General features: G+C 50.6%; 2 protein-coding genes across 2 annotated transcripts; both read right to left on the minus strand.

Moving 5' to 3' along the window:
• Window positions 1-57,185: 57,185 nt before the first annotated feature.
• On the minus strand, window positions 57,186-119,061 carry LOC122384390 (myosin-M heavy chain-like). The gene is made up of 14 exons (XM_043371767.1): window positions 118,917-119,061; window positions 92,419-92,639; window positions 89,973-90,031; window positions 69,752-69,895; window positions 69,227-69,372; window positions 68,649-68,845; window positions 68,148-68,284; window positions 67,364-67,527; window positions 66,900-67,019; window positions 66,128-66,254; window positions 65,560-65,813; window positions 64,611-65,169; window positions 60,200-60,369; window positions 57,186-58,806 (listed from the first exon to the last, which is right to left on the minus strand). The coding sequence occupies exons 2-14, from the start codon at window positions 92,624-92,626 to the stop codon at window positions 58,641-58,643; spliced, it is 2,451 nt and encodes an 816-aa protein (XP_043227702.1). The 5' UTR covers window positions 92,627-92,639; window positions 118,917-119,061; the 3' UTR covers window positions 57,186-58,640.
• On the minus strand, window positions 96,467-96,847 carry LOC122384403 (nascent polypeptide-associated complex subunit alpha-like). The gene has a single exon (XM_043371786.1). The coding sequence runs from the start codon at window positions 96,845-96,847 to the stop codon at window positions 96,467-96,469; it is 381 nt and encodes a 126-aa protein (XP_043227721.1).
• Window positions 119,062-127,694: the final 8,633 nt, after the last annotated feature.

The following is a 127,694-nucleotide window of genomic DNA, read 5'->3' on the forward strand; positions in this document are numbered from 1 at the left end:
TGTGTGTGTGTGTGTGTGTGTGTGTGTGTGTGTGTGTGTGTGTGTGTGTGTGTGTGTGTGTGTGTGTGTGTGTGTGTGTGTGTGTGTGTGTGTGTGTGTGTGTGTGTGTGTGTGTGTGTGTGTGTGTGTGTGTGTGTGTGTGTGTGTGTGTGTGTGTGTGTGTGTGTGTGTGTGTGTGTGTGTGTGTGTGTGTGTGTGTGTGTGTGTGTGTGTGTGTGGTGTGTGTGTGTGTGTGTGTGTGTGTGTGTGTGTGTGTGTGTGTGTGTGTGTGTGTGTGTGTGTGTGTGTGTGTGTGTGTGTGTGTGTGTGTGTGTGTGTGTGTGTGTGTGTGTGTGTGTGTGTGTGTGTGTGTGTGTGTGTGTGTGTGTGTGTGTGTGTGTGTGTGTGTGTGTGTGTGTGTGTGTGTGTGTGTGTGTGTGTGTGTGTGTGTGTGTGTTATTGCTGTGTGTGTGTGTTGAAGCGTTGAGTATGTACAATGTATGCATGGAGATGACGTGTTATGCTGATTCCCTGGTTCTCAGTAAGATCATGGCCGAATAGGATTGCACTAAGCTTGCGTTTGTAGGAAATGTTTTCGAAGTTTGGTATGATTGTTCGCGCCGCGTTAAGGAGGAGTGATCTTTGGTGTGTATATAGGGGGCACCGGAGTATGTAGTGGGCAGTGTCTTCTTGGTGATGTCCACATGCGCATGCTGGGCTTTGTGCAAGTTGGTACTGATATAGATGTGCATGTAGATGTGATAGACCGACTCGTAGTCTGGTGTGGTATGTGTTGGCCATTATGGTCCCTACTGAATGCAGTGTTGGTGGCTCCGGTGCCCCAAATCACTGCCAGACTTGACGAGTGAATTGACGGCGGGATGGGGTATTGCGAAGGGTTTCAGGAAGAAGATTCCATTGCCGAATGGTGGTAGGGATAAAGGACTTGCGGAAGGATGTTAAACGGGTAGTAGGGACTGAGAGAAATTGGGCTTGGCGTAGTCTTAGTCCCGTAGCTCTTTGTCTCGTGTTTGTTATGAGGTTTGTCAGGTATGAGGGGAGGGGAGGGTCGTTGTAGAAAAGTCGATGGAAAAATATCAGTCTGTGTAATGTGTATGCGTCGTCTGTCTGCCAGTCGTTCCCAGCCTAAATCTTTAAGTAGTGCGTCAGTAGATGTTCGAAATAGGGCCCCAGTCACCAGTCTTGCGCAGCGATTTTGTTAAGTTTGCAGTCTCGCTGAGTCGAACAAGGTCAAGTGTCCATCGTAAATAATGTCGCAATAGTCGAAGTGTGGTCTAATGTATGTCGTAATCAAGTCATTCAGCACACGTCTCGGTAAGAATTTCGCAATAGGGTAAACTGGTCCTAAATGATAGTTCACCGTCTTGATGATCGAATTTACATGTTCGTGGAAATGTAGGTCAGTGGAAAAGGTGAGGCCGAGATGTTTGTGACTTGTTGAACTTGGTATTCTTTGTCCGTTAAACTTTAATTCTGGATTTGAGTTATTCTGTTTGTTTGTAAATGTTTGCAATACTGTTTTTTGTGCACTAAAAGTAATAGCCCATTCTGATCCATATTTAGGTACTGATATTGTCTAAGTCGTTTTGTAGGGATTGTAAATGTGTTTTGCTGTTCTGTGGATAGGAGGAATATAAAGAAGTATCGTCTGCATAGAAAAGGGTTTCGTTTGTTGTTTTGTTTGATAGGTCATTAAGGTACATCAGGGCGAGCAGAGGCCCAAGAACCGAGCCTTGAGGGCAGCCTGCCATAATTTTTTGTGGATGAGAAAAACTGTTGCCTATGCGTACTACTTGGGTTCTGTCTGAAAGGTAACAAGTTAGCCATGATAACAGTGTGCCGGATATACCGTATTGAATTTCACATTTTGCAAGAAGTGCTTCATGCCAAATTTTATCAAAATATTTAGAAATATCAAGGAAAATTGCAGTGAAATTTTTGTTGTTATCCAGGGCGGAATACAGTTGATGTGTCAGATAAAGAAGTTGAATTTGAGTGCTATGACCCGGCCGATAACCACTTTGTTTTTCAGTTAAAAGATTATTTTCAATTAAGTGTGTGTATATTTTTGCAAACACTATTTTTTCTAATATTTTTGATAGGGAGGGAAGAAGACTGATGGGTCTGTAGTTAGTTGGGTCTGAATTTGAACCTTTCTGCTTGAATATTGGAGTTATGCAAGCTTTTTTCCATTGAGAGGGAAATTTTCCTAGCCTAAGAGATTTATTAAATAGTTTTGCAAGAGGTTTGGCAATGAGTAGTGCTGACATTTTTAGCAATTTGTTAGGAATTTTGTCAGGACCTGATGATTTGTTAGCCTTTAATGTATTGATAATTTTAAGAACCTCATGCTCGGTTACTTGGGCCTCTGATAGGATAGGAATTGGGAAGGTTGGAGGGGTAATATGGGGAATTTGCTGGTTGGATGTGTCTAGTTGAGTTTGTGCTACAAAATGGTTATTGAGGATAGTTGCCTTAGCAGAGTCGTCAGTAACTGGCATCCCGTCTTGATTTATAAGTGGTGGTATATTATGCTTTGCTACTTTACCAGTAAGACTTTTTAAGATTGTAGTAATAAATGGACAAGTATTGCATCGAGAGTACATGAACCTCCAGGCTCGACGAATCAAACAATTAAAACAGTTACATTAAAGGCGTACCGGTTTCGTCTATTAGACTTCTTCAGCGCCGTTGTATGAAACAAGGAACAAGAAAACGAGCACATCAATCGTTTGAAATAAATAGCACGTATTTCTGAGAACAAGGTCAGAATAGTCGGGTACCTCCTAAATAAAACGAAATCATACATATTTTCGTGAACATGTAACAATCTATTCGGAACATGATATTACAAAAGCTAAATAGTATTAAATCAATTGACGGTGCATATAATATGTTTCTCTCTCACTCTCACTCTCACTCTCTCTCTCTCTCTCTCTCTCTCTCTCTCTCTCTCTCTCTCTCTCTCTCTCTCTCTCTCTCTCTCTCTCTCTCTCTCTCTCTCTCTCTCTCTCTCATTTTTAATTTTTATCTAGATCAATGATGCTCAATTGTGCTGCAGATTTCGCCCATTTTATAAACCCACCGTTTGTGTTGATCGTTTCGTTAGTTGCGATGTACGCTGCTTCGGTTGCTTTTCTAATCGCTTTTGAAGAGCATGAAGCTATAATTTCTGTCTATTTTTCTAGAAATTACCGAACTGGGAGGGGACAGAAATTATAGCTTCATGCTCTTCAAAAGCGATTAGAAAAGCAACCGAAGCAGCGTACATCGCAACTAACGAAACGATCAACACAAACGGTGGGTTTATAAAATGGGCGAAATCTGCAGCACAATTGAGCATCATTGATCTAGATAAAAATTAAAAATGAGAGAGAGAGAGAGAGAGAGAGAGAGAGAGAGAGAGAGAGAGAGAGAGAGAGAGAGAGAGAGAGAGAGAGAGAGAGAGAGAGAGAGAGAGAGAGAGAGAGAGAGAGAGAGAGAGAGAGAGAGAGAGAGAGAGAGAGTGAGAGTGAGAGAGAAACATATTATATGCACCGTCAATTGATTTAATACTATTTAGCTATTGTAATATCATGTTCCGAATAGATTGTTACATGTTCACGAAAATACTAGGTCGTTCAATAAGTAAGGTAAAATCGCATTTATTTCAGTCCACCTTTGGTGTAACGACATGAAACTTGCAACATATGTTAACTAAAATTTTGTCTTCAAAATGGCTGTAAGCATTTGGTAACAGGTCCCATCGGTCAACCATCCCAGCCTTCAGAACTCGCACCTACTTCCAATCACCGTTCAGGCGCACGTGCTTATCTGAGCACTCCACTGAGCATTGAAAACCCGCTCGGAAAACTCCTTATTGATGTTTTTTCCATGTCTGCTTATTTTCCTGATTGCCTCATCTGTAAAAAAGTTATTCCCAGAAATAGAACGTCTTCCGGCGATCCGAACAGATTGAAGCTGGACGGCGCCAGATCAGGGCTGCACTCAAGCATTCCTGTACTGACAGAGCAAAGCCGCTCCTGCACACTGATGCCTAGTCGGGCATCCTTCTGTTGTTGCGAGTGAACTCTGGGTATCCATCTCAGGCAGACCTTGAAAATATTTAGCGTATCTGATGACGCCTGTAGCTGATTCGACATAACACTTCACTCTGTAAATGAAGTCAGTCACGCGAATGCTTTGGGTGTCCATCATCACCTCGCTGACTTCACGGATTGTGCCAGATCCAGAGGGTCCTGCAAGCATAGGTCTGCCTGCCGTACATAGAATTTTGTCTCTTACACTGCCATACACTACCCACTGCCCACCACTAAGCATTGTTAATGGCCATATGGCGTCATCAGGGTACAATTTGCTGCCGACGCCGGTTTTGAGATGAATTTGAGGCTCACCTGACAAAACGGCACTTCCCAAACGGAACGGTGCTGCATCAATGTTTTCATACCGACCGTGTTCGGACAATTTTTCAAGCTCCTTAAAACGGTTTGATACGTTGTGTAGCAATTTTTTTGTAGATTCAGATGACATATTTTATTTTGTTTAACTTGTTAAGGTTAATGAGCTAACCTTACTTATTGAACGACCTAGTATGTATGATTTCGTTTTATTTAGGAGGTACCCGACTACTCTGACCTTGTTCTCAGAAATACGTGCTATTTATTTCAAACGATTGATGTGCTCGTTTTCTTGTTCCTTGTTTCATACAACGGCGCTGAAGAAGTCTAATAGACGAAACCGGTACGCCTTTAACCTTCGCCCCAGTGGGGGGGGGGGGCATATGTTACCACCCTGTCGCGTTTTTCGCGTGTGAATAAAAAACCGCGGCGCGTAGCGCCGCGCCGCTTGGGGTAGCTTTTGGTACATCAATTTTGGACAATGTGTGAAATTTTTGACCCCAGGTCATGTCAGGTCAGGTCACCAGGTCAAGTTAACTGACCAAGCCTAAAAAAGTTTGCAATCATGTCCAGCCTGCAGTGTTTGTCAGAAAGGTTTTAAAATTCGTGGATTGCATGCTGTTATGGGCGCCTACAATTTGTATATCTCGGATTTTTTATATCCGTGACCTAAGGTCAGGTCAGTGGCGTGACCTTTCCATTACAAGTCAATGGAGAAAAATGAAAATGCCTCTAGATCCGTGTGTACGCATAGGAACAGTCCAAATATTTCAGAATCACAATGATTTAGTCCACTCGTGATGACAAAGGTGTCATTTTTGCTGATAGCCTCTACAAAGGTCATCCGAGGTCATTTGAGGCTACAAACAGTTTTTTGCCAATAACTCGCGATTGGAAAGAGATAGAACGCTGGGGATGGTCTCATTGTGTTTGTCTTGTTAAGACGCATCGACTGATATGCAACATGACCTTTTCCGGTCAGGTCATGACCTTGACCTGAGGTCAAATTTTCAAGTTGACCTTTCAAGGTCAAATTATAGTTCATTCGACGCGTCTCGGCGAGGGGAACACGATTCTGGCAATAGAAATGTCGTGGCTTTTTGTAGTCGAAAGTTATTGTCGAAAAACACTTTTCGTAAAAACAGCTATTTTTGGAGTTTTTGCCCTCTGGAGGCTAAACCGTTGACCTGAGGTCAATATTGATAATGACTTTGTCAAAAGAAGAGTTCAAAAGCTATCGATTGCTTTTTCATGCGTTTTTCTAGCTACCATAGTTCCTGAGATAGCGGCATGTTTTCTGAAAAACATAATGACAATTGGCAAATTTTGACCTTTGATGACCTCTGGTGACCCCAATATTGCTCTAAGGTGAAAAATCACTGAAATACTTTCAAACGTACGCATTGAGAGCTATCGGCTGCTTTTTACCGCGTCTTTCTAGCCCTCTTAGTTTTTGAGTTAGAGGTGGGTGGTAACATATGCCCCCCCTCACTAGGGCGAAGTTGGCTGAGACCGCCACTGGGGCGCGGGTTAATGTAACTGTTTTAATTGTTTGATTCGTCGAGCCTGGAGGTTCATGTACTCTCGATGCAATACTTTTTAAGATGTTGTGATATGCATGTGGATTCTGTTTTTGTTCTATGAGCCTGTTTACCTGCGATTTTATATGAATATTTTTAAAACGTTGGTTCATCTCGGTTGTTATGTTGCGTTCCTGTCTCCATCGTGTCCAGTCCTGTGGGGTGTCCCTTCTTTTTGCAATAGAAAATAACCTGTTTCTCTTCCGAATTTGGCGCTTTAGCTCTGAATTAAACCAAGGTTTGTTATTTGTTTTGGATGAAATTGTTTTTTGGGGAATAGAAGCTATTGCTGCAGCCATTGCAGCTATTGCATGTAGGTATTTGTGTTTATAGGTGCTAAGTCGCATACCAAATTTCATCAAAATCAAAGGGGTTGGGTACATTCGTGATCGATTTGACGTGGAATGACCCATAACTAATTCAAATATGGCGATTCGGGTCGCAACGTTCCATTATTCTCCGCCCTCGACTCCGCTCCCTCGCGTGACGTCAACTGTGCGATTGGACACACGGTAAGATGTGGGACATGGGCCTGGCCTGGCTCGCAGGCGGCGAGCAGTGCGGGCGTATTGTCGTATGTCGTTTTGGTCGATGTGTAAATACAGAAGAACCTAGCAGATGAACGCAGGTCAACGATATTTAAGAAAACGGAATGCTTTTGACGCAGCGAGCTTGTCACACTCTGCAAATCTGAATAAAATCCATGCGAAAGTGTAGATTTTATGGCTAAATATAGGTCATTATTTCATTGTGATCCTGATGATTTAGTAGACACTGACATTATCTACGCTTTGTTGGCTCTCCTTGCGCTGGATCTGTTCATTGGATCGCTTTAGCCGACTCGCAACTTGAACAGGTCACGCCTTACACTGGTCGGATAATGGCGAAAAAGAAGAGAGGAAAGCCATGCAAGTTAGTGGAATAAAAAAAGAAGAAGCAAAGTAGTCAACACTGCAATCAGTGGTGACTGCCCACTGCTGAAAGCCCACCCAGTTCATCAACACATTCACTTGTTAATTACATTCACAACATTCATACACGTTAGGGAAAGTGTCTAAGTCTACTAAGGGTGGTTAGTTAGAGGGGGATTCACATTCATGGCCAAATCATCATCAAACTCTGGTCACGTTCGGCATATGCCAGCAGTAAGGTAGTCCGGGGCCCCAGAGCACCCAACGAAGCGAGGCTTGTTGCTGGACACTCCAAGGTACCAGATCGCCCAAGAGATGGGGTGGCATAATACGGTATGGATAGGTATCAAGCACGCATAACAACTTACACACTTACGTGTAACTAATCCATTAATAAATAAATGAATCGCACACATCCACTATCCTGAGTATCCAGTAATGTAGGTATGCATCCAAGTTTAAGCGAGGTAACGCGTTACGCACATATTCTTACACACTTGACTACTTAATGTACTTGATTCAAACATGCTGGAATGTCGTGATGCATACCCAACAGTGCAGATGTGTATCAAAGTCATTGGCACTACTCTTACACACTTGTGTGTACTAAGTCCATATCAATTGCTATATCAATTGATGTCAATTGCTTTGCTGCACACTCCACAGTGCACAATCAATCCGTGTAGGTATGAATACACACAATACATGTACCTACAATGTACAATGTACATGCATATACATACATGGATATTACATATACTATGTACAAATGCATACATATATAAATACATATATTCATTTCCATAGACATAGTGCTGTATATTTACAGTCGGAGACATCACCTGAACTAGTGCGGCTATCAATACTCAGTAGTGATGAATTAAACGCTCCTTTACAATCCTTTTCACTGTATGTTTGGAAGGACAAGCTGATTGAATTTGAGGAAACAGAGGGGTTATTATTTTTTTCCAAACTGTAGGTGTTGTCCATGTTATTGTTTGCTTTGATTTTATACTTTTTGTAAGTAAAAATTTCCTCAAAATGTCTAGGAGAGCGATTGCTCCTGCCGATGAGATGAACTCGAAACATCCGATCTATTTCATCTGGGAAATTGTTGCATATTTTTCTATGAAAGATGAGTAGCATTTGTTGATTTCCTATGTCTTTTACTTTGAGAAGCTGTTTTTTTGTTTTTTTTTAAGTGGGATCAGCATGTGCCATCTATAACTCTAATAACTCGTTTTTGGAGTTTTCAATTTTGGATAAGCTTGAGGAGTATGTAAGTATTGCTATGAATAAAGCAACAGTAATTGACAATGATAAGAACAAAGCATTGTTGAGCACTGCAGCAATAAATGGTCATTGTTCAGAAAATTTTTGACTTTGGTAATCATACCAACATTTCCATACAACACGGTGCATAGTTTTTATGAATGTGTGTTCCACTTAATATCATCATCAATAAACATACCCAGGTATTTAAAGGGACCCTCCCACCTTAACATTAGTTTTGAGTTGAGATAGCCAAGTTTGCGGCCAGGCTCAGAAACCACCATTTATCCTGGTCGCAACCCCCGCAGCTTTATGGTGTTCAAGAAATTTCTTCCCTTAACTTGCAGGGTGGGACCAGCGTGGTCCCTATCTCTTAACCATTACGGGAATCTGATGACGTCATCAGGCTTTCGAACGTCCGTTAAATGTTTGACTAAAACGTTTTGTAGCACGCGGTGGTATATGCTGCTTTGCGCGCAACAAATGCCGCACTTTCACATAAAGTCGCTAGGAACAGCGGAGATCCCAAAAAGTAAACAAAAGTAAAAGTCTAATATCTTGAAAACCGGTGAATATTTTTCGATGAAATTTGGTAGATATTCGTTTTTGCTCTTTTTGAACCGAGCGACATCACTTTCATGCCAATTCATTAACTTTTTTGAAGGTGGGAGGGTCCCTTTAACAGTTCCACTCATTTTCTTGATACATGATCTTGATACACATAACGCAATAGCTTTTCAAAGGAAGTGGGAAATCAGTACCTAGCGTGCGCTTTGCGGTCTTGCTCTTGGTAGTCATCAAAAATCGGAGCGTTACTACCTCATTGCAGAAACGCACCTACTGGGTCTGGAACAGCAGGAGCCAACATCACCTGACTGGTGAGGCTGTAAGCTACAAGCAACTGGCGAGAGACGGACGCATGTAACCCATTGTTGGTGAATCCACATTAGCCGCAAACACCAGCCAGCACGCGACAAACGAAGGCCCGCCCGCCCGAGCACCCAGCGTCGTTACCTCCGCTGGTGCTCATTTCCACACAGTTTTCAGCTGTTCCACCATTCGGCTCCGATGTTGATCGCCATGCGAAAGATGAGGTGGAGCCGTCCACCGACTTCCACGTTCCCTCCACTTCGGTATCCGATATTCCAGCCCAGGTAGATGAGGCCAGGCCGAGACTGTAGTACACCAGCTTGAACGTCTCCATGTTGATGACGGGCGAGAGGCGGGCTCCCGGCTGCAGTCCTGCACAGTGGTCATCAGCGGCCTGCCAGGCCATGGCCGTGGAGACGTAGTGGTAGCAATAGTCGTCCACGAAGAGCCAGCCGGCCGGACAGGGGCTTGTCAGTTGGCAATGGCTGGGCGCTTCGCAAATGTAAAGTGACATTGTTTTTGATGAGCCCCATGCGTTATAGTCAATTGCGTGATTGACCCTTACGTTGACGTGTCCAGGATCCTGTGGCGAGGAAACCATCGGTAGCTGGAACGAGACGGCTGCCCCGTCCGGACCGGTGAAAGCGCCGTTCTCCAGCTTCACTCCAATGAACTCGCCACTTGTGGATCGAGAAGGGTGGTACAGCAGCCAGCTGTTTTCCTGCACGTCATCCGGCACCGCCAGGTCAGACTGCTTCCCGAGACTCTGGCATGCTGCTCGGTGTGCGTCCCAGATCTGTGCCGTATCGAACACCCCTCGAAAGAAGCATCGGTCCCGGAACGGAAACCAGCCGGTTGGACAGGGGGACATCGATGGGCGGGAGTAGTCGACCGACATCATGGCACTGGTATCAGCAGCAGAGTTGTAGACCTGGTTGAACAACTGACATTGTCCTCCGTCGGTGAACGTGAAGCCGACACAGCCGGACGTCCTGTTGCACCAGGCGGCGCAGCTGAGACGAGACGGCGCCGCAGACTCGGCAAGTTGTCCTGCGGAGAACACATCCAGCCTGCGGACGTACGAGGCGCCGGCCAGCAGCGCGCAGCTGAGGAGCAGCACGGCCCAGTGGCGGATCCAGGATTTTCACTGGGGAGGGGCTGCAGGTCATAATTGGGCGCCACGCCCCGGATGGGCGCCATAGTTGCATCGTATTGGCGTTGAAATATTGGCGCCCAGTGGCCCTGACAAGAGGCGCCCAGGATCAGTATGTACAGTGACACCACACGATTGGAAATATCGGTGCGGAGCGTACTGAAACGACGTTATTCGACTGATTTTTGCATCCTAGTCCTAGTATGCGGCACTCCGATGAGTTGCGAATTGAAAATTTACTCTCTAATGCGAATTGAGTTTACTCTCTTCCCCGATCCTCGGAAAGAACCAGGACTGTGCTGTAAGGCGTATTATTATGTTATAATTGTCTTTTATATATCCTATTATTTCTTTTATGAAGTTTCTTACTTTTTCACACTCCCACAGTATATGATATAATGTTTCATTCTCCTCCTTGCAAAAAGTACATAACGGACTTTCGGATTTACCAATCTTGAATAGGAATGTATTTGTTGATATAATTCTGTTTATAATGCGGTAATGCAAAGTTTGCAGGCGTGTATTCTTTGTGGATTTCTGCACATCGTATAACGTACCTTCGTGCATACACCCAATATCTCTGTTCCATTTACGTCTGATATGTGTTGGCAGAGTGTTTTCTTCGTTATATATCGAGACGATAAATGTTTTATATGCTAATCGCGAAGCATTTACATTTTTAGAGAGCAGTGTTACTTTATATGGTATATTAGGGTACGCAATTTCAGAAACAGCATTGGATAACTCAGTTTGACGTGGTTAATGATAGATAACACAAGAAAGTCATATTTATATTAAATGTTTGATTCAAAGTTTCTCTATCCAACAGTGTTCCACTACTTTTGCAGTATAGATCTGCGATAAATCGCAACCCTTTTGTATTCCATTCGTGATTGATGCTTGTTTTAAATTTAGTATGGTCTGAAAACCATATTTTGTCAGTTAATATCTGTTCTGGTGAAACAGGAAAATCTGCACATAAATCTGCCCAACTGTTAACAACATCCTTCCAAAATGTGTTCTGAACAATATTATTTGCAATGTGTCTTAATTTTTTCGCCCCATAACAAACTAACTCACAGATAGGTGGAACACTTTCTTTAAAATGATTTGCCCACATAGATCGCTCATTAGACAAGAATAATCTTTTCATCCAACTTGTTTTAAGGCTTTTAATAAATGATCTTATATCAATCATTTTCAATCCATCCTTTTCATATTCTTGAACAACTTTTTTTCTTTTTATTTTGTCTGGAGCATTACTCCAAATATATTTAAACAGTATATTGTTTATGTATTCTATTTCGTCGTTGCTCGGGTTTGGCAACGATGATAAAATCTATATTATGAATATGTACTAATTTTGAAATGACCATCGCTTTAATAACCGTTATTTTCCCGATTAGCGTAAGATGTCTTCTATTCCATTGTGCAATTTCCTGTTTGACTTTGGGTAGCGCTTCTTGTAAGTTTCGTGTAACAATGTTTTTATTAGTATCGCTATACATTATTCCCAACACTTTCAGCTCACTTACTTTCTGTACTCCTGAACTACTCAAAAAAGAACTATCAACTTGTTGTCCTATCTGCAAACATTTTGTTTTCTCTCTATTAATGCGTAATCCTGTTGCCGAGTGAAAATTATCGAGCTCAGTTAATACAGCTTCTACAGAGCTCTGCTCTGCGCGTGAGAATATTATGAGATCGTCAGCATATTGCGACAGCTTTGCCTCTGAATTGATTCCGATTTGTATGCCTTTTATACTTCTGGACCGTAATATTTGGTTTGTAAGCGGTTCCATTACCAAATTGAACAAATATCCGGAGACCGGATCCCCCTGTCTGATCCCTCTTTCCATAGTTATTTTTGGACCAAGATATCCATCTCAGAGAATTCGAGCGAAGTTATTGGAATTAAGATAAAACAATTTAGTCATGTCAATGCAATATGGTCCAAAATTATAGCAGTGAAGCGCTTCTGTCAAAAAGTCCCACGAGACCGTATCGAAGGCCGACTCGAAATCAACTGCCATTATCAATCTGTTACGCGGCGTTTCGCATTTGATTGTTTGATGTTGGGATGTGGTGTCGATGCTGATTTTTGTCGTGGTACCGTGATTTTCTTCCTGTTTCCTTTGGTTCTGGTCGTAATGCTCTCAACTAGTCTTCCTGTTTTCTTTGTTCAACATCATCGCCGCCGCGTAACGCCTCTCACGCTCGCCCGTCAGTTTGTCGGCAGATCATTAAGCAGTTTAGATTCCCAAAGCCCAAAATGCATAAAAGCAACAAGCTGTCGTGACTGACTAATTTTGTTAAAGTCTGAATTGTGCCAATTTGCACTCTCATATCTCGGTAAACGTTCAGTGCCTACGCATCATAGGTAAATTAAACCAAACAAAGTGCACCAATAATGCCAGGAAAACTCAATAGCCTCATGTACTGTTCCGCTACAAGTACGTTACGGAACTATGAAGACAGAGGGAGGGAGAGGAAGAGTGAAAGAGAAAGAATAAGAGTGAGTGAGTGAGTGAGAGAGAGAGAGAGAGAGAGAGAGAGAGAGAGAGAGAGAGAGAGAGAGAGAGAGAGAGAGAGAGAGAGAGAGAGAGAGAGAGAGAGAGAGAGAGAGAGAGAGAGTGGGAGAGAGGGAGAGAGAGAGGGAGAGGGAGAGAGAGAGAGGAGGCTGTTTAGTTTCGACAACTATCGATTCGGCGTTCATGCCATAAAACGGCTAGCGGACACGCCGAATGATCCCGGCCGCACCTGCTCAGTACTACTGTCTTACTTGTAAAACTTGTCGGCCCGGGTGACCTGACGAGACTTTGTTAGACGCGCGGAGAGAACAGGCTAAAAGCAAGTTACTAATTCGTTTCGTTACGAGCCAAAGTTGTATCAGTCAAGTACGTGGTGGTGACACTTGTCAATTCTGTACTGGGTGGAACGAGACAATAGTCACAATAAAATGACGCCTCGCCGGTCCTGCCGGCGCGCGCGGCTCGGCGCGGTTGTAAAACGATTACCGATTTGGATTGTTACCAAGCGATGAGTGCAGTGGCACCTGCGCATTGTCGGTCGGCCGTACTGAGAGCCGTGCTATTCTCTCTGGGGTTGAGTATCGATTTCACTGTTCAGCGTCATAAACGAGCAGCTGGTGATGCTGTGCGACTGGTGGACACGCCCGGGCAATACAGGCCCACTCAGAGCGGTCACAAACAATATCGATCAAGAGTAGTTCATCTGACTTTTTGGCAAGTGTTAAATGGTCGGGGTGGGCAGCTAGCATCATTATCTCTGGGCTTCCGCAACTGACATTATTACATGCATTCACCTCTCGTTCATTATCCAGGTCATCTTGGAAGCAACCTATAGCCGAAATTGACCACAGAGTCGGCCTACTCTGAGGGCAATTAGGAGCTTCCGGAACGAGCTAGTAATAATCACATTCGCACGACAACCATACTTCGGAAGTGGATCCCAGAAATTAGTAGCCCCCTCCAAGCGGCTAATCATGGCACCACCATGTAGCCCCGTTACATGAGATACCCTTTTGTCGTGATTCCTTAGACTCACGGAACTCTAACCACCTCGGGGTACGTCCGGAAAACCACAGCGGACTACTCCCGGAAACCGTAACGGGGCACGTCTGGAATACCACAGCAGACTACACCCGGAAAACCACATCGGGACTGTCCGGAATACCACAGCGGACTTAACCCAGCAACATAACGGGGAACGTCTGGAATACCACAGCAGACTACACCCAGAAAACCACATCGGGACTGTCCGGAATACCACAGCGGACTTGACCCGGCAACATAACGGGGTACGTCTGGAATACCACAGCAGACTACACCCGGAAAACCACATCGGGACTGTCCGGAATACCACAGCGGACTTAACCCGGCAACATAACGGGGTACGTCTGGAATACCACAGCAGACTACACCCGGAAAACCACATCGGGACTGTCCGGAATACCACAGCGGACTTAACCCGGCAACATAACGGGGTACGTCTGGAATACCACAGCAGACTACACCCGGAAAACCACATCGGGACTGTCCGGAATACCACAGCGGACTTAACCCGGCAACATAACGGGGTACGTCTGGAATACCACAGCAGACTACACCCGTAAAACCACATCGGGACTGTCCGGAATACCACAGCGGACTTCACCCGGATATCCATCAACGGCGTCAGCGTGATGCATCACCCTACATCCGGGTTAGCTAATCAGGCACGCACTCTGCACCGCCGCTTCTCACCAGCGGCAGCACAGGCAATCGAACAACGACGCCTGCCCGTTTCACTGCCGGCTCACGACAGTACGGGCCCCCAAACTGGATCTGACATTCAGCCAGCCAATGGCACGTCTCCAACCATTCGAAAATGTGTGGAGGCATGCAAGTGGTATCTCCATGCAACGACCAACACTGCCTTAAGCACAATTGCACTATACCTTGACCAGAACAGGGAGGACAGCACTTATTTCTCATTCCCCGACAATTGGAAAAGTGTAATCCAGTCGATTGTGTATACCGTACCAACACGCTTCAGCTCGCTTCCATAGAGAGGTAATTACGGCCACGCATGGCCAGCCGTCGCTGTCTCATTTATGGGGGCAGTAAACCCAGCGCTCACAGAGCAGTCGGGAGATCTGGGTTGGTGCTGTAGAAACTTTACAGTAAATAGGCGTCACACACCATTACATGTGTCCTAGAAGTGGACTCGTCGCAGCCCTCACTGGTGCAGGGCATGATGTCGGCAATGACAATAAGTAGTAATAATCTACCCCATTCGATATAATGGTAGCGACTGGACTATTTTCCTGGTAAGGGCGGCTGGTGTAACGCCAGGCCGTATGTCTCTCTTAACCACTACAATTGTTATCCCGTAAATTAGTCGCTGAATAGAGGAATGGAGCCAACTGACAATGACTGTTTATCTTATTGACTTGGTCCCAAAATCGTTCGGTTATCTGCTGCACTAACAATTTGCATAAATTATAACGATGCGGCGTCCCCTACCAAATGGCTGACGCTAAATAGGCGAACCGGCGCGCCTGGAATTCTGTTGAGTTTGGCGGAGTGATATTGACGTAGTTTACCAAATGTGCCAGACGCACTGAATGTCAATTAGGTGAATAGTCCTTAAGCAAGTATAGGACATTACTAAATGATAATGATACGGCGTCCCCGAAACTAAGCGGCTGCGACTAATTGGGTGAACGGCGCGTCTGGAGTTTTACTGAATTAGGCAAAGTTATATTGACGTAGTTAACCAAATCTACCAGTCACACTGAATGACAATAAGAGGGTTCTTCAACCAGAACAACTGAACAAATTGACAATAGAATAAATTGACATCTACGTAATGCCCCATTGGCATCAATTTCACTGCTGAGAGTCACTGCACCGGAGGTATAATTCATCACAAAATTAAAGCGGGCATCGCGATTACGTTTTGAGGGAAAGCTAACCAGTAATAAAACTAGACACTATATCCGTTCCTAATCATGCGTTTTTCTATGCCTGGGTTTCATCTAGAAAACGTGCCTTTACCGAGAAATATAGTAAAGTTGGAAATCAACGTACTCCGCACTTAACCATGCCGTATTATATGAAATAGAATGCAAAACGTTCAGCCGCAAAACATTGAATGCGTGAAAGGTGTTTCATTTTGGACCTCCTTGAGCTGTAATTGATGAATAAGCGAACTGAGACCTACTAGCAAGTAACAACTATCCGGATAATTGCGACTGCATACAGGAGAACTACCGTCAAATGGCATGCTGAGCTCTGAAGATTTTTTTTTTAAACAAGATATTGATTACTGAAATTATCTGGTATTGTCAGTTGACGTCATCCAAGCGTTAATATGAGCTAATGACGGCAGGTTAATAGCAAAGTAATAAAAGGACAACCCCCAGATCCTCAACGCTCAAATCGACCCACTCCCCTTGATATTTGACCGAGATATATCATTTGTTAGCCTTGCTACCCAATTATAGACCACAATTTCCGAACCCCGTTCTACTCTACTCATCTACCCGACCTCGTCAACCCATCGCTTCGATCATTCCCCTTTCGTTATAGCCCCTCATTCACCATCATAGTCTAGTTTCGTCAGTGGGTTATATTGTAAGTTACGTGTCAATTTCAAGAGGAGGGAGGAGAGGTGGCCATGGGAAGCACGACATGATTTGCAGATACGATCGTCAAAACACACATCAGTATATACACACAGAGATCAACTTCGAACAAGAAACGAGACGTTAGGGGTTACGTAATTGATACTTATTGTAACGACATGAACAGCGTGCCAAATGATGCTGAAGGCGGAAATTTACAAGGAGGTGAACATTTACCGAGATATTTGAATCAATTGACAGATTCAGATTTTATGTTAGTGGGCCAAAAATAAAGCATTCGATAGGCCGGAGAAATCTAATGCCGCCGAATGACCGGCGACGCGCTGCCGGACTTACATGATAGTTGTCGGTCGCAGGGGGGTCAAGAAGCCGACCAGTCAGCCCGGTATCGACGGCGATTCTCACATCGAACGATCACACACCGCGAATGACTGACAGTCCTCCAGCGTGAGTGAACGAATGCGTAGTCCAACCAGAGAGTGTGTGTAAGTGTCTTGACGTCCGGGACGAATGTCCCGGACCGAATGGTCCGGCGACCCACGCGGTGTACCGCCACCAGTAGAGTCCCGTGACGAGTGTCCGACTGAGAGACAGAGTGTGTGCGCGCTCGTGTCGCCGCTGCTTTTATATGGAGCAGCGAAGCGCATCGAGAATCGATCGGTCCACATGGCTCGGAGATAGGACAGTGTGTTACATGAAATTCGGTTCGAAAGAAAGTACGGCGTGTCACATCAGAAACAACCTTGGAAAAATTCCGTCCTCGGAATTTCGAACAAAAAGGTGATGACATCGATATCGAAAGAAAGTACGGCGTGTCACATCAGAAACAACCTTGGAAAAATTCCGTCCTCGGAATTTCGGAAAAATGTGGTAACATCGATTTCGGTTCAAAAATCAAAAGAAAGTACGGCGTGTCACATCAGAAACAACCTTGGAAAAATTCCGTCCTCGGAATTTCGGAGAAAGGTGGTACCATCGATTCTGAGAAGCACGTCACATACAAAAAGGTGATAACATCGATATCGAAAGAAAGTACGGCGTGTCACATCAGAAACAACCTGGGAAAAATTCCGTCCTCGGAATTTCGAAGAAAGGTGGTACCATCGATTCTGAGAAGCACGTCACATACAAATACCTCTTGACGTAAATCCCGCCCCCGGGATTTCGACATTGCGGTACAACAGGCGTAGTACTTCGAGGTGAGCATGGTTCGCTGAAGTACAACGGAAATCGGGCGCGTGTTACATTATTGATCCAAATATCTCGGTATTTCTTACAAGCTATCGCGACGTCTGCGACCTTGCCGTTGCAGGCACGCTTGCTACAACTAAATACCATGGTGCAAGCGGCGGCGACCCACACACCACTAGTGCACATGTACTACAGTATACACACACCGCTACAGTTCTACAGTATGCATACGTGCTAGTCTCTTGTCTCCTTCTTCCTCCGGTCATCACTCGTCTTCTCCCTTTTCACTTCTCCCTCCTTCCTTGGCGTATTCCTTGTCCTTCTATTCCTCCTTTTTCTCCTCTTCCTCCTCGCTCCCGTCCTCGTCTTGCTCCTTATCCTCCTACTCCTCTTCTATCTTATTCTTGTCCCTCTTGCTTCCCTTCTTTCTTCTTTTCCTTCGTTGTGAACTGGCTGTGGCCTGGTTTGATGTGTCGAGGTCGGGAAGCAGTAACTGTTTCCGTCGGTAGACTGTTGGGCGGGTGGTGAACTCCCAGTTCAGATGTAACCGGTACTGGGTTTCCGGCTGATTTGGTGGCTGACTTCCGGCTTCGGTTGGAAGCGGCTGAGAGGTGACGGCCGGACCAGACACGGTTAGCGGCCATGACTGAGCAGACCACCGGGCGGCGGTTCTGTAGCCGTCCCCTCAGCTGTCCGCTCCCGTTGCCGCCAGTCCGGGTATGGCGCCACCGACCGACAGAATCTGTGAAAATATTTGCTGGCAGTATCATGTTGCAAAATAATAAGGAATGGGTAGGACATGCCACGGTTAAGGAAAGCGGGTCAAGGACTTGGTGAAGGTTACGTTTATGTTTGGTTTGCCTCCATATAGCTGATAATTTTTTTCATTCTGTTTAATTCCCTCCAAAGCTTTAGTAGTTTCGTGTCTTCAGCATCGACGCGTTGTTGGAGTGAAACTATGCCTTTCTGTTCCGGACCGCCTCTCGTGGTGTTGTTGACGGTCACGACGCTGGGGACTGGATCCGGTGCCACTTAAACTTCTTGATTCACTTCTAGTTTCGGCCAGGGATGTCGGACTGACCAATACAGTATCGAAACTCATGTTGTTGCCCGTGCTGAAATCTCATATGACCAGCATTCTGTACTTCCGCATACTCGTTACGCTTCACACGGGTGGCATGATGGTGCACATATTCTCCGTTCGCGCCTGGGTCGGCAATGCTTATTGGTTGTCTCGTAGCCCCAGTTATGGTATGAACGATGCTGGTTGACAAAACGACAATGTTGATCTCGTAGATGGCGTTGCTGCTGATGAATTGGTGTGTGTTCGTCTCCAGTCGTCGCCCACTGCTTTTCAACATCTCTGATCAACTGACACCAAAATTACCGTCGGTTGTTCGCGACTTCCATGTCTTATCGTGTCCAGGGAGGTAGAGTGGTCTATACTGCCACCGCGACAGTTCAAAGAAGTAGCCGTAAAGCATTTGCCTGGCCTCTAGGAAACGGCTGAGCTATCCGAAATCGTAGCGCCGAAGTGACCGGCGTGGCATTGTAGACACTTTGAAATTCACTCGTAGCGGGTCTCAGGTAGACGCTTACACATTGATCTGATACGTCTTATCCTTTTCATCGTCATTCATCATCTCCTTCATATTGGCCCTCATCTCATCACCATCAATCGTCTTCTTCATCTTGATCCTCTGAAATCTGCATCCTCAATCATCCTCTTGATCCTTTGCAATCTGCATCCTCAATCATCCTCTTGATCCCTTGCAATCTGCATCCTCAATCATCTTCTTCATATTGATCCTTCCATCATCAATCATCTTCATATTGGTCCTATTTATTATCATTCGTCTCCAAACTGGTCTTCTTCTTCATCACTCGTCTTCTTTATATTGGTCCTCTTCATCATCTTTCATCATCTTCTTCTTGGTCTTCATCATCGTTCATCTCCTTCAAATGGTCTTCATCGTCATTCATCTTCTTCATATCGGTGCTCTTCATCACCATTCGCTTTCTTCCAAATGGGGTTCGGCACGACGCTTGGAGCGGCGGTGGGAATCTTCAACTTGCTGGATCATGCCGCTTCTTTTCTTCAACCCCCCCACACTGGCCACCATTATGTTACGCGGCGTTTCGCATTTGATTGTTTGATGTTGGGATGTGGTGTCGATGCTGATTTTTGTCGTGGTACCGTGATTTTCTTCCTGTTTCCTTTGGTTCTGGTCGTAATGCTCTCAACTAGTCTTCCTGTTTTCTTTGTTCAACATCATCGCCGCCGCGTAACGCCTCTCACGCTCGCCCGTCAGTTTGTCGGCAGATCATTAAGCAGTTTAGATTCCCAAAGCCCAAAATGCATAAAAGCAACAAGCTGTCGTGACTGACTAATTTTGTTAAAGTCTGAATTGTGCCAATTTGCACTCTCATATCTCGGTAAACGTTCAGTGCCTACGCATCATAGGTAAATTAAACCAAACAAAGTGCACCAATAATGCCAGGAAAACTCAATAGCCTCATGTACTGTTCCGCTACAAGTACGTTACGGAACTATGAAGACAGAGGGAGGGAGAGGAAGAGTGAAAGAGAAAGAATAAGAGTGAGTGAGTGAGTGAGAGAGAGAGAGAGAGAGAGAGAGAGAGAGAGAGAGAGAGAGAGAGAGAGAGAGAGAGAGAGAGAGAGAGTGGGAGAGAGGGAGAGAGAGAGGGAGAGGGAGAGAGAGAGAGGAGGCTGTTTAGTTTCGACAACTATCGATTCGGCGTTCATGCCATAAAACGGCTAGCGGACACGCCGAATGATCCCGGCCGCACCTGCTCAGTACTACTGTCTTACTTGTAAAACTTGTCGGCCCGGGTGACCTGACGAGACTTTGTTAGACGCGCGGAGAGAACAGGCTAAAAGCAAGTTACTAATTCGTTTCGTTACGAGCCAAAGTTGTATCAGTCAAGTACGTGGTGGTGACACTTGTCAATTCTGTACTGGGTGGAACGAGACAATAGTCACAATAAAATGACGCCTCGCCGGTCCTGCCGGCGCGCGCGGCTCGGCGCGGTTGTAAAACGATTACCGATTTGGATTGTTACCAAGCGATGAGTGCAGTGGCACCTGCGCATTGTCGGTCGGCCGTACTGAGAGCCGTGCTATTCTCTCTGGGGTTGAGTATCGATTTCACTGTTCAGCGTCATAAACGAGCAGCTGGTGATGCTGTGCGACTGGTGGACACGCCCGGGCAATACAGGCCCACTCAGAGCGGTCACAAACAATATCGATCAAGAGTAGTTCATCTGACTTTTTGGCAAGTGTTAAATGGTCGGGGTGGGCAGCTAGCATCATTATCTCTGGGCTTCCGCAACTGACATTATTACATGCATTCACCTCTCGTTCATTATCCAGGTCATCTTGGAAGCAACCTATAGCCGAAATTGACCACAGAGTCGGCCTACTCTGAGGGCAATTAGGAGCTTCCGGAACGAGCTAGTAATAATCACATTCGCACGACAACCATACTTCGGAAGTGGATCCCAGAAATTAGTAGCCCCCTCCAAGCGGCTAATCATGGCACCACCATGTAGCCCCGTTACATGAGATACCCTTTTGTCGTGATTCCTTAGACTCACGGAACTCTAACCACCTCGGGGTACGTCCGGAAAACCACAGCGGACTACTCCCGGAAACCGTAACGGGGCACGTCTGGAATACCACAGCAGACTACACCCGGAAAACCACATCGGGACTGTCCGGAATACCACAGCGGACTTAACCCAGCAACATAACGGGGAACGTCTGGAATACCACAGCAGACTACACCCAGAAAACCACATCGGGACTGTCCGGAATACCACAGCGGACTTGACCCGGCAACATAACGGGGTACGTCTGGAATACCACAGCAGACTACACCCGGAAAACCACATCGGGACTGTCCGGAATACCACAGCGGACTTAACCCGGCAACATAACGGGGTACGTCTGGAATACCACAGCAGACTACACCCGGAAAACCACATCGGGACTGTCCGGAATACCACAGCGGACTTAACCCGGCAACATAACGGGGTACGTCTGGAATACCACAGCAGACTACACCCGGAAAACCACATCGGGACTGTCCGGAATACCACAGCGGACTTAACCCGGCAACATAACGGGGTACGTCTGGAATACCACAGCAGACTACACCCGTAAAACCACATCGGGACTGTCCGGAATACCACAGCGGACTTCACCCGGATATCCATCAACGGCGTCAGCGTGATGCATCACCCTACATCCGGGTTAGCTAATCAGGCACGCACTCTGCACCGCCGCTTCTCACCAGCGGCAGCACAGGCAATCGAACAACGACGCCTGCCCGTTTCACTGCCGGCTCACGACAGTACGGGCCCCCAAACTGGATCTGACATTCAGCCAGCCAATGGCACGTCTCCAACCATTCGAAAATGTGTGGAGGCATGCAAGTGGTATCTCCATGCAACGACCAACACTGCCTTAAGCACAATTGCACTATACCTTGACCAGAACAGGGAGGACAGCACTTATTTCTCATTCCCCGACAATTGGAAAAGTGTAATCCAGTCGATTGTGTATACCGTACCAACACGCTTCAGCTCGCTTCCATAGAGAGGTAATTACGGCCACGCATGGCCAGCCGTCGCTGTCTCATTTATGGGGGCAGTAAACCCAGCGCTCACAGAGCAGTCGGGAGATCTGGGTTGGTGCTGTAGAAACTTTACAGTAAATAGGCGTCACACACCATTACATGTGTCCTAGAAGTGGACTCGTCGCAGCCCTCACTGGTGCAGGGCATGATGTCGGCAATGACAATAAGTAGTAATAATCTACCCCATTCGATATAATGGTAGCGACTGGACTATTTTCCTGGTAAGGGCGGCTGGTGTAACGCCAGGCCGTATGTCTCTCTTAACCACTACAATTGTTATCCCGTAAATTAGTCGCTGAATAGAGGAATGGAGCCAACTGACAATGACTGTTTATCTTATTGACTTGGTCCCAAAATCGTTCGGTTATCTGCTGCACTAACAATTTGCATAAATTATAACGATGCGGCGTCCCCTACCAAATGGCTGACGCTAAATAGGCGAACCGGCGCGCCTGGAATTCTGTTGAGTTTGGCGGAGTGATATTGACGTAGTTTACCAAATGTGCCAGACGCACTGAATGTCAATTAGGTGAATAGTCCTTAAGCAAGTATAGGACATTACTAAATGATAATGATACGGCGTCCCCGAAACTAAGCGGCTGCGACTAATTGGGTGAACGGCGCGTCTGGAGTTTTACTGAATTAGGCAAAGTTATATTGACGTAGTTAACCAAATCTACCAGTCACACTGAATGACAATAAGAGGGTTCTTCAACCAGAACAACTGAACAAATTGACAATAGAATAAATTGACATCTACGTAATGCCCCATTGGCATCAATTTCACTGCTGAGAGTCACTGCACCGGAGGTATAATTCATCACAAAATTAAAGCGGGCATCGCGATTACGTTTTGAGGGAAAGCTAACCAGTAATAAAACTAGACACTATATCCGTTCCTAATCATGCGTTTTTCTATGCCTGGGTTTCATCTAGAAAACGTGCCTTTACCGAGAAATATAGTAAAGTTGGAAATCAACGTACTCCGCACTTAACCATGCCGTATTATATGAAATAGAATGCAAAACGTTCAGCCGCAAAACATTGAATGCGTGAAAGGTGTTTCATTTTGGACCTCCTTGAGCTGTAATTGATGAATAAGCGAACTGAGACCTACTAGCAAGTAACAACTATCCGGATAATTGCGACTGCATACAGGAGAACTACCGTCAAATGGCATGCTGAGCTCTGAAGATTTTTTTTTTTAAACAAGATATTGATTACTGAAATTATCTGGTATTGTCAGTTGACGTCATCCAAGCGTTAATATGAGCTAATGACGGCAGGTTAATAGCAAAGTAATAAAAGGACAACCCCCAGATCCTCAACGCTCAAATCGACCCACTCCCCTTGATATTTGACCGAGATATATCATTTGTTAGCCTTGCTACCCAATTATAGACCACAATTTCCGAACCCCGTTCTACTCTACTCATCTACCCGACCTCGTCAACCCATCGCTTCGATCATTCCCCTTTCGTTATAGCCCCTCATTCACCATCATAGTCTAGTTTCGTCAGTGGGTTATATTGTAAGTTACGTGTCAATTTCAAGAGGAGGGAGGAGAGGTGGCCATGGGAAGCACGACATGATTTGCAGATACGATCGTCAAAACACACATCAGTATATACACACAGAGATCAACTTCGAACAAGAAACGAGACGTTAGGGGTTACGTAATTGATACTTATTGTAACGACATGAACAGCGTGCCAAATGATGCTGAAGGCGGAAATTTACAAGGAGGTGAACATTTACCGAGATATTTGAATCAATTGACAGATTCAGATTTTATGTTAGTGGGCCAAAAATAAAGCATTCGATAGGCCGGAGAAATCTAATGCCGCCGAATGACCGGCGACGCGCTGCCGGACTTACATGATAGTTGTCGGTCGCAGGGGGGTCAAGAAGCCGACCAGTCAGCCCGGTATCGACGGCGATTCTCACATCGAACGATCACACACCGCGAATGACTGACAGTCCTCCAGCGTGAGTGAACGAATGCGTAGTCCAACCAGAGAGTGTGTGTAAGTGTCTTGACGTCCGGGACGAATGTCCCGGACCGAATGGTCCGGCGACCCACGCGGTGTACCGCCACCAGTAGAGTCCCGTGACGAGTGTCCGACTGAGAGACAGAGTGTGTGCGCGCTCGTGTCGCCGCTGCTTTTATATGGAGCAGCGAAGCGCATCGAGAATCGATCGGTCCACATGGCTCGGAGATAGGACAGTGTGTTACATGAAATTCGGTTCGAAAGAAAGTACGGCGTGTCACATCAGAAACAACCTTGGAAAAATTCCGTCCTCGGAATTTCGAACAAAAAGGTGATGACATCGATATCGAAAGAAAGTACGGCGTGTCACATCAGAAACAACCTTGGAAAAATTCCGTCCTCGGAATTTCGAAAAAATGTGGTAACATCGATTTCGGTTCAAAAATCAAAAGAAAGTACGGCGTGTCACATCAGAAACAACCTTGGAAAAATTCCGTCCTCGGAATTTCGGAGAAAGGTGGTACCATCGATTCTGAGAAGCACGTCACATACAAAAAGGTGATAACATCGATATCGAAAGAAAGTACGGCGTGTCACAAATCCAGAAGATGATGTGTTGCGAACATGCTCTATGATGTCGTACATCAAACGCGTGTTCTCCCCAATAAAGCGTCCCTTAATGTATGCTGTCTGCGTGGGCGATATTAACTCCTCCATTACCGTTTTTAGCCTATTCGCGATCGCTGTAGAAATGATCTTAAAATCAACATTGAGCAAAGAAATTGGCCTCCATCCCTTGATAGAGTCTTTTTGCTTTCCTTGTTTAGGTATTAGTGTAACCACACTTTCTTTGTGTGATGAAATTGAGATTTTGTTTGCTAGACTTTCTTCAAAGGCACGAAATAGAAATATTCCAATCAGTTCCCAAAAATGTTTAAAGAAATCCGATGTAAAGCCGTTAGATCCGGGTGACCTACCTTTCTTCATTCCCTTCAAAGCATCATGCAACTCTCTTAAAGTTAATGGTGTATCCAATTCGCTTCTTTGTTGATCAGATAGTTTATTTCCGATGTTTTCTAGATAGGAGATATTTCTACTGTGTGAAGAATTATTTCTATACTTAGTTTGTAGATGTTGTGAAAATCGTTGCAGTATTTCTTCCTTGTTACTTATCACTTTCTCTCCATCCCTAATAACCTGAATCGACTTTCGCATAGCATTTCTCTTTTCTAATGACAAAAAATATTTCGAGCTTTTTTCTCCGTCCTCGAACCAATCTACTCTAGACCTTGTTATTAAACCTTGTATTTGGGGCTTTCTCATCTCTTCTAGATTTCGTTTAGCATCGTCTAATCGCTTTAAATCCTCTTGTGTTTTGCTTCTGTTAAATATGTCATTTAGGTTGTTTATTTCCGTTAACAACTTATTTTCTTTTTCTCTCTTTGTCTTTGCTTTTTGCTTTGAAAACCGCACCGTTTCTCCTCTGATCATCATCAGTAATGTTTCGTAAAATAAACTAGAACTGATAGTCATCTGGATATGTTTGAAATTACTTGGATTTGAAATAAATTCCTCGTCATAAATAGGAATTGCGTATTGTCTTACTGTATTAATTGTGATCTCTGTAACAATTTTTTTGTAAGCAGTGTCCTCCAGTAATGCCGAATTAAACTTCCATAGCCCAGGGCCTCTTTTCAACTGTGGCTCTTTGATACTGAGAGTTACCATATTATGGTCTGACCGGTATCCAGGACATACTTTACTTGATATTATGTGAGTAAGGAAGTCACGACACACAAAAATTTTGAAAAAAATATTTTTTTTTGGAAGTTCTAGAAGTCGTACGGAAACAAAAATAGCACCATTCGATTCGTCGTGAAAAACTGCATCAGATAGACACCTTTTTAGGCCTTAAGAACCAACTTCAAAATTTGACCTCACTTGACCTGACCTTGACCTGACCTTGACCTGAAATTAATCCAGAGGTGGTCCATATCACTTATTGAGTGTGCCTATTGAATTCTATGAGCAAAATGACCCATAAAACATGTGTCGCACATGCCCTTTTCTATGAATGATATTGTATGCAACGAATATTGTCTTGGTAGCCTAAGAACACGTTTTGGGCAATCAGTCTCAGTCCATGACTCCGTTCTTCGGCAACTACGGTGCAAGGCCGATACTGTAGAAACTTGCAATTTGTACTCTTGACCTGACCTTGTCCTTGACCTCAAACTTTAAATTAAGTACATGTTTTTAGTTGTTCGTGATGAGATCTTTCGATTGGCGTTTGAATTTTCCAAATCGGACCATTAGTTCGGGAGATAACAGGGGGGGGGGTAAAATTTACACCCCCCCCCCCAGCCCCGCGCGGGATAGTACTGTATGTTTACAGTTGGAGACATCACCTGAAGTAGTGCTGCTATCAATATCCAGTATTGATGAATTAAACGCTCCTTTACAATCCTTTTCACTGCATGTTTGGAGGGACAAGCTGATTGAATTTGAGGAAACAGAGGGGTTATAATTTTATTCCAAACTGTAGGTGCTGTCATGTTATTGTTTGCTTTGCATTTTATACTTTTTGTAAGTAAAAATTTCCTCAAAATGTCTAGGAGAGCGATTGCTCCTGCGGATGAGATGAAATCGAAACACCCAATCTATTTCATCTGGGAAATTGTTGCATATTTTTCTATGCAAGATAAGTAGCATTTGTTGATTTCCTATGTCTTTTACTTTGAGAAGCTTAAGTTTTTTTTTGTTTTTTTTTTCTTAATGGGATCAGCATGTGCCGTCTTCGGCTTACCATCTATACCTCTAACAACTCGTTTTTGGAGTTTTTCAATTTTGGATAAGCTTGAGGAGTATGTAGGTATTGCTATAAATAAAGCAACAGTAATTGACAATGATAAGAACAAAGCATTGTTAAGCACTGCAGCAATAAATGGTCATTGTTCAGAACATATTTCACTTTGGTAATCATATCAACATTTCCATACAACACGGTGCATAGTTTATGAATGTGTGTTCCACTTCATATCATCATTGATAAACATATCCAGGTATTTAACAGTTCCACTAATTTTCTTGATACATGATCTTGATACACATAACGCAATAGCTTTTCAAAGGAAGTGGGAAATCAGTACCTAGCGTACGCTTTGTTGTCTTGCTCTTGGTGGTCATCAAAAATCGGAGCGTTACTACCTCATTGCAGAAACGCACCTACTGGGTCTGGAACAGCAGGAGCCAACATCACCTGACTGGTGAGGCTGTAAGCTACAAGCAACTGGCGAGAGACGGACACATGCAAGTTGCAACCCATTATTGGTGAATCCACATTAGCCGCAAACGCCAGCCAGCACGCGACAGACGAAGGCCCGCCCGCCCGAGCACCCAGCGTCGTTACCTCCGCTGGTGCTCATTTCCACACAGTTTTCAGCCGTCCCGCCATTCGGTTCCGATGTTGATCGCCATGCGAAAGATGAGGTGGAGCCGTCCACCGACTTCCACGTTCCCTCCACTTCGGTATCCGATATTCCAGCCCAGGTAGATGAGACCAGGCCGAGACTGTAGTAGACCAGCTTGAACGTCTCCATGTTGATGACGGGCGAGAGGCGGGCTCCCGGCTGCAGTCCTGCACAGTGGTCATCAGCGGCCTGCCAGGCCATGGCCGTGGAGACGTAGTGGTAGCAGTAGTCGTCCACGAAGAGCCAGCCGGCCGGACAGGGGCTTGTCAGTTGGCAATGGCTGGGCGCTTCGCAAATGTAAAGTGACATTGTTTTTGATGAGCCCCATGCGTTATAGTTAATTGCGTGATTGACCCTTACGTTGACGTGTCCAGGATCCTTTGGTGAGGAAACCATCGGTAGCTGGAACGAGACGGCTGCACCGTCCGGACCGGTGAAAGCGCCGTTCTCCAGCTTCACTCCAATGAACTCGCCACTTGTGGATCGAGAAGGGTGGTACAGCAGCCAGCTGTTTTCCTGTACGTCATCCGGCACCGCCAGGTCAGACTGCTCCCCGAGACTCTGGCATGCTGCTCGGTGTGCGTCCCAGATCTGTGCCGTATCGAACACCCCTCGAAAGAAGCATCGGTCCCGGAACGGAAACCAGCCGGTTGGACAGGGGGACATCGATGGGCGGGAGTAGTCGACCGACATCATGGCACTGGTATCAGCAGCAGAGTTGTAGACCTGGTTGAACAACTGACATTGTCCTCCGTCGGTGAACGTGAAGCCAACACAGCCGGACGTCCTGTTGCACCAGGCGGCGCAGCTGAGACGAGACGGCGCCGCAGACTCGGACAGTGGTCCTGCGGAGAACACATCCAGCCGGCGGACGTACGAGGCGCCGGCCAGCAGCGCGCAGCTGAGGAGCAGCACGGCCGACGGACGGAGCGCGTCCATCGCGGCCGGCGACTGCCAGGTACTTGAGGGGGGCCGGTATGCCTCACTCGAACATTGGCGTATGTATTTGCATGCTACCTATGCGACAATGACGAGCTGCACGAACAGCTTAAATGATGGCATTGCGTGATGGTATTGAATAAACGTTTATGTTGAAACGCCATTTGCTAAGCGACAAGGTAATGTTTGCATGCTTGCATAGTTTTTACTAGTTTCAATTTGATAACCAAGCGCTTTGTTGACTGCACCTGGTTTTAGTTGGTTATATTTCCATAAAAAATTGTTGTTCATAATGTTCAAGCAAGGTAAGTAAACTTAAAACGATTGAAACAGTGCTGTGAAATTTCTTAGACATTTGATTTTGATATTTGGTATCGATATTGAGATTGTTCCTGGTAAGTGATGGACTAAAGCTAGGTCTGGCTAGGTCTCGAATGGTCACGGAAATTTTGAAGCGTAATGGTTATTACATTACATTATTACATTAGTCATTAGTCACATGTCATACGCTTTACGATCTGTTTTGGCCAGAGCATTCGAAGATAATATTGTCTGACTTCTGAAGCTTTTTTCAGCCGGTACTAGCCAAGGTCGTAATTACTTGAGCGATCACGAAGAGAGAGTCTGCATGGGAGATATATGTCCGAGCCACTTCCGATCGAGATTGGCTGCTATCAGGGTACATGCTCGGGACCGCTTCTATATACCATCGCATCAAATGACCTGTCATGTTATATACCTCGGGAAATCAATGGTTTTCATATTACGACCGTCAGGTACGCAGACGACACTCAGTTGGCGATTACAGGACCACGGAACCGACTCGCTGAGATGGAGCTATGTCTAGAGCAGGTACTAAACATTATGTGTACGTGGTCCTGGCAGAATGGAATGAAGGTCAATGCGTCGAAAACCGAGATGTTAATGTGTGGTGACAGACGACAGCTAAAACAAATCCCACGTTCTGCATGTGTAACATGTTTAGGCGAGCGCATGGAAAGCAAAGATGAGGTTAAAAATTTAGACATTTTGATGGATATAAATTTAACGTGGGAAAGCCATGTCAAACGTATATCGGATCGCTGTCCCGGTATTCTCATTGGTCTGGCGAATGCAAAACATGTGGGTACTACCACTGACCACGGGAGGCTTTGCCTAGGTTCATTGGTTCACTCGTCATGTCACATATCCGTTACTGCGCTCAAGTATATGGTAGCGCTGGTTCGACGATAATAGGAAGAATTCAGAAGGTTCTCAACTTCGCAGCCAGGATTCTGTCTAATCGCCGTAAAATGATCATGCATCTCTGATATGCTGGATGACTTGGACTGGTTGAATTCGAAACAGCTCATTGAATATTCGGATCTATGTACAGTAGGGTGTGTCGATAGTCGCAGATTCGCGTTAGACAAAGATATAAATTGGCGCGAGCATGCCAAAACACTAGCCCTGCAGTTGGTTTTGCGTAAAAATGCGATTTGACGAGGCTCGGGCAGGTCGAAGTTACAGCGAAAAAGTCGCAGTCGACGGTGCTGCCACCTACATTGCCAATAACGGGCACTATCATATCGTGATAATTGGGGTAGTTTCAAATGAGAAATGACTTCTATTTTTGTTCAAACTGCTTAAGAAGAAATAAAACTTTTCGGAAACACACATTTTTCCCAAATATCGCGTTCCATTTTTTCCTGTTGAGTTGTTAGGAAAGTGGTAAATTTCAAGGTTGACGGCTAAAAAACGAAACAGGAGGAACAGAGCAGGAATCGCCAAGACGTGCGCCGCGCCGATGCTGTAGCCTGTAGATAAGGGGTGAGCAACAGAACCAGCATACCTAACGATTTTGATTAGTGATAGATATTTTTCTCTAAATGAAAGACTATTAGTAACTCAGGCAAGCCTTCTAATATAGGTATCGACAGGGTTGCGGTAAAAGGTACAATCGATGGCACATTACAATTATTCTGAGTTGGGAAACAACACTCTTCAGATACCTACCATCAACAACCTCACTATCTCCTATATGGGAGCTATTTCATCTGATTCCAGCGCCCTGAAAACAAACAGGTTATCATCAAAAATCTCTGTATTAGCGCCTACCGACATATGCTGAATGACGCTATCAATACCCAACATTTGTAAAAGGTGATTCGCCAAACAGCCCGCCGGCGTCGGAGGGGTTGAATAAGTGAGCCAGATTGCCAGCGACTCACCGCTGAACTACCGGGCATAACAAAACGGACGATGCGACATGACTCAGAGATCATCACAGACGCAACGAAAAATGTAACCGAAGGCGGCCATCTGAGCTGTTGTTGTTGTTGTTGTTGTGTGTTCCCTCCAGCCGCGTCACCGCGGTGTAGCCGTGCGGCTCTGGAGGTCCCTCACGGCGGCCGCCAGGGCCGCCACCTCTCCGTCGTCGCGGACGTCTTCCGGGTTCAGGAAAATCGTTCCGTACCTCCGGAGACGCCAGCCCATGAGGGCCGGGCACCGGAAGAAGAAGTGCCGGGGCGTGTGGCCTCCTCCCGGCACACGGTGCACCGGCCCGCCGCACAGTCGGTGTCAGGGCACTGGCGGCAATCATCGGAAGGGTTCCGTCCAATCCGGTGAAGGTATTGGCGGGATCCTGACCAGTGGCCCGCGCGGAGCTGGTGGACGTCGACGGCCGACGATCTGTCCCCCGTCGCGGCCGGCGGCGGCAGCCGGTTCTCCATCAGGGTCCGGTACCAGCCCTCCGGCCAGGCGGCGATGGTGCGGTCGCGGGCCAGTCTGGCGGCCGCGCGGTGGGCGGTAGCGACGTCCACCGGGACCGCCGCCTGGGGGAGCGCGGTCGCCTCCTTGGCGATCTGGTCGGCGCGCTCGTTTTCGTCGACGCCGCAATGGGACGGCACCCACTGTAGGTGGATCCGGCGGGACGGACCGGCCAGGGCCGCTAATTCGGTCCAGATGGCGGCTCCTAGCAGGGTCTTCTGGGACGCCGGGCCCTCTCTCAGCGTCGCGAGGGCCGACTGCGAATCCGAGCAGATGGTGATCGGCGCGCTCGGCTGGTGCGGGTGGTCGCGCAGGTGGTTCAGGGCCGCGCGGAGTGTGACCATCTCCGCCCTGAAGCTCGAGCAGAGTTGACCGGCAGGGACGCGTAGCTCGTCGGTTGCACCGTCCGGCCACTCCACAAAGGCTCCTGCTCCTCCGCTGCGGACTCCCGCATCCGCCGACCCATCCTTCCAAACCCAGATGGCTTGCTGGGGGAGGGACGCTAGGTGTCTCTGCGCCGCCTGGTGCAGTTCGTCAGGTGGGGCGTCCCGCCGCAACGCTCCGATGTCCAGGGAGAATGTGACGTGTGGGCAGGCGGCCACCTCCCACGGCGGCGCGCGGGCGGGCAGCAGGGGCTCGATCGTGAGCACGATCCCAGCAGCCCGCCAGGTGTCGTGCCCCACCCCGCCCCATCTGAGCTCGTGCGGAACCCTCGTTCAGATACGTAATATCGCTATCTGCCACCTCGCGGTTCCCTTGTCAAGCCGAACTCATAGGCGGCGGAACGGGGAGGGCACCGCGGCACCGTACCCCCTTTGATTTTGGCATTTTAACATTAGCCCTATGGGCGTTGCATGGAATGAATGGGACCAAAAGTCGGCAGTGCCCCCCTTAATTGAAGGTATTCCGCCGCTACTGGCCGAACTGATGACACGCAATGGCCAGTCAGTCACAGCTCAGCTTCCTGCGGAACACAGGAAGACACATTCAGTGAGAGTCGGTGGTCATTGATTGTGTCAATATTATTGACATGGTGACTAAAGAACGGTTATATTGCGCCAATACTGTTGCCAGTAGCAGCACCACCAATTTTTTTAACTAAAACCACTTGACATCGGTAAAAAGAAACCCTCTAGCTTTTTTTCAAGCAATCCGTGAAATAGAGGGGATTAGAAAAACCGAAAACCCAAATATTAGCACTAGATAACATAGATCTTAAATTTTGGCCAACATTTTTAAAGCATAGGTACATCAGAGGAGCTGTTGGCGGCTTACCGTCGCGTCTGTGATGATCTCTGAGTCATGTCGCATCGTCCGTTTTGTTACGCCCGGTAGTTCAGCGGTGAGTCGCTGGCAATCTGGCTCACTGATTCAACCCCTCCGACGCCGGCGGGCTGTGTGGCGAATCACCTTTTACAAATGTTGGGTATTGATAGCGTCATTCAGCATATGTCGGTAGGCGCTAATACAGAGATTTTTGATGATAACCTGTTTGTTTTCAGGGCGCTGGAATCAGATGAAATAGCTCCCATATAGGAGATAGTGAGGTTGTTGATGGTAGGTATCTGAAGAGTGTTGTTTCCCAACTCAGAATAATTGTAATGTGCCATCGATTGTACCTTTTACCGCAACCCTGTCGATACCTATATTAGAAGGCTTGCCTGAGTTACTAATAGTCTTTCATTTAGAGAAAAATATCTATCACTAATCAAAATCGTTAGGTATGCTGGTTCTGTTGCTCACCCCTTATCTACAGGCTACAGCATCGGCGCGGCGCACGTCTTGGTGATTCCTGCTCTGTTCCACCTGTTTCGTTTTTTAGCCGTCAACCTTGAAATTTACCACTTTCCTAACAACTCAACAGGAAAAAAATGGAACGCGATATTTGGGAAAAATGTATGTTTCCGAATTGTTTTATTTCTTCTTAAAGTTTGAACAAAAATAGAAGTCATTTCTCATTTGAAACTACCCCAATTATCACGATATGATAGTGCCCGTTATTGGCAATGTAGGTGGCAGCACCGTCGACTGCGACTTTTTCGCTGTAACTTCGACCTGCCCGAGCCTCGTCAAATCGCATTTTTACGCAAAACCAACTGCAGGGCTAGTGTTTTGGCATGCTCCCGCCAATTTATATCTTTGTCTAACGCGAATCTGTGAGAAAAACCCCTCTGTCGACACACCCTAATGTACAGCCCACCGCTAAAGTAATGTGTGGTTTTACCAATCTCAACAGATGGCTTTGACCGACGATTTTTAAATGCGGACTGATTGAAAAGAAGACGTCAATAGATAAAGTTGTAGCTGCAAGGGTGAAGATACAAGTAAGCTACATTTAAAGTCTCGTTGCAGTCTGGGTAATCGTTCCTAGGCTTCAGAAGCAGAACATACCCATGACTGAAACCACACATTACTTCTGCTGTGGACTGTACCTATGGTGCACAAGATCATATCGATAGGTCGTCCTGAAATGCTATCTTCACGCTTTAGATTCAAACACGAGATAGTCAGTCGAGTAACTCGTCAGTCAAGTCACTTAGCAGTTAGCACTGGCTAAACCACGAACATATCATTGAAAACGGTCTTTTGTATGCAGGTCTAGTCAGCTGTACAATAGTTTAAGTCCTCATGTGGATGTCGATTTGAGAGCGATCGCAGTCAGGTCTTTTAAACTACTAGTATGTATATGCGAGAGGAGCGGTTAGGTCTTAGTGCTATTGCATATGTGCTATGTGTAGCCGTGTTGACAATTGACGATGCCCTCAGGGGTTTTACAGACTGTGTGAAATTGTATGACGATGTCCACTAATGGCCACAGCATGGGGATGGGACTGAAATAAACAATAAACAATAAGGTAACCGGTCAAATTTTGGACTTGAAATTTTCCAACAGAAAAGTTGTCTATCGGACACTTCTTTCGCTGATATTTTTTGTCAATGGTTCTCGTTTTGGTCTGCCATAATTTAAACGTACTTAAAGTTGAATTTGAATTACTAATCATGGCGAATACCTACCCACTTATTACGCAACTACACACGTAGCTACGGTTAACACGGTACTAATTACGGTAACTACGGTCATAAGCATATGAACCATGGGTGCAGAGCGTATATCTGCACCAACAATAATTTTCCACTGGGTGCAAGCAATGTATTCTGCAGCCACAATAATCTGGAACAAAAACGCCTTTTTTCACCAACATTTCCGACTTCCTATGCAGTACGACGAATTCAGGATATCATGCCTTCTACTCGAATTAGGCCTTCTACTCATCTTTCGAAGTATTTGCTATTCTGATGGTCTTCACAACTTCTATTTGTGCTCAGGTGAAAAAAAAACACGTGATAGAGCACATACCTACGACCCTCTCTGGACTTTAGCAGTCCAGTATTTTCAAAATGGTCAAATAAGCTGCCTTTTCCTTCTCCGGCAGTTGATTCACCTGAATTATTGACATTTATATTTTTTCAAAATGCAATTCTCGGTACCTTTTCGACATCGCAGATCGCAATGAGCCTCCTGCAGAAACCGTTATCAAATATCGGTGATGATGCTTACCAAAATCGAGAGAGAGAGAGAGAGAGAGAGAGAGAGAGAGAGAGAGAGAGAGAGAGAGAGAGAGAGGGAGAGAGAGAGAGAGAGAGAGAGAGAGAGAGAGAGAGAGAGAGAGAGAGAGAGAGAGAGAGAGAGAGAGAGAGAGAGAGAGAGAGAGAGAGAGAGAGAGCACGACAAGCGGTGCCGCTTCCTATCCCCCTCCCCCTCCCTGGCTTCAACGGCTATGGCTGGACTTTTACAATCATGCAATACACTTCTGCAATGTTCCAGCCGTTCCTACGCCCATGACTACGGCACTATCCTGCTATCTACCGTAAAGTGTAAAGGGCTGCGGAGTCGATGGATTTTCGGCGACTCCGACTCCGACTCCGACTCCGGCTTTCAAAAGCCAGCTCCGACTCCGACTCCGACTCCGGGCAGAATCGTCGACTCCGACCGACTCCAACTCCCGACTCCGACTCCGCAGACCTAGCAGGGCTGCGGAGTCGACAGATTTTCGGTGACTCCGACTCCGACTCCGGCTCGGGTTTCTAAAATCGACTCCGACTCCGACTCCGACTCCGGTCACAACTGTCGACTCCGACTCCGACTCCGCAGCCCTAAGAGTGAATTCCTTTGCGTGTTTTGAATATATCTGGCTAAAACTTTTTAAGGTCATATAGTGTCAGATCACATGTTTCGTATTTCGGAAGTCAAAAACAGGTAACAGGTCAAGGGTCGTTTGGGTAAGGGTCATGTAATTGTAAAATTATGTTGCCTGTGGGTAAAAAAAGCTTCATCGTGATCGGCCGCTTTTTGCGCGTTATTCTAAAAAAAGAAAACAAGGAGCACATTCCTCCCCCTTAACCCGCGCCCCGCTGGGCTATTCAGCCATACGCGCCCTGCTGGGGGGGGGGGGGGGGGCGGAGATTCTGCCCTGCCCCCTCCCCCTGTCTAACTCCCGAACCGATGGTCGCAGAAAGACGGGAAAAACGGCAATCGAAAGCTCTTAACAAGGCGGATCTTAAGAGCCAAATTTTGTTTTGCTTAAATAGGTCAGAGGTCAGGTCATGGTCAGGTCAAGGGTACAAAATGCAAGTTTCTACAGTATCGGCCTTGCACCGTAGTTGCCGAAGAATGGACTGAGACTGATTGCCCAAAACGTGTTCTTAGGCTACCAAGACAATATTCGTTGCATACAATAGCATGCAAAGGTCAAGGTCAAGGTCAGGTCAGGTCACCAAAATGAAATATATAAAAGGGCATGTGTGACACATGTTTTATGGGTCATCTTATTCATAGAATTCAAAAGGCACACTCAATGAGTGATATGGACCACATCTGGATGAATTTCAGGTCGAGGTCAGTTCAAGGTCAGGTCATGTGAAGTCAAATTTTGAAGTTGGTTGTTAAGACCTAAAAGGTAGCTAGCTGATGCAGTTTTTCACGGCAAATCGAATGGTGCTATTTTTTGTTTCCGTACGAGGTATAGAACTTTAAAAAATCATGTTTCAAAACATTGTGTGTGTCGTGATATAAATTTTTTGATACCTCCCACATTTTTTAACCGATTTTTCTAAAAATTGGTATGTAGGTGCACATAGACCACTTCTCTGACATATATTCCATTTTTTCGATACACTCAAATTTTTGGATTTTTTAATTATTTTCCCAAAAAAAGTCAGTTTAGAAAAATGGCTAAAATCCAAAATTCTCAAAATCCGAGATAGCCATTTGATAGACAAAGTAGAATCACGTATAACCTTTTTGTTATTCTTGATTCCTTTAAGAATGAAGATGTTAGCGGTGTTTGAGATTTTGTCGTTTTTGAGGCGAAAATGGCGGACATGACGTCACTAAAACGTCATTTAAAAAAAAATCCGATGGATTTCGCTAATATTTTCAGGAAACGTCATAAGTTGATGTATGATAAGGAACTGAAAGTTTGACGTCGTTGGCGTAACGCGTTTAGAAGTTATTGGCGAAAAACGGGAGGGGGGTCAGATTCTGCCCCCCCCCCAGCGGGGCGTGGGTTAAGTGCGGGGGTTTAGACATCTTAAACAGCACAGCCCTAGTAAGTATCGCATAAATATTCAGTGTATACTATAGACCTGCACACTTCCAGTAAACAAAGTGCTCGAAATGGGCATGATACTTGCGGCCAAACAAAGTGCCAGTAAGCATGCACAATGGACATTGCAATGCGACAAAACACTATGGGAACCTGTAAAAACACGCCACCATGCTGCGGGTAAATGCTACCCAGACGTGATACCGCCGCCCGCCGCGATGGACGCGCTCCGTCTCCTGACCCTGCTGCTCCTCAGCTGCGCGCTGCTGGCCGGCGCCTCGTACGTCCGCAGGCTGGATGTGTTCTCCGCAGGACCACTGTCCGAGTCTGCGGCGCCGTCTCGTCTCAGCTGCGCCGCCTTGTGCAACAGGACGTCCGGCTGTGTCGGCTTCACGTTCACCGACGGCGGACAATGTCAGTTGTTCAACCAGGTCTACAACTCTGCTGCTGATACCAGTGCTATGATGTCGGTCGACTACTCCCACCCATCGACGTCCCCCTGTCCAACCGGCTGGTTTCCGTTCCGGGACCGGTGCTTCTTTCGAGGGACGTTCGACACGGAGCAGATCTGGGACGCACACCGAGCAGCATGTCAGAGTCTCGGGGAGCAGTCTCACCTGGCAGTGCCGAATGACGTGCAGGAGAGCAGCTGGCTGTTGTACCACCCTTCTCGCTCCGCGGACTCCGAGTTGACTGGTGTAAAGTTTGAGGCCGGCGCTTTCACAGGCCCGGATGGGCAAGCCGTCTCGTTTCAACTGCCGATGTATCCAACCGCTGAGGATCCCGGGTACGTCAATATCAGGGTTAGTCATGCAATCGACTACAACGCATGGGGTTCTGCGACAGCATCACGCTATATCTGCGAAACACCTTACCAATGCGGACTGATGAGCCCCTGTCCGGCCGGCTGGCTCTTCGTGGACGACTATTGCTACCACTACGCCTCCACGGCCATGGTCTGGCAGGCCGCTGATGACCACTGTGCAGGACTGCAGCCGGGAGCCCGCCTCTCGCCCGTCATCAGCATGGCGATCTACAACGTGTTGTATCACAGTCTCTCTTTGCCTGCATCGATCTGGGCTGGAGTATCCGACGCTGAAGTTGAAGGAACGTGGGGGACCGTGGATGGCTCAGAGTCGTCCTTCACATGGCTACCGAACGAACCGAACGGAGGAACCGGCGAGAACTGCGCTGTTCTGGGTACCGCCGGTGCGAATGACATCGCATGTACCAGTTCCCGGCCGTTCATCTGCCGCACGTCTGTTGGTATTTGTCTACAGTGACGATCGCATTGTTAGGCACCATGACCTTCTTGCACTGAAAACAAAATGACACAAAAAACGACTAAAAACGCACAAACAGAGCGTGTTAACTAGGCTTTCTAGTGTACCCTGCATCATGCATTTTTTGACCCGTCGCAGACGTGTCAATTTACAAATGTGTTAACCCAGTCGTGTTGTGTCCTAAAACACAATATCATCGTGTCTTCAACACATAAGGCTTGTGTGAATACATTTGCAGAATACAAGGTAAATGTGTTACTCAATGTTTAATATTCTGTGAATGTGTTACTAAATTTAACACAAATCGCAAGTGAAAAAAAGGAAACACGTGGTGACTATGTAGTTTGTTGCCGGGGCGCAGTTGAAGGGACCTGTCCGGCTTTGGCTGGACAGGCTAAAGCCCGTTGTACACGGGCAACTCCCGTCGGCAACTCCCAGCAATCGGTTGCTCGGCGACAGCCTTTTCTGTTGCTCTGGGTTGCTGAAGTGCTGCCAAATGCTATTCAGGGTTGTTCAAATATTGCCCAATATGTCGGCAACATCCGACGATCGCCGACGGTCGCTGAGCGTGACGTCACGATAATTATAACCAATGGACGAGCTGTTGCTCTCGATCGCCGAGAAGTTGAATATTTTGAACTTTCTGGCTGTTGCTGCGGTGTTGCTGGCCGCTTCTGCTGTACGAGCATGCAGCTATGGAGCAACAAATAGGTAAAATATTTACAAAATACCGTCCTCTTAGATTTCTCAATGCCGATTACTAGTCAGGATATCTGAAAGGGATTTTGACAGGTTGGATATTGGTCTCAATTCTGATTTATTGGTGGGGATCAGTGCCGGAGAAACCGTGGGGGACCGTCCCCCCCCGGGCCCCATTAATTCCATTTTCCGGGGGGACCTGGGGCATAATAAATAACGAAAGTGGGCCATTTTTACTTATGTTTTAAAGAAAATTAACCACTTGGGCCTGTATTGGTGTTCTAAATCTTATTCCAAATATCGGAGCCCTATATCAGTGAGTAGATCTCAATAAGTCGGAGTTCACAGCAAGCTAGTGGGCCCAGTCTGAAGATTCCAGGACAAATCTTCGTATGGCATTTCTTCGTCGCGCAATTCTTCGTCCGCAAATCTTCGTCGGCACATTTATTCGTGTTGCATTATTTCGTCTCGCATTTCTTCGTAGGCGCAAATATTCGTAGCGCATTTCTGCGCCCATGAAGGGAGCTGTATGACCCCTGGAAGCACCCATTCAATAAAACAATCGCTTTGGACTTATTATCATTTTAGTGATTATCAACCCATGCCACAGATAAACAGCATACACAAGCTACTCCAACCTTTGATATTTGTTTTAACTTTTAATACCACGTTTTGGCGTTAAAAAGATAGTGGCATCACTAGCGAACGATGGCACAGGCAAGCTATCATTAATACATACCGTTTTTCGATACATATATAATATGCAGAAAACTTTAATATCCAACGCCACAAACCTCAAACAACATCTGCGTCCGGTTGCCGGTGGGCTCTGGAATGCCGGTTGTCGAGAGTCGCCCAGTTCCTCGGCGTGACGTAATTGTGACGTCAGCAATGTGAAAGCAAATTCATCGGTGTTGCTAGGAGTTGCTCGCATGCTGCCACCGGTTGCCCGGCGATCGGTTGTCCGGAGTCGCCGAGCAACCGATTGCTGAGAGTTGCCGGCGGAAGTTGCCCGTGTACAACGGCCAAAGCCGGGCCCCGAGTGGAATCGGGCGCTCGGGTGCGGTCAGGGCTGAGCACGCGGCGGGCCGACCCATATGGTCAGGGCGCGGTCAGGGCTGAGCACCCGGCTGGCCGACCCATACGAGACCGCCGACTCATACATGATCTGACGTTGCGCGCAGTCGGCCGCTTCAGGGCCGAAGGGTGAACACGTCACGTGGACGGCTCATTCGGACTTCGGAGCACCAGCTGACTATGCCCCAATTGGTAGACTACTACGTAATGCAGTTGTCCAGGCGTTCCAGACAGCCGGGATAACTCTTTGTTTTGTTTGTTTGTTTTGTTGGGTTAGGCCCTTTCAGTCTGGCAAGACCATTTCAGAGCCGGAAGGATAATAGGATAAAGGGGGAGACATTGGTCCGGGCAGGCACCCTAGTGAGTCGCCGGGGCTGAGCCCGTCCAGAGGACAGGCCACCCAGCCCCAAGGCACTCACTGCACCCGGTTACGGGGTGCGCTCCCTCGGGAGCAGCGGTGCCGCTCCAAGGGAGCAGCCCGCATGGGATAAAGTTGCCTGTCCAGCCCGGAAGGGGGTTACGGCGTGGAGGAGAAAGATTTCTGTATCCGGAGGATAGAAGCACGGATGACGGAACGGTGGGGATAACTCTCTCGGCTTGTTTGTTTGTTTGTTTGTTTTGTTGGGTTAGGCCCTTTCGGTCGACAAGACCATTGCAGAGCCGGAAGGATGATAGGAATTAGGGGGAGACAATGGTCTGGGCAGGCACCCTAGAGAGTCGCCGGGGCTGAGCCCGTCCAAATGGACAGGCCGACCAGCCCCCCAAGCACTCTCTGCACCCGGCTACGGGGTGCAGCTCCCTCGGGAGCAGCGGTGCCGCTCCAAGGGAGCAGCCCGCATGAGATAAAGTTGCCTGTCCAGCCCGGAGGGGGGTTGCGGCGTGGAGGAGAAGGATTTCTGATTCCTGAGGATAGAAGCACGGATAAGTGCTCTCTCGGCCGCCGATTTTTCAAATATATCCTTTATAGACCGAGGAGTTTCTTCCTCCAAGCAGATATTAATTAGCTATGCATCAGCCATCAGCTTGCACTTATGTAATCAGCGCATATTGCTCTAGACAATTTATCATGTATCGACTTTGTGCATTTCGACCTTTCTCAAAACACTTTGGCAATCTTTTTTTTTTCTACAAAAAACCCAGCATAAAAGTCGGTGCTCGAAAAACGCCCTCTATTATCCCCATCTAAAGTTAAGGTTCAGAGGTCGCTCATTGGTGGATGACACGGTGTATTTGTGGCTTGTGCAAGGGTACACGTCTCCCATGTCCGACAGCACATGATTTCGATACACTGATGCATTACATTCGTCCAGCGTGCTTGGCACGAGAAAACTGTCATTATTCTGTTTTATGTGTTAACAAACGTGTCGAAGGTCCCGCCAAGCGTGAAAATACTCAGCCTTATTGTGTTTTAGGCATGGGCGCCGCCACACTGTAAACTCATTTTGACAAGGGGTTGTCGTACAACGACGAGCGTTTGTCAAAAATACTAATAAAGGTTATGTCGAACGACGAATATCTTGTCATAGTTGGTTGAATCAACAGGGCAAATATTAGTATCAGCTCCAGCACCCAGTCGACCATTCATAAAATTGACGAGGATTATGGAGGCTATTGTGAAAACTACCAGGGTCTTATTCGTAATATGGAACATAGATTTGCTTATGATTTGTAATTTATATCCTTGTCGAAAGAACCAGCTACACCATTGCAACAATACTGATACATACTTATGTAATCTATGTCCTTGTCAAAGGTATCAGCTACACCTTTGCAACACGGACTTAGTTACGCTAGTTAGACGTGTTAGTAGTAACATATACAAAGCTGTTACTTGTTATATAGGTGGCGCCAAAAACGTTTCCGGCCGTTTAATTTTGAAAGTTTCAGTTGCGCGCCAACCGCCGTGCAGTGATGTGGCCTCCTGCGCACTTCCGTGAAAATGGTAGGTGATAACAGTGTTCGGTCGTTTTTGTCATTTTTTATTGAAATGTATGTCTTTCAACTGATAGTTATGCAGATTGAATCAGAGAAATTTGCTAAATAAGTGCGTGATGTATGGAAGCAAGCACAATGTGTTCTGCTCCAGGCCATATTGTTCTGCATATGCTATAATATAGCGATGCTTTCTTTCAGGCTTTTATCAGGAGCGAAAGCTCCAGCTTGCAAGCAAGGGTCGCTACACTGAAGACAGCAAACTGCAGAAACTCAAGAATTCTAAAAATGAAAAAGCACCTGAATTCCAAGGGGCCAATGAATTTGAATGCCCCTTAGATTTGAATGGGTACAATACTCGGTAAGTGATGACGCTCATTGCTTTTTCGCATGCGTTATTGCCCTTGCCCCTTGGGTCATGAGTGTTATCACCATTGTGTGTGTAATGTGTATGTACCATTTTAAATACATGACCTACTTTCAGTAATGCTGTTTTGCTGTACTCAAAGAGCTTTGCTGTACTCAAAGTACTCAACTGACTGCAGAGCGGCGACCTGCGATTTGTGGAGAAAACTGACGAATACAAGGGAGGTCTTTGTAAAACGTTACAAACCTGAGACTAGTAGATTGCTTACAAGTACAGGTTTGCTGCACGTAGACATTACTATGCTAACTAAGATTTGCATTGATTTGACTTAACAAGTACACGGCTCAGCCCTGTTAAATGCAAACATGCGCAGGTCTTTACCTGGTAGCCGCATGATTATAACTAGGAAAACAGTCGTTCACACAACAATTACAAAGCAAACTTTGGTAGCTTGTCTAACGAACTACATGTGAGTGGGTTGTAAGAAAAACTACCATGACAAACAATAGGGTCGTTCGATGACATGGCAAAGGGTGCGGGGATTTGCGCTAAATAATTTTCCTTGTAAAAGTAACAAACGTTTGTTGAAATGAGTTTACAGTGCACCGGGGGGGGGGGGGGACGGGGGGGACGCGTCCCCCCCACTCTCAGAATGGAAGGGGGACGTCCCCCCAAACTCATTACGGAGCGAGCGAAGCGAGCGCAGTCTTTCGTAGGTTAACGGAAATTTCTGAGCATGCCGTGGTCACGCTTTTGCTAGGCTTATATCTCAGCAACCACTTGACCAATTTACATGCGGTAATTTTTGTAGGGTAGCACTAGATTCATTCCTTCTAACGAGCATCGGACTATTCCCGATGCATGTGAGTGACCCCATATGCACGTGCCACGTGAAAAACGAAGAGGTGTCAGTTTTGTAACAATTTCAATATCTCGGCAACTACTGGGCCGATTGCGCTGAAAGTTGGCATGTAGGTAGGTATACCCACTAGGCAATGCATATCCATGTGCCACAGTTGGGGTGCTGCTGCACGTGCGCACATGCAGGGGTCGATTCCAGATCTCGAGAACGGCTGAACCGATTGTGCTGAAATCTGATACATGGTTAGGAACCGGTTAGTAGGGTCAGGGTGCCGTGCAAAAGTCAGTTGGGATCCATTTTGCACGTGCCCACGTGCAGGGTGCCGCTTCCAGATCTCGAGAACGGCTAGGCCGATTGCGCTCAAATTTGGCACATCGTTAGGGACCGGTTAGAAGGGTGCAGTGCACAAGTTAGTTGGAGGTATCCCCTCGCAATTTCGCACGTGCAAGGCCCACCCCACCCTCTCACTCGCTCCGTTGGTCGCCCCAAAAGGCGTTTTACTGGTTGTTATCCTACTCGAAATTTGATTAGGCCCTTCGGTCCAATGAGACGATTTCAGAGCCGCAAGTATGAAAGAATTAGTGGGAGACATTGGTCGGGGCAGCCACCCCAGTGAGCCACTTGGGATGGACCCGACTAATTGAACAGGCAGCCCAGCCCACTGGCACTCACTGCACCCGGCAAAGGACTATAGCTCCAGTGAAGCCATTCCCGCATGGGATAGAGTTGCCCGTCCAGCCCGGAGCAGGGGGTTGCGGCGTGGAGAAGAAGGATTTGACTGTCCTGAGGATGGAAGAGATGGAACGGCCAGTGCCGAATCTGAGAGGGTCCAGGAGGTTTGGATACTCAGTATATGGGGTGTGGGCCTACATGCATTGGTCTGACCCCTGCCACCTCGGCCAACAAAATCTCCAGCTCTTATCCGACCTGTCATCGCGGAACTGCCGATTTTTGATATCGTGATCAACGTGTGTCGTATAACACGACTGGCCGAACACGGGCCTAATATATTTCGTCTAACCAGCCAAGAACATGACTTTACAACAATCCGACCTCGAAGTCAAAATCCGAACATTTTCGAAGACTTCAACTCCGACTCTGGCCAAAACTGGCCAAAGCAGTCAACTCCGACTGATTCCGGCTCCGACCCCACACTTCTGAAGTCACGCTACACTAAATTTCCGGCTTCTAAGAAATAAGCTATACGGTTGACAGGACCACAAAACTTTTAGGCGACTTGACTACTTGACTTGGTTTTTCCTGACCTAAGGTTTTCTGGTATCAAGCTTGTTACACGGGCTGCAAAATTCGTATTTTGGAGCAGTTTTGCCTAATGTTTTTTGCCAATTTTCGCGGCGCTTCGCGCCGATTCGTGCACAAACCAGAAAGAGAGATTTGTGACCATACAACGCCCCCTCCCCCACGCGGGTATGCAATATGCATTACCTATGCAATATGCATTATCGATCATATTAGTGGCATACATCAGCAATTATACCGTGATAGAACACGAGGCTTTGCCGTGTCAAACTGAATCGGACATCAGATGTGTATATAGGTAGGTACTCGGTGGGAATGCGGTCTATAGCCATTACTTTAAGGAAATACCTAAATAAACTACTTTCCTCAAACCAGTTGTTTTGCCACAGTTTTATGAGTTTTTAAACTTAAAATGGTCAGGAAATAATGAATATTTGCAAGAGCATTTTATATTTGTTTTTACATCACTATTTTCCATCTTTCGTAGAGGCTACTTACCTATATAGTAAGTATGCAATACTTATAGGTATTGCAGCGGAAGCTGATTACGCGTTGACCAGAGAGAGAGAGAGAGAGAGAGAGAGCATTTATTCACACTGCAACAACATAAAATTCATAAATTACATAAGCAATTGGCGCAAAAGTGCTACGCACTTAACTCTTTGGCGCCGCTTGCAAAGAATGGTAACACAATGAATGAAACTAAATAAGACTCCTACCGCCCTATGCCGAGCCGCAACCCCGCAACCCCGGCAGTACGTGCGTTATATTGCGCGTCAAACACGCCGTCATGACTGGACTAGGTACGGATTGGACTTTGGATGTATTAGGTTAGAGGCGATGAGTTTGGATGAGGAAGCGCTGTAGTGCGGTGGCGGCCTCGCTGTCGATGCCCCGACGCAGCCCAGTGCCATAAATGAGTGTGTCGAGTTGCTGAGAAGGAGGGATATTAGAAAAGTTGGTATCGAGGATTAGGGATAAGGATTGGAATAGGTTCTCTCGTTGGGTGTTATAGAGTGGACAGATTAGCAGGAAATGTCTTGTGTCTTCTAGGGGGTGTCCGCATGGGCAGGAAGGGGAATCACTTTTTTGCAAGGAAAATAGATGGGCGTTAAGTTTTGAGACGTTGAGCCGTAGTTTTGTGTGGAGAAGGTTACCGGTTGGTGATCCCAGAAAAAAATACAGAGGCGGGCGGGGTGGTTCTAGAAGCGCTTTTAAATGTTTGTTAAAGGATGTGTGTCTGCGATCTGTGCGCATTTGATCGGGTAATGTGTTCCAAATTCGTGTGGTGCAAGGAATAAAGGATCTGTAGTAGGCCGAAGTACGTACCTTGGGAAGTGTTTGTGTAAATGCATTGCGTAGCGTTCTTTGTGTGTTGTGCTGTCTTGCAGTGGGAATGGTGGATTTGATGAATGGTGGTATTGTAGAATCAAACACAAGCTTGTGATAAAACTGAATTTTGTGCATCTTTCTTCTGTCGGTCAGTGAAGTCCAGCCTAACTCCCGTCGCAGTCCGTCAGTCGAAGTCCGTAATGTTGTCCCGGTTATGAGTCGTGCAGCTCTGTTTTGTGTTCGTTCCAGTCGTATGCAGTCAGAAGCAGTGATATGTTCGTCGTATATTATGTCACAGTAGTCAAACAAAGGTCGTATATAAGTTGTGTAGATAGAAACAAGCATGGCTTTGGGAACGTGTCTAGCAATCGAATATAATGGGCCTAAAGAACGATTAAATTTCAGGATAGTTTCGTTGATATGAACATGAAAGCGTAAGTCTGTAGATAGGGTGAGGCCGAGATGTTTATGGTCTTTTACGATAGGAATGGGTTGTGGTCCAAACGTTAGAGCTGGAGCATTTGTCTGTTTTAGGTGAGAAAAAGTTTGTTGTTTGGTTTTTGTCGCATTGAATGAAATCGCCCATTTTTGCCCGTAATCGTGAATGGCGTCAAGGTCGTGCTGCAGTGTTGTCTGTACGTCGCTTAAATTGTGTCTTTGTGAGTAAGTGGAGAGTAAGGAACAGTCATCTGCATAAAAAAGCATTTCGTTTTTTGTCTTGTCGCAAAGTCCGTTTAAGTAGATTATCGCAAGAAGAGGTCCTAGTACGGAACCCTGAGGGACTCCGGCATCAAGTGTCAGCGTTGAAGAAGTCGAATTGTTTACAGTCACAGTCTGTCTTCTGTCTGATAGATATGATGTCAGCCACGTCAGTAAGTTCCCTGTTAGTCCAAACTCTCTCTCGCATTTTGCTAAAAGTCCTGCATGCCATATTTTTTCAAAATATCTGCTTATGTCTAAGTAAATTGTCGTTAAGTCTTGTCCTTTGTCGAGAGAATGATACAGTCTGTTTGTTAAGTACATAAGTTGTAACTGAGTGTTGTGTCCTGGCCGGTACCCACTCTGTCTGTCAGATAGAAGCGAAGATTCGGTGATGTGCTGATAGATTCGAGAGAAAACAATTTTACCAAATATTTTTGAAAGACAAGGCAAGAGGCTTATTGGTCTATAGTTATTGACGTCTGATGGTGTTCCTTTTCGCTTAAATATTGGTCGTACTTTTGCATGTTTCCAGGATGATGGGTATTTTCCGGCTGCGAGAGATTTATTGAAAAGCTGAGTCAGAGGTTCGTAAATAAGTAAAGCTGTTAGTTTTATAATTTTTGTGGGAAGTTGGTCTGATCCACACGACTTGTTGGCATCCATGTTATTGATAATTTTAAGAACCTCACCTGGCCTGATAACTATGTTATGCAGAGTGGGTACCGGCTCAGCGTTTGTGGCTATGTATTCTTGGAGCTGTGTGTTTTGTAGATTGTTTATGTTGAGCTGTGTTTGTACGACAAAGTGGCTGTTGAACATCATAGCTTTTTCCGTTTCGTCAGTCACCGTGTCTCCGTCAGATTGTACTAAAGGTGGTATGGTGGTGTGTCGTTTGTGTCCGGTTATATTTTTTAGTATTTGATGGTATTTGTATGGGTCGTGCTTGTGTTGAATAAGACGTGATATGCTATTTTTTATGTGTTCGTCGTAAAGCTGCCTGTTCAAATTGGTTACAAAGTTGCGCTGAGATTTCCAACGTACCCATGCTTGTTTGTCTGTTTGCCGTTTTTTTGCAATTTTAAATAAACGTTCTCGCTTTCTGATATGTCTGAGAAGTTCCGTTGTCACCCAGGGCTTGTCATGTCTCTGTCTTACACGTTTCGTTGGGATACATTTTCTAGCCGCGTCTATTATATGTGATGTAAATTCTGTAGTAGCACTGTCTAAGTCCTTGTCGAGAATAGAATTCCAATCTGTCTGCAGTAGTTCTTGCGTTAGTCTGTCAATGTCCATGTTCCGATAGTCCCAGCATTCTGTGAAAGGTACGTCTTTTTTATCGTCTCGTTGTATTTTGAGAGTGACGAATATAGGAAAATGATCAAGTGTTGAAAATGAGGAGAGAAGTCCACTATTGGCAATCAAGCCTTCATTAGAAGTGAAGAAAAGGTCTCTTAAATTATGTGTGTCATTCTCGATGCGGGTAGGTTGAGTAATGAGTTGGGTCAAGTCAAGGGTCTCTGTCATGTCTCTGAGTTTGTTGTCAAAAGCTGTCACTCCACTGTGTTTGTAGGTGAGGGGCGGAAGAAACAGATTGCCAACGTTAAAATCGCCTGTAATAAATATATTTTGAGAGTGGGCTTGTGCAAGAGCAATGCTGTCAGTTAGTCTTTCAATAAACTCTTGTTGTCGATCTGCTGAAGGGTGTGGTGGAAGGTAAACTGAGCATAGAAGAAATGTAATATCTTTCACTTTGATTTTTACCCATATCCATTCTTCGCCAGAGAGTTCGAGCGATGTTATTCTGGTAAAAGCGAGCGAGTCGTGGATGTAGATCGCCGTGCCTCCTCCGTGTCTGTCCCTGTGTCTGGTTAAGGGTGGATGGAAATTGTCAATGGCATATAAACTGGGATGAACTGTGTCGTCTAGCTTAGTTTCAGTAAGTGCTAAAATTGAAATTTGATTAACTTTTACAAAATTTTCTAATTCTTGAAGTTTTCCGGGAGCTGTTATACTATTGATGTTTACATGTGCAATCGAAAGGTGTATGGTACTTTTATAACATGAGTCGGATCCTGGGTTAATTTCAACTCCTCCTATTAGCAATAAAATACGCATGTCAAAAAATAAATTAAGTTTTTTCCATGAAGAATGAGTGCACGCTAGCTTGAGTAATATTTGTTGATATAATATTTCATGTTTCATCCAGTGTGTGGTAGTGGGTAGTGGGTGTATTGTGTGTGTCTCTGTGTGTCTCTGTCTTGTGTGTGTATTGTGTGTGTCTCTGTGGGCAGGGGTGACGGGTAGTGTGCCGTGGCCGGTGGCTCGACAGGCGGCGCTATAGAGGGTGAGATTGGTCGTGACCCGGGCTGTGGCGAGGATAGGGTCAGGCAGAGGATGGGCGCACAGGGGTGGATAGCCGGCTTCATCGAGAGTGAGAGTGGTCCTAACTCGGGCTGGGGAGGGGAGGGCAGTGACAGGAGGAGGGACACTCAGGGGCGGACGGCTGGCCTTACCAAGAGTGAAAGTGGTTCTTATTTGAGTTGGGGGGAGGATGGGGCTAGGAAGAGGATGGGAGCGCAGGGGCTGACAGCAGGCCGGCCACCGCAGCCGGGTCGCGCGGGCTGGTTGGTATTGGAGCGTGTGGATGGATTGGGGCGCACGTGTGTGGGGGGTGATGGAAAAAAAGGATGCATAGACAGCGGATTGGGATTTCGAACAGGGTAGAAGAAAGGAAAGGAAACAGGAATGAGGATAAGGAATCAATGGCAAGTGGTGATTGGTAGTCAGACGGCGGTCTGACGCGGAGACTAAAGTCCTAATTGGACCGAGCAGGGTGGCTCCTGCTACGGCGGCGGGCGGCTCATCACGGAGCACCGTGCTCGAAATATAACTAAGCAAACATATCAAGGCCAAATAAGAAAAAAACAAGCGTAATAAGACCAAATAAGAATAAGTAAACATGAAAGTAAAACGTAAGAATAAGACTAAGGTGAACAATCGTAACATTCTAGGAAAGAAAATCTGCAGGGCGCGATTTTCACTGATCTGGAGCCATTAGCATTGTCTCCTGCACCCGGAAGCGGGTACGTCAACCATTTCCCCTGTCTGTTCCTACCTTTTACGTTAATTCTACCATGTAATCTGCCACTTTGACACGTGAATCCGCTGATACCTCACATACAAACGATACACGAGGGTCGACATTCATGCATAAGACAAAACTAGCAACACGAGGGTTCTTTTGAGGCAACAATGAACACAACAACAACAACAAACACTGGCATACACAGCTTATGTAATAGTATAAGGGGAAGATGGCTGCCGAATGGGCGTCTTACGGTCTCTCATTTACTTACTTATTGCGGCTCTGGCGGCCACCTCTTTTCCCACGCGCGGACGCCGCAGCCCCGCCACCCCGCCGACGGCTGCCACCATCGACGCCACCGGGCGTGGCCGGGGAGCTGCCCCCGGGAGCGGGCGACCCAGGGTGAGCCTCGACGCTCGACGAGGCAGACGAAGCCCCCAGCGACGGCTCGGAACCGGGCGGAACCTCGGCAGCACACGCTCCCGGCGCCGGCTCCGAGGCTCCAGCCGCCGACACCAGCGGCTCCTCAGCTCCAGCTCGCGGCACTACCGGCTCCGCAGCACCTGCGCCCGCCGGCTTCGCAGCACCAGCGCCCGCCGGCCCCGCAGCACCAGCGTCCGCCGACTCCGCAGCGCCAGCACCGACCGGCCCCGCAGCGCCAGCACCGACCGGCCCCGCAGCGCCAGCACCAACCGGCTCCGCAGCACCAGCACCAACCGGCTCCGCAGCACCAGCACCAACCGGCTCCGCAGCACCAGCACCGACCGGCCCCGCAGCGCCAGCACCGACCGGCCCCGCAGCGCCAGCACCAACCGGCTCCGCAGCGCCAGCACCAACCGGCTCCGCAGCACCAGCACCAACCGGCTCCGCAGCACCAGCGCCCGGCGCCGGTCCAGGCTGGGTAGAGGCGAGGCTACCTCGCGGGTCACGGGTGACAGAGTCCTCTTTCCCAGGCCCCGAGACTCTCCGCGGCGCCGCCGCGTCCGCCACAGGTGGAGCAGGGGCGGGCCCAGCGCCCGGCGCAGGGGCGGCGGTATCTCCGCTCTGCTGCAGGGCACTTAGGACGTCCGGATCGTCACCGAAGATGTCCCGTAGGCTGTTCAAGGAGTGGATCTTGATCGTAGGCCCGCCCTCCCTTGTCCGGATCTTGATCTGGCAGTTGTTGGTCCAGGCTGAATGGATCTTGCCCTTACGGCGGAGCTGACGGGCTACGAACAGAATCAGCTGATTCTTCTTGGTCAGGTTCTCAGCGATGAACGTTTGAGCCAGGACTTGCTGTGTCAGTTTCGGGTGATGCTGTACTCGTCCTGCTCTCAGATTCCTCCTTCCTTCAAGAAGTTCTTGCCTCTTGTTGAAGGAGACAAACTTGGCTATTATTTGTCGTGGCTTGCCTCGTCTCAACTGGCCGACCCGGTGAGAGCGATCTAGATCCGCCGCTGTCAGTGTGATCCCAGCGGCCCTGGCTAGATCTATCACAAGGGCGTCCGTGTTTTCACGCTCGGTCTCCGGCACACCACTGATCACTAGTGTGTTCCTCCTGGAGTACTGCTCCATGGCGTCCATCTCGTCTCTCGTGGCGGCCAGCTGAGCTCTAAGCTGCTCGATCACGCGCTTGTCTGTTTCCCGAGCCTCTGCCACGTACCGATTGACGAGTGGTGCCAACAGCTTCTCCTGGAGACCGGCGATGAATATCTCGTCTTCGAAACACGTTAATATGATGCTTTTCACGTTATCAGGCTCCATAATGAGCTCCGCGACTCACCGCCCGCCACCGATCACTCACAGTTCAGTCGGCACACCGCTCTGTCCGTATCTCACTATCACAACGCTGAACGAGCTGGGGCTGGCCTCGCGCAGGGTCGCGGTACCGCGGCCGACCTGGGCGGCGGTCAGTCGCAGACTGACCAAGCATAGTACGTAGTTCAAACCAGCTGAATGCTGATTGGCTAGCATTTTTCCGTTAGGGAATGGATTCCTCGGTAAGAGAATGACAAAGTGTAATCTATGGGAATGACTTCAGTCTTCAAACCTAAAATCGATACCGATATATTTGGCTAGGGTGATCGTTGGGCCATAAAAGCTCCTGATTTGTTCTCGTCTCAGCTCAAGCTACAAAACTGTTATTTCAGTTCAAAACCCTATGTTAAAAGTGGCATATTTGCTTTAAACGTTGAATGCATCCGACCGAAAAAGCCACGGTAAGAATGTCTACTTTTGGGTTTTCAGTCGGTCAGTCCGTCCCCCCCAGTCAAAAATCCGTGGCGGCGCCCCTGGGGTGCGATTAACACATGACTTATGTGTTACCAGTACAGAACATGCCCTCACTGTGTCGATTTGTTTTCAGTGTGGGTCATAGCCTAATCTCGAAGTGATTTCAAATTTTAAAATTGACTGACCCTGGGGCCATGGATTCGGAACGCTATTATCTGCCACGATCACGAGACTTTGTATTCCACAAAGTATGCTAGCCTCTTGGCTGTCCCGTCCACGCGCCCAGAGCGCCTAACGAAGCTTTCATGCGAAGGCGACATTCAGTACTGCCAACTGCGAACATTATGCAAAACCGTGCTACTGTTCATGGTTGCGCGCATCAATCAGTTTCCTCAGTTACGGGCGTCGTTATTGAAACCATGGTAACGCTTAAACAAAGTAAGCTACACTTCCTTGTTCCCACCCAGACGTGATACCGCCGCCGGCCGCGATGGACGCGCTCCGTCCGTCGGCCGTGCTGCTCCTCAGCTGCGCGCTGCTGGCCGGCGCCTCGTACGTCCGCAGGCTGGATGTGTTCTCCGCAGGACCACTGGCCGAGTCTGCAGCGCCGTCTCTTCTCAGCTGCGCCGCCTGGTGCAACAGGACGTCCGGCTGTGTCGGCTTCACGTTCACCGACGGCGGACAATGCCAGCTGTTTGACGGTATCCTGAGGTCGGGTGCCGACACCAGTTCCGCTGTCCCGTTGACTTACTCCCTTGTCAAGGTGGAACCTTGTCCCTCTGGCTGGCTTCGATTTAGAGACAGCTGTTACACTCGCCAAAATCCGGACATCAAGCAGATATGGGATGAGTACAGGGTTGCCTGTCAGGGTCTTGCGAAGAACGCAGATTTGGCTGTTCCTGACGATGACCCAGAGGTCATATGGATGGCACATCATCCTTCACGGCCCTCGGTTCACGAGTACGTTGGACTGAAGATTAACGCGGGAGCAGTCGTCAATATGGATGGCACAAGCTACTCTGTCCAGCTAGACTTGTATAGCATGACTGACCCCGGTTGTGTGAACTTGCGTAGCTCCAGGAAACTGGTAAAGCCGTTTAACTCATTCACTTGCGACACAACACGAGATGGTTTCGTGTGTGAGTCACCGAGCATCTGTTCGCCCTGTCCCTACGGCTGGCTCACCCTGGACGACTACTGCTACCACTACGTCTCCACGGCCATGGCCTGGCAGGCCGCTGATGACCACTGTGCGGGACTGCAGCCGGGAGCCCGCCTCTCGCCCGTCATCAGCATGGAGATCTACACCGTTTTGTACCACAGCCTCTCGCTACCCTCGTACATTTGGGTTGGACTCACCGACGTCGAAGTGGATGGAACTTGGAAGGCGGTGGATGGCACAGAATCGTCCTTCACTTGGCTACCGAACGAACCGAACGGAGGCACCGGCGAAAACTGTCTGGAATTCAACGCCAACGGAGCAAACGATCTCACCTGCACTTTGAGCAAGCCATTTGTCTGCCGTGTACGAAAAGACTTTTGTCTGGAGTAATGACGTTTGATAACACTATGTATGTGATTTCGCCAAACGGCTTGTATCACGTAAGGCACGATATCAGTTTCATTACAACCGAGAAGGCGAATTTGTAAAATGCGCGATTTTATGCGTTCAGTTGAGCCTATTTTGAAGTAGGTATGTTTGAAAGCCACTGCGTGAAACTGTGAAGGGGAATATCAGAAGATTCAGAAAAAATTGTTGACTGCGGATATTGTTTGTCTCAAATCGCTTTCGATTCTAAAAACCAACGCGAAAAACAAACCACCATAAAAATGGTGGCTTGCAATCAACCAGCCCCCTTCCCATTAGGTCGTGGGTTAACTGCAAAAATGCACTTATATTGAAGTCTTTAGAGTAACGAAAACGTCCTTCTGAGTACTTCTATGCGATGCTTGCCTGTAGGCCCCTTGGGGACACTGAATGTTTTTACTAAATGTTTAATGGTTTCTACCCAATGAAAGTAATAATTGTATTCTTAACCCAATGCTGGCGGATGGGGATGGGGACTGGGGCATCGGCCCCCACTTGAAGTATTTTTTTTTTCTCTCTCGACGGAAAACCACTTAACCCGCGCCCCGTTGAGGTCTGGCAGGTTCCACGTCCTGTTGGGGGGGGGGGGGGGCAAAAGGCCCCCCGTCGTATCTCCGGAACCAATAGCCGGATCGCAAAAGTTCAAACGACATTAGAAAGAGCTAATCGAGATGCACAAGATAAGATGTTGATGACCTTGATATTTGACCTGTGACGTCACAGGGAGGTCAAACAAGGTCAAATCAGTCCAATTTACAATGACGAGAAGTCGGTCATAAAAATGAAATCTAGGTTTCCAAAATGAGTCTGAATATGACGTATATGATAGATCTGGCATGTGGATAGTAACCTGAATGGATGTCGACCTGTGACGTCACAAAGAGGTCAGCCTCGACCAATCAGAAAACACTTTCGTTAATCGTAAGGAAAGGCATGTTAAATTGTGAATATTCGAGTCTTTATGAAGACATGTCATACATATGCAGCCAGACACCTCATTGACCATTTTCTTGGACCTATAACGTCACAGGAAGGTCAAATAAAGTCAAGTTGTACCGGTTTACAGCGAAAAACATTTCTTACGTAAAAGTGACTTCAATCACGTACAGGATCATATTCAGTCAGGAAGAGGTTGATAAGTAGGTATCATAAATATTACTCCTGACTGGTTTTAAGCAAAAATACTGAAAATATTGTGACGGCATAAGAACAGTCGCTAATTTTTCAGTCATTCAAATGGCTATATCTCTGTCAGTTTTAGAGATATTTTGTTATTTTTTGGCATGTGTAAGGTCCGTAAAGGGTTCTCTGACGTAGGTATATTCCGTTTTTTAAGTCTCTAAATTTCAAAAATATCCCAAGAAATCTAAATATTGAGGTAGAAAATCACTATATCTAGGGATTTTTATAGTTTGGAAATTTCGAAATAGCCATTTTGTGTGCCATGATTTTTTATATCTACAGTCCGATTTTTGAGTTTCTAGGTGGAAACTCTGATTTTCTGCGATCTTTCTCCGTGAACAGCTTTTTCGACGAAAATCGCCGAACATGACCTCAGTTTGACCTCTATAGCTGGTGAACTGAGATGACCTGGGACTTAATTTTTTTCAGGAGTTGTGTAAAATTGATGCTCGGAGAGGTACCTACTGAATTTCGAACGACCGCGAAGAGAAGCATTGTTGGAAAACCATAAATTGGAACTGACGCCAGTTGTGGAGGGTTAAAACGATGGGTGGCCGCTTTGCACCGGGTGGCCGCTTTGCCCCACTCTCCCCTACCGGGCATATGCGGTACCCCACAGTGAAACACGTACCCCACGGTGGCGCTGCCTATGCGTTAAATTAGCCTTATTTATTATTAGAATTGTTATCTGTAATAACTTATTATTTCAGTAAGCCACGACAATGCTTTTGCCTGCATCGTTTTCCTCTCATCGAATTGCGTTAAACGAACTATAGTTTGACCTTAAAAGGTTCTGAAAAGTTGACTCAAGATCAAGATCATGACCTGGCCGGAAAAAGTCATGTTGCATATCAGTCGAACCGTATCGTCGACCAGAACACGTCTAGGGTGTTTTCGTCGTTCTGGCCCAACGAAAAGTTATTGTCAAAAAACTGCTGGAGACCTTTCAAGACCTTAGATGACATCAGGGACTTAACCCGCGACCTGGTGGGGGGGGCTATTTTTTGCCCCCCCTCCAGACTTTTCGATATATCTCCAGAACCGCTGCGCCGATCGTCACCAAACTTTCAGTACCCTCCCGGACATCAATTTTACACATTGTGACCAAAAATTTTTTCCAAAGGCTATGATAGGTTGGCCGGAATTTACGTCAGAGTGACGTCATGTTCTGCCGTTTTCGACCCAAAAAAGGGTTTCGCGGGAAGAGCAGCAAAAATGCGCGGGAAGTCAGCTAAAAATGCATTTTTAGCTGACACACAGTGATCAAGGTATTTGTTACCGAAAGCTCTGTTTTTTAATTGTGTATTTGAATACATTGTCGTTTTTTTAAATAATCGAAAAATTCAAAAAGTTTTTTGAATTTCGCAAAAACCGGAATATATGTGATAGTCCTTACCGCCTTCCATCCACATACCAAATTTGAGATTGATACCTCTTTTTTTGGCGAAGTTATAGCGAAAAAACTGTTCAAAATTGATGACGTCAAATTTTTAAACTCAATTTTTAGCAATTCTAGACCCCCTAGCGCAACACAAATACCACCATTAGACTCCCCGTGACGAGCTGCATCGAATCAATACCCATTTTATGCAAAACTATCAACTTTAAAATTTGAGCTTTTTTTGGCCTGACCTTGACCTGACCTTGACCTGAACTTCACCAGAAAGTGACCTAAGCCGTACCTGATAGTCTTATAACCGACACCATTGAGTTGGAAATGAAAAATTGGCCATAAAACATGTATCACACAACCTTAGTAAAGTTGGGCTCATGTGACCTGACCTGTGACCCTTGGTGACCTGACCTGTGACCTGACCTGGTATTGCCAGTGACCTTTAATAGCAACATATCTACTAGGCAACTGACGCCCTACCGCTGATTCTCGACAAAATGCGTTTTCCTCGGTGTTATAGCGCATTCCCTAGAAGACCCGTGAACGGTGAAACATTTCATCTTTGACCTGACCTGTGACGTCATCGGTGACCCCGAGGTCAATGAAATTTGGTTTCCTTCGACAAATTTGACAGGCCTTTCAAAAGCCGTTTGAATTTTGCGGATCCGTCCAGTAGTTTCGGAGATACGAGGGGGGGGGCAAAAAATACCCCCCCACCACCAGGTCGCGTTATAAACAGACCACACCAGGGCGCGGGATAAGGAGGGGTTGCTGGTAAAAATTTCCGATTTAACGTGTCACGTTCACCTTTGACCCGATATTTGAGGGTGTTTGGAGTGGCTTTCGTCTAAGAGGCGCTTTTCAATTTGGCTGACTTTCACATATAATGGAAACTGGAGAGGGTGCGAAATTGACCTGACCTAGGTGACCGATGTCAAAATTCCCAGATATACAATTTATGCACATTGCCACTCTCATCAGTCGGCAGTCGCTGAAGTTTAAAAACGGTCGTTCAGTCGATGCAGCTATACGGCGGACATTAAAAATTTTCTGAGGTAAGGTCACTTAAGGTGACCTGGTGACCTGGTGACCCGGTGACCTCGTAACCTGAGCTTGAAAGCCCCAGGGTCTGGAAAAGATGCATGTGTGCAAAAAAAAAAACTGCGGCGTAGCGAGATATCCCCCAAGCTCTATCGGGTGCTCGCGTGTAATTTGTCACACTAAATAAAACTCATGCTTTATTTCCTTATAATGCCGTGCTAAACACAAATGCAAAGATGTTCCATCGTGTATTCGTATAAATAAAATATGTTTTCAATACTATTTACATTTATCATGACAAATACCACATTGTGCGTACACAGAAACAATTCAACACCATTGTTACATTCAATGGACGGTTTGGTACGTACAGGTCTCGCGGGTTTTAGCGGTAGGTTTTGCACCTAGAAAATGTAGTACACTTCAGGCTATATCTCCGTCGTCTTAAGCTTTTAAGTGTTGAAGATTCGATCGACTTGCTGGTTCGCAAGCCGGCCACGATCATGTAAAGTGGCTTCATCGTAGATCGATCAGTTTCTGAGATATAACCGGAAATGTAAAAGTGTAAAACCTACCGCTTAATCTCGCGAGAGCCGTACGAAGAATAGCGTAACTCAAATGTAATTAATTCGACATAGCCGAACAGGGTGAATTGTACATAAAAGACGGTTACACTCATATTTCAACCGTGACATGGATGTCACCTCACTCGCAGATTCAAACGTCGCATTCATGGTGCCAAATGTCGTGAAACTGAATTGCACACGTATTTATTTACGGATATTTGCGCGTGTATCGGCTGATACGAAAGTTACACGTACATAGGAATTATAAAACAAAGACATCAGCGGTTATAACAAAGAGGCCACATCAGCAAAAATCAACCAGATAAAATCGAACGGGCGCGCTCGATATATAGGGCAGGGTGTTTCGAGGTGTTCTGTGTGACAGCATAGAACCATTGTACCTCCGTGCACAGAGTACAGCGGGCAGACGACGCTGGTGGGGGCACATCCCCCCCCCCCGGCGGGATAGCGGCAGGGTCTGCAGTTTGTGGTCCGGCGGTCCGACCAGGCGCAGCGGTCCTCGGTCCGGTGGTGGTCCGCTGGCTGGCAGGTCGCCTCTGGTTTGTACTGTGCCTCTTACAGGCTCTATCCTGCCAACGCTACAATTACCGCGACAGAGCAGCCCGCTGACAGCGCCGCACACGCTTGGTCCGTGTAACAACCCCGCACCTCCTCCACCGGCCTCTCGTCGAGGAGAGGCTCCGGTACGACCGGAGCGCCCACGCGCCTCCCGGTGCTGCAGGTCCTGCTGCGCTCTGACGCAGGCGCTGCCCCTGACGCTGCTGCCGGTCCTGCTGCGCTCTGATGCAGGCGCTGCCCCTGACGCTGCTGCAGGCGCTGCTGCGCTCTGATGCAGGCGCTGCCCCTGACGCTGCTGCAGACCCTGCTGCGCTCTGACGCAGGCGCTGCCCCTGATGTTGCTGCAGGTCCTGCTGCGCTCTGATGCAGGCGCTGCCCCTGACGCTGCTGCAGGTCCTGCTGCGCTCTGATGCAGGCGCTGCCCCTGACGCTGCTGCAGGCTCCATTTGACGCTGCTGTAGGCGCTGCCCCTGACGCTGCTGCAGACCCTGCTGCGCTCTGACGCAGGCGCTGCCCCTGACGCTGCTGCAGGCGCTGCCTCCCTACACATTGCTGCAGGCGCGTCCCTCCTCGTCGGTGAAGTCGCCCTGGACGGCGGCCGGCGCCGTGGAGCCCGAGCCGTCCCCCAGCGGCGTGTACTGGTCGCCGCACGGCGCGTCCAGCTCGCACGTGCTGTCACTGATGTTCAGCACGCCGGACCGGGAGCCTCTGCGAACGACAGAAAGCACACGGAGCTCTGTCACGGACTTCAGTCAGTTAACAGTTACGGCGCACACGGAGCTTAGTCACGGAGCAGATGGAGCTCATTCAAGGAACACACGGTCACGGAGCTCAATCACGGAGCACGTGAGGTTCAGTCACGGGGCACACATCGAGGAGGATCTGTGCAGGAATTGTGGAACTGACCAAGGTATGACTGTCCAAGGATGCAGTCATACGGACAGTCATACGGAAACTCATAGGTTCTGGACGACACAATCCAACACTGATAAAAAGTCCAGCGAGCGCATTCAACTAGTGAAGCTTTGTAAAACCCGGAAAACATTGTACCAAAAAGGAAGGCGAAAGACTAAAGAGGCTGAAACAGTGGTAACACACTCACAAACTGAGCGGTTAAAAACTGAAAAACTGAAAACTGTGGGCATGGAAAGGCGGAAGCGATGCCGTGTTTACGTGCATGAATGCATGACGCAGTGTGTGTGACCATAGACCTATGAAATATGAATACCGGTATACAGAGGTCTGCAGTGTAACCAATTACCAAACAGACCTGCTCGTCCACGCTGAACTCCTCCATGTGATAATTCAGGCAAGAAAAAATCACGCCTGATTTAATAGCGACGCACTTATTTTAAATTTGCATGCTCATTTGCTATCTGAGACTTGGTGAGCCAGAACAGCGGTATACAGATTATCCAAGCTTGTTTCGAGTGTACAACAATCTTACTATGTAAATGACGAATTATTAGAGAAATAAGGAAGTTGTCTCTAGTGCTGTAATAATAAAAGTGTTTATTAATTAGTTTAACTTGGCAGCCATTGATCCGTTCACAGGAGCTTTCCTCGGCCGCCGGCCGTCCGGCGCCTATGGAGATGACCCACAACACACCGGGGTCACGGGCGGGGGGGGGGGGGGCACAGGAGTCAGGGGCGCGGTCGCGGTCAAATGGCCCCGTGTCGTGCGGCTCCGGCCACCCCTGCGACCCGTGCGGTAATTGTCACGCAATCGTAATCGGTAGCCGCCGGCGTCAGGTCGCGGTACTGACGTCCGCGCCGAACTTCCAGGGCGAGCCCGGGCGGCCCCCAATCACGGCAGGGGTATGGCCTGGTCGCACTGCACTGGACAAATGGCGGCCAATCACGGGAGCGGAAACGGCCGGCCAGCGGCGCCCGAGCGGGTCAGGACGGGGCCTGACCGGTACTTACCGCCCGGCACAGCGCGCCGGGCCCCGCGCGCCCCAGGTGTGTGAATTATAGCTTAACAATAATAAATATTTCAATAAGTATATAAAAATCATTACAAGGAACGCCATGTCATGATCAGTCCATGCCAACGATCAAACAATATGCAGTGCGGCCACGTGTCCAGGGTGCCACTGACCTCTTCTTCAAGCTGAACATGTTCTTCAGGGTGCGCAGTGAGACGCGCCGCTTCTCCGCCTTGAGCGCCTTGTCGACGCTGTGGTCGCGCGCCTTGGCGGCCGCCCGGTCTCGCTTCTGGCCGGGCCCCGAGGCGCTGGCTGACCTGCCCCGGGGCAGAGTCCGACACGCCTGACGGGGGGAAGTGGGACGTCAGACACGGGATGCAAACGAACTCAGGTGCTTTACAGACGACCAAGTACTATGATGCCTTATGCGACGTCTAAAACCTTCATTTCTTTTGTGCATTCTGACACCGAATGAAGTGCAATGCATAAGCAAAAGGAACGAACGAAGATGCGTGAATACTTTATCGCTAGTATTTTGTAATAATTAAGATTTTTTGTCTTTATTCACTGTAGGCGCTCAACTACAACTTGCGGTCCATCATGATTGCCTAAGTTGTCGAAAAGAATCTTATTTTGGGAAGCGATTTTCTTCTAATCGTCAAATACAGCTATGCCAACGGATACTAGCTACATTTTGCAAAGATGATAGGTATTGGAAATTGGAATCAGCATGACTAACCGAAAAAAAATTAATTGACAATCGCCATTGCTCCTTTCAGTGGCGCAGCCAGAACTTTGGCGACGGGGGTGAGAGACGTTCGCGATGGGCCCCCCAGCAAAGTGGGCCCCCCTCAACCAAATGGGGGTCCCTTACCAACAACGAAAGGTCAGATCATTGTCATCATTACCAGCCAAATCGGGGAAAAGGACAAATATCTCTTGATTTGAAGAAGCACGTAAAAAACGACAGCATATTTACAGAAACACGACCATTCTGTCCATATTTGATGGACAGCGTGAAATTGATGGCCAGCGGCCACTCAAAGGGTCGGGCTAGGTCAAAAGGCTTTTAAAAAGCTCAACATCAGTTTTTCGACTATTACTTTTGATATAGGAGACGAGGTAGAGTTATGACATTGTCTGGAAGGTGTTAATCATCCATACGGATCGGTTGATGACCATCATGAACTTCTCAAGTAAGGGCATGACCTTGATCTGCGGTCACATTTTGAAGTTGAACTTTTTATGTGAAATTATAGGTAGCTCATTCGAGAATGATGACAAAGTAAATGTCTCATAGTTTTTCTCACCGAAGTCCTTGCTAAAATTCTTAGCAAAACTGTTTTGGTAAAATGCGACTATTTAGATGGTTTTGCCGGTTTTACCCTCCGCTCTGTTGCCAAACCATTGACATGAGGCATTGAGGTCAAATCTTAAAAGCGAAAGCGTTTTGAAAGGCCTACCGAATGAGTTGTTCCGCAAAGCTCTAGCTCTTTGGTTCACGAGTTATACGGTTATTTGTGAAAAAATATAAAAACAAGAATTTTTCTTCGTATTCTTGTCTTTGTGTTTATCATAATTTTATCATAATTTCATCTTCAATGACCTCAGCGATGTCCTAATCGAAAAATGACCGCTACGATTCTGAAGCATCCTACAGCTATCCGTTGCTTTTCTCGTCTTTCTAGCCGTCTTAAATTATGATCGGGTTCGGCCGATACGCCCCCTCCCCCCCCCATGGCTGATTGCACGAGTTAGAGAGCCAAGTCGAACCCACTTTTAGCGCGCTATAGCTTTTTATGTCCTCGAGTGTCGAAATAGGCGAAACTTTTCCTTCGATGATAATGATGACGTGTGCTTTGGTCTGAACTGCAATATGACTGAAGTAATTTCTCCATGATTTTCGACGCTCTTCAGAAAGCCGCCTACCGCCGCACTTGTCGCTACGTGACCCTGGAGTCAGGTTAGAAGGGAATATTCAAACACCCCTCAGGGGCGTAACACTGGAAAGCCTGGGGCCCTGCTCTGCGGGGCGCGGTCGAGCTAGGCTAGAGCCAGTTTGGGATATTTACAAGCCCACGTAAAGCCCTCAAGAATCTGCATAGAGCACAGGCCTTCCAAGACTTCGGGGTTTAGATATCGACAATCGACAAGGTCTTTTGAGGCCTGCGTGGTGGCTATCAGAGGTCGGTGGGCCCCTCAAAAGCCGGTGCAGGAGCCTCAGGTGTCAGTTTGGAGCCATCATGGACCGGTGTTGGGTCCTGATAAATACCTAGGCGTCAAACCCCTAGACGTCAGGGTGGGGCCGGGCGGTGAGGAAGGCACAGGCCTGAGGAGAAGATTTTCAGATGTCGGCTTGGCAGGGCCCTGCATGGCTTTCTCAGAGGCTGACATATCGTACTGCGGGACCTCCATCATAGGCGGCGGAACGGGGAGGGCACTGGGGCACCGTGCCCCCCTTTGATTTTGGCATTTTAGGTAACATTAGCCCTATGGGCGTTGCATGGAAAGAATGGGACCAAAAGTCGGCAGTGCCCTCCCCCCCCCTCCCTTAATTGAAGGTGTTCCGCCGCTTCTGACCTCCATGAGCCTCAAAAACCTCTGTGGGCCCCCTCACGCTTGGGGTAGGCTTCCTGAAGCATAAAATCTCCGAGTCTTGAGATGGGCCCATTAGACATGAACGGGGCCATCAATATACATGTGGTAAGTGAGTTGACCTATATCAAACATGATATCCGCTCAATCAGGATTGGGGTAGGCCCTCTCACACCCAGACCAGGCACGGAGTACGAACCCTCCCACACATAGGATGATCCAGTTCATTCCTGGGATGTCTTCTCAGGCCTGAACTGGGCCCTCTCAGACCTGAAATGAGCCCTTCTCAGGCCTGAAGTAGACCCTCTCAGGCCTCAAATAGGTCCTCTAGGGCCTGAAATGGGCCCTCTCAGGCCTGACATTAGCCCTCTCAGCCTGAAATGGGCGCAAAATGACCTCGTAGTCGGCGCGCCCCTAACCCCCAACAAACAAACAAACAAACAAACAAACAAACAAACAAACAATCAGACCTGAAATGGGTCCTCTCAGGCCTGACATTAGCCCTCTCAGACCTGAAATTGGCCCTCTCAGACCTGAAATGGCCCCCTCAGCCCGGAAATGGTCCCTATCATGTCGAAAAAGGGCCCCCTCATACCGTAACTGGGCCCTCTCAGGTCTGAAATGGTGCCTCTTATGCCTGAAATGGCCCCTCTCAGCCCTCAAACGGGCCCTCTCTGGTCTCAAACGGGCCCCTCTGGCCTCAAACGGACCCTCTCTAGCCTCAAACAGGCCCTCTAGAGCATGAAATGGGCCCTCTCAAGCTTGAAATGGGCCCCCTCAAGCCTGAAATGGGCCCCTCTCAGGCCTGAAATGGGCCCTTTCAGGCCTCAAACATGCCCTCTAGGGCCTGAAATGGACCCCTTCAGGCCTAAAATGGGCCCTCACAGAATCAAATGGGCCCTCTCAGGCCTAAAATGGCCCCTCTCAGGCCTCAAATAGGTCCTCTAAGGCCTGAAATGGGTCCTCTAGGGCCTGAAATGGGCCCTCTCAGGCCTGACATTAGCCCTCTCAGACCTGAAATGGGCCCCTCTCAGGCCTCAAATAGGTCCTGAAATGGGCCCTCTCAGGCCTGACATTAGACCTCTCAGACCTGAAATGGGCCCCCTCAGCCCGGAAATGTCGAAAAAGGGCCCCCTCATACCGTAACTGGGCCCTCTCAGGTCTGAAATGGTGCCTGAAATGGCCCCTCTCAGCCTTTAAACGGGCCCTCTCTGGCCTCAAACGGGCCCTCTCTAGCCCCAAACAGGCCCTCTAGGGCATGAAATGGGCCCTCCCAAGCTTGAAATGGGCCGGCCCCCTCAGGCCTGAAATGGGACCCTCTCAGGCCTGAAATGGGCCCCTCGCAGGCCTGAAATGGGCCCCTCTCAGGCCTGAAATGGGCCCTATCAGGCCTTAAACATACCCTCTAGGGCCAGAAATGGACCACTTCAGGCCAGAAATGGGCCCTCACAGGTATCAAATGGGCCCTCTCAGGCCTGAAATGGGCCCCTCTCAGGCCTGAAATGGGCCATCTCAAGCTTCAAATGGGCCCCTTCAGGCCTGAAATGGGCCCTCACAGACCTGAAATGGGCCCTCTCAGGCCTGAAATGGCCCTCTCATGCCATGAAACGGGCCCTCCTAGGCCTTGGGTTAGTTCAATCGGGTCTTGAATGCACCCTCTTAAATCATAAAATGGGACTATAAATCCTAAAGGGTGGGGGGGGGGGGGCTATCAGGCCTGAAAGCTGTTTTTCAGTCCTATGACGGACCTTGACATTATGATAAAAAATTGTCAGGCTGCATAACGTTACAGTTCGAATCGACGGTGGGCCCCTAGGATAAGAGACGGGGGTGAGATCTCACCCCTTTCACCCCCCCCCCCCTGGCTGCGCCACTGGCTCCTTTTGTGTCTCTGCATGCGCTAAGTGGGCCTGAACATGTGTATCATAATTCTGTGAGTTCGGTGTTCCGATCAATACAGAGTCGCCTTCCCCCGGTGACTGGGCTCACCTTCTGCTGCTCGGAGAAGCGCCGGTCGACCGGCGCGTCGCAGAGGCTCGGCTCGCTCAGCGCCACCTCCTCGTACTCCAGTCTGCGCAGGGCCTCGCTAGATGTCTCTGCGTGCAGATCGTGCACCGACTTGGCGTGCAGCGCGTGGCCGTGCTGGTGGCGCGGCTGGGCCGGCAGGTGGCAGCAGGCGTCGCGCAGGCAGGTCTCGGAGCGGGCGGCGCTCAACTGGCCCCGGCGCCGGTGCTTGATGTGCGGCAGCGACTGGCAGTCGTAGGCGGCCGCCTGGTGGCGGCGGTGTTTGCCGGCCGCCGAGCGGCTGTAGCCGGGCCAGCCGGCCGGCTCGTCGCTGCTCTGCGTGCGGCTGCTGCTGGAGGAGCCGGTGCGGTCGATGCTGATGAGCAGCCGTGCCGTGGTGGTCGGGTCCGTCGAGGCGGCTCGGTAGGCCGGCTTGGACTTGGAGCGGCGCCGCAGGGCGGCCCGCTCGCCGGGTCCCGCGCGGCTCTGGCGGCCCGACTTGGCGCTCTCGTAGGTGCCGCTCTTGTGGGACTGCTTGGACAGCCTGTGCGTCGAGACGACTGGTGTGAATGACACTTAAACGGGGAGCACCATTTGATCGGTTCACAATCTCGGTATATAAATCACTCAAAGCCATTCATGCGACAACCCCTATAAAAATCATCACAAATAAACATTTGGTATTTTTCTCAGTTTGAAGATGCCTCCTTTCTTCACCGTCTAAACATACCGAACCCCACCACTTTTTAAACGGGTGACTTGTCATCAGCTACGAAGCAGCTCTCACATAGTGGGCTGCTCACCAGAGCCTAACAAATACCACAGTCAGTCTGCTGTGTTCCCGCGCCCCGTCCATTGACGATCGACCCCGAGCGCTCTAAATTCCCCTTCGGCCAATCGTCCGTCTAGCGCTCAGAATTCCCCAGTATCTCACCGTCCGTCCAGCTCTCGGGAGCTCATGTGCACGGCCACCAGCTGGAACGAGTGCTCCATCGAGTCGTTGAGGCGCGCCAGGAACTCTTTGAGGGCGTCCAGCACGGCCTGGAGTGCCGCGTGGTCGCCGTGGCTGGGTGGCGTGTGCCGCAGGATCTGCTTCAGGAGCAGCACGTAGCGCGGCACGCGCTGCACGGGCGACAGCAGGAAGGCGCCCAGGTCCAGACCGTTACAGCCCGGGTGCTGCAGCCGGCTCTGGGGACACACAGCGGGGTGGTCAGAGCGACGGACACGACGGGGACACGTACAGCTAGAGCGGTGGGAGTCGGGACACGTGGATCACCGCCGTTCTCAAAGAGTTACATAAATCGGCGATTTTCGTAGGGCATCAGCTTCCATTCGCTCCAAGTGGTCCAAGTGGTTAGGATTAGTTGCCGCGCACGGTTGGAAACCCAGCCTGAATTATCTGCATTATCTAACATAAAATCAGTGAAAATATTGATACGGATGTCCCCAAGAGAGACGCCTGGCAGTTCTTCGTGGCAACTCATCAATTAGCAGGACCTTACCTTGAGGAATTTGGTGAAATCGTTGGACGTGCGGCAGAGTTTGTAAAAGGTCTTGAGGACCTCTGGGAAGTCGTTCACGTAAGACGTGTACATACGAAGAACCTCAGCCTCATCACAGCTAATGAACCTGAAAACGGGACGAGCAGACTGTCAGAATGATTGGTGAATAAAAAACGGCGGCAGCTGTCAACACAATCGCTTCACGGTTGCACTGTAACTTCGCCTCATCCGATTCGGAAATCTCTCAAAAGCCGCAGCCTGAAGAGAACATATTTTATAAAAACACGCTCGATTACATATGTCAAAATTGCTTGAGTGCTTCAACCACTATGCCACTTGAGGTTTCATGAAAAAACTGATGAAAAAATAGACACTGAGATCATTAGTAAGCTACTGGAGCTCTGGATTCGTCTCGCTATTGGGTGAAAATTCGTCTTGCTATCGGATCTGATCTGAATTAGGAACAGAAACGGCTCACTTAGAGCAGTTGGATTGGGCAGGAAGAGAAAAGACTGATACCGTAGTACAGACTGGGACAGAAGAGACTGATACAGTTCAGACTGGGACAGCTCGCACTGGGACAGCCGGTGAACTGGTACAGCTGGTGGACTGGGACAGCCGGTGAACTGGTACAGCTGGTGGACCGGGACAGCTGGTGGACTGGGACAGCTCTCGGACCGGGACAGCTCAGACTGGGACAGCTCTCGGACCGGGACAGCTCAAACTGGGACAGCTCTCGTGTTGGGACAGCTCTCGTGTTGGGACAGCTCACCTGTAGAGCAGGTGTCCGACGTGCGGCTTCCAGTGCCACGACTCGAGCCGCTCCTCCAGCGTGTGCAGCAGCCGGCAGTGTTTCTCGTACAGACGACTCATCTCGGCCGGGAACAGCGTGCTGGAACGCCACAGGCCGGCTCAGCACGACACCAAACAGGGCGGCTGCGAGAGGCGACGGTACAGCGCCGAATTTACTCCGAAGCCAAAACCATTAGCGGGGTGGAGTGAGGAGTGAACAGTCTATCTGACGTGACCACCGTCTTCAGATACAACAAGTGTTGCCAGCGCTGACGGGCAGCAACCGGTGTACTTACTGCCAGAGGCAGAGACCTGAACGATCTGAAGAAACTTCCACCCACCCACGCCCTTCCCTATAGACCCGCACTACCTGAACCCCTCTAAATAGTCCCACACCCACCGGCCACCTGAGCCCCTCCCATTAGACCTGGGTCCTGCACCCACCTGAGCTCGTCGCCGGTGAGGAGGTCGCCGGCGGCCAGTGGCTCGGCGAACGTGTCCTGCAGCGTCCACAGGGTGCTGCAGTAGCGCCGCTCGGTCTCCACCAGCTCCCTGATCACCTTCAGACGCTCGGACTCGTCCAGCGCCGCGGCGGCCGAGCCCTTCACCTGCGGAGGGGAGAGGGACGGCACGCGGCCGGCGGTGGGGTCAGCGAGGGGCGGGTCTGCATACGGGGTAACGCTAATTGAGAGTAACGCTAACTGCGGTAGTAACGGCATAACGTGGATTAGCTGCTCATAGCGTCTGTACTGAGTGACGGCAATTAGTAGTTTAGTTTGGCTCGTATTTTTACGTGGGTGTCCACGTTCTAGCCTTTACCTTGCAGCATTTGTCTGCCCTCTAACTTACCTTTAACACACTGATGACTACTTACTTGGCTACGTCCGCAAGACACCTGACAGTTCACCACAGATGTGCTCCAGCCACACCCCTCACACCCTGTGGTCCAGCCCAGGTCAGGCTGCACCCCGCCGGGTGTCTTCTGTCTCACCTGTGACTCCGTGCCGCTCTCACTGCCCTCGTCCAGCTGTGGTCACATCTCTCACACCCTGCACTGCGCCCGGTGTCAGCGGTTGCCCGGCCCTCGCCCGGTGTCAGCGGTGGCCCGGCCCTCACCCGGTGTCAGCAGTGGTCCGGCCCTCACCCGGTGTCAGCGGTGGTCCGGCCCTCACCCGGCGTCAGCGGTGGTCCGGCCCTCGCCCGGTGTCAGCGGTGGTCTGGCCCTCACCTGTGACTCCGTGTCGCTCTCACTGCCCTCGTCCAGCTCCAATCCACCGCACCGTTTGGTCAGAGAACAGCTCAGCGTGAACGACTTGTTGACGGCCATCGTCAGCGATGAGTCAGAGTCATACCCGTCGGGGCCATCTGTGAAACACAGAGTCACAGAGTCAGTGACGAGTCAGAGTCTACCCTTCGGGACCATCTACAGAGCTACAGAGTCAGCGACGAGTCAGAGTCATACCCGTCGGGGCCGTCTGTAAAACAGGACAGAGTCACAGAGTCAGTGACGAGTCAGAGACGGGACCATTTGTAAAAGACATAAGACAAGGTAGGTTCTGGGAGAGATGTTTCTCGTGGCTATCATCTCATCATGGGCGTAACGGAGCCCGCACCAGTTCGCCGACATATAGAGAAACAGTACAAGAAACAACGCGACAATACACAGAGCAGAACTTTTTCCGGCAATACCTTCCACCCTGCTACTGTCCCTCCCCTCACTACGACTGACCTCTGTCGAGTCCGTTGACGTACTCCTGCACCAGTGTGGAGCAGAGGGGGCCGGCGTCGGGCAGTGAGCCCGTCTCCGGGTCCGAGGGGCCGTACGAGCGCGCCTTGTGCACGCCCGACACCACGCCCGAGTCGTTACTGGCGCAGCCGCTCGGCGTGCGCGACGGGTACTGGAGGCCCGGCTGGTGCAGCCGCTGTCTGGAGGGGGAGGGAGGGGTACAGTACAGTCAGACGGGTACTGGAGGCCCGGGTGGTGCAGCCGCTGTCTGGAGAAGAGGTACAGTACAGTCAGAGGGGTACTGGAGGCCCGGGTGGTGCAGCCGCTGTCTGGAGAAGCGCGAGGCGCGAGGGGTTACACGAACGGTCAGTGGGACGAAAATTCTGCTGACTTCCTAAAGACACTGCTTCCTTGGTGTCTGATTTAGATATCTTCTGACCTACCGAATAACACAAACCCCGTTCAAAAATATCCAGATCTCCTAATTAGCACTGCCCTCAGCCCTGGTCCGGAGCTACCCTGGCCCGCCCCGGCTCGCTGCGCCGACCGGCCACCCCAGCGGCGTGGAGCGCGCGCCTTACCTGATGGTATCGGACACGCTGCCAGTCTTGCAGAGCTCGTCGAGCAGCAGGTCGCGCTCGTAGAGCAGTCGCTGCAGCTGCTGCTGGGTCTGCTCCTGGCCCTCCTGCAGCTGCTGCAGGGTGGCCGTGGCCGCGCCCAGCTCCACCTGCCGGGGGAAACATCAGTTACACAGCCGGCCGACAGAGGGCAGACGTGCGGCGCCGAGCCGACAACGTGTGCTTCGATACGAAACACTTTTAGTTCAAGTGTCAGTTAAAACCATAGATATGTGAATGGTGGTTGCTTCGGGTAACATAAGATAAACATTATCACTATTTCTTATGGTCCTGACTCCTGCCTTCCTAGTTCCTACGTCCTTCATTGGAAAGCGACATTAGGTTAGGCGTCTGATCGGTTCAGTAGGTCTACAAATCGGTGAATTTTGTCCTGACTCCTCTGGTTGATCTTAAATATAAAAAACAAGCCGGAGATCCCACTCATTTGGAACAATGCGTGCATTATATTCCAGCCCTGCCCCAGCCTACCTTGAGCTGTCCGACCAACCGGGCGGTCTCCGTCTCGGCCGAGTCGGCGGGCGGGGGCGGGGGCGGGGGCGGGGGCGGCGCCGCCGTCAGCTGCTCCAGCGCCAGCGTGAAGGCCGCCTTCATCTCTAACACGGCAGCCTGCACCTGGGGGCAGAGAGAGAACAACAGTTAGATACCGGCAGAGTTACCATAGAATGCACCCGAGGGCATGGAGAGGGAGGTACACAGTCAGATACCGGCAGAATTGCTATGGATTGCACCTGAAGGCTGAGAGGGAAAAGCAGTCAGATATCGGCACAACAGTCAGATACCGGCATGGTTACCAAATCCTGCACCTGAGGGCGGGGAACGAGGTGCAGTCGGAAAAGGTTTTTGCACAATGCGTGATCGATTTACAAAAAGACACCTTCTACAAAAAGGCAGAAACCGTCGGAAGTGTTTTCCAGGTCCCGACTCCCGCGTAAACGGCCGACAGTGCTTATGTGGCGTGGCGAGCTATTGACCGAACTTCTGAATGTTTGACACGTCAGAAAAACGCTCCTTTTCCACCCCATTTTCACAAACACAACGCCAAAACACAGAGCGTTTCAGATCATATGACTTGATATCAACATTAGCATAGGTCGGTGGGTGTCTGAGGCTGCTTCAAACCACATTCCAGTTCCGCTTTCTCCTTTGCGGCTTTGCGTAACGATTAAATGCGCTTCACGGGTCGCACGGCACAAAACACCTCACCCTGAACTGTGTATACAGAGTCAGACTCACGTTGTTACCGCGACCGCCGGAACAGTTTCAGTAGTGTGTCAACTGTCACGTGTGGTTCTAAATCCCATAAATGGAGAATGATGTGCTTAAACTCGTACGCGCACATTACCGAGTAGACGGTAGACAAACCCCATCCAGCATATGTGCCTTTGCTGTGCACCTCTACTCTGCCCTGCCCTTCTTTTCTCTCTCTCTCTCTCTCTCTCTCTCTCTCTCTCTCTCTCTCTCTCTCTCTCTCTCTCTCTCTCTCTCTCTCTCTCTCTCTCTCTCTCTCTCTCTCTCTCTCTCTCTCTCTCTCTCTCTCTCTCTCTCTCTCTCTCTCTCTCTCTCTCCACCATCCGCATTCCTTCATACAGCCTCACAGGATGCCCGATTGGAAAGTCGTCCGGCAGAGCGACCACAATTGGCCGAGTGGCGGGCCGGGCGCGCCCAGCCGCCGCCCACCTCTGTCACTATATCGGTAGGCCGACGAACCCCTCCCCACATGGGCCGGCCCATGAGCGAGGTCGGGAGAAGGGACTTTAGGCATTAGGGAAACACTGCAAGGCAAGATTTGTCTGAGTTGAACTACATTTGAATCTTCTTATAAAAAATAAGTCTGTTGTTCGAAAAAGAAGTAGGTAGGTAGGTACTCTTAATATTGCATGGGTATCACATCACGACAACAAACCGTTTGTTAAGCCTTGGAGAGCGTAGTCACGACACACAACCCCGTAATTTATCCTCGCCTTCCGTCTAATTGCACCCTCTAAAACACCGAGCTGCGTGCGGACCGGCTCTGTATCAGCACAGTTCCGCACTCAGTCAGCGTTACGCCGCCGGCCGTCCAAGGTTTTCACACCATTGTGGCACGCAGATAACAGCAGAACGTCGTGACAACGGCGACATACCGTTATTCGGCGTACTGGGAGGGCGGGGTGGCGCCCTGACATGCAGATCCCGGCACCACCGGAGCAGCCTCCACCGCGCTGTGTGACCTTGGTGTGCCCAGGGAGGGTGGAGGAGCCGCATGAAGCCCCCCCCCCCCCTAGGTGGTGGATGGGGACGCCGGGGCTAAGGGGGGGGGGACAAAGGAGGCGTGGCATCTGATCGAGCATCGAGCACGATCAAGAGGTCGGCGGCTGCCGTGGGGGTGTTCATGGGGAACGTTGAGAGACATAACGGGTGAGAGAGCTGTTCACCGGGAGCGCCGAGAGACACTAAAACGGGATCGGAGTGAGGGGACCGGGAGGAGTGAGCACTAAGCAGAGCGCTGGAGGGGTCAGGGGAGCGGCGACAAGCCGAAGACGGGTGACCAGCCCTATATGAAATAAGTAAATAAGGAGGCCACCTATATACTGCGCATGGCATCAACACTGAGAGAATATGTATGCCACGCACGGTTCCGGAGTACAACAGCGCCCCAGGAGAGTACGAGGCCGCCTCGCATGAAGGCGGACGAAGTCGAGCGAACAGGAGAGGAGGCTCGATTGGACGAAATCGGGACATAGTGGATTTATCAGGGTGGTGACAAAACGAACAGAGCGGCGGCTGCAGAAGGGACGTGGCCGCTGTTGGGAGGTGGGGTCGTGCCGGAGCCGCAGTCGGTCCATCTGACCGGACTGATGACCCACACAGATACCACCCACATAGAGCCACGGTGACGGGTAACGTCCTGTGGCCTTGTACCAGGGGGGGGGGGATCGGCTGCCGGGGGGAGGCGGGTGAGATAAAACAATTATCCATCATGGATACCTACTTCTTCCTGGACTATATATGCTTAAATATTTTCAACAGAAAAATAATGGATGCATTCAATATTCTTTTTTAATTAAGAACGCATATGACATTTATTGTATAAGTACAGGTAGATACAATAGGTAGATTAATAGGGTATTTATAGCCTTATTGAAGAAACTCTGCCAATGCGTTTATCAAAGATCAACGATTCTTCATTGCGGTGCCAGACCGCAAAAGACATAGATCATGGATGAGATAAGTACGAGCACTGAATATGAAAGGTACGATACCTATATAACCGCAGGTAATTGGAGGTTTCATGCTTTCGTAAGAAACCGGTTACTCCGAGCGGAAAGGGTCCGTCTGTACCTACAACTTGTCCACAGTGCAGCTGCCCCCGCTTGGAGCAGCTTTCCCCAATCCACATCTTACGGAATGTTCCCATCGATATGCCAGGCACGCAATGCCATCTCGGTGGAATTCGTTGCTGATAACTTAAACCCGCAGCAGATTATTTGAAATCTCCGTATTTGGAGTACTATTTTATCCGTGGTGGTGATCGTATATGTCCTGCAATCTGCAGTCCGACAGCAACTCATCATATTCGTATTCCAGCTTCTCCTGCCTGTCAGTTGACGCATACGCCATAGGATGTCAAAGTGACCTCTACCTTTTGCAGTGAATAGCAGCGGGAGTGACCTCTCGGTCACTTTGCCGATGTGTCGGCGGCGTTCCGATCCTAACTGTACCATCCCGTCACGATCGGACCCGTCCCGTCACGCGGCGGCCCGTCACGCGCAGCGCCAGTGTCACGGGAGTCACGCAGGTCACGAGTCACGCGGAAAATGAGGACACATCGCCACGCCGAGCGGTAACTCGTGGCGTCAGGTGGGACGAAGTGGTGCCGCTGGAATTCACAACAGCATTCATCGCACAGCAGCGCTCGCCGATAATTGGGGAAACCGTATAACTCGTCTCTAACAGCTGCAAAGACATTGTAATGGGTGCGTTGTGTCTTTATATGGTGAGAAGTGTTAGAAGTGACTGGGGAAAGAGTAAACAGGGCTTGGAATGTTGATGGTTACATGTTGATGATAATATTTTAGAAAGTAATTATGATAGATCGTTTATGATTGGACACCTTGCTATGAAGCTGATAACTGACTCGGAATTGGCTTAAGGTTAGCTGCGAATTCCCCTAGTTAGCCCAGAGAGAGTCCGAGTATCCATGCCCGCCCACGCTTCGCCTTCTGCCGGAGAATACGCTGCCGGGAGGACGCAGGCCGTGTCAGAGGGCGGGGCACGGCGCTGCCGATGAAAGTCCCCGATTGCGCAGTGCACCGTGACTAGATGACTGGTCGACCCGCGGCGCCTCTGGAGGGGTGTTCGAGACCGAGGGATAGCAGCTGGGTCACTCCTCACCACAATTAGCCACACTCAGCCATCCAGCACTCACATTTCTACTCGCATGGACAGCCATATCAGATTACGGCCAAAGACAAATACGCGGGAGCATCAAAGTACATCGTGATAGGAAAGGTACGATATCCGTCCCAAGTACGATCGCCGTAATGCCGTTGCTTAACTATGTATATCCGTAGGTCAGTATTTCCCCGCAGTGACATCATTGAGTAACATGGACATCTAATGGCGCGGAACGAATACAAAAGAGAAAAAAACAAGGTGAGGTAAGAGCAGTCAGTTACGGAAACGACAAGAACAACTGGAACCATTTCCCCTGGGAATTTTGCATAATATCGCCTAATTAATTGATGTAGAACTTGATACCGAACCGTCGCAGTGCTTCCTGGGGCGACGAATCTATAGATACCGCATCAGTAAACCTGGGACACAGCCAGCACATCATAGCTCTGAAGGCAATGACTGGGTAATGTGAGCGACGAGCGTTGTCCCACGGTGCGAGCTATGAGCCGTGCCGCTTCCCAGCCGAGCGTGCCGCTGAATGACACCCGTTCTGTGGAAGTGACGCCGCCCGTCTATCTAACTCCGCCACACTCGGCCACAAACGGCCGCGCGGCCACCGACAAGACGTTACGAGGTGCGTGGAAGCACGTGGTCGTGCAGCGTGACAGGACCACGTCTTCTTCAAACCGTACTGGTCGTCTTCTTTAAACCGTACGAATCAGCGCCCACATCGTCGTATCTATTTTTATTTTTTACAAATTATCTTTGGCCATTTGAACTTGCAACACAGTCCGGTTAGCTGCACAACATCCTACACAAAAAAGCACGATGTCAAAATTGTCCAGAATGGTTCTGAAAATAGAACTTAGATTTTAACTATATCAAGACATGATTTTCTATACGCATGGGCTGGCCCATAAACATGCCGACCAATCTCTCCTTTCGTAACACAGCAGTGTGTGTATTTCGGTGCACATCCCAGCGCTGCCTACGAGCCACGGGCCACGACCGGGAAGAGCTCTGGTTGCCGCAGGAAACCGCTAAGAGCTAGAAAGTCGGCTGTGAATCGATAACCTCTGGCACCTGCCGGCCACACCGGCAGACGCGAACAAAGCTGCCGCCGAAACACTGGGCTGTTATACTGCGATAACGACCGAGCTGAATGCGCCATGGGCTCGCCGGATACCGACCGGCGGTGAGTGGATACGCCGGATACCGACCCGCGGTGAGTGCAGCGGGAGAAACGCTGTCAGCAGACACGACCCGGTCGGTCAAAGGACATGGCTCACCCCGACCTGGAAACACAGACCGGATAACCGGCGCGGCGCGGGCGGGAAGCGGGCTACACAAACGGAACGAGGAGGAACGTATAGTCTGGTGCATCTCAATCAGAAGTGCATGAAGCTGTCTGCTTTGGAAAGGAAGGGAGGTTGGGCGGAGAGGCGATCCTCAGTCCTGTGGACAGGTGTGACGTCACTGTTATGCCATCACAGAGGGCCGGACGGACCGTCCGCGGCGGCTGACCGCGCTGATGGCCGCTCCTTTGTAGGTGGTGTCCGCGATCACAGCCAGACCGGAGCGATGGGACCGAGCCGGTGGCAAAGTGAGTCACCAGTGATCGCCCAGCCCGGCCGGCCAAAGCCACCACCAGCCTAGCCCGCCGTGTCTGCCAGCACGAGTACCCGCCCCATGGGCGCCGTGGGACCAACAATACAATCGTCTCTGTTTACAAATGAGGTGAGTGTTACGTTTACAAGCATCGTGAGTGGGAGTCATTAATCTTCTCGGTTGTTCTCATGTCATCTCCCGGTGTTTGTTTTTTGTTTGTTTCTTTTTTCGTGTTCAATGCGTTGAACACAGGGAAGTTCAGGGGCGACAGCCGACAATGAGTGTATAAATGGGAAATGAGCATATGAGTGATACACTCTGTCAAAAGTTTATTCAGTCCAATAAAAAGCGTTTTGACGGAAAATTAGACGAAAAAGAGAAACGTTTTCGGAAAATGTTTAAGGTTTCTAGTGTATCGAGGGTGCTGCTCTTTTCTTATATTGAAATACTAAATTCTCGGCAACAACTTAACTTCTCTATACACCAGTAAGTATATTACAGGAACCTGTTGTGTGCCTTCTCCGGGTAGAACGACATTCATTGGGGACAGTTGCCCGCGGCCGGGCGGTGCAGATCAATATATCACGTGGCCCCGTGTTTGTTTCCATGGCGACGTCTAATACACAAACAGGCGTGCATAGGTCGCCGCGACAGATATGACGACGTGAAGTTGTTGATGTCAGTAACCAGTACCACGTGGGAGGCCGCGGGAGGTCACACGAGGTCAGCGGGGTCAGGGGCCGAGGGAATGGTGGCAAGGCCGAGCTTAACGCCGACGACGAGACATACTCGTTTACAAGCGTGTGAAGGGGTCGCGAATGTGGGGCACATCTTGGAGGCACATAATTGTGAGACATCTTGCTTGAGCTAGTGAATACATCCATAGTCGAATTTCCAGCAAAGGCTGACACAAATAAACAGCGTCTATTTAAGGGTGACATTTTTAAGCTGACATTTTTGATCGTTTAATTAACGTGTCAGCTTATGCCAGCACACATAAAACGTTCCTTCAGACATCTATTGACGGAGCTCATCAGCTCGACTTAGCGTTTGTTGCGTGGTGCAGGCTTTGCCTGAATAAACCAGAAACAAATGAAGAGGTCCGTATAACTGCAACCATTGACTATCACACAAAACATATGGTGACGCTTGCTAACCAAACTCGCATAAATGAAATGCTGCTTATACCTATGTTGGCCATTGCAATAAATGTTTGGCAGCATTATTCCGACGGCATCGCAGTTCAATACAAGCCGGGTGGGCATCGCAAGCCTCATTCATTATGTAGATACAGTTCATCCTTTCAACTTCTCCAAACCCAGTCCGGTTCTTTACTATCGGAGAAGCTGGGAGAAGCTTCGCCCGCTAATGCGCCACTTCCAGTCAGGCCCGGACTGGGCAGCATCCCGCCCCGCCCGAGGGGACTACGCTATACTCACTCACTGACTGGGGAGCACGACTGCTCGCTTCAGAGCCACCGCCTACCAACATCGACAGCAGAGCAGCGCTGATTAATGCCCTAGAGCTATCTCAATGTGAGAACCCGCCTTCTTCTTCATGGACCCACGCCTTGCATGGACCCGACGCCGGACCTCACGACTGTTGAGTGTACGCCCGGCACTCCGTCTTAACCCTTGGATTCTATGTGTTATCAATATGGTCATATTCTCTCGCCATACCCATTGTCTAGCCAGCCGTTTGAGCCTCCTTCACCCTCCAGTCTCCATTGCAGCCCATCCCGGCGCGTTGCAATCCGTCGGCCACTGAAGGATGCAGCACTGCGGGCGGAGTCGGGCTGTCCGAGACTGGCAGACAGATCGAACGGGCGGCGGACGGGCGCCAGCCACGCGTCCCGGCACGGCGGAGCTGGTCGTACCGTTAGCGCTGCCTCGGTGGTAGCTTTGTGGGCCGCCGCCGGGCGGGCTGGCAGACTGTGCGGCGCGGGCGGACCAGCGAACCGGAGCGCCGCTCCTCGACCACGGCGCTGACTGCTGGCGCGGCTATACCGAGGGTGGCACAGATCGGCAGGAGATGAGGCCGACAGACACCGCTCGCCGCCCGCGCCAACTGACAGATAGCGCTGACAGGCGGCTGACAGATACAGGTGACAGGCGGCTGACAGAGGCAGGTGACAGGCGGCTGACAGATTGTCTGGCCCAGATCTGTCACTTTGGAGGCAGTCGGAGCCATCGCCGCCATGTAAACGACCGAAAAATGGACACGCCCGCTCGCATTCCAGGGCTGGCCACCAACAGGTGACAGCGACCGGCAGGGCTCTCCGGACAGTGCCCGGAACAATACGATTATCCGACGGAGACGCCCTAGAACGCTTCGAGAAGGCAGTTTTATGCACAAATATTCAGCAGAGGTGTGTAAATCTGGGTGCATCACTCTAATTAACCCAATGACCGATGAGTTCTGGAATTCGAGGCGCACCACTCACAGCTATGGGTCATTGGGTCAGTCCCTAATCAGGCGCGCGGTACCGCTGCCGCCGGTGGGAGGAGCGATTCGCCCCGTGGTCAGCGCGAGTCGGCGGCGACGGGCGGGCGGCTCCCGGGCCGCGGCCCACGCCCGGCAGGACGGACGGACCGCCCGCCCGCCTCTGCGGCCGCCGCGGTCACCCCGCCAGACCGACCTCCACACGACCTCGCCCGCGGCCGGCCGGCCGGTCGATCCGGGTCGATAGGGGCGATCGGGGTCGATAGGCGTGGAGTTCCTGATCTACTGAGGGCGGCTATAGGGGCGGCTCCTGCCGACCGTTTGCCGCAGTAAATGCGTTGTTTGTTCGGTGTTGTGGGCGCCGCCGATGGCCAGAGATTGCTGGCTGAGGCCGTTGGCCCAAGGACGGCTAGGGTTAGTTGCGAGGTTTAAATGCGCTTAATGCGCCAAAATGCCTTTTAAGGGCACACTGCTCACACAGCTTAAACTTCTTACGCTTATTTTGTATTTTTTCCTCATTCTCATTTAATTTCCTTCATTGCCATCTGGCATCTGCATAGGTAAGAGAAAGGTGAGGCTCTTATCTGACACATCTTGTTCGGTAATCAACTGGGGAATGCTGGCTGCACTGGCTAGTCAGTGTTCAGTGCCCATCCCGCTGAGTTTTTTTAAGGAACTAGCACGAAATGGCCATCCGGCATCCACCATTTGTTTCAGCGTCTGGTTTATTTCACACTAACCCGGTCACGCCTCCAATGCGTGAAGAAAATCCCTTACCCCGCACGGTACCAGTGGTTGCGCACGGCACCAGTGCAGTTGGCACGATCGTGTCCCCACGTGGCGCCTCACGACGTCACGGCCCGTGGCCACGTGAGGAAACCCCTTCTGACGTAACCCGCGCTGACTGGGGCTTTGTTGCGGAAGAAACGGAGCTCCGGCGGCCAGAAGTAATTGCTAATTACCGACCGAATGCCTTTAATCAGGCCACCCCAGGAGACTTCAAAGGCCGGCGTGGCCAGGCACTCGGGGACTCCAGCGCTCTCTGCATAAAATATGAGCTGCATGACAGGCAGAGGTGCCGGCGACGGCGAGTGCGAGGGTCTGATCAGCAGCGATCGCACGACTCTCTCACTTTCATCTGGGGGTCGGACAGCTAGAGACTGTCATCACTGGTGATCAGTGATTGGTAATCAGCGATCATTTCCGCTGTCACCGCCGCTGATCAGTGACTTCCTAATGCCCACGCAGACCCGGGACGGGTGATCTTTTCACCTGTGACCGTCCCTGATCGGTGATCACTTCCCTGTCACCACCAATCAGGGACTTCCTAATTCCCACGCCGCTGATCAGTGGTCTTTTCACCTATGACAGTCTCTGATCGGTGCTGGTGATCGGAGAGATGGTGGCGCTGGTGACCTCTCCGTCACCATCCCTGTGTCACCATAGCCATTAGCCATCGGTCACCCATGAGCCGACGGGACCGATACACAAAACAGGCCCGATCACGGCGGCATTCACCGGTGATTGCCGTTTTCACGCGCGTGCTCCGACGTCTTATCAGACGTCGTCGGTTGTGTACAAGGCGTCGACGCCGTGACTATTGACTTGCTAATTTACGAGACAAAGCGGAATGGATCTCCCGGTCGTGTGTAACGTTCAATGAATTTGTTAGTTTCTGAGGGGATGACGTATATTATGGATGGATCGGTGACGCAAAACAAAATTGGGCGTGATTTATGATTAAATCTAATGAAACTCAACATCATGGCTGCGTTTTCATTTAAGAGTAGCATAAAACAGAACATATTGAATGAGTGTCGAGCCACATACAGATCCCTGGCTGATTCACTGCAGTGCCATCGCCACACTAACAAAAGACATCGCACGATCACCCATTCCTTCCCGTTCTATCTTCCGATCCAGCTCCACCAGACGGCCGCACCCCTCCATCTACACGGGGCCCTGTCGGTGGTAACACCGTCTCTACTCGGTGTCCCACTGACCGCGGCAGGCCCCCAGGGCTCGCCGGCGGCCCCAGACGCGCGGCGGAGATGATTTGTAACTGGTTCAGGTGCTGGGCCCAGCCGGCGGCGCTGGAAGGCGCAGGTGCGTGTCGGCAGCACGCGTACAATTTCCATCTCATTGTCTGAAGGCCCGGGCCAGGGCTCTCCTCTCAACCAGCCCCGCCCGACTGGAAGATGTAGGCAGTACGCGCCGCTTGGTAATGGAGACAGCGAGACGCGCTTCGAAAATCGGCACCTAATGCAGTGTTGATTGTTTGTCGCTGGTTTACCCATTCCCCATCCACACCTTACACGATGTGAAAACGACCAGTACAATAATTGCATAACTATCACTCCAACCAACCACTTCTGACTTTGGCCGGCGAAGACAATTCAGGGATGCGGAGCCGTGGAAATTTCAGACGGCTCCGGCTCCGGCTCCGGCTCCGGAGAAAAAAATCGGCTCCGGCTCCGGCTCCGGCTCCGGGTGAAATGTCATGGCGGCTCCGGCTCCGGCTCCGGCTCCGAGTAAAATGATCCGGCTCCGGCGGCTCCGGCTCCGGCGGCTCCGGCTCCGGCTTCTACTCAGTACATCCCCTATGCGATCAATTAAATACGGGTGGAAGAAAAAAGGCGATGGGATTGGTACACGTTGCTTCTGTATTTGTATAACAAGGCTATTTTGAATACCACATTGTTTTACGCCTTGTACTGTCAAACCGAACTAGGTAAATAATTGTTTCCTCTTAAGAAAAGGAGCCGGAGTCGCTCCCTTTTTTGACGGCTCCGGCTCCGGCTCCGGCTCCGGGCTATATTGTTTTACGGCTCCGGCTCCGGCTCCGGCTCCGGGCAAAATATGCCGGCTCCGGCGGCTCCGGCTCCGGCTCCGGCTCCGGCTCCGCATCCCTGGAAGACATACTAAAAACATATTGGTTGATGACATCGACGAATAGCCAAGAGTTATTCGCCTTCCCATAATTTTGGAGTGTGAGCATAGCTACAATCTCCCATTAACGAAACCGAGAAAGCACGAAAACACGATCCACTCTTGCTCATCATTTCGTTTGTGTGTCGTGCCTGACCACCGTGTTCTCCGACCGTAAAATATCTGTCGGAACTCTCCCAGAGTTTGACAGGCCTCAGCACCCAAACGTGACGGTTGGACGTCCGTGACAAGCCGCGCCGTGAACGCCGTCACTGACAAACTGCTCTGGGACCACCATCAGGGACTGGGTGTTCCAGGGCGGACCAGGGAGAGGTTAGAGCACCCATAGTTCGCCGACCTCTCTCACTCGGCCCCGGCCCGGTCAGCCAGATAGAAATCAACCGGGGCTCAATACTTTTCTTGCAGTGAAAGCCCAGACGCTGCAAGATCTTCGAACAAACAACTTGCCAACGCAAGAAGCCTCGTGTTCACTCGTGTAAGCAGCCTCATGGGTTCTCGAGAATCGATTGTCGTCATGGATTGATAGAACATCTACCAATTATTGCACGAGACCTTTGCTATCAGCACTCAGCAGCTACGACCAAGACAGATAATTTATAATCGTATCCTGGAAACAGCTTACTGGCAGCCTAGCCTTGACAACTGGGTATTATTCTGCCTCTGCGGTTTCATAACTGTCGGCAGTCACGGAATGGGCCATCAGCGACTGTATAAGTGTCAAAAAGAGTGGCTCGTGTGGCCAGCTTCAGTAGCCGGTGTTTATAGCCGCTGAAGTAGCAGCTGCAATAGCAGCAGCAGCAGCAAAAACGGATTCAACACACAGCGACACGCGACAGGGAAACTGCGGCGTCCACGCGCTGCTTCTTTTATCAGGCTTAATTCGGTGCATTATCATGTGCTGTTGCAAGATGTCACGGACTTTATCATGAATGCAATACAGGGTGGGGTTGCCCATAAGATTAGTATATTCATGGAAACAACAACGACAAAAAAAAAACTTGCACCCGCGAACTGCTGAACATCCGAATATGTAAGTAAACGAGTAATATTGGATTGGAAATTAATGTGTCACAACTCGTGAAACAGGTTAACGAAACATGCACGAAAAAAAACAAAGCGATCTAATCATCACGCTAAAAGCTAGCACCGTTCAAAACCAGGTGCGAGCAACGATTTCTCATAAAAACAGCACACGTCTGAATACAAGACGCCACCTGGCATTTCTCTCTCGCCTAATAACCAGCCAAATGGCGGTAGTCTGCCGTTCCCCGTTCCAACAATGCAACGGCGCTAATCAACTCATAGCGGCGACGCGGCTATGGAAGGTTAGGACCCTGCCCGGGCGCCACTGAACGTGACCGGAGCAAAGGGGGACGGGGGTCGGAGACAGATAAATCACCCCGCCGACAGACGCGGGGCAGACCCTGACTAGGGGTGGTGCGAAGGGGAGTGTAGGAACGGGCGCGCCGCTGGCAGGAGAGCCGAGAGGCGCGAACGGCAGTCGTCGACTGCGACGGACGGCGAGTGGAGCAGAGAGTGGGCGAGAAGGGAGCCAGGGAAGCTGTGGGGAGTACCAACGGCTACAAGGATTCTATGGTCAGGCACACTAACGCCGGCACGGCAGGTGAGGCGTATCGAGCACGGCTCGGGGGTACGTACAGCGGAGTGCGGTTCCTTGGCGGCGACACCACGAGGATGGTTGCCCGGCGACTGACGCGGCGCCACCATGAGGATGGTTTCCCCGGCGACTGACGCGCATCTATTCAGAGGCATGTTAAGCGCACACGCAATCGTAAAGGAAACCGGGGAGCCTGGTAGGCACGCTTTAAAGGGTCGTGCAACGCGGCACCCCAACCTGCGACGCGATACACACAAAACACCTGGTTCCGGCCACCCTACAACTCATGCACACACATCAGGTCCGCCGCCGGACCCCTCGGCTACTCTGCAACTGCAATGCGTCCGACGCCCCGGCTACTCCGCATTGCACATACATCAGGCCCGCTGCCGACGCCTCGGCTACTATGCAACTCACGCACATACATACTCATGCACGTGCATCAGGTCCGCCGCCGACGCCTCGGCACGCACATACATCAGGTCCGCCGCCGACGCCTCGGCACGCACATGCATCAGGTCCGCCGCCGACGCCTCGGCACGCACATGCATCAGGTCCGCCGCCGACGCCTCGGCACGCACATGCATCAGGTCCGCCGCCGACGCCTCGGCAACTCTGCAGTAGAGATGTCCTCGGATATAACTTTTCGGTATACCGATACCATACTGATACCAACTCGGTACTTGCTAATTGATTCCTAATGTGTTCGGCATTTTGTTGGTATAATGCACCTTAGGTTGGTACTTGGTTTGGTATCGGTATTCCGATTTTCCGTAGTCGACGTCCTACTCTGCACCGCACATACATCAGGTCCGCCGCCGACGCCTCGGTACCCACACGCATCAGGTCCGCCGCCGACGCCTCGGCTACTCTGCTGTAGAGATGTCCTCGGATACAACTTTCGGTATACCGATACCATAGTGATACCAACTCGGTACTTGGTATTTGATTCCTAATGTGTTCGGTATTTTGTTGGTATAATGCACCCTAGGTTGGTACTTGGTTTGGTATCGGTATTCCGATTTTCCGTAGTCGACGTCCTACTCGGCACCGCACGTACATCAGGTCCGCCGCCGACGCCTCGGCACGCACATGCATCAGGTCCGCCGCCGACGCCTCGGCTACTCTGCAGTAGAGATGTCCTCGGATATAACTTTTCGGTATACCGATACCATACTGATACCAACTCGGTACTTGCTAATTGATTCCTAATGTGTTCGGTATTTTGTTGGTATTATGCACCCTAGGTTGGTACTTGGTTTGGTATCGGTATTCCGATTTTCCGTAGTCGACGTCCTACTCTGCACCGCACATACATCAGGTCCGCCGCCGACGCCTCGGCACCCACACGCATCAGGTCCGCCGCCGACGCCTCGGCTACTCTGCTGTAGAGATGTCCTCGGATACAACTTTCGGTATACCGATACCATACTGATACCAACTCGGTACTTGGTATTTGATTCCTAATGTGTTCGGCATTTTGTTGGTATAATGCACCCTAGGTTGGTACTTGGTTTGGTATCGGTATTCCGATTTTCCGTAGTCGACGTCCTACTCTGCACCGCACATACATCAGGTCCGCCGCCGACGCCTCGGCACGCACATGCATCAGGTCCGCCGCCGACGCCTCGGCTACTCTGCATGTAGAGATGTCCTCGGATACAACTTTTCGGTATACCGATACCATACTGATACCAACTCGGTACTTGGTATTTGATTCCTAATGTGTTCGGTATTTTGATGGTATAATGAACCATAGGCTGGTACTTGGTTTGGTATCGGTATTCCGTTTTTCCGTAGTTGACATCAATACACTGCACTGCACATACATCAGGTCCGCCACCGACGCCTCGGCTACTCTGCAACCCACGCACACACATCAGGTTCGCCGACAACGCCCCGGCCACTCCGCAAATCACGCACATACATCAGGTCCGCCGCCGACGCCTCGGCTACCCTGCAACTCATGCACATGCATCAGGTCCGCCGCCGACGCCTCGGCTCCTCTGCTACTCATGCACACACATCAGGCCCGCCGTCGTATAGCCTCAGCCACCCCGTAAAATCTGCAGCGGCATGGGTCGAGAATATGGTATGGCAGGCATGGCACGCGCCACACCAACTTAAAAGATGGTATGGCAATGCCATACCAACTTTTCAGGGTAAAAGCTACGAAATTTAAGGATTTCAGTTTGATAAGAATAAAACACGATAGTATTGTTTCGAGCAACTGGCGCCATACCAACTTTGAAACAATTCTCCACCCATGTTCGCACGTACATGAGGTCCGCCGCCGAAGCCTCGGCTACTCTTGCAAATCACACACATGCATCAGGTCCGCCCCCGACGCCTCGGTTACTCTGCAACGGCACATGCATACATCAGGTCCGCCGCCGACGCTTCGGCTACTCTGCAACTCACGCACACGCATCAGGTCCGCCACTGACGCCTCGGCTACGCTACAACCCTTGCACGTAAGTACATCAGGACCGCCGCCGACGCCTCAGCTACTCTGCAACTCATGCACATACATCGGACCCGCCGCCGACGCCTGGGCTGCACTGTAACCCCTGCACACATCGGGTCCGCCACCGGCGCCTCGGCTAATCTGCAACCCATGCACACGCATCAGGCCCGCCGCCGACGCCTCGGCTACTCTGCAACTTACAGGCGCCAGGTGCGCCGCCGTCACCTCGGCCCTCTGCAACACGGTAGGCACTTAGCTTACTAAAGCGCATTTTAGTGACATCAGAGCCTGAGTCGATCGCCGGCGACCTGGTCACTCGTGGAGGTTCACCGCCGTACCGTACAACACGGAACGCAGACCATTTAGTCACGCCGGTGATTCGATCGGAGTCTGGCAGGCGTAGTTCAGACACGCTATTGTCATCGCATAAAACATCTTGCCACGAAACCTGACACGAAACCTGCCTGGGAGCCGCTTCAATAGCGAGATAAAGCAGCACTTGTTGACGAGGCAACGTGGCGGGGTTGGTTAGATGGGATAATGCCCCTTGTCAAAACAGACCACGCATTTCGAGAAGCGCTTCCGAACGCAACCTGATGGACATACGCTGCCGCAGAAACACATCTCAGCCAGTCACCTTGGAGGCTCGGTTTAGCACTTAAGGAGTCTCTTTGTAAAAAGGTCTCAAAGTATTTTCTAAGTGGCCGCCTCCGTATTTCTGCAAATCGACATACGCATACATCCGGTCCGGCGCCGACGCCTCGACCACTCTGTCTACACTACACACCTGGTCCGCTGCCGACGCCTCGGCTACTCTGTCTACACTACACACCTGGTCCGCCGCCGACGCCTCGGCCACTCTGTCTACACTACACACCTGGTCCGCTGCCGACGCCTCGGCCACTTTGCGCTTAACACACACGCACACACACACACACACACACACACACCCACGCACCCCCCCCCCCCCACACACACATACACACCCGGTCTGCGTCATGCATCGGCTGCTCTGCAACTCGACAGGCATCTAGCTATCGACAGACTATGAACTTCTTTCGTCCAATGTCTGCAACACTGGGCTCAACGGTGGCAGACGAGACCGAACGAACAATCCGCACACACTGAGAAAACAGTTTCTCCATTTTGGGTCTCAGAGATCAGTTTCGGGCTAATGTCCCCGATTCAAAACAGATCACACATTTTGAGAATATTTTCTGAGCAACGCCATTGATCGCAGAAACAGAGCTCAGTCGGTACCTATTTTCGGTGTCAAGCTTTTAAAAATTAGTCTCACTATGAAACCAGTTTCCAGTCCGAACCCCAGTTTCGGTATCGCTTGAATCCAGTATTCGGGTACATGAGCCCTTAGGAAGCCTTACTGAAACCGTTTTAAAATCAGACACATTTGAGGCTGGTTTCTGCGCTCAATTGAGTCTTTATTCAAACTGCTCTCAAAGTGTATTCTGAGTGCAGGAATCGAGCAAGCACAGACAAAATGCATGCAAGATCATGCCCGGACACAACTACACCGACTACGCCGCTGCCTGCCGGCTCCCCAATCTCGAGACTCCGAGTAAGCGTCGCGACACTGCAATCTGCGGCAAGCTGGCAGCCGACACTTTCGCGAACCCTGCCCACCCACGGTAACCCGTGCGAGCAGCTGCCAAATGTGAGTCCCCACATGCGCTGGCAAGGCAAAGTTGTCATCCCGCAGGCCAGAACGGAGCGGCAGAAAAGTCATCGGCGCCCGTGCTCACAGGCCTCATGAACAGCACGTGATTCTTAGGTAGGGGTAGGTGCGTTTAAAGTACGCTAACAATGCACCGTTCCTACTTTCCGTGAGGCGCTGTGCTTTGCGTGCGGTGCCATCACAGCACCGGAATCTATGCACAACCTTTTCTACCAGTCATTCACGGCCACATGGCCATACAAACCTCATTTATGTATGTGCGGTCGTATGAGCACGTAAACCGGGTCCGCCGCCGACGCCGCGGCTAAGTTGCGCGCAACATAGGTCTACGGGACCGCTGCCGACGACTAGATAATCTGCAGCACGATATCAAAGGCGAAACCAGGCCACGGATCCCAGATTCGCGGCATTCCATTTTAGCCAGCACCGATGACGTCGGTTTAGGCGCCGGGAAGCGTGCCGGGCTAAACATCACAACCCCGAGGCCGTGAACACGGGGGTTCAAGACCGACACGAGGACAAAACCATCGGATCGGACCCCCCCCCCCCCTCTCACCGCAGTGTGTCCAGGCATGGCTTCACACACACCGGAATATCAGCGAACGACACGGCAGGGCCGCCGGGAACCACAGTCGCCCCCCCCCCCCCCCCCAAGGCCGCCCGCGCCGACCGCCAGTCAGAAAAGACAGCCATCGGCGGAGCCAGAGCCGGCCGCCGGCCGCTGGCACAGCCCCGGCACCGCCATGACACCGGACCGGCTGATGAGACAGTCAACGCCGGGGCAGCCGCGGGCCCGCCTGCCGGTACTGTCCGCGGGGCCACAGAGGTCCACAGTGGGGCCGCTACGGTCCTCAAACCGGGCGACAGCGGCGGGACGGGCCGCCCGCCGCAACCTGATACCAGCCGACGCCGCACGACCCGGCTCTCCCGCTGGTCCCCCGGCGGCCACGAGAGGCAGACGACTAACGAACACCCCGAACACGGTCACGTTCCATTAGTGGGTCGCGGCGCCCCCACGCCGGTCGACAGTGAGTCACTGGCGGCACTGTGCGGGGAGTAAGGGGTCCAGTCACAGCTGACGCAGGACGGGAGCCGACCTTGGGGTGGAGGGAGTCCCTCGCCGCCCCGGTTTCACACTAACTGGTTCGACCCAAACTCATTTTTAGGGGCCGTCCTACCCTACAAACGAGCCGACGCGAGTGGTTTCGGCCGCTGACAGCCAACTGAGGCGAACGCTTGGTGATAGTGGCGCGGGCAACGGGGGCCTAATCCCTGGTGAGCCGTCAGCCGTGAAAGCGTGCCAGCGCCGGCTAGTTGGGGTCAGCGCGTGATTATCGCCGTGACGGTCCGGTGATCGTGGTCCGCGGACCGCGGTCCAGGACCACGGGCGGAGAGTCGTAATGGAATGCGGACTGGAGCCGCCGTGCGGTTCGCTTCCGGATCATGATATATAATTAACCAGGCTGGGCCTGGGTCATACGAGCTGTTCTATAATGGGATCGGATGGTACTGGATAGTACCGAAATCTGCGGACAATCTGAGAGCGGGCGTGGTCCTGGCCGGTGCTCCCACACCTCTCTGATCGGTCCACTGCGCCCGGCTGTGCCGCCGCTGCTGCCGGCTCGTATGGCCGCATACGCTAACGGTGCGGCGGTGGAGCTATGTGTACGGCGGCTCCCAGCGACTGGCGCTGTGAGCTGCCCATCGACGCCGGAGCGTCAGCTGGTGCCGGGGCTCGACAGACGGACAGCACCGACAGATGTCCGACGACACCGCGCCGCCGCCGCCCTGACTCGACCCACGCGCGGGCGGGATGGCCGTCTTCATACGAGAGGTGCTCGGAAGAAGTGGCGCGAGCACCCGGCGACGGCCGAGATGGAGAATCGCGCCGTCACGGGTCATCGAACATAAGCTCGGCGTGTGTCGGATCAGAATCAGGGCCGTTATGGTTCGGGGATACACCACCGTTATCTGGTATAGTCCGTCCTCCCGCAGTCGCGGCCTTGCTGCGCCCCGGCCAGCCTGAACCTGGTTTCCTGTAGTCTCTGTTAACTCGTCTGGATTGCACCGAGTTCTTCCTGCGACCACGATGTGCGAGGTCGCTTTCAATGGGCGTGGGCCGTCCCTCTTTCCCAGCTCTATCGCATCAACGACCATTCTTCCCGACAAAGCGTTCGTACGTCCCTCGAAAGGTCGTTCGTGCACGTTTCCTAAGATCATACGTGCACACCTCCTAAGGTTGTTCGTTCACCCCTTTGAAGGTCGTCCGTAATCCCACGCCGATGACCGTCCCTGACTGCACCCTTCCAAGACCTATCAAGGCTGCACAGCACCCGCCGGCGCCCGGGCCACGCCACCCAGACGAGAAATCGTGCAAATCGCCGCCCACTGCGTGACCCGGGCGAGTTTCGGCGGCTGAGTTAATGGCCGGTCCCGCCCGGCCGGCCGCCGCAGTGGCCTCGGGGCAGCCCGGGGTACGGCCGGAGAGCCAGCCGGAGAGCGGACCCTCCCTCCGCGTGCAGAGCAGAGCTGCAGGAAAACGACCCCGGCGCAGGAATGGGGTCCGAAGGTCGTCCAAATGGCGGCGCGGTGGGAAAGCAACGAGACGCTGAGTGCACATTAGAGCGAACAATGAGCTGAGTGTTACAGCGCGGCGCGGGTATGGAGCGCTGGGTACGATTTGGGATACCAGGCGGCAGGCGAGCTAGGCAGGTGGAGAGTGGCTGCAGCGGACGACTGCTGTAGCAGGATTCGGTAGGAAGGAATGGGACTAGTGATCGAGTAGGCATTACGGTGGGCTTAAAAAGGAAAAGCTGCATGTGGTTATCTATCGTGATAAAACAAGTCATGAAGTGAATACGGAAACAACGAGCAACACTTCCGCAATTTGATGAGTGACATCATAGAAACTCCAGGACATGTGAAACGAGGATCGATTCTGAGATTGTCGAGTCGGCCATCTCTTCTTCATCTAGTCATGACTAGGACTGGGACAATCTAATAATGCATGCTATAAAAATACTAATTATTTGCCTAAAACACCAGCTGATAATTGATAAAGTAGAGGCCGCCCAAGTTTCCTTTCCTTATCTGGAGCTGTGAGCGAATCTTATCCTTATCTTCTGCGATTGCTAATAACCCAGGCCGCGCTTTGACGGCGACATTGAAGGACGAGATACCTATCGGTCTCAGCCGTCGCATTGGCCATTTTACTCACACTAGCTCACACGATTGCGAGGTAATTCCAGAAGAGGCAAATGACACTTTAAAGATAGGTACTGTGCGTTGCCTTCCTTCTTATTCAGCCCAGCCAGTCAATTACCGACATGACTGCTGGGAACCAAGACACTAATCCCCCCTCCACGCCCGCCTGTGGCTGCGTGGACGAGATTGGAAATTACCTAGCCATGGCTTGGCTGCGTTCCCGTCCAAGACGACGCACAAACAGTCAGGGCCCGCAGTGGCGGCGGTCCTATCTCAGCAGGTGATCGATGAACGATTTGAGCGGAATGGTGATCGGTATGCATGTGCTTACCTCACTGATTTGCTCCACCAGCTGCTCCTGTGTGTGCATGCTGGAAGCGTCGTCCGTCACTGGAAGCACAGAAAAGGGGTCAGTGTCAGGAGGCAGCGGGGAAGCTGCGTTTGTTTTGTCGCATTGACAGTGGATGCTTATACTTCTGAGCATCTGCTTGCATTACACTTTAGGGGAGCACAGAACGAAATAAGTAACGAGACGTGAGATGTCTTTATTTGTATAATGCCTACCATGCATGTTTATTGATGTGCCGGCTCTGGGTCGGCGCTCTGCAGATGCCCCGAGGGATTGACCCCGTTCGTAGGCCGCCGTCGGCCTCAGCGGGCGGTACGGACCGGCCCAATTTGTCCCGGCTCGGACCGGCCGGATGACCTCTGACCCTGCGTGACGCCGCGCCGGCGACCCCGCGTGGACCGCGCCGCGCGGCAACATTGCGTGCCAGCGCCGCCCGGCCGGCCCACAGCGGGCCACTTTTCACTTCCTGGCGCGCCGGACACGCGGAGCGGCCAGCGCTGACCTCGGGTCCTCCGAGCGACCCGCCCGGGCCGCCGGCGTGGGTCGCCGGTGGCGGACACAGCCCACAGCACAGGGCGCGCCCGACCTGCGTGACGCCTATCGAACCCGAGCGCGACACAAAACACTGAACAGCGGGGACGGGCCGCCGAGCGGCGGCGACTTTTTGCCTGTTAGCGACGACCAGGATTGGAAATTACCAAACAATGAGAAGCTAATCAGTCGAGATATGAGCGCTCACGAGGCGGTCATGAATAGCAGGAAGCCGGCGTGTTCAAATTCGACGCGCGGTCTTTGTTCTAGCCGGCTATGAGCTATGGTCCGGAAAGCCGCTGTAAACACGGGCGAGCCCCTGGCATACGGAGCGGTGATTTGTTCCCGGCGCCGGACAGCGCCCAATCGCCCTGAATACCGCTCGGCGTGTGTGTGTTCAGCCGCCTGCCTACCCAAACAGCAGCCGTCACGGTCGGGCGGCCTCGCGGTGCGGCCGACTGAGACGAGGCCACTAAATAAGCTGCCGCCGCTGCAGCCTGCAACTGGGCCGCCGCCGGATCAGCGGCAACGTCACCGGCCGCCGTCCTGACCGCATGTCGCGACGACAAAAGTGTGCCGCTCGGGTCACAGCTGCCGGCCGGCTGACCGGCCCACGGACGGACCGGCCCACGGACCATCTGACCGGCCCACAGACAGACAGACAGACAGACAGACAGACAGACAGACAGACAGACAGACAGACAGACAGACAGACAGACAGACAGACAGACAGACAGACAGACAGACAGACAGACAGACAGACAGACAGACAGACAGACAGACAGACAGACAGACAGACAGACAGACAGACAGACAGACAGACAGACAGACAGACAGACAGACAGACAGACAGACAGGCAGGCAGGCAGACAGACAGACAGACAGACAAGCAGCCGTACAGACAGGCTAACCAGCCCACGGACCAGGCAGGCCGGCGGACAGACTGACTGACCAGCTGACCAGTCAAACAACCACAGTCAGAGGAGCAGCGCCTAGTGGAACATCAGGAATGGGCTGTGGGACGTCCGAGTCATCACAAGGGAAACAACTGATGACATGTCAGCTCATATGACACACTTTATCAAATGCTGACAGGCAAGGTCAACTATTAGGTAGTACAGCGAGCTGCTGATATCGTTTTATAGCACATCACACCAACTGAAAACAAAAGGACCTTTCCTGACCGTTCAACCAATCAGGCGACTCGACTCACAGTCCGCTGATATTAACCCCGGATCACTGAACAGCACAGCGCCCCGTCCCTGGCAAATCACCCGAGCCGACCGGGCCGTGAAAGCCGCATTCCAGCCCCGCCACCCCCGCAGCAGACAGACACTGCCCTCCCCCGCAGCAGACAGACACTGCCCTCCCGGGCACCGAGTCGGCCTATCTCCCCTCCGAGAAAGGAAAGCCGGGGGCACCGGGCGTGTTTCCGGGTTGTCTGCCCTCCCAGACATCCAGGAAAACGTCCCGTTCATGAGCCGTATCGGGGGTTCTGACCCCACCACCAGAGCAGAGCTAATGCTGTCGACTCGTACAGACACGGCGGAAAAGCGCAGCCAGAGCAGGTGTATACTTGATCAATGGCTGATACTACAAGGAGTAGTGCGTGAACAGCACATTCCACGGAACATTCTTACATTTCACTATCTCCTATTTAACTATTTCATTGCCAAGGGTGAAGGTGACATAGTGCGGTTTTCTTACGCTTCAGTGAAGCGTGCAAGTGACCACAAAACAACAGCATTCCTTTCGAGCACTGTCATACAAATGCCCTTCCCACCTGGCAGAGCACCCGGAGCCTGTGCCGTGGCCCACGCCCACCCTCGCTGCCCTGACCAGTGACCGGAGTGGCCAGTAAGCAGTGAGCAGTGAACAGTGAGCAGTGACCACTCACCTGACAGTCCAGAGATGCTGGAGAAGCTCAGCTGCGATATCTCCCTCTGCAGCAGCGGCGGCTCCCTGTTCATGGCCGCGCGGAACACCCCTGCCGGCGACTGGGGGCCGACCACCGGCGCGGGGACCGGCTCGCGCGCCGCCGGCCGCGGAGAGGAGGCGCACCCGTGACCCGGCCGGGTCACCAGAGCCACCGACGAGCCCGACATGTGGACACTGCACCTGTCGACAGGTCAGGGGCAGGGGTCAGTGCACGGCCGTGACCCGCCCCAGCACGTGATGTACCGTGGGACTGCGCTCCCATCTGCTCTGTTTGTCTGCACGGTTGAGTGACCCGCTCTGTTTCTTTGTTCGTCTGTAACGCTCCGGTGAGTTTCCGTTTTCAACTATCGCTGTCACGACTACTCGCACGGTTATTCGCGCGGCGTCTCCCTGTAATCAATCGAGAATTTACCACCGCGGAGTGCACCGATCGGACCAGTGCAGCCGATACTGCCCGGCCGCTGCACTGTCGATCCGCTCAAAGATACCACCGCCACGTGTCTTACGGTGCCCGAGAGGCTCGTCGTCGTCGTTGTTCCCTCCAGCCCCCTAGGGGGCGTAGCCGATGAGGCTCAATTGGGCGCGGTAGCCGGCGGCCAAGGCCGCCACCGCGCCGTCGTCCCTTGCCATAGACGCTTCCAGGTGAATATTACCCAGGCGCCGCAGGCGGCGTCCCGCCAGCGCCGGGCATCGGAGCAGGACGTGCTCCAATGCCCGGCGCTCCAATACAAATGCTCCGGCGCCCGAGAGGCTCGCCGGAGCATTTGTCACCGCAGAGACGCGTACCATCTATCACCGCAGAGACGCCCGGCGCCGCCGCCGCCCGTCAAACCCGCTCCTGCAAAGCGGCCACATTCCGGTCTCGTGCGCCGTGACCCGTGCTTTGACTTTCACGGTTTCACGGGCAGCGCCGGCGCGGCGGCGGCAGGGACCGCATTCTGTCACGGGGCGGGCACAGGTCGGCCGGGTAAGGCCACCGTCTTGACAGACACGCACTAACTACGGCGTCGGCGACAATCTCAGCATACACGGCGCTACTGGTCGACTGATGCTCTCTGCCCCGGTGATCGGTCCAGCCTGCCTGCTGTCCGCTGGCGTATGCGGCCTGTATCCTGTCCGCTGGCGTACCGTGCTGGACGGAGCGTGCCGGGCGGTGGCTGGGCGGGTCAGTGGCCGTGGCTGGTCGCCGGAACCAGCGCACTCCGTCCGCCCGCCGTCCGTCCGCGGCCGTCACAAGGTCGTTGGACGCCGCCGCCGCCGCCCCGCTCGGCCGGGTGGCGGCGGCCGGTAAAAACCTTCATTGGTCGCCTCCGCTGCCCGTCCGGCGACCAAACGATTGTGCCAGATGACGCCCAAAAAAGGAAACTGTCCGATGTGACCAGAGAGAGGTAAAACCTACACACAAAAATACACAATGGATGTTCGATTGGCCGCAAGGCCGCATGTCTGGTGTTCGCTTGCTATGCTGTCACGCAGTCTCCAGCGCAGGGTTATGGTTCTAGCCGCGCGTTGGAGTCTCCCCGCGGGATCTTTCATCTAAAATATCTCCGGTCCCACTGAACACACTCAGGGCCATTCACAGAGGGCGTCGTCGGAATGTCCGGTATTACGGTTATTATTTTCACATTCCGGATGCGTTACGTCCCACGCGGGACGCCCTCCGGGCACAGGTACTGTAACGGTGCTGCTGGGCGGCATGGCGGTGCACATGTGCCGGTGAGTGACGTGTGGCTGTAAGCGGTGTGATCGTCCGCCTCGGAGGACGACACCGGGTGGGCAGGTGTATCGTCTCCTCTTTAACGCCTGTCTGATTCCCACATGGCACTGGCTCCGTCGTCGTGCAGTACAAATTTATTTGAGAGGCTTGCAATTCCCTTACAACATATAGTCTTCACTGCTCGGGGAGGAATGGGTTCAATTTGGAAGGGATGGGATTTGTCACCGGCTGATGGAATTACTTGGCTTTAAACCCCAGGGCAAGGCCTTCCCATGTTCCCATTACGTAACCGTTCGATGCCAAGGGCCCTATCCCATCAGAGAAATAAAATGCAATTCGAGCGTGAGTGTCTAGCTCCCACTGGTCCTTAATCTAGCCATTCATTACTCCCTTTCACCCGCACACGCGTCATTGATTCGGTCATGCATACATCTACGAAGAACATTCGGCTAGACAAACCGACCCTCCCGTTTCCATCTAATCCCTCCAGTGGCGCTGAATCGGCATAATTATATCCCGAGGTGAGTTTATGCCCTGTTCGATACCTATGTGCGTATAAGGAGGTGTTAACCCCTTTAAATCCCTGAATCCTAAGCAAATTGGCACTGGGTGTCCTTCTGACCCCATTTACGTTATTACATCTCTTCCATTGAAGCTACGTTTCTCATGCGCTCCCGGCCACTGCCTGCTCTTCAATCGCGTGCACTGCCACAGTGCATACATTTCCATCGACTACCTCTCTCTCGCTCGCGCGCACTGCCACAGTGCGGATAATTTCGCCCAAGCTCAAAGGAAACAACGGTTGTACGCACCTCTGCCGGTCTGTCGACTCGGTGTTGTGGGTGGTCCGGTTGTGCTTCAGTTGAGGGATAAGTTCCTAAACGATAATACTCTCGGCGGAGCCCTCCGCGAAACTATAACTCTGTGTTTCTTCTGAACACCTCGGCGGAGCCACTCCGCGACACTATAACTCGGCAACCTTGCCCTCGTTTATCGCTCTTACACTCTTACATATTAGCCCTAGCCCTTCAAAGTCCGGTCGACACGGACGGCTAGCCGCTCGGTGCCTTTGCTATACTTCATGGGAATACGCAGTAGAATTCATCGAGTCACGGAATACTCATTTCCCATCTCGCAGTGATCGACGGTGTCAGTAGAGTCAAAACAGGCACAGGGGCCTGGCTCGAACCAGCCTCTCTCCGGCTAGTTGAATTGTCTAGGTCTCTAACTTACTGTGTTGTAGTATGGTTTAGGCTAGTCGCGTCGATATATGGCACAATCATTGGGGGCAAGATAGTGAATACAACCTAGAGAGGGAGAGAGAGAGAGAGAGAGAGAGAGAGAGAGAGAGAGAGAGAGAGAGAGAGAGAGAGAGAGAGAGAGAGAGAGGAGAGAGAGGGAGTGAGAGAGGGAGAGAGAGTGGGAGAGAGAGAGGGAGAGAGAGAGACAGAGAGGGAGAGAGAGAGAGAGAGAGAGAGAGAGAGAGAGAGAGAGAGAGAGAGAGAGAGAGAGAGAGAGGGAGCGAGAGCGAGAGAGATCGGAGTATAAGACAAATTGTCAAGAGGTGGTCCATTTCGATGTTTCCCCGCACTCGCTCAGTTTTGGCTAGGTATTCACGCCCGTTAGGTAAATGTCGCCCTTATCACCCTTGTCATCACTCCTGACCTTCCTTACACTCATGCCGTTAAACTTTCAGGGTTTTATTCACGCAATACACCTAGGAGTAAAATAAACCAAATTCAAGCGCAGACCTCATGATCTACAGACGCACCCTCGCTTCGATTTTGTTTCAAAACAAACATCGCGCTATCTGTTACCCAAATCTACACACCCGCGCAACAAACCTTTCCATCGCGCAACATAATTCGTCATTTCCGACCCGCTCTGACGCAATGATTCGACAGCGATTCAATAAAAAAAGTCTCCGAGTCCTATCGAGACACCCTATAAATTTACCCAATCAACGCTTTGTCCCCCCCCTAAAAAAAGCTTACATGGTGTTGTCGTTATGCCTAATCCTTACGCTCAGCCCGAGAAAGGTAGCTCTGAACCATCAGCCGGTTGGTGCAAATCACGGAGTGAATATATGAGGGACGGGAGCTGAATGATTGCATGTTGGCAAGGATTGAGCAGACTTCCTTTCTGTGGCAATTCTTACTTGAACGGCGCTGTTGACCAAGCCGGTCACCGAGAGGTCGATGATGATAGCAGTTTGTCCGTTGTCGATGGCTGAGAGCGTGCACTTTCCTCGATCCAGCTCTCGATCACTGTCGCACTGGATCTTCCCTCGTCAGCTGCTGCCCGTCGCGCTCCTCCCGTCGTACTCCATCCTCCATGCACTGCCGTGTCCTCTGCGCTCCGCCCAGTCGGACTCGATGTTCCGTGCACTCCGGTGTCCTGTGCACTCCTCGGTCGGACTCGATGGTCCGTGCACTCCGGTGCCCTGTGCACTCCCCGGTGCCTCCTCCATGACTGCCTCCTGGATGGCGTCGGGCACGGCCGCGCCGGCCGCCGGCGCCTCCGCCGTCGGGTTCACCTCCGGCGTCTTGAACTTCTCGGCGGCCGCCACCTGCGCCTGCTGGCCCAGGTCCTCGATCTTGGCCTCGCCGAACACGATGTACGTGTCCGACGCCGGCGACTTGAACACCTCCGGCTTGTTGATGACAAACATGATGTTCTTGGAGCGTCGGATCGTGACGCGCTGCACGCCGGTCACCAGCTTGAGTCCCAGCTTTGAGATGCTCTTCCTCGCTTTCTTCTCTCCCCTAGACTGTTTGGCTCGAGAAGTCAGCTCATCAGGAAGGCCAGCTGCCTGTGCCACCTTGCTGGCACTCTCATTAAGTTTATGCCCTGTTTGATACTTATGTGCGTATAAGGAGGTGTTAACCCCTTTAAATCCCTGAATCCTAAGCAAATTGGCACTGGGTGTCCTTCTGACCCCATTTACGTTATTACTCTCTTCCGTTGAAGCTACGTTTCTCATGCGCTCCCGGCCACTGCCTGCTCTTCAATCACGTGCACTGCCACAGTGCATACATTTCCATCGGCTACCTCTCTCTCGCTCGCGCGCACTGCCACAGTGCGGATAATTTCGCCCAAGCTCAAAGGAAACAACGGTTGTACGCACCTCTGCCGGTCTGTCGACTCGGTGTTGTGGGTGGTCCGGTTGTGCCTCAGTTGAGGGATAAGTTCCTAAATGATAATACTCTCGGCGGAGCCACTCCGCATAACAACTCTACATTTCCATCGACCACCTCTATCTCTCGCGCGCGCACTGCCACAGTGCGGATAATTTCGCCCATGCTCAAAGGAAACAACGGTTGTACGCACCTCTGCCGGTCTGTCGACTCGGTGTTGTGGGTGGTCCGGTTGTGCTTCAGTTGAGGGATAAGTTCCTAAATGTTTATACTCTCGGCGGAGCCACTCCGCGAAACCATAACTCTGTGTTTCTTCTGAACACCTCGGCGGAGCCACTCCGCGACACTATAACTCGGCAACCTTGCCCTCGTTTATCGCTCTTACACTCTTACACTTAGCCCTAGCCCTTCAAAGTCCGGTCGACACGGACGGCTAGCCGCTCGGTGCCTTGCTATAATTCATGGGAATACGCGTTCGAGCTCATCGAGTCGCGGAATACTCATTCTCCACCTCGCAGTGATTGACGACGTCAGTCGAGTCTAAACAGGCACAGGGGCCCGGCTCGAACCAGCCTCTCTCCGGCTAGTTGAACTGTCTAGGTCTCTAACTTACTGTGTTGTACGGTTTAGGCTAATCGTGTCGATATATGAGAGAGAGAGAGAGAGAGAGAGAGAGAGAGAGAGAGAGAGAGAGAGAGAGAGAGAGAGAGAGAGAGAGAGAGAGAGAGAGAGAGAGAGAGAGAGAGAGAGAGAGAGAGAGAGAGAGAGAGAGAGAGCGAGAGCGAGAGCGAGAGCGAGAGCGAGAGCGAGAGCGAGAGCGAGAGCGAGAGCGAGAGCGAGAGAGAGAGAGCGAGAGAGAGAGAGGGAGAGGGAGAGAGAGCGAGAGCGAGAGTGAGAGCGAGAGAGAGAGAGAGGGAGAGAGAGAGAGAGAGAGAGCGAGAGAGAGAGAGAGAGAGAGAGAGAGAGAGAGAGAGAGAGAGAGGGAGAGGGAGACCGGATTACGAGAACATTACATTGCTATGGGTTGGTCCATTTCGATGTTTCCCCATACTCGCTCACATTTGGCCAGGTATTCACGTCTGTTAGATAAACGTCGCCCCTATCGCCCTTGTCATCACACCTGACCTTTCTTATACTCATGCCGCTAAACTTTCAGGGTTTTATTCATGCAATACACCTCGGAGTAAATAAACCAAATTCAAGCGCAGTCCTCATGATTACCAGACGCACCCTCGCCTTGATTTTCGTTTCAAAACAGAAATAACATCGTGCTATCTGTTACCCAAATCTACACACCCGCGCAGCAAACCTTCCCATCACGCAACATAATTCGTCACTTCCGACCAGCCCTGACGCAATGATTCGACAGCGATCCAATTAAAAACTGAGTCCCCGAGTCCTATCGAATCACCCAATAAACTTACCCAATCAACCCATTCTAAAATCTTCACGTCTTCACGCTTTGTGCCCCCCCCCCAAAAAAAAGAAGCTTACATGGTGTTGTCGCTATGTGCCTAATCCTTACGCTCAGCCCGAGAAAGGTAGCTCTGAACCATCAGCCGGTTGGTGCAAATCACGGAGTGAATATATGAGGGACGGGAGCTGAATGATTGCATGTTGGCAAGGATTGAGCAGACTTCCTTTCTGTGGCAACTGGCAATTCTTACTTGAACGGCGTTGACCAGGCCTGTCACCGAGAGGTCGATGATGACAGCAGTTTGTCCGTTGTCGATGGCTGAGAGCGTGCACTTTCCTCGATCCAGCTCTCGATCACTGTCGTACTGGATCTTCCCTCGTCAGCTGCTGCCCGTCGCGCTCCTCCCGTCGTACTCCATCCTCCGTGCACTGCCGTGTCCTCTGCGCTCCGCCTAACCGGACTCGATGCTCCGTGCACTCCGGTGTCCTGTGCACTCCTCGGTACCTCCTCCATGACTGCCTCGTTCCTTTATACCCAGATTACTATCGCGTTGGTGTTCCAGGTGTGATAAGCATGGCTAGATATTCGTCGGTGTGGCGTGATAGGCCTAGTATCTTTATCTGTATGATGACTCATGAGTAGCATCGGTCCTGGTTATTGACTTTCTTCCAGCTGGTTGTAATTGGGCCGGGTGCAGTGCTTATCACTTTTGCTATCTTCTTGCCATCTGTCGTGCACACCTTTGTTCTGCTGGGAAGCTGAGGTACACTGTCCGGCGTCGGCGCTTTATTGCTTGGTTTGGTTGTAATTACGATATCTCGGGTATGTATGGTCCGCCATGGTCATTGAACTTCCCAGCTGTTCCTGTTTTGGCCGAACGCTTGTGATATTAGCGAATTCGTCAGTTATTACTCTGTTTGCTGGACGCTCATTTGTCCCAGCTGCCGTCCAGTATCAGAAGTCCCCGACCGTCGGCGTCGCTGCTCGTCAGGTGAATGCCAGATATGGGCATTGGCGTGTCCCACTCCCGGCACGGAACATCTGCTCTTCTGGACGTAGGGGAGAGTGGGGCAAAGCGGCCACCCTAACGCTTCTCACGATGCCAACCCTTGATTTTTAAACTTGGAAAGATTCTTTCTATACCAATGAGATCCCTATTAAGTTGCCTTTTATTTCAACTGCGTTTTATTTCCAAAGGCGTTCACATATGAAAGATATTGACAAAACTTTAAACCTATGCATATTGGCCACTTTGCCCCATACCCTGGGGCAAAGCGGCCACCGGCGTCTTCTCAAGTCCCGACATGAGAAACTAAATAGTTGCCTCGTGTACGACTAGGGTATTTGATGGTGACAAGGTTAAGCGAGGATGGATGTTTACTTTATCATCTTCCATCTGTAGGTAAACAAAGAAAGGATTTTCATGAAAAAAAAACATTTAATTGCATTATTTGGTAACTCATGCAACTGGAAATTGGCCAAGATGAATGCATGACGACACATTTGAATATAAATAATGTTTTTTATCCAGATGGAAGCAGCTTATGGCCAATTGGGGGGTGGCCACTTTGCCCCGGCTACTTTGCCCCGCGCATAACGTCCGAGACAAAAATATTCCAGCTTAGCTATTAGTGGGGTAGAAAACATTAAAATTGGTAGAATACATGTACGATAACCATGCAATGCATGGACAAGAACGCTTATAAAAATTCCTAACGGTTATGGAATAACATAACATTTAAAAATTGTAAACATAGTTGGTAACCTGGCAAGAAATGCTTTTCCGTGTTTCACAGAACAATGGTGATGGGCCTGAAACCCCGGTCTGGCTCATTCGAACGACCGTGAAGAGAAGTATAATTGGAAACCATAAATTGGAACTGACGCCAGCTATGAAGGGCTAAAACGATGGGTGGCCGCTTTGCCCCGGGTGGCCGCTTTGCCCCACTCTCCCCTACATATTTGCACCTCCGATTCCGCAGGGAGGGTGACTGGGACTTTTGGTTAGCATCTGTCGGCGGCTGATAACTTCGTCGGCGTGAGTGTAATTTTGATGGCTTGACGCCTTCTATTTGCGGCACTTGCGGCATGATACGGCCCGAGGGGTCCCTGCGTCAGCTGTTTCTTGTTTGACATGCTCACACTGGTGTCGATCCACTAGGTCGAGGCGGTGCCGGTGGCGATATCCCAGGCGCAGGTGCAGAGGGTTGGCGCACAGGATGCCGGCCGATTGCGCTTTGGAGAGATAAAGTTCCGTTATGAGCTTTTCCTGTATATGCGGGCGGGGAGGCGGCAGTGTTTACACCTCTGCAGTGCCAGGTGTAGCCCGTTTTTGACGTGGCCACCCAATTGGCGTGCGACCGATAAGAGGGGTCGGCGCTACGTCGGGTCCAGGTGGGGTAGACCATCTGCCGCCTGCGCCCTGTTGACCCGCGTTATCCATGAAGGTGTCGGGAATTGAAGCGCCGTTCTTCTCAGATGATTTCACTTTTGCGTGTTTGGCTTTTAGTCTCACACCAATATGCATGCCTTATGATTCTGTCAATTCCTGTAAGCTGTGATTCGAAAAAAAAATGTGGCTTCCGTCACATTTTCAGGCTCATTTCTTTTAAATTGTGCCCCCACAATTTTGTTTCTTCGTGTGTGTGTGTGTTTGTGTGCATGTGTGTGTGTTTGTGCGTGTGTCCAATGCAGGCTGGGTTTCTTCAGTCATCGTCACGATTTATCTGTTTTTGACTCTTGTTGTTTTGTTTTCTCTTGTCTGTGTTTGTCCTTTGAGCATATTTTTTTCATTGACTCCTTTCTTCTCTAGCTGTGTTCGTGTACACTAATCGTGGGCTGATGCCGGCTGATGGTTCATGTCTAGGGTTATTGTTTTTGGGCCAACATACAGACATAGTCAAACCATCTAAACATTGTTCACGCGATCGATTGTAACATTGCTTTTAACGCCGACGCAACGATAGAGAATGCCCTTGTTCCTATGCTTTTACACGAAGCAAACAGTATGTGTGTTTTACCTAGTAACAATAAACAAACAGTATTTTACCTAATCTCCCTACAGCTCGCTTACACAAAGCCCCCTTATTTCTACTACAACGCCGCAATGACATGTCACATGATTCTATCCTCGAACACTCCACCCCACCTGCTGTTTGACCGCTGCTGCTCCAGCTTCCGAGAATGCCGGCTGGTGTCCAGTGTCCCCCGCGGACTGTTGAAGTCCAGCGATTCTGCGTGGGCCTTCTCTGGCACGTGCTGCATGCCGCATTCCGCCACGTCTGTCGTCCTCGGCTCCAGTCGGCTCTCGTAGTGAGGCGGCAGGGCTTATGGCGACGCCCGTGCCTGCTGTTAGACATGAGAGAGGAATTCTGAGCAGATATTGAGCCGCGGTTCTTGATTGACGGATGGTTGGATATTCCTTGGGGTTGGAAGGGCTGGACCTTCGCATCGTGGGAAGGCTGGAATAATTGGAAAAGATGACAGATCAGTAAATTAATGATGGCGTGTTCGGCTGAGCTGACTAGATGATTTGCTGTCACGGCAGGTTGCTTCTTGATTTCCGTTCTTGTTCAAGAAAGACGGAAGGAATACTGTTTTTAAGGGACATTGCATTGAAGGGGAAAATTTGCTGCTTTCGCTGACCGGATCGGGATTTTGGTAATGAGTAGTGATTTAAGCAGAAGCGAGAGAGCTGCATTCCTGCCTATATATGGAGACTGCTTGCTTGTCTTTTCCAGTCGACTGTCATCGGAGCGGAGATAAACTTTGCCTGCTCCATTTTGCATCTTTTGCCTTCTTTCTATGTGAAGAGCTCCTTCCGGAAACTGTTCCAGTCGCTCGCTATGACAGCCCTCTGCATTTTTCGTCCCGATGGCTTTTCAAACTTGTTTCAGTACATTTGCTTCCCCATGCATCTTGCTATCTGTAGAATCTAATTTGCTTATCTTGCACTTTATGTGCGTCTTCCCTCAGCATGATACTTGTCTGCGTTTGGTGTCGTGTCTGCATCTTCGTTTTCTGGGTTCTTCGGTTCAAGCAACTCTGTTGACTTCGTGTTGAAAGTCAATTGCAATGCCCCACGTTTAGGGCGCCAGTACTGTAACGGTGCTGCTGGGCGGCTTGGCGGTGCCCGTGTGCCGTGTGAGTGGCGGGGGGTTAGCGGTGTGGATCGTCCGCCTCGGAGGACGACACCGGGTGGGCAGATGTATCGTCTCCTCTTTAATGCCCGTCTGATTCCCACATGGCACTGGCTCCGTCGTCGTGCAGTACAAATTTATTTGAGAGGCTTGCAATTCCCTTACAACATATAGTCTTCACTGCTCGGGGAGGAATGGGTTCAATTTGGAAGGGGTTGGATTTGTCACCGGCTGATGGAATTGCTTGGCTTTAAACCCCAGGGCAAGGTCTTCCCATGTTCCCATTTCGTATCCGTTCGATGCTAAGGGCTCCATCCCATCAGAGAAATAAACTGCAATTCGAGCATGAGTGTCTAGCTCCCACTGGTCCTTAATATATCCATTCGTTACTCCCTTTCATCCGCACACGCACCATTGATTCGGTCATGCAAACACCTACGAAGAACATTCGGCTAGACAAACCGACCCTCCCGTTTCCATCTAATCCCTCCAGTGGCGCTGAATTGGCATAGTTATATCCCGAGGTGAGTTTATGCCCTGTTTGATACTTATGTGCGTATAAGGAGGTGTTAACCCCTTTAAATCCCTGAATCCTAAGCAAATTGGCACTGGGTGTCCTTCTGACCCCATTTACGTTATTACTCTCTTCCGTTGAAGCTACGTTTCTCATGCGCTCCCGGCCACTGCCTGCTCTTCAATCACGTGCACTGCCACAGTGCATACATTTCCATCGGCTACCTCTCTCTCGCTCGCGCGCACTGCCACAGTGCGGATAATTTCGCCCAAGCTCAAAGGAAACAACGGTTGTACGCACCTCTGCCGGTCTGTCGACTCGGTGTTGTGGGTGGTCCGGTTGTGCCTCAGTTGAGGGATAAGTTCCTAAATGATAATACTCTCGGCGGAGCCACTCCGCATAACAACTCTACATTTCCATCGACCACCTCTATCTCTCGCGCGCGCACTGCCACAGTGCGGATAATTTCGCCCATGCTCAAAGGAAACAACGGTTGTACGCACCTCTGCCGGTCTGTCGACTCGGTGTTGTGGGTGGTCCGGTTGTGCTTCAGTTGAGGGATAAGTTCCTAAATGTTTATACTCTCGGCGGAGCCACTCCGCGAAACCATAACTCTGTGTTTCTTCTGAACACCTCGGCGGAGCCACTCCGCGACACTATAACTCGGCAACCTTGCCCTCGTTTATCGCTCTTACACTCTTACACTTAGCCCTAGCCCTTCAAAGTCCGGTCGACACGGACGGCTAGCCGCTCGGTGCCTTGCTATAATTCATGGGAATACGCGTTCGAGCTCATCGAGTCGCGGAATGCTCATTCTCCACCTCGCAGTGATTTACGACGTCAGTCGAGTCTAAACAGGCACAGGGGCCCGGCTCGAACCAGCCTCTCTCCGGCTAGTTGAACTGTCTAGGTCTCTAACTTACTGTGTTGTTGTACGGTTTAGGCTAATCGTGTCGATATATGAGAGAGAGAGAGAGAGAGAGAGAGAGAGAGAGAGAGAGAGAGAGAGAGAGAGAGAGAGAGAGAGAGAGAGAGAGAGAGAGAGAGAGAGAGAGAGCGAGCGAGAGCGAGAGCGAGAGCGAGAGCGAGAGCGAGAGCGAGAGAGAGAGAGCGAGAGAGAGAGAGAGAGAGGGAGAGGGAGAGAGAGCGAGAGCGAGAGTGAGAGCGAGAGAGAGAGAGGGAGAGAGAGAGAGAGAGAGCGAGAGAGAGAGAGAGAGAGAGAGAGAGAGAGAGAGAGGGAGAGGGAGACCGGATTACGAGAACATTGCTATGGGTTGGTCCATTTCGATGTTTCCCCATACTCGCTCACATTTGGCCAGGTATTCACGTCTGTTAGATAAACGTCGCCCCTATCGCCCTTGTCATCACACCTGACCTTTCTTATACTCATGCCGCTAAACTTTCAGGGTTTTATTCATGCAATACACCTCGGAGTAAATAAACCAAATTCAAGCGCAGTCCTCATGATTACCAGACGCACCCTCGCCTTGATTTTCGTTTCAAAACAGAAATAACATCGTGCTATCTGTTACCCAAATCTACACACCCGCGCAGCAAACCTTCCCATCACGCAACATAATTCGTCACTTCCGACCAGCCCTGACGCAATGATTCGACAGCGATCCAATTAAAAACTGAGTCCCCGAGTCCTATCGAATCACCCAATAAACTTACCCAATCAACCCATTCTAAAATCTTCACGTCTTCACGCTTTGTGCCCCCCCCCCCCCAAAAAAAGAAGCTTACATGGTGTTGTCGCTATGTGCCTAATCCTTACGCTCAGCCCGAGAAAGGTAGCTCTGAACCATCAGCCGGTTGGTGCAAATCACGGAGTGAATATATGAGGGACGGGAGCTGAATGATTGCATGTTGGCAAGGATTGAGCAGACTTCCTTTCTGTGGCAACTGGCAATTCTTACTTGAACGGCGTTGACCAGGCCTGTCACCGAGAGGTCGATGATGACAGCAGTTTGTCCGTTGTCGATGGCTGAGAGCGTGCACTTTCCTCGATCCAGCTCTCGATCACTGTCGTACTGGATCTTCCCTCGTCAGCTGCTGCCCGTCGCGCTCCTCCCGTCGTACTCCATCCTCCGTGCACTGCCGTGTCCTCTGCGCTCCGCCTAACCGGACTCGATGCTCCGTGCACTCCGGTGTCCTGTGCACTCCTCGGTACCTCCTCCATGACTGCCTCGTTCCTTTATACCCAGATTACTATCGCGTTGGTGTTCCAGGTGTGATAAGCATGGCTAGATATTCGTCGGTGTGGCGTGATAGGCCTAGTATCTTTATCTGTATGATGACTCATGAGTAGCATCGGTCCTGGTTATTGACTTTCTTCCAGCTGGTTGTAATTGGGCCGGGTGCAGTGCTTATCACTTTTGCTATCTTCTTGCCATCTGTCGTGCACACCTTTGTTCTGCTGGGAAGCTGAGGTACACTGTCCGGCGTCGGCGCTTTATTGCTTGGTTTGGTTGTAATTACGATATCTCGGGTATGTATGGTCCGCCATGGTCATTGAACTTCCCAGCTGTTCCTGTTTTGGCCGAACGCTTGTGATATTAGCGAATTCGTCAGTTATTACTCTGTTTGCTGGACGCTCATTTGTCCCAGCTGCCGTCCAGTATCAGAAGTCCCCGACCGTCGGCGTCGCTGCTCGTCAGGTGAATGCCAGATATGGGCATTGGCGTGTCCCACTCCCGGCACGGAACATCTGCTCTTCTGGACGTACATATTTGCACCTCCGATTCCGCAGGGAGGGTGACTGGGACTTTTGGTTAGCATCTGTCGGCGGCTGATAACTTCGTCGGCGTGAGTGTAATTTTGATGGCTTGACGCCTTCTATTTGCGGCACTTGCGGCATGATACGGCCCGAGGGGTCCCTGCGTCAGCTGTTTCTTGTTTGACATGCTCACACTGGTGTCGATCCACTAGGTCGAGGCGGTGCCGGTGGCGATATCCCGGGCGCAGGTGCAGAGGGTTGGCGCACAGGATGCCGGCCGATTGCGCTTTGGAGAGATAAAGTTCCGTTATGAGCTTTTCCTGTAGATGCGGGCGGGGAGGCGGCAGTGTTTACACCTCTGCAGTGCCAGGTGTAGCCCGTTTTTGACGTGGCCACCCAATTGGCGTGCGACCGATAAGAGGGGTCGGCGCTACGTCGGGTCCAGGTGGGGTAGACCATCTGCCGCCTGCGCCCTGTTGACCCGCGTTATCCATGAAGGTGTCGGGAATTGAAGCGCCGTTCTTCTCAGATGATTTCACTTTTGCGTGTTTGGCTTTTAGTCTCACACCAATATGCATGCCTTATGATTCTGTCAATTCCTGTAAGCTGTGATTCGAAAAAAAATGTGGCTTCCGTCACAGTACCAGCGCGAGTGTATACGAAACGATGATAGTAATGGAGCGAAATGACCGCCTCGGATCAGCCATAGCGGATGATGGTCCAACTTAGCCATGGAAATCTGGGCAGCGCGGACCTTTCCATTTATGGAATTCCATCGAAGCTAACAAACGACGTAATGCTCACCGTATTTTGAACAATGTTGCGTTATGGCTAGAAATAATAATAATAATAATAATGTTTATTGCATACCGAAGTCGGTACATATAATACACAAACCGCACACATACATTACACATCATTCATCAATATACACAAAAAAAATAACTAATGCAAAACAGCAAGATCCCTAGAACAACTGGTACACAAACCGATCTGCGGCACCATCATTCCCCCTCTGTCGTAAAACATTTTCGATGCGCGCAACGAACACATTATTTAGCTCAGAAGGGGAGATGGCGGACAAATCCAAATCATTCAGTTCATACTGCTGACGCAGTCGCAAGTGCGTTTGGGCCGTCAGCCCCGTTTGGCCAGCTGGACTTGCCAACACGGCAGCAACCAGAGTGTTGGGCGAGAGCGAAAGGCGGCGCCAAAAATGAAAATGTGATGAAATGAAAATGAAAATGTGTCATGTTTTACTTTAAAAAAGAACGCATATTACGCATATAAGTTGAAGCAGTTTTGACAGCAGAACGCAGAGTGTGCCGTCATTCCATTTTACTTATTTGTGAATTCGTAGCATTCGTCACTCAGCCGCCTGTTGGTACGCCAGTGCACCGGTGCCGGCCCAGGGACCGTTACTGAGCTACCACGGCCGCGCTGTGGCCGCCACTGAGGCGGGTACTGAGAGGGCGTCCCACCCGCACCGAGCGGGCGTCCTATCGGCACTGAGCGGGCGTCCTATCGGCTCTGAGCGGGCGTCTCACGGGCGTCCCTCCCGCACTGAGCGGGCGTCCTAGCCGCACTGAGCGGGCGTCCCCACCGGCCCGGTCAGGCGTATTGTGATGGAGCCGCTCCATTCTCCGAGCCGCTCAGTCAGGCCCGTCACACCGCGGGGCAGACGCGTGGATCAAATTACCGACGCCCGCCGGGCCGAGCTCCTAATAAAGGCACGGGCGGCGCGCCGCGCCGTCTGGGACTCCAGGTCAGGTCTCTATCTGCCCGGTGCTCGTCCCACGGCTCTGCCGCCGCGCCGCCTCCATATAGGCGTCACAGTCAGTCAGTTCTTCGTTCATTAGGGCGGCGCGCGCCCCGCCGTGCGCGTGGAACCCGCGATGGATGGATTGAGTTCCTCAGTCGGTGCCGCCCGACCGTGAGCCCGATTAACATGCGGCTCCCGTCCGGACTGCGGCACGCGACCGCATACTGACCCGATTCGGGCAGTCCGCAGCTGCCTGCTCTCGGCAAAACCACCTGTCCCCCAGCCGCAGTCGGTCGGGCTGACCCTCGGCCGCAGAGAAGAATGCACCATTCTTTCCCGAGGCGCGCGGCGCGCGGTGACAGGGGCATGCGAAGGACGACCAGAGTCGGCCAGACATGGGACGGCAATCCTTGCATTCACCAAAACCAGCCAGCGGAGCCGAGCAATGCAGCAATAATGGGGGCTTTCAAAGCTTACCTTCACATGTTTGCAGTGAGGTCATGTAGAGAGCCTCCCTCTCTTCGAAGAGAATCAATGACATCATCATCAGTTGTGGACGTGAAGCTTTTCGGCGGTAGGCGAAAGTATAAACTCCTCATGGCCATTCCATTACCAGGAATAGATTGAGTTGAGTTCAGGTTAATCAAAATCAGTTCTGGGACCATCTGCCAGCTTTTGAAACTCCTCACCATCTGCTATTCATGGTAGAAAACAGCTCTATACAGTGCAGCAGAAACGCCTTTGTAGCAGCGATGGACTGATCAACAACGCAGCTCAACAGTGCCAGCGCCACTCACATCAGTCTGTGTCCTGCCCGACAGCTCGCACGTGTCTCTGTCTGTCCGTGACCGGCCCGACAGAACACACGGCACACACGCCCGCTGCGCCGGACACACCGCGGTTCGTAACGGAATGCACTCCCAGCCCCAGTCAGGCGGCAAAAACCGTCCCGGGGGCTGGCCGGTCGGACCGAGCCGCCGCGCCGGCCGCCCGGTGCAGGAACTAAGTGCAGGTATAGGTGGCGGAGAGGACACAAGAGACATGTGCCACGAGTTAGACGTGATTTGAATCTTGCTATATTTCTGTGAATAAATTAAAAGTTTTCTTTGTTAATTTAAGCATCGGACATGTACGATGAAAAAAGTAACAAGACGTCTTGTGCAATATATGATTTGTTTGTGCGACAATTTATTTGCAAAACATTTCAATTTGGGACTAATTTGCCAATAAGAAGCGCTAAAACAAAGCGAATTTCAGGAAGCAGCAGTGTACCGCTGGCGTGTGTTCCCGGCTGGCAACTCGTCTGACTGCTGGCGGTCCAGCGGAGCTGGCGGAGCACGGTCGGGCGCCTACAGTGACTGGCTGCGCCGTCTAACAACCGAGACAGACACCAACCAAAACACAGGGGTCACCGGCAGTCGCCCAGACACGGCGAGCGGCAGCTGGCGACAACACCGCACCGCACGGTCGAGAAGGCACAGCGGCGGCACGGCAGCAAGGAAGGGGTACGTTGGTACGGCCATAATTAAACGTCACCATTGCAAAAACATTACGACAATATCGGCTAACGACTGGAATAGAACCGTGCCGCGGCTGAGCTTGAGAAGACAAAACGGCCGAGACGATAAGGCGTTTTAATCAGGTTGATACAGTAGTGGGACAAAGTGTACCGTGGGCCGAGGCGGTAAGACTGCATGGCTCCAGGCCTGAGACGACATGGCAGTCCGGTGGCACGGGTGAAACGACGGCAGAACTTCCATAACGAGTGAAACGGCGGCAGAACCAAAACACAACATCACCAGACGGCCGAGCACACATAATCACCGGCAGTGAGATCGGAATGTTAACTGCCACGAGTCGAACAGCGCCATGAAGAGGCGCCCGGCACACTGGGCCGTCGGCAGCGGGCAGCCCAGGCGGAGCATCCCGATCATTTCTCACAGCGCAGCTATACTTACAGGCGATCGAGCCGATCGTATCAAGACAACGCCGATACGCCATCCGGGAGATCCGGCGCGAGCATTGAGGTCACCGAGCGGCTGATGGTCGGAGCGGCTGCGGCGCAGTCAGGTGCACCGGGTAAGGGAGTGGGTGCAGCGGCTGATGTGGGCGGTGGCGGAGGGCCTTTTCACTAAGCTGCACTGAGCGGCTGTCGGCAGTCAGCACTCCGATTCGGGTCAGCTCATGACGCAGAGGACCGGCCAGGTGACTGCCGCGGCGGGTGACTGGCCACGACAGGCCGGTCGCGTGGCCCGGTCACGAAATGGGCCACCGAGGAAGTCGGCCTGTAAGGAGCGAAACTGACAGAGCTGGATGGTGCAGTCCGCAGACCGGACTATCGAGATGGCGAGCACCCGCGCAGGAACTTCGCCAACAAAAAATAATAAACGGAATATATTTTATCGAGACCAATCGGAAGTCAAACGTTAACACACGAGAATTACCATTCTAAATACATGTGAATCGATCTGCAAATATTTCGCTCAAGCCCATTGATGGAGAGATTCTGAATCACCTTAACTAAACCAAATTCCAATTATGCTACGAGCCGGCACAGCGCGGCGGGTGGACTTCTTTCGGCACATTCATATACCACGTGTAGCCCAGCTCCAAAATCACACGCAGAATGGCGAGATAGTGGCGTGTTTGGCGTCTTGTTATCGATCATGATGTGAACGATAACACGATTTGGGTGCAGACGGCCAACAGCCAACTCTGTGTAACAGATCAGAGGAGCGAACGGTATGAGAAGCCCTAATCAGTAATAGGGCCCACCTATTGTCGATTAGGGGCTCGAAGGTCAGTGAGCGGCCGGCAGCAGGCACGAGGAAGGAGGGGAGGGGCAGGGGGGGGGGCGAAGACGGTAGAGACGTGTGTCTGTGGAAGAGGAGAGGGGAAACACGACCCGAGGCAGAGGGGAGGAGGCTGACCCGAGATAAGGCACGCGCAGTAAACAGAGGGAGGGAGGGGTGGGGGGACAGGCCCGGGGAAGAAGCAAACACCACGTGGTCGAACAGTCCGAGACGCGCGCTCAGAGGCGACAGACGGTGTGATGAGTGGGGATTGAGTGACAGGCTGCGAAAAATGACCCCACCCCCCCGGCCCCTCACTACAACCTTCATTCCTTAACACCATCGAGACCCTCGTCGTCGGCCCGTCTTGTTATCGATCATGATGTGAACGATAACACGATTTGGGTGCAGACGGCCAACAACAGCCAACTCTGTGTAACAGATCAGAGGAGCGAACGGTATGAGAACGTGGTGTTTGCTTCTTCCCCGGGCCTGTCCCCCCACCCCTCCCTCCCTCTGTTTACTGCGCGTGCCTTATCTCGGGTCAGCCTCCTCCCCTCTGCCTCGGGTCGTGTTTCCCCTCTCCTCTTCCACAGACACACGTCTCTACCGTCTTCGCCCCCCCCCCCCTGCCCCTCCCCTCCTTCCTCGTGCCTGCTGCCGGCCGCTCACTGACCTTCGAGCCCCTAATCGACAATAGGTGGGCCCTATTACTGAATAGTGATCGCTGCAGACTGCAGTTTCAGTGTTCGATGAACCGATAACGAGTAAATCGACAGTCACGCATACACCGAGTGCCTGGCTCGAGAAGATTAGTACTTTGATCTAGTGTTCTACACATGTGTGGCGACAAGAACGTGCGGCTAGAGTTCAGTGTTTGAACACGTGTGTTGTGTGAATTTATTCTATACTCTTCTATTTACCCACCAATAGCACGTGATCCCTGGTTAAAACCAATATTTACCGCTTAACAACCATCTTTTTTCACACAATTATGTTTCAAGATTAATTGTTGCATTGCTTAGTACAAAATACAATTGATGAACATCTCTTCAAATGTTGTTTAGAAGCAAGATACCTACCTACGATGTTCCGACTTAGATATGATAGCCTATCACAAAAGTCAGTCCTTTCACCTAGCTTTGAGTGATTAATTTGTATACCAAATGAAAACGATTGGAGAACTTAAGCGCATTGTTCGCAGATGCATTGCCTCAAGTACCGTTAGCAGCATTCTTATGGTCTGAAATCATGATGCCATTCCGAACACAATATAGCCAATATCATCCCGTCACTCGAGAGACAGCCAATTATTGAATGCCGCTAAATTTGGTGTGTCGTACCACCCACGGCGAAAATTATCATACCATGGGGGAGCGGAGGGAATGCAGTTGTCATATTGGCCTCCACCGCTCTCTATTGAGCGAGAGCGCTATATTTTGTGAAGCAGAGCGCTGCCTCGGCCGCTGTTCGCTGCTCGCAGCTGACAGCTCCGCAGGCAGCCGCCGGCCCTGCTATCCGCCGGCCTGCCATGGCGCGGTACCGTTGCTCCTGTGCCATGACTGGCAGTGATCGGTCGGTGGACGGCTGGGCCCGAGGCGGGCCGCGAACCCGGCTCAATACGGAACTGACCGTGCAGCGCCCCGGTCGGACTAGGGCCGGGCTGTCGCGTCGGCGCACGTGCAATCACGTCTGGGCAGTGGGCACGTGCAAGCGGACTTAGGTATAAGGACCTTGCAGTATACATAATGCAGCATTGCCGGGGTAAGCCCATGACGATAGGAGGAATTCCTAACGAAAAGTAAAAAATAGTGCTTTCAAACACTAAGCACCACTCTTACACTTAACACACAATGCTTTTTCTAGAATGTAATATGTCGTGACCCACATTGACACAACTTACTTTTACCGGGACATGCATTTGATTATGACACTACCTAATGCACAAAAATGCATTGGGACACTGAAGCATTTATCAGCTACTGGGTGGTAGGCAGCACGGCTGACCCGATGCTGGCATGAGTGGGTTGGCTTTCTGATGTTGTCAGGGCGTGCCGCAATAATGCAATAAGGCGGTACCAATAGGTACTCGGCCTCGTCACCTTGTGATTCCGACCTTGTCTGGCAGCGCGGTGACTCGCGCTATACCGCCTGCAGTGGGCGGACAGCGCTGGATAACACGGCCGCGCCGTCCGCGGGCGGGGCCCCGTCCGCTCCCGTCTCCTTTCAACAAACACCAGACCGACCTAACCATCTCAACTTTCTCAACACGCGGACAACAAACCGAGTCAGACCAGCCTTTTCCCGGCATTGTGTCAGCCGGCTGGTAGCGGTGGGGTCCGCCCATGAGGAGCGGGCGGCCGCACTGGAACAGTGGACTACTCGGGGCCGGTCTGTCTGCTCCAGGGCCGCGCCCGAGCCGCACCCTGCCCGGAGGCGCTGGCTGGACATTCCCGGCACGGAGACCGTCCCGCTGCAGTGTCCGGCACGGGCGGCGCCTTCCACCCACCAGACGGATGTCAGAGCACCACTTATCCACCCCGGATCGCCGGTGACGCCATCGACCTGGTATTGTATCGTCCGTGACGCGTGAGTCAGGGTCCGTGTCATCGCCCACGTGCCAAGTACCGTGCCGTCCGGCCATTCAACAGTGAGCTCAATAACAACTGTTCGCGTTGGACTCACCCTTAGCAGAATCGAGCCAATGTGGAGTATGAACTATGCACTTATGACCTATGACTGACTATAAATCTCCGATTGAAAATGCCTCCTCAAACCACCAACTTTGATATTTAATTCCTGTTCCACAAACAAACAAGTTGACTAAAAAAAAGTTGATCTTTTTCAAGGAATCCCAATAGGCGGGAGGCGGGCTCGGAGAGACATCTATTTCCAGTGCCGATTTTCCGGTGATTTGGGCGTTGCGGCGCTGGCCGTTATTCCCACAGAACTCCCAGTCGGGCAGAGCGGCCGTCCGGGCGGCGTCGGTCCCACAGTCCGCCAGAGGCGCCTTGCTCGGAACCAGTTACACCCCGCGGCAGCCGAGCACCGTTCCAGCCTCTGCAGCTCAGCTCCCAGTCGGCTCACCGGCAAACAGCACACTGCGTGCCCAGGTCCATTCGTAAACAACAGTTGTCGGCTCTTCAAAATGCCGGTCGATTCGCTTTCAGCGGTTAAGTATCCGTTCCATAATTGGTCCCCATCAGACAGCTTTCCCCAATTTACTCTGAAATACCCATCAATTGGTGTCGAAACGTCGGGCTCATTCGGTTGGCTAACCGGGCTCTGATCAGCGTCCACTCGGTGCCCCCTGGCCAGACGGGTCCTCCTGCGGGCCAGGTCGGGAATCCGACGATCGTCTGACCTGCCGGCTATCTCACCAGACGGGGCCGACAGCCCGGACAACCAGTGACGTCATTATTTACCAGACATGGAGCCGTGCCGTATATCAACTGGCACCGACACATCATCGCACCCCTGCGGTCAGTGCATGGGGGACGGCGGGTCTGTGGGGTCGTGACATCACCCCTACTGCGTCTGACAACCCACCCACCCACGGCCAGCTGTCCAGGGCGGCACGGCCAGCTGTCCAGGGCGGCACGGCCAGCTGTCCAGGGCGGCACGGCCAGCTGTCCAGGGCGGCACGGCCAGCTGTCCAGGGCGGCACGGCCAGCTGTCCAGGGCGGCACGGCCAGCTGTCCAGGGCGGCGCGGCCAGCTGTCCAGGGCGGCACGGCCAGCTGTCCAGGGCCACACTACCGGCGTCCAGCGTCGTTATTGATCCGGCGACCCCCTTCCTCACCTGCCCCCCCCCCCCCCCCAGCACTAACACCGGCCGACACGCTCGGCGGTGCAGCGGTCGGGGTGCGCACCTCTTCAGAACGGGACCTGCCCAGCCCCAGCCCCGGACTATGCCGAATACGGCTTCACTTCTGTTTCCGACTCGACTCTTATACGTCAACAGAGCAGTCCAGTATCGTGGTTGAGATTTGGATGTCGATTTACGAGTAGCTCAATATGATGTGAATCAAAATTCATATCATTGAAATGTCTCGTTTTGTGGCCCACGATCGGTCCATGTTTGGTGTCCGTTCCGTCGCTGCTCGTCCCGTCTCCGTTTGCCCTGTCTCCACTCGTTCTATATCCACTCGGTTTGTCTCTGTCATGTGTTCGTTCACTTCATCTCTGTCCCGTCTCCGTTCGCCAGGATGCCGTTCGGTCTCCGTCTCGTCCCGTCTCCGCTCGTCCCGTCTACGCCCGTCCCGTCTCCGCTTGTCTCCGCCACCGGACGCGGCGTCTAACGGCCGCCGCCCGGCGCGCGCGTGTTCCGTGACGCCACTGTGACTCGAAGCGTGACGGACGATTGTTCCTGGGCGCGTCACGGCGCGTCACCGCCCTGCGCGCGCCCTCGGCCTCGCGAGCTGCTGTGACTGCTTGGTGCCTTTGTCAGTGTTCAGTGGCCGCTGCCGCAGCGCCAAAGATCCCTCTGCTACTGCTCTGTTCTCGCTAACCAGAGCACCTCGGGGCGCGGCTTCACTCCGCCCGGCCGGGCTACCCCGCCCAACTGGCCGCGTTAAAGGGCCGCTGTGGCTGCCAGGTGCCGCGGGCCCGACCAGCTGCTGGTCACCTGTGCAGTGTGCAGACGCAGAATTGGGGATGCAGGGAGGCAGGGGAGCGGCGGGCCGCGAGGTCGACCAGCCGACGGGGCGGTTAGGCCGGGTATTGATGTTGGCCAGACAGGGAGCTGGTAGCGAGGTCATACTTGGCGACTGGGCGATCGTTAGTATCGAGGTCGGCAGAAGAAGCTGAGTAAAGTACCGCGGGCAAAGACTGGTATCTTTTCAGACAGACGCGTTGGAAGAAGTGGGTAAAATTTGTCAGGCATGAGCCCGACGAATGTCTAAAATATCCTTTATACTTATCGCTAAGAAAAAAAAATACACTGTGAAAACAGACTATATATTTCGTCGTAACTACATTAGTCGAAATTTGTGGACGATTAGTCAGTGAGTTTCAAAGGCCGCGTCTTAGGAATTTGTTGGAGAATGCCTGTATTGTGGACAAATGAACAGCTTCGAACTTTTTAAGACAGTTCGACTGTTTTTTTGTCCGGTGCATCTGCATGGGCTGAACTTCCCTAATAATAATTAGGTTGATAAATAAGAAAACGCAGAGCATTTTACAACTACAAGCGCCATCGAACCACCAATGACCGGCCCAGAAAACCATCGAGCGGCACAAGGTACGACACTGACCTATCCTAGATGGTGAATAAGTAATAACGCATGACCCGGTCAGACACTTGGCGAAAATCGATACCCGACTCCTGAGCAGGGCGCCCTGGGATTGACCAGTGACGTTGACCACCCTTGACGACACAAAATAACGCGGTGCCGCAAAAATAGCGAGTCCATGGGTCACAGCTACCGGCTGTGCGGGGGAGGGAGCACTCAGCTGCAATGGTAGAGTGCTCCAGGGCCGCCAGGTGCTAGAACGGAGCAATACTTACGTTCGGTAAGGTGGTCCCGAGCCCAACTCGGAGTGTTGGCCGACACAAAGCCAGTCAGTGTTGCGGATACATACCAATACGAAGTCTCGCTAACGGAGATTGAGATGTATGTAATTATGCACGCACCGGATTCACCAGCCAATAACGGTAGTTGAACGGGGTCGACAAGCTATTGGAGGACAGGCTCAGTTCTCGCGTTATTTTGTGCATCTTAAAAACCAGATAGGCCCTACACTGTAAAAAATATTGACTAGCCCCTCGTCAAATGATTCTCAACGCTAAATGTCGGGGGTACAGACTAGTTTTGCATCTTACTTTTGACACACGCTGCGAGCCCCTGGCTTGTTTTGTGTTCGTCAGATGACAGTTACCAGGTGTCGGTTAGTTTTTACCACGTCCCAAAAATAGCTGGAGCGTTTCTGCCTTGTTTTGGAAGCAGGTCCTCGTTAATGCTGTGTATGATAACAAAGTACCTAGTAACAATAATAACGAAAAACAATGTCAAAACGAGGGCGGCTTGTTTAGTGACGATGCTCAAAAGAAGCATCGTCTTGTTCCTACTTAACGAATGAAGCTCAAACTAGGTCAAAACTAACGTATTGCTCAACCCATAGTCAGATGACCAGCAGATCCTACGCCGCCCAATCCAGTCATCGAATTTGCCAGCGAATTCGTTTGAAGACCATCATATTATTAAATATCGGTGGTCTTCAAACGAAATCCCTTACCAGTTTGATGACGATTTCATCCGGCCCATTCCAAAAACGCTCAAGATAAAATGAAAGTGTATTTCTGAAATAATATGCTTTCTTGCAATGCACCTTTCGTATATCAAGCCAATCTTTCACTTCCAGCGCCCGTTTACAGTTATCAATCGAATCAGAAGCATGCACATACCTATCGATAGATCTGAACCTAAGAACACAGACGACATTTTGTAGAGTACCTGTCTGAGCCTATGCAGTGGAGCCCGTGAGCCGCCCAACCGCAGCTGCCTCATGAACTTGATGATAGGTCTGAACCTCAGATTGGCCAGAGCTTGGCCGTCAATAACCAGCTTATTTATATCCACAGTTGTAGTGACTTAGGGTTTGGAATTTGCCAAACCTAAGTTTTGATTACCAAGAGAAGTTTTGTACTTCTTGCACTTGCCCTTTCTTCATAACTTTGGCGGAAATCGTCGTAGTGAAACTTCAGTGTTCCGTTAGCTGTCGGTTCTTGAGAGAGTTGGCCAGGCCGGACACCGGGGGCGGCTCCACAACTTTCGAAAAATTAAACCTAAGTCCTATTGCACTGCATGGAGAGCAATTCATTTAAAATCGCTCTTGTTTCGCCCCCCCCCCCCCTCGACAACTTTGCAAACGTCTCTGCGCGATTTCGTTGAGAATAATGGCTTATGGCAAGTTATTGAATCAGAACGTCGATCACTGCAGGTCATATATCGGCAAGCAATTCTTCATAACTAGACACTGCACAAATGGAAACGATACAGGTTTGCCCAGTGATAAACACTCGCACTGCACAGACTCGCGCACCCCCGACCGAACGCGGCACGGCACAGCGCAACAGCTGGCGCCGGGAAGCCGGGAACGCATTAAAGGGACCCTCCCACCTTCAAAAAAGTTAATGAATTGGCATGAAAGTGATGTCGCTCGGTTCAGAAAGAGCAAAAACGAATATCTACCAAATTTCATCGAAAAATATTCACCGGTTTTCAAGATATTAGACTTTTACTTTTGTTTACTTTTTGGGATCTCCGCTGTTCCTAGCGACTTTATTTGAAAGTGCGGCATTTGTTGCGCGCAAAGCAGCATATACCACCGCGTGCTGCAAAACGTTTTAGTCAAACATTTAACGGACGTTCGAAAGCCTGATGACGTCATCAGACTCCCGTAATGGTTAAGAGATAGGGACCACGCTGGTCCCACCCTGCAAGTAAAGGGAAGAAATTTCTTGAACACCATAAAGCTGCGGGGGTTGCGACCAGAATAAATGGTGGTTTCTGAGCCTGGCCGCAAACTTGGCTATCTCAACTCAAAATTAATGTTAAGGTGGGAGGGTCCCTTTAAGTGAAGGATTCACAGGTGCGCAACTTTATTGCGAACAATAAAAACCTACCGCAAACGATTAAAAAAAAGTTTTAGGGCAATCGGAAATACAAATGTATTGACTTATAGAAATAAAATTGTCATTCACCTTCCAAATAACCCAACAATTTATTTGCCGTAAAAAGTGTCTGGAAATGGAAAGTTGCTAACATGATTCAGCAAGTAGGGAAACGCAGCCGCTACCTGGCGAATAATCTCAGGCTGGTTTAGTGACGAGTGCATTGCTACGGCTTGTTCCTCAACCTTCACAGATTACTATGACAAAACTACCCCTAGTATTTTGATCATCCTGAGGCTGGCTTTCACCTAATAATTTGATGAGGGTCTTCCTCGTTTCGGATTGAGGCGAAAACAAACGTCAAACAACCTTGATAGTTAATTCAGCACTTCAAAACAAAGGTACACCTAGGGTATCATTACAATACCGGATCATAACGATCTGGATAGTTCTCAGCCTGTAAGCTAACTAAGCGGTAACTAGTCAAGTGGTAGGTACCGGAAGCATTGACAACCTGGTGACTGTTTCGAGACCCTTGTTTTGACACATAGCTCGTCAATATTTTTTACAGTGTAATCAGTCGCTGTAAGTTTACACATTGACACGCGTAATTGGCACTTAAAGTGATCGAAATCAGGCGACCCACCTGTAAAAGTCTCCTCTCCTCAGACCATCCAGTGGTCCTCCCAGAACGCACACCGCACCGAGCTGCAGCCAGCACCGCTCAGCAGCGACACACAGACGCACCACACACGCACCTCGGCGACCCGACTCCGACTGCCTGCTCCTCTGCGGTCAGCGGCGAGCCGAGAGTTCCCGACCCGCCGCCGGCAGCCGCCGCCAGGGGCGCCACCGTCGCACGACCTAGCCCAGGCGGAGAAGAGAGCAATAAAAATTGGCTGAATAAGCACAAAGTTTATGGCTTATCAGGACACAAATACGGTACATCCGTGTCAGTCAACGAGGTGCTGGTATCAGTAAGCACCGAGCCCTATGTCAATATCTGCAGTCTGCACCGGTGCCCAGTAGCGGCGGAACATCTTCAATTAAGGGGGAGGGGGGGGGGGCACTGCCGACTTTTGGTCCCATTCTTTCCATGCAACGCCCATAGGGCTTATGTTAATTGTTATAATGCCAAAATCAAAGCGGGCACGGTGCCCCGGTGCCCCTCTCGTTCCGCCGCCTATATGAGAGGGAGGGGCAAAGCCCCACAAAGGTTTATCCAACTGCGAAAAACGTTCTTATCTCGATTTATTATGCATTGCTGAATGCTGTGCAGTTTAGAACGAACTTTTCCGCAATCAGCATGGGTGTAGTTTTCCAAATCATCATTTGTACTGATTTAATGAAACTTCGGTACCTTGGGGTAAGATGCCCCTGTCCTGATGGGGAAAGATGCCCCCCTAAATCCGTAGGCTGTCCTTCAAACAGCCCGTCAAATTATTTATTACATACTTGTGATGTAGACAAAAGCCGATCTGGGACTATTGAGAGTCCAGTACGGTCGGGTGCTCCCCATGCCGGTCTCTCGGCCCACACAGCGACTTTTTGGGCGGCATCTGACTCTGAGAGCCCTCACGACGGCCTCTGTGGGCCCCATTATTGACTCCAGGGCCCCCCACGACATCCTTTGAGGGCTCCCACGTTGGCCCCACGGGCCGCGCTGGCATCGGAGGTCCCCACGATGGGCTCGAGGGCCCTCAAGCATCATGAAGACCTATAAGAGCCCCACAGTGGTCTCCGAACGCCACCACGGAGGCTTATTTGGCCGCGCTGGACTATGATGGCCCTAACGATGACCTCTGAAGCCCCTTACGACTACTTTTGAGGGCCCTTATGATGACGTTTGGTGTCTACTGCAGGCTCGAAGGGACTACTGATTCGTTCAGGCGATTCACGTGCCCATTTATGTCACTTATAGTGCAGGGGGCATCTTTCCCAACGTCAGGGGGCGTCTTTCCCACCCTGTGGGGTAAGATGCCCCCTTTCACTTCTTCAGGAAAATGCTTAATAGCAAAAAAAGTTATAATATTTCAGGCACGAAAGTGTGATATTTTTGGAGAAAAATGATGTCGGCTTCCGTTGAAACTCCAAGTTTTTGCTTTCCCATCGTCATTTTCGAATAATATATGACATAGCAAAACCCTGGGCATCTTTCCCCACTCTCCCCTACTGTAGCCATCAGGCATCATGCAAGAAATGATGTTAAATCGGTTCGAGAGCTTGTTTTAATAACGTCACTGTAAAACGAATTTGGCTCACCCAATGCATTAATAATCACGGAAGTTTTTGAACATATTTCAAAACACGCTGGGTTTAAAATTTAAATTCAGGCCCTACCGGACTTTTGGTAGGTCCGCGCTTAGGCAGCCTGGTCTGCAAAGCTCTGCACGAATGAGCTTATATTGAGGCCTGAGGGCTATCCAACATGACGCCTGACGGGACAGGCTCGATGGTTACTCTCCGGTCATGATTCTCGTGAAATATTGCATTTTGTCCCTGGAACTTTAACCCTCGCCGGCACAGGCCATTTTGCATCCTTCGATGGCACAAGGGAGCGGGGGGGGGGTTGGTAAGACCCCCTCGCGTTTGGCCTCTCATCGAGCTAGAGCTTCACGGAAAAAACGAGCGTGCTGCCCGTCACGAGAGAAAGCCGATGATACCCAATTTTAAGGTCCTAGGTCATCGGTTGACCTGGCCAGGTCAGGTCAATGACCCAAAAGTCGGGAAAATCGGGACCTGTTAGAAAGTCGTAAAGTGTGGTTGCTATCAGAGTTGGCCTACGTTACGTTATTTTGAAGTTTTCGGTAACCCGTAGCTGTCAGTACCGTTTCGTAGCGTAATTGGGATGTTTCGGTAGCGTAGTACGGAAAATAATAGAATAACGTAGGAACTACGAAATGGATTCCGTAGCAATTACAGGTCAGCTGTATTTGTATAAGGTACATAATTTTTTCAGTTTACTCATATCGTCACCAGACCTCCGGCCGTTTACAAGGATGTGAGACGCCTGCTATATGAATACCACTGAGTCTTTCTTCCGGCCAGACCGACACCGGGGATTTCCCACTGGGGAGTCCCAGGGAATTAATTCCCTGTCGGAAGTCCAGCGCATCTAGCGAGTAGCGCGTAGGCACCGCCGCACCGACGCGACGATGCTGCAAAGCCGGCGATCAATTGTGCGCACTGCGCAGTATTTGGCTTACTAAGAGACTAACCGTTTCCACTGGGTAGTGGATGATGACATATTGCATAACGTTGTACGATAAAATAATTTGCTGCGTTAATTAACAAATACCGTAATTCAGTAACGTAGCAATAACGTATCGTAATTCGGTATCGTAGTTTTGGCCAAAAAAGCAAACGTAGCGTAACGTAGTGCGTAACGTAGCGTAGCGCAGGCCAACTCTGGTTGCTATGGGGTTTCCGGGGTGCTGATCACGAAAATCGTGTTAGTTTTGATCACAGATGATGTCTTTAACCATTTAGACCAGGTCGGGTCAGGTCAGGTCAGGTCAACCGGTAGGGGCCGTGACGGGTATTTGTAGTAGGTACGTGTCAACCGCCTCTGACAGCTTCGTAACATGTTACGAAGGCCCCAAAACTACTTCGTAAATGTTCAAATGGTTGCTAAATTCGAATTCAGCTAGAAAAAAAACTAGCCTAGAAACGTGTAGACTCGAAAAAGTGAACCGAGGTCACCAAAGGTCAATGACCTGACCTGACCTTCCGGTGCCCTTGGTTCACTTTTTCGAGTTTACATGTTTCTAGCCTAGGCTAGTTTTTTTTTTAGCTGAATTCGAATTTAGCAACCATTTGAACATTTACGATATAGTTTTGGTGCCTTCGTAACATGTTACGAAGCTGTCAGAGGCGGTTGACACGTACTACGAATACCCGTCACGACCCCTACCGGTTGACATGACCTGACCTGACCTGACCCGACCTGGTCTAAATGCCCAAAGACATCATCTGTGATCAAAACTAACACGATATTCGTGATCAGCACCCCGGAAAACCACATGGCAGCCACACTTAACGACTTTCTAACAGGTCCCGATTTTCCCGACTTTTGGGTCATTGACCTGACCTGGAAGGTCAACCGATGACCTAGCTAGGCCCTTATAATTGGATATCATCGGCTTCCTCGCGTGACGGGCAGCACGCTCGTTTTTTCTTCGAAGCTCTAGCTTGATCAGGAGCCAAACGCGAGGGGGGTCGTACCCCCCCCCCCCCCATGTGCCGTCGAAGGACGCAAATTGGCCTGTGCCGGCGAGGGTTAATGTTCCTGGGAGGCGTAACCGCCGCACGGGCTTGTTTCATGTGCCCTTCGGGAGAGTGAACACCGTAAAGAACTGTCTTTCTGTGCATATTCCTCGGTTGTGCTGCAATCAATTTTTGGCACGAGGTCCGTCGGTGGACTTTTACCACCCTTCCACGTCCTTCCGACGTGAGGCTTTCCAGTACTCCCGAACACTGGAGCTGGACACCTATGGGATCTCTCTGTCATGTCCCTCTTGATTCATTGACCCAGGTTGTACTGAATTTTTAGAATATTACAGAAAATTGGATATTGTTAGGCTGGCGGCTGCTTATATGCTTTTACCCAAACAGAGGAACTAAATATGGTGTTGTGAATGTCGATAAATTTTATAGCCATTGACATTGTTTGCCAACCTTCATTTATGTTACATTGGAGATCTTACTTTGTCCCAAGCACCATAATATCAGATGTAATGTAAACAAATATCATGCATCTTAATTTGTGGTAATTTATTCAATGTATATTCTCTTAGTCACTGAATTGAGTAAGCATAGCATTTGCATGATTCACTGAGCTCATTACAGTACGTACTAGGAGATGGAAATGCTTATTATTGAGGGCCTTGAGTCAGCTGGGAGTGTTTTGAGGAGGCTGGGGGTGCTTTAAGGAGGCAGAGGGTGCTGAGCTCAGGATTGGGGGTGCTTGAGCACAGCACCCACAAAGAGATATAAAGTTACACTTATGCCGCAATGCATGGTTAAAACCCGCGCCCTGATGGGGGGGCCATTTTGGCCCCCCCTGTGGTTATTCTTAAATAGCGAGAAAACGGCGGCGCGCAGCGCCGCCAAATTTTGGGTACCTTACCGGGCATCAATTTGACACCTTCACACAAAATTTCAAGCCACAGGTCACCTCAGGTCAGGAGTTATTGAGGTTAAACTGAGGTCATGTTCGAGTGAAAATGAGCAAAAAACATGACATCTTGAAACGCTCACCAATTATACAGTTAACAAGCAATTTTAAAGTTCTTTATGCGGTTGTGTAGAGAAAAGACGGCGCTACAAAACTGCTATCTAGGATTTTCGCAATTTTGGGATTTTGACCCCCCCCAAAAAAAAATTGATTTTTTTAGAAAAACTCAAAAAATTTCCAATTTTTTTCGAATTTCGAAAAAACGGAATAAATTTGATAGTCCCTGCGCTCTTCGATATACATACCAAATTTTAGATCGATACCTCTTTTTTGGCCAAGTTACCTATAGCGAAAAAACTGTTAAAAATTGATGACGTCAAATTTTTGAACTCCATTTTTAGCAATTCTAGACCTCGTAGCGCAAAACGGAGACCACCATTGAACTCCCCGTGACGAGCTGCATCGAATCGATACCCATTTTATGCAAAAATATCAACTTTGAAATTTGACCTAATTTGGCCTGACCTTGACCTGATCTTGACCTGACCTTGACCAAAACGTGACCTAAGCTGGCCCAAAAGTCTGCCTGACCCACATTATCGCATTTGTCATGTAAAATGGACCATAAAACATGTATCATACTACACTTTCATATTGTGACCCCCCCCCCCAGTGACCTGACCTCTGTGACCTGACCTGGTATCAGTGACCTCAAATAGCAAAATATGTGTTTGAAGAACATTTCCCCATCGATGATTTTCAATGAAATGCATTTTACTCGATTTTACAACGCATTTCTTGAAATGCCTGTAAACGGTGAAAATTGGACCTTTGGCCTGACCTACGACGTCATCGGTTTGACCGAGGTCAATGAAATTGGGTCGCAAGGTAGTTCCCCGTTGGGGCTATCCAACGTCGTTTACCGCTTGTCGCTATGTTGCGTGGTTCTCGAGATCTTAGGAGGGGGGGAAATGCCCCCCCCCATCAGACTGCGTTGCTCGGCAGACCCCATCAGGGCGCGGGTTAAGACATTTGATTCCTATTCTGGAGAACACGTAAAATTTTCATCAATGTCGGGCACTGCGGGGTGGAGGGGTCACTTGCCCCAAATGTTCACCCTTGGATCCACCGGTGGGTGTCAGTGTCTGCAGTCAGTTGCCGCGGTACTGCTGCCCTGCCCCCCCCCCCCCCACCCCCCGCCGTCCGGTGGCAGGCAGGTGCAGCCCGTCACTCTCCGTGGTCGACGTCAGCCTTCATTGGTACGTCTGACGTGTGCAGTCACCTCCACTCAGATACAGACGCCGACTCGGTGGCACAGCTGTGAGGGGGCGATGTGTCATAGTTACATATGGAGAGCGTCTGTTGGCGCTGGCTGGGTATGTACCAGCAACAGCAGTACGAACAGTAAACGGTATAACGCCTATCCAGTATAACGCCTTTTGGGGCGACCAGCGGAGCGACGCTCCGTTGGTCGCCCCAACCAAAAGGCGTTTGGCGTGGCACGTGCATAAGGGGTCAACCACATGCATCGGGAATAGTCCAATACCTTCTTGGTAGAAGGATTGAAGCTACCCTACAGAAAGTTTTTTTTTCACTGTTTATTTGATGCACCACATTTCGAATCATACACGACCTACATACCTATATCTACTTCATACATATGCATTACATAGGGGAGACCCGGGAGGTATGGGCCGGTTTTGTGAAAAGGCAATTTTCTTCCAGTGTGCAGTGGCTATACCCCGGTTTTCACTCTGTGTACGTGAAATTGCCTTTCGCCTGCAAAGTGTGCCTGATATTAGGCATCTGGGCTCAACTATTTTGTCTCGAGACAGCTTTCAATAAATCATGCGGTTTTTCGATCCATCAAAACACGCCGGGAGGTATGGGCCATGGCCCGGGAGGTATGGGCCGGTGCCATGGTTCATATTCTTTTCTCGACAATGAAAACAATACTCGCAGCTGGTATCTACCTTGATCTCTCTTAGAGCCCAGGAACCGCATAAGCGGCCAACAGCTTACTTCATGGAGGTCACTTGGGCACACATCTATTTTGGTAAACTCAATCATGCTCCATGAAATAAGATAAATAATATTTCTGTTCGAATGGAATGAATTTGTAGTTAAATTTTCGACCTTGCGCGACAAAACTAAAACTTTTTGAAGAAGACAGTCAATGAAAGCATCAGTTTATTGATTTAGGATCACGGGGGGGGGGGGGAAGGTGGCCCGAACCTCCCGGTTAGGACGCCAGAATGTGCGTAGCATCTCAGCTCATAATCTTGCAAGACAGCGTCAAATTGTCTATCCAGTCTTAATTCGCATGCTTTACACTTTATGTTAGCGATGGTCTGACATCATAGAAGGAGCATGTTTCAAATTTATCACGAATTTTCTGTATGTGCCATATTTTACTCGAAGAGGGCAAAAACGCTTTATCACCTCTCATTGCCAAAGAAGACTGAGGAAGATTTTGAAAATCATGTGGGTTGTATGACGGAATGGCTGCTACCAGTTTACGCGGTCAAATGTGTAAAAATACGCAACACTTCTTCAAAACTGCGATGGCCCATACCTCCAGGGGGCCCATACCTCCCGGGTCTCCCCTACTTCCCCTTGTTCGCTCGTCCGGGAAAATCAGTGAAGGTGCCATCTTCATAGCGGCGGCGGAAACAAACCTGGGCGGACGTGTCGGCCGCGGTGCGGCCGGCCACGGCAGCACGGAAAGGCGAGACGAACCACGACAGCACGGACGGCGGAGGCGGGCCAGACTCTCACTCAGCTCTGCTTCTCAGCTTAGACGGCACAATTGGGGGTCGGGCAGATGGCGCCACCACCCCACCCACCCCGCCGCCACCCGTCCAGTCCAGCCCCTCGACACCATCGCGCACGCTATAGGAATTGCATTGTACAAAAGGATGGAAACATTTTGAAGGATGTTAATGGAATGCGATTTCCGGTGGCGGGTCATCAGCCACCGCCCGCACCGCCCGGCGAAGGGGTATCGCGGGCGGCGCCCCCTATCCACCGGCCGGGCGTGCGAGCCGTCGACTTGTAGTGCCGGCGCCCCGCACGCCCGGCCGGCCGACCGGCCCCAGTCAAAGAGGCCGGTCCCGGGTTGGCCCGGATGGGTCATAGGAGCGGTGGCTGATTTTCAGTTTGATCGCTTAGATCGCGTTTCAGCGGTCCCCACTTTTTGTTGAATGCGTCAAAGCTGTTATTTTTCGCAGCGATGAAACCTTCGGTTTGAAAATCGCGCTTCAAACATCCTCAAAAATATCTGTATGACGGCTGCGTTCCCTCACGGCGACTCGCATATATAACATACTTTGCCAGCGTGACTAAGTGTGTTATCAGCTGACTCTTGTCATCACCAAACATCTTTGTTTTATCGTCGATTAATCCGAGTCCGTTCCTTAATGCATAGGTTAGTATATCGTTCCAGTAACTTTGAACATGATTGCATAACAAAAATAAATGCAACAACGTCTCAGATGCCGAAGCACAAAAAGTGCATTGATCACTCTCACTGTAATTTATTAGATACAAAAAAGTGTTTGTTGTTAAAACTCTCATCACAAGTTTATATTGGAAAGATGTATAACGTGTCGCAGAGATGCTGCTTTTCACTGTCAGTACTGATAGTGGTTCGAAGTGTCGGGTATCCCTTAACCATTTTTCTTTTATTCTTACCATATCTCTTCTGGCGTTTCCGTTATGCTCTACAGCCTGCTTTGCGAATATACTAGTAAAGCTGGATGCTCTTAAGACGTAAAAGATACGCGCCGTTATGGAAGGGCGGTGGTAAAACCAACCCGTGGGCTGATCTCGTTGCAGCGCCCTCGGCAGGCTGCGTACTAGGCTATAGTAGTCAAGAAAGTTGCAAGGTATACCGTATAGTTCTTTGAAGCTTTCCCAAGTTAAAATCCTGTTGTCTTTAAAAAGGTCTCCAATTACATACACACCATTGTTCTCCCAGCTGGCATATCGTAAGGTCTTAAATTTGGTGTAGTCAGATTTAAATATGTTTTCATTAAAGATCAGCTCAGCTGGAGTATCAAACATTTTCGAGAAACGAATCCATGTAGTTACCACATCTCTCCAAAACGGGTTACTAACTGCACGCGATACCTGCTTTAGAGCTACATTTCCGAAATTCCAGATAAACTCACCACTTGACCCTACAGAAAGTACCGCATGTAAATCGGTCAAGTGGTTGCTGAGTTATAAGCGTTATAACTTATAAGC

The sequence above is a fragment of the Amphibalanus amphitrite genome, unplaced genomic scaffold (genome assembly GCF_019059575.1).
Source record: "Amphibalanus amphitrite isolate SeventyFive unplaced genomic scaffold, NRLGWU_Aamphi_draft 000188F_arrow, whole genome shotgun sequence".
In the NCBI taxonomy this organism is placed as follows: Eukaryota; Metazoa; Arthropoda; class Thecostraca; order Balanomorpha; family Balanidae; genus Amphibalanus; species Amphibalanus amphitrite.

Coding starts and splice junctions, on each gene's coding strand:
- LOC122384390 (XM_043371767.1), bottom strand. CDS start 92,626: ATGTCGGGCTCGTCGGTGGCTCTGGTGACCCGGCCGGGTCACGGGTGC. Junction 69,373..69,751: donor GGTTGGTCGGACAGCTCAAG/GTAGGCTGGGGC, acceptor TTCCCCCGGCAG/GTGGAGCTGGGCGCGGCCAC. Junction 67,020..67,363: donor CTCACCGGCGACGAGCTCAG/GTGGGTGCAGGA, acceptor GTGGCGTTCCAG/CACGCTGTTCCCGGCCGAGA.
- LOC122384403 (XM_043371786.1), bottom strand. CDS start 96,847: ATGTTTGTCATCAACAAGCCGGAGGTGTTCAAGTCGCCGGCGTCGGAC.